Raw genomic sequence first — 144,179 nt, 5'->3', positions numbered from 1 at the left:
AGGTCCTTGCCTTTTCTGGAAGGAGCATTAGATATGGAAGCTTTAATTCTCCTAAGAGAGCAGATGTCTGGTCAAACTGATGCAATTCATAATAAATGGAGCCCAGGAGAAGGAATCGCTAATGATGACTGGGAATGAGTGAGGAGGGGAAACTCTGTCAGCTATTAGGATAGACAGTTCAGGTGGAAAAGGGTGATTAGCAATGTAAGTTTAAGTTCTGGATTTCTATGATGGCTGTATGTGGCCACGAACTGGAGATACAGATAAAGATGGAAGGCTACCTTTGTCTACCATGATTTTAATGACTGCAGGCATATAAAAATGCCGTCTTAGGTTATCCTCCTTTGTATTCTCATTCCTGAGTCTGCTTCCTCTGACACTTCTTCCAGTATTTCCACAACTCTTTGTGGAGTAGATTGGTGCTGGTGGTAAAGAACCTGCCTGCCAACTCAGGAAAGACATAAGAGATCTGAGTTCGATCACTGGATCGAACTGGAGGGGATCCAGAAAGATCCCCTGGAGAAGGAAATGGCCATGCACTCCAGTATTCTTGCCTGGAGAATCCCATGGACAGAAGAACCTGGTGGGCTACTGTCCATAGGGGTGCAAAGAGTCGGATATGACTGAAGCAACTTAGCACACAGCGCGCACAGCGTAATCTGCCCTAATTTTGCTTTTATGATTTATGTCTCTCTCTTTATAAGAGTTCCATAGGAGACCTTAGTAGGTAAAATGACTTTTTTTCATGTCTGATAAAATTAACAGAATATAAAATAAAAAAGTCACCTAATCTGAATTTGTTTTTAATTGAGAAAAAAGTCAAAACATTTTCTCTAAAATAAAAGATCTACTAATCTAACAAAGTTCTTTGATTCCTAGAGAGGGAAGAGCAACCTCTTGGTAGAGCTTTATAGTTTTTTCATTTATCTTAATATTACTCACGTGATAGAAATTGCATTTAATATTTCTATGTAAATGAGAGTATGTTGGTTAATTTTTATTCCCAGGTGTATTTGTGTGTGTGTGTCTCTGTGTGTGTGTGTGTGTGTGTGCACGTAAAGTTCAGTGTTTATCAACAGTGTGAAATACAGACTTCTTGTTAGTACAGATAACAACAGCAGAAATTGTAAAGTCGATTGCAATAAAACTGTGAGGAATGTTTCCCTGCAACAAAGCACATGGGATCTTGGTTCCTGGTGGAAAAACAACTTCATCAGAGAGTGATTCTAAGGGAGCAAAAGGCCATGAGGCAGCACTGAAGAAAGAAACAGGCAGTGACCCTGCCTGCCTGCTGATCAGATTGTACTTGTCCTTTCTAAACGAAACTCATCCTTTTAATAATTCTCTTAGATGGCACAGCTAAGCCAAGTTGGCTCTGTAGCCCACTCCCGTTTGTGAAGTGTAATTCTGTGGTAATGAGCTGGTGACAATGTGAGGAAAATAGTCTAAACATTGTGAAAAACAATTCCAAACATGTCTGAAGACAAGAAAGAAAAGATGAAAGAGCGATGGCGGCTCTGAGGGAGAAAGGAAAGAACTTTCAATGAACACTTCAGGGGAATTAAGATCATAGTGGACATAGGCAATTATCTGTCAATACATTTATCCCTTATCAATTGTGTATATGCATTCAAATGCCTCTGTATTCCCATAGAGATGTTCCATTCTATTGTAAATGAAGGAGCCTCATTCTCAGAAGGTTCCAATGTGTTTGTTTCCTTTAGCTAGCTTTTGTATCTTCTGAAAGGTGGAGAGCTCTTTCCAGCTATGGCTTCCTTGGTGGCTCAGCGGTAAATCCACTTGCAATGCAGGAGACACAGGGGTTCGATCCCTGTGTTAGGAAGATCCCCTGGAGGAGGAAATAGCAACTCACTCCTATATTCTTACTTGAGAAATCCCATGGACAGAGGAGCATGGTCCTCTGGGATCACAAGAGTGATTTTATGGGATCTTATGGGATCACAAGAGTCAGATATGACTTAGTGTCTAAATCACTGCCTTCCCAACTATTAAAAAATACCCATAAAAATGCAATATTCATTTGAAAATATATACAAAGTTCAGCAATTGTGGGAAAAAATTATGAGAAAAACATAGACCTACTACTTCACATCTCTCTTGCTCCTTTCTATTTATTAACAGAAGGGCATGACAACCCACTCTGATATTCCTGCCTGGAGAATCTGTGGACAGAAGCACCTGGTGGGCTATCGTCCACAGGGTTGCCAAGTCGGTTACAACTGAAGGGACTTAGCACACATGCAACCTTAAACTTTCCAGTTTCTAACTGCTGAGATAAGCTATAGCACAAAGTTAGTTGCTAAGTGCACTTTCCATAAAGAAAAGAAATGGATTTTCTTAGCTGTAGTAAACAGACATGGAAAGAAGTGACCAAGGGAGGATGAAGGCGAGGTATGCTTGTCAAGTAGTTCAGGGAAAAGAGATTAAGACTTTGTGTTATTGGTGATGAACTACAAGCAGGAAGGAAGTAAGAGGTTTTCACCATTTGGTTTATTTTACATTATACCTAATGATATGTACTTTTCTGGGACACTTGCATACTTCGTTCATGGAAAGTGATATGGATTCTCTTGACCCCATTGTTCCTGAGCTGAAGCAGGCAATGCAATTTCCAAACATACCAGGTTGGAAAAGAGATAAAAAGATTTCAGGACACTTGGTCTTTGTGTTAAGGACTGTTTACAGCTGCTGGCTTTACCTATCAGTTCAAATTGGAGCCCTTTAGGTTTATTAGTGGTCTTGGCCTTCCCTGGTGGCTCAGAAGGTAAAGACTCTGCCTGAAATGCGGGAAACCTGGGTTTAACCCCTGGATCAGGAAGACCCCCTGGAAAGGAAATGACAATCTATTCCAGTATTCTTGTCCATTGGAAAATCCAATGGACAGAGGAGCCTGGCGGGCTACAGTCACAATCCATGGAGTCGCAAGAGTCAGACAGGACTGAGCGGCTAACACTTTCACTTTCAGGTTTATTAGTAAACCTGTCAAAATTTAAATACAAATGCTTGTAATTCCACCACAGACCAGCTGATTAGCAGATTCAGGAAAAAGGCTTTCCTGCTTACCCTGTCACCTATCATTTCCTCAATCTCTTCTATTTGGGTGTAGTAGGTAAAAGAAGACCCAAGGTTTCTGCTTTTCGATGAAACTTATAAGATAGGAGTGCCATTTTTCTTTTGTTAGTTGGATTATAAAATTGAGATATGTGCTCATAGTAGTGAAAAATTATTTATACATGTACTTGCTTTTTAATACTTTTTATTAAACTTTTTATTTTGAATTGGAGTATAGCTGATTATCAGTGTTGTGACAGTTTCAGGTCTACAAAAGGACTCAGCCATACATATATATGTATCCATTCTCCCCCAAACTCTCCTTCCCTCCAGGCTCACATCACCTTTAGCAGCGTTCCCTGTGCTTGGTTATCCATTTTAAATATCCTGCTTCTTAGTTTATTTATTTATTTGCTACTTAAAAGCTCTAAGCTACAAGCTCTCTGATGTATATTGCTGATGATTTTTTTCTCACCAACAATCATTCATAATCAGCATTAATAAATATTCCAAGTATTCTAAGTTTCAAACCCTTCCTCTGGATTGCAGCTCTTCAACATCTGCATACAAAGCACACTACTGAGGTCACAGTCAACCACTCTCCTTCCAGAGCAATCTAAGAAAACCAGGAGCTTGACTTACAGACTGGTGGTACTAACCATTAAGTTATCTAGATCACATTCCTTGACTTTTGAAGACTTTCTTTCTCATTTCAAGGTTAAAATCATACCTGTTAGAATATTAGCTAACTTGCTTATGATCTTTTTAACTGTGTCTGTTTGTATCAACTGTGAGCAAACCATACAACTAAAACAGGACCTCAGAACTTGTCAGCAAAAATTCTCTCCACTCTTAATTTTCCCTATAGCATGGTGAGTTTAGATGTTTTAAACATAAAGCTGATTCTAGATCTCCATATACAGACTTTTAGTTTGGTCATAATAGTTGAAAATTTTATATGCATGGTGACTTTGGCATGGAAGGGGAGGCTACTTAGAAATTACAGGATAATATAATGATATATAGCAATGACTGAAACATCCTAATATTTTGAAGTATACTGCTTGGAAATTGTTTTCAAAACTGTAATTAATAATATTCTGAAAGTATAAACACTAATATATCTGTTTATGCTCTAGGGGACTTTTGGAGAATCTTAAATTACTTCACAGTTGAAACAAACAATAGAGAAGGCAATGAAGCAAATCACATGGTAAGCCTAGTACAGAAGTCTAATGAGAAGTGACTGGGCCATTTCTAGCATTTGAGTCCCCAAATTATAGACACAGGTGACTAAGGTCCAAATCTATCAGTTCCACTCATTTAAGGTCACAATGGAACAGAAGAGAAAGGCAAAGGCAGTTTATGATGTCCAAACTCTCAGTAGTTCACAGGGTGGAATTAGATACATGTTGTGCTGTGCCCAGTTATGCCTGACTCTTTGCAGCCCCATGGATTGTACATGCCAGGTTCCCCTGCCCATGGAAATTTCCAGGCAAGAATACTGGAGTGTATTGCCATTTTCTACTCCAGGGAGTCTTTCCTGACCCAGGGATCAAACCAGTGTCTCTGGCATCTCCTGCATTGGCAGGTCGATTCTCCCCTAACCTTGGGTTTTGTGCTGCACTTTGTCACTCAGTTCTGCCCAACTCTTTGTGGTCCCATGGACTGTAGCCTGCCAGGCTCCTCTGTCCATGGGGAGTCTCCAGGCAGGAATACTGCAGTGGGTTTCCATGTCCTCCTCTGGGAAATTATCCCAACCCAGGGATTGAACCCAGTTCTCCCAAATTGCAGGTGGACTCTTTACCATCTGAGCCACTAGGTGGGTTAGTAAGAGTAATTGCTAACATTTATTAAGTGTATATTCTGTATTTCTGACTGTGTGCTGAGAGCTTTATGCATAATAGAGTAATAAACTTCATAACAATGCAATTAGAGAGATTTGGTTTCTACTTCATTATACAGATGAAGAATCTTAAATATACAAAGGTAATTTATCAAAAGACTCACAACTTCAAGTGGATTTCAACCCAGGTTTTCAGAAACGAGCATAAATTCTACTCTTAGCCAATACAGTATGCCAATTTACCTCTCAAACATCCAAGGTAATGCTATGAAGTACACAGGATCAAGCCAGGATGATAGGAGTTCTATAAGGACAGGTTTTTCTCAAACTGATAAAAAAGAGATCTGATTCGTGGTTATCAGAGGAGGGGGATAGAGGGAAGATGGAATAGATGAAAGTGGCCAAAATGTACACATCTCCAGTTAGATAAGTATTAGGGATATAATATATAACATGGTGACAACAGTTATTAATAATATTGCTGTATGGTATATTTGCAAATTGTTAAGTGAGTAGCTCCTAAGAGTTCTCATTACCAAAAAAGTTTTGTTTTTAATTTTTCTATCTGTATGACATGATGGATGTTAATTAAACTTATTGTGGTCATCATCATTTAACAGCACATTTTGCTGCACACTTTACACAGTGCTAAACGTCAATCACATATCAATAAAATGGGGGAAAAAGAACAGGTTTTTGTAAAGTATCAAAGTTTTTATTTTTTTTTTAAAGAGCAATGCCTTTGATAATACCCAAAGCTTTTGCTCCTTTTATAGATAAGGGCAGTAATTTGGGCTTCCCCCTGCCTATTTGGATCACTGGTTATATAGGGACCACCCTAGGTCTGGGAAAACATACTTCCTGCTTGTACCAGGGGCAGGGTTGTCTTTGAGGAAGCTTGTATTACCTGGAACGTTAGCAGTTTTGATTGAAAGGCTTAGGCATGGAGTTAAGACACAAATCATCATTATTTCTCACTCTTGGGTTCAGATGGGCGTCTTACGAGGCAACTCCAACAATAGTACATTAATCCTCTGCTTGGTTTTACTCCATCCCAGATTCTGGAGTATACAAGTGGTCTACACACGAAAAGGCAGCCCGGCAGCCCTGTGGCAATCGGAGCCACTGACTACCCTTGCATTGTATCCTACTCAGGAGTCCAGGGATATCTTTAGTGTAACGTTACTGCAAATATCCAGGGACCAAATTTTATCTTTCTTCCCTTGTAAAATGGACCAGTGTTTACATGGAGAGAAAGTGTAATAAATTTAGCCATCAGCTATGCTTCGGGGGGAAGGAGCTACATCTGTGGGGGTCACTTGCCTATGAAGGACATTGGTTGTTGCAAACTATGGTTCCTAGTCATTAGAAATTTAATTTTCTTTTGAAGATACTTTTACACTATTTTTCTTACTTCCTCTCATTTCTGATTTCATTCCTTGGAATTGTTCCATATTTTAGCATTCCTTATTACTGCATATAGCTCACGGAATTCTTTTTTCTTCCACTCCCTTAACTACTCACATATTCTAAAGAGCTGCAGTTTCTTACAATAGCAAGTTTGATTCTATTGCATTTACAAACTGCTGTTACAGCTGGGATAAAACGCTGACCTGCTCCACTAGCTACTGCTTTGTATAGCAGTGAACACTTGGAAATTTCTACATTAGGGACATTAAATATGGGCAAATTCCTATCACAAGTTTAGAACATAAGAATGGCATAAATTCATAATAAAATTAATTCAAGAATAAGTAGAAACCCAGAATTTGAGTCTCAACATCAAACCCAAGATAGCATCATTTTCTGAGTATTTCCTTTCATAGAGAAAAAATTGTATCTCCAAGATGCTGAACATTCATAGAATTTACCAACTCTCAGATAGCTGGAAATGGCAAAATATGCCATGTAGACAACTCACCAGTAAAACTTTTTCCTACATTTTATCTGGATGTTTCGTTGTTACATAGACTAATTAACCTCAAAGTAATGATATTCTCACTTTTTCCATTTGACTATGTTTCTGGTTTCTTCCTTTGTTTTTTCATTTACACACCCTATAACTAAAAATGCTGAAAGGAAATGTCACAAAATAATTAAAATAATGTGGAGACTCATAAAAAGGAAACTTTACAGTTCTTTTCTTTTTTTAATCTAAGAGAACTCTTCCTTCATTTGCTCCTTTTCTTGGCAGGAATTATTGAAAACAGGGTGACAATCTGGTTCTCATTTTTCTTGCCTTATCACCACATAAACCTCGATTTAATACACTACATAAATAAATAAATATAAAAAAGCTCTTTCTTGAGTATGATTTCTGACACAGAAGAAGCAGAGGTATATTGGCATGGTATAGTTTGAAGGATGTCAGAGGAAAATAGCAGCTTGACGCAAGCTGTCAAATTCTGCACACACTTCATGTCTGGGTGATCTCCCAGAAAACACATAATTGAACAGGTATACCATTCCTGATCGCAGTTCTCCCTTTTTTTCTAATCCCTTCTCCAGCCTTTATTCTGTCCCTGTTGCCTTATTCTTTTCTATGCAAAGTAGACAAAGGAATCAGTTTGAAGATATAGGCATTACTTAGAAAGGTAACACATCCTGAAAATTGTTATTCATGTTTTGCTTAACTTCAAAAAACGCAGAGTTGTTTGTTCAAGAATCTAGAACTTATCTATGTGAATCAAAAGAACTTAAGACCATTTCTTACCAAATCTAGTATGTGTGTGTGTAACTCACAGTTATTTAAGAATATTTATAGAACCTTCCTTATATGTGTTCATACTTGTCTTTTCTGCCAAGTTATTGTATAAAACACTTTTTCCTGTGAAATGTTTACTTAAAATTCAGTGGTTCGACTTGATCTCTCTTTTTCAAAATGTAGTTTCAAATTCTTGATCTTCACTGATCTTCACTAGCTTAGCCCAGCTGGTGTGGCCACTGCAAGCCCTCCAATGATCAACCAAAATGCACCAAGGCACATTTCTTCTTTTTTTCCTTTTATCTAATTTTAATAGTTTTTGAAGTTTCTGAATGGTAAGACATATGTATTCTGTGGTCTGCATGCTAACCTGATGTCCCTGACTAAACACAGATTCTTGCCAGGAGAAAAGGGAAGAAACTGTGTAGAAATCTTCAGCCAAATAGAAAGAGTGATTTTCCATACTGACCACAATAACACATGGGAATTCATTCTGTTGGCTTTGGAGCCTCTGCTAAGGGTCAACTAGCTATCCTGGTTAAAGTCTCTGGCAATTTTCTTTGCAGTTAAAGTGGTTGAGATAGAACCAAATTTGGCATTAGAATTGCAGATACACATGAGAACTTGTATGTGTAGAACAAACAATTTCTTGCTGCCTATTGCTTGTGGGAAGTTTGCCAAGAAAAAACAATTTGCTTTGCTGCTAGAGCCCAGCTAGCCATTACTGGAGAATGTTTTTCCAAGATTGCTTATCAGTGATTTTAATAGGGCTCAGAGGTTTGTGTGGTTGCACAAAATGTTAGTTACTTTTTAAAAGCCCAAATTTCTCTCCTTTTTCCTCCATAAGCCTGAACTCTTCTAATTGGAAAACAATCAACAAGATTAGCACCTCCCTAAATGAGTAAATAGTAATGGATAATTAAATGCTTATGATAAAATGGAGTATGCTGCTGTTCCAAATAAAAAGCTGTTCTATTCAAAGAGACTCCTTGGTTTTACATAGTTCAAGCTGTTTAGCTACTAATTTGGTTTTGCAATTGTGTACTCTGTTCACTAGAGGATTCTATGGGGAAGATATACCTTTGATGTTTCTTCCTTGGCTGTTCATTCATTCTCATTTCTTCATCAAGCATTTATTAACAACAATAATTCACTTAACAAGCATTATTGGGTCACACCAAGGCACAGAGAGAGAAATGAGTAAGCGCTATTCTTGTCCTCAGTGAAGTCAAAGTCCAGATGTAGGTGACTGACATGCAGAGAAAGAACCATTGTTTAGGGTAATAAGTAAAATAATAGCATATACGTCAAGTTCCGTATTTCTACTTGAATTAGAAACTCATGTAAACCCACTTTTAATAGGGACCCTACATTTGCTATAATGTAAATATTTATACATTTAGAAACTGAGACAACAGAACATAGAGATCTGGACAGCTTAACTCAGTTGTTAAATCAGGATGATTTGAGGCCAAAATCATGATTTGGACTCCAAAACCAGAAAAGCTGCTTTGAATAATCAAAAAGTCTACTGGCTTTTTAAGCTAATCCTATAATGCTACTCAATGCTCAAGGATAACTTAAGTTGAAATTGTACACTTCAGGATCAATCTAATAAATTCCTTACTGTTAGAAAATGGACAGCAGTTGTTCTTCCTCATCATAAGGATGCATGGCCTATAGATTTTTGCTTGAAGGTAAATTAAAATCAATAAGTAATATGTATGGCATTAAGACATCAATTGTTTGGTATTTCTTGGCTATTCCTCCATGAATCCACTTCTGATTCAGGACTCCTTACCAACTAAACAAATTTGCAGTGATAAAATTGATGATGAAGCTGCTAGAAGATATTTCAATTTTTAGCTCTAGGAAGCCTTTGAGAGAAGGTTCGACATAAAAGCAGTTTGCCTTATAGACATCTTGGAATCCTCTCTGTTTTTTATAGCAAATTAAATTGGGAAAGTATTCCCTCTATGGGACCCCAGGCCACCCAGCTAGCTTCAGCATGACTGTAGCTGGCCTGGAGTCATAGACCTTCAATGTTGACTCTCTCCTATCTCATCTCTCAGACTATGAGCAGCAGGAAGTGTCAATCCTGGCTTTCTCATTAGTGTGCATTTCCTAAGTGAGGACCCCATAGGTTAGAGGAAAGGACTCTGCTCTTACTTTCACCTTTAGATGTAGGAAATTAGTCATTAATTAGACTAAAATGCAGACATTACTTGTAAATTCGTTTGTATTTTTTGGTCTCATTAGTGCTATTCTAGACTACATGATAATGAGCATAACATAATTAAAGAGTAAACACTAGGCAACTACAACCACAGTCAGGATTTTCAAGTATCAGATGGTAACAATCAGAGAAGAAGTAATTTGGGCTCACTGAGGGTGGTCTTTCTCCAGTTTGAACTGAACTTGTTCTCTTTTCCCCTGTGGCCAGGGCTTCTATAAAAACCTCTTATAGTTTAGAGTATATTTGAGAGACAGTGGTACTGAGGAGAGATGAAGGAAATGCTGAAGAGAAATTGTTCATCTCACAATGAGGAACCTGAAGCGCCTTGCAAATAGATATGTCATACAAAGGAAGATTTGGCAGCTGCCATTTATGGTGAAAGAAAACTGGCTTAGAAATGTAAAAGGGGATGACTCTATATTTGAAGTATCAGCTTGATCAATTAGAGACTGAAAGAATGAGGAACTGAAAATTATCCCCAGGGAAGATGTGGCAGTATGGCAAAAGCAATATTTATTTCATGGGAAACTGATGAGTGGAGATTGCATGGACATCCGTGAAAAAGGAAGATCCAAAAAAGATACCTTCATCAGCTGCCAATTTCTCCAATTCCCCAGTGAGGAGAGAGAGGAAGTGAGAATAACAAAGTTTACATAAAGTGTTTCATAATCTGTGTAAAGTAGAGTGTTGGCTGGCATTTACAGATTCAACATGCATTTCGTTTTTCACGAGCAACAAGATGTCCATGTTAGACATTGCTTGTGATGATTTGCATTTTGCTGAGGCATCAGTGGGCTCCATACAGCTTCTCTGACCAAACAGTCTTAGTTCTTACCAGGCATCCTCTTTCCCTTTTTATGGTTCAAACATTACCGTAACTGGCCTGAAATTTTAGACACTAGGGTTCTTTGTTAAGTTGACCCAGATTGGGCAAAGGAGTCAGGATAGCAAAATATTGCTACAGAAGCATTATTTATGAAAAGAGAAAGTGGGAAAAAATTCTTTGTGATAATTTTTAGTAAAGAAAAGACTATGCATTTTATTAGTTTTAAGTACTTTTACCCTAAGTTTTGAAGGGCTAGCATTAATTTTTCAGTTAAACTTGATTGCATCTTATGAGGAGATTAAGGAGAAAAGTAGTACTTATGAAAATCATGGATGTTTGAAAATGTGTTTATCAGAAATGGCAATAGTCTACCATATATCTCTTTTTTTCTCCCATAAAGTTGTGGTCCTGTTAATGGAAAGACAAACTAGCAATTTTCTCCTTATTACAGAGAGGCACTTCAGTAAGACTTACAAATAATTTGGGGATGGCATGATATTATGGCACTGTTCCATAAAAAAAACTGTTCAATGATTAAAGGATATTCCCTTTCTCCTACTGGTACCTGCATTCTGTTCCATTCACAGCTCTTTCCACCTACATTTGACAGCCTCAGTTTGTCTCTTATTCTGTTAGGCTAATTGTTGCTGTCTGTGTGGATCTTCATCACTTTTGTCTCCACTCAACATTACTTTGTAATCTTCTTTTTTAGGGTTAATATTGAGGATTCTCAGGTGGCTCAATGGAGACACAATTTCGATCCTTGCATCGGGAAGATCCCTTGGAGTAGGGAATGGCAGTCCATTCCAGTATTGTTGTCTGGGAAATCCCATGGACAGAGGAGCCTGGCAGGCTACAGTAAATGGGGTCACAAACAGTCAGACACAACTTCATCAAACGAGAGTAAAAATTAGTTAATATATCACTTTCATCTACATCTTTAAGCTAATGAAATAAATTTAGAGGAGACTTCCAAGAATTTTGTTGTCTTCCAGGTAAAAAAGAATATTTTCATAGCCTTTCAGACAATTCAGTTTGAACCAAAGTGTATTCATACCCATGACAGGTTATGTTAAGAAAGAAGGACATTCTAAAGGAGGTAGGAATTTCACATCTTTCTGTAACAGTATCATGTAAATGAATGATCACTATCATTGTTTTAATGATTCAGTCTCTTAATTATGTAGTTCAAAATTCTGTAGTGCTAGAAAGCATGGGAAGATGAGGACAATTTGCTTTCCTCAGCACCCATTGTATGGGATATTGAGAGATAATATACAACTACCAATATTTTCACTTCCGTCTTGAAGGTGACTGAGAGCTAAAGGCTGAAATCTAGAATCCATCATTTCAAATCATTCAATACCTGAGTGAATTTTCAAACCATGTTGTAAAATTATCATGGTTCACCATCACAGGAAAAAGAAAAATTTATTCTGATCTGTGAAGAGGCAGTGGATATGATATATGTTGGAATAATTTTTTAAGAGTTACTCTTTCCAGAGGAAAATTCCTTGAATCACAATCTAACCGATTTCAAAATCTTTTCCATTTATGCCCTGCTGACCATATATTGAGTTTTCATATTTCGCATTTCTGTCATTTTAACTAATAATATTTGATGGTACTCCCTGGTGTCATATTTCTACTAATTATTCTCTAGCTGTTGCCTGTATTTGCCCCCTGGCAGGCAGAGAAGCAAATGTTTGTAATTTCAAGTCTCTAGAATATTTGAATTTGATTTGAATTAGAAAAATATGTTTCTTGTTCATAAACATTATGCCTCTCAACATAATCATAGTACAGTGATATATGCAACTTTTATTGCCACCTAGCTTTCTTTAGAACTATTTGTTCTCCTGTTTTTCTTCTTCTTTAGTTATTATTTCTTTCCTTATTTTGAGACTATTTTAGAGGAGAGGGGATGAAACATGTACTTGCCAGTGATGTTTTTTTAAAAGTTACATAGCAGAACAGTGTTGATTTCATCAAAACATAAAGACTAAGCATGAAAATCTTTAAAAAAGCACCCATGTGCCCTCATTTGAAGTTGTAAAATGGCAGATGGCAATACCTCGTTGGGTTTTAACAAGACCCTGGTAGACATTAGAACTTGTCTTATTTGGCAGTTTTTTTAAGAAGAGTTAAAGCCGAAGTTTATTTTAAAAGAGAAGTCAGGCAAATGTAACCTAAATTTCCATAGGGATGAGAAAAATTAGTCCCAATTTGAAATTGTGTATGAACAGCAAGAGTTAACTTTTACTAAAACGTGAGCATTTTAAAATATTCCCTTTAAGTTTTATTTTTGCTGCTAAAGTTGGAGAAAGGGGAAATGACCTAAAGTTGTTACTGTTTCTGATAGAATTTGCCTATTGGAGAATTTCTCACACTGAACAGAATAGAATCACACAGAATTGATGATCTATGAAACAAGAAGGATCCTGTTTTTTGATGGGTAGGATGGCAATCTCCTTTTCTTTATAAAAACGAGATGTAAAGAAACCACTTGTAAAGGATTTTTTAAAAATAGAATACATATGCTTTAGTGAGAGAGATGATCTTTTTCTAAGTATGTATTTCATAACTGAGTATATAGCAGGGCTTTGTATATTTTGTTACCTCCCCTCACTGCTTTGAAGTTATTAGAGCTTCTTTGAAAAGTATAAAGAACTCACTTGGAATATACTTAAGGGTCTGCATATCTAATCTGAATATTTATGAAGGCTTTACTATAGGCAAAGATATATTAGCTTTTTCATTACTGATTTTTCTTGTACTATCTAAAAAATTTGATATGAAGTTTACAAAGCTGTTAAATGATAAAGAGACATTTGCAGAACTTATTTGTAAGGAATTACACATAAATGAGAAGTTAATCTTTTGGAAAATTTTATCAGGATTTCAAGGTCAAGAGCCAGTTTGTGAGAATAATATAACACATTTCTGTTTCAAAGTACTGTTAAATGCGTGCTCTCAATGAGTCATAACAGTTGTGTGAAGTTGCACTATCACCATTTCTCTTTAAAAAGGAGGTAACAGGGATTCAGTTCCACCCTCCCAAAGCTTCTGTTCTTGTCCACTGTATTGCATTATCCCTACACTCTATCCCACCTTTTCCCGCTCATTGCTCATTTCTGAGTCAACCATGGGTCTGTCTGTACATATTCAAGGTAGTATCAACATCTTGCTTTTGAAAAGTTTGATTTTGATTGTCATTTGCTCATTTTTATTTTTAAAAATTTAATTTACTTTTTATTGAATGATCATTTCTTTAAATTCTACGGTGGTGGTGGTTTAGTATCTAAGTCATGTCCAACTCTTGTGACCCCATGGGCTATAGCCCATCAGGTTCCACTGTCCATGGGATTTCCCAGGCAAAAACCCTGGAGTGGGTTGCCATTTGCTTTTCCAGGGGATCTTCCGGACCCAGGGATCAAACTTGCATGTCTTGAATTGCAGGCAACTTTTTAAATTCTATAGTGCCTTACAATTTTCAAAAGTTTCACGCACATAATTTCATATAATCCCATAATGACTTCTTTTTCATCCACTGTCCTACTATTGACTCTACTCCTTTTCCTCTTCCCACTGGTAACCACTAGTTTGTTCTCTATATCTATGAGCTTGCATCCTTTTAGTTTTATTAGCATGTTTTATTTTTTAGATGCCACATATAAGTGGTATCTAGAAAAGGAAATGGCAACCCACTGTAGTATTCTTGCCTGGAGAATCCCATGGACAGAGGAGTCTGGAGAGCTACAGTCCATGGGGTAGCACAGAGTCAGAAATGACTGAAGTGACTCAGCACATATGCCCACATAAGTGATATCATAGAGTATTAAGCTTTATAATATATCTGGCCTGTTTCACTTAACATGATGCCCTCCAAGTCCGTTCAGGTTGCTGCAAATGGCAAAATGTCATTCTTTTTTGTGACTGAGTAGTATTCCACTGCATGCGTGTGTATACACATATATTTTATCTGGGATGGACACTTAGGCTACTTCCATACCTTGGCAAATATAATGCCTCTATGAACATTGGGGTGTTTGTACAATTTTGGATTGGTGCTTTCGCTTTTTTTTCCAGATATATACCCAGGAATAGACTTGCTGGGTCGTATCTTAGCTCTGTTTTTAGCTTCTTGAGAAACATGTATACTATTTTTGACAATGGCTGCACCAATTTACATTCCTACAATACTGTGGGAGGGTTCCTTTTGCTCCAAATCCTTGCCAACATTTGTTATTTGTATTCTTTTTGATGACAGCCATTCTGATAAGTATGAGGTGATATTTCATTGTGGTTTTGGTTTGCATGCTTAAATTTTATTGTCATTTATTTTTAGAGAAGTTGGTTGTGACAATTTATAGTTCTTCAGAAACTAGTTATAATAACATATGTCACAGAGTAGGAGCTCAGATATTTGCTAAAAGAATGGATAAAACCTATAAGATGTAAAGGTCTTCACTGTAGATGAACTAAATATAACTGCTGAATGTGGGAACTTAGCATAGACTTTTCTTGAAACTCCACTGATGATTTTAAGGTGTTGTTGTCAGGCCTTTGATGGAAATCAGAATATCTCATCCTGTTGCAGGCAAAACACTGGATTTAGTGTAAAATCCTTGATCAGTAAGACTCAGTTATCTCATTCATAGCAGAGTAGGGGCCATTTGAAGGTCTCTAAAGCCTAGTACCTAGACAGCATATTAAAAAGCAGAGTCATTACTTTGCCAACAAAGGTCTGTTTAGTCAAAGCTATGGTTTTTCCAGTAGTCATGTATGGATGTGAGATTTGGACTATAAAGAAAGATGAGCACTGAAGAATTGATGCTTTTGAACTGTGGTGTTGGAGAAGACTCTTGAGAGTCCCTTGGACTGCAAGGAGATCCAGCCAGTCAATCCTAAAAAAAATCAGTCCTGAACATTCACTGGAAGGACTGATGCTGAAGCTGAAACTCCAATATTTGGCCACCTGATGTGAAGAACTGACTCATTTGAAAAGACCCTGATGCTGGAGAAAGATTGAAGGCAGGAGGAGAAGGGAACGACAGAGGATGAGATGGTTGGATGGCATCACCAACTCAATGGACATGAGTTTGAGTAAGCTCTGGGAGTTGGTGATGGACAGGGAAGCCTGGCGTGCTGCAGTCCATGGGGTCAAAAGAGAAAGACATGACTGAGCAACTGAACTGAACTGCACAGAAAGCCTGGTACATTCCTACCACTTAGCAATTCAAAGGAAGTGGACTCTATCTGTAGTCTAAGATTCTTCACCTGTATGGCTTTATACTAAATGATTGTTAACAATTCAAAAGCTCCTTCCAAACTGACAAGCTACCCTGCCCATGCTGCTTCAGCAAACATTCAGCCTACTTTCTTTTGCCAGTGGGTTCAAATCCAACAGTTTTTTAAAGATAATTTTTGGCCCTGGACTGAGAGAACCCTATGAAGACCTTGATAACAACACTATCTCAGTTCTTGCTCTGGAGATAGAGGGCTCACTTAGAGGTACATCTTTTGCTGTATTACTTTCTCTTCATGCTGTTCATGGGGTCCTCAAGGTAAGAATCCTGAAGTGGTTTGCCATTCCTTTCTCCAGTCAGTCCTAAAAGAAACCCAACCATGAGTTTGAGTAAGCTCCAGGAATTGGTTATGGACAGGGAGGCCTGGCATGCTGCGGTCCATGGGGTCGCAAGGAGTCAGACATGACTGAGCACCTGAACTGAACTCTATTAGTGTATTTTGTTGGATTTTTCTTTCTGATATTTTATCTAGAGTAAAGCCTTATGCAGAATAATAGCAAATGATATAAGGATGGAGACTTTGATGATACATAGGAGATTCACAAAGGGCAATGCAGAGAATTGTCCTTGTTTAGGAAGTCGTGGAGAGCTTGTGATATTTCTCCAATAAACTCATTATTTTAGACGGAATATTTGTTGAATTGATGAATGAATGCATAATAAGTAAATAAGAGAGACGCAGCTATTTTGGTTGCTTTAAGAAGGTTAAGATGACTATTATCTTGTCTATATAACCGAAATCGAAAGAGTTAGCTGTGAGAAGTGATAAAAGACATAAAAAGGAAAGAATGATAAGAGACAAGTAGACACCTAATAGAAATTTGTTTTTGTTCAATTTCTTAGTCCTGTCCAACTCTTTGTGACCCCCGTAGACTGCAGTTCACCAGGCTCCCCTGTCCTTCAGTATCTCTTGGAGTTTGCTCAAATCACGTTCCTTATGTCGGTTCTGTTATTTAACCATTTTATCCTCTGCCACCTTCTCCTTTTGCCTTCGATCTTCCCTAGCACCAGGGTTGTTTTCAATGAGTCAGCTCTTCTCATCAAGTGGCCCAAGTATTGGAGCTTCAGCTTCAGCATCAGAGCTTCCAATGAATATTTATGGTTTTTCCTTTAGGACTGGTTAGATCTATTTGCAGTCCAAGAGACTCTCTAGAGCCTTCTCCAGCACTACAATTTGAAAGCATCAGTTCTTCAGCACTCACCCTTCTTTTTGGTCCAAATCTCACATCCATACATGACTACTGGAAAAACCCGACCTTTGACTATGCAGACTTTTGTCGGCAAAGGGATGTCTCTATTTTCTAATACTCTGTCTAGGTTTGTCATAGCTTTCCTTCCAAGGAGCAAGTGTCTTTTAATTTCATGGCTGCAGTCACCATCCACAGTGATTTTGGAGCCCAAGAAAATAAAATTTGCAACTGCTTCTACTTTTTCCCCTTCTCTTTGCCATGAAGTGATGGGACCAGATGCCACAATCTTAGTTTTTTGAATGTTGTGTTTCAAGCCAGCTTTTTCACTCTCTTCTTTTACCTTCATCAAGAGGCTCTTAAGTTCCTCTTCACTTTCTGCCATTAGAGTGGTATTATGTGCATATCCAAGGTTGTTGATATTTCTCCTGGCAATCTTGATTCCAGCTTTTGATTCATCCAGGCTGGCATTTCACATGATGTACTCTGCATATAAGTGAAGTAAGCAGGATGACAATATACAACCTTGATGTACACCTTTCCCAATTTTTAACCAGTTGGTTGTTCCATGTCTGATTCTAACAGTTGCTTCTTTACCTGCAAGCAGGCTTCTCAGAAGATGGGTAAGGTGGTCTGATATTCCCATCTCTTTAAGAAATTTTCACAGTTCGCTGTGATCCACACAGTCAAATGCTTTAGTGTAGTCAATGAAGCAGAAGTAGATGTTTTTCTGGAATTTACTTGCTTTTTTCTATGATCAGCAGATGTTGGCAATTTTACCTCTGGTTCCTCTGCCTTTTCTAAACCCAGGTTGTACACCTGTAAGTTCTCGGTTCACATGCTGCTGAAACCTAACTTAAAGGATTTTGAACATAATCTTGCTAACACATGAAATGAGTGCAATTTTATGGTAGTTTGAACATTCTTTGGCATTGCCTTTCTTTGGGACTGGAATGAAAACACGTTTTCCAATCCTGTCACTGCTGAGTTTTTCAAATTTCCTGACATATTGAGTGCAGCACTTTAACAGCATCATCTTTTAGGATTTGAAATAGCTCAGTTGGAATTCCATCACCTCCAATACCTCTTCTTCATATAAATGCTTCCTAAAGGCCCACTTGACTTCACATTCCAGGATGTCTTGCTCTAGGTGAGTGGCCACACCATCGTGGTTATTTGGGTCACTAAGACTTTTTTGTATAGTTCTTCTGTGTATTCTTGCCACTGCTTTTTGATCTCTTTGCTTCTGTTATGTGCTTACCATGTCTGTCCTTCATCATGCCCATCTTTGCATGAAATGTTCCCTTGATATCTCCAATTTTCTTGAAGAAATCTCTATTATTTCCCATTCTTTTTTCCCACCTATTTCTTTACATTTTGAATAAGTTCCCACGTGATGCTGATGTGCTGGTTTGAAGATCAAATTTTCCATAGCATTGTTAAGACTTGGGACTTGGAGTTAGAATATGTTGTTCTCAATTTTGGTCTGTCACTTATTGACTGTGATAGCTCTAGTCAATCTATTATGTATCCTAGGACATAGCTAAAAATACTATAATGCAGTATATAAACTATATTTACATGGAATGTTATTAGAATGCAGTCTGATCCAGCTGATCTGGAATGGGGACTGAATTTCTGCATTTTGTTATAAGTGAGTTTCCAGTGATACCCATACAGCTGGCCCATGAACCAGACTCTGGTTAACAAGTTCCTAGGCCGGTATTTCTTCCATACCTCACATGTTTATTATTACAATAAAATAAAAGTATGTAAATCTAAAAGGACAGCAAATCATGAAGCAAAATGTAAATGTAAGAGGATGGTAATAGATTGATAGGAGAAATAAAAAAGACAACTCTGCATTTTGAGCTAACTAGGAGAACATTGGCAAATTTATAAAAATGGAGAAGTCAGGAAAGTAACTTGCTTTAAAAATGTTGATTTAGAGAGAAAGCAGCAGGCAATTGGAAACAAGATGGAAATAAGCTTGAGAAAATTTTGTCTTCACATACCAATTTAAGATTTGTATACATATGATTGAATGTTATTTTTGAATATGTGGATGTGACAGAAAGAAAAGAGATTCAGTACAGAATCTGGAAAGAGATAACATTAGGAAGAAATGAGAAGGAAGAGAGGTATCATTAAAAGAGATATCATACTTCAACACTTTGTCATAGAGACGTCATTTGTCCAACCCTGAGCTGCAGCAACAGATTTTTACATCCTCGTGATTGAGGATAACAATCGGTTGGGTTTTCTAGTCATTCCCCTACTTGGTTATTATAGAAGCATCCCATTTATGTATGGAGTTTATAAGCAGCTGTTCCATGAATGATGGGAAAATACACACCCAGGATTTACCAGCATGATGGACCAAATCACAGGCATTGAAAAAATACAGCAATTGAGGGAAATCATGAATTTTCTCAAAGATAAGAGGATGAAGATGTGAGGAATTGTGCAACTGGATATCCATTAAAAAGATGTTGATTTCTTGCCTTGTCAATAAATTCAGATATTTGAATACTCTTGAAGCTCAAGAAAAAAAATACTGTCCAGCAGTTTGTGGAGAGTGAAAGCTTTTCACAGAAATAGTTGATCTATTGACTAGAATAATGAATGGATTTGCTGACTGCTAATAATTGTGTAATTTTAAAAGAAAAGCGTGTTTGGGCTAAGACAGTAGTGTATTCGAAGAGGTCATGATTATGTTCTTGAGGAAGCTTCCAAATAATGACCTTGAATGCTGAGAAAGGTTAAAAAGAATTTTTCTTTATTTTTTTGTGTTTTCTGTAAATCATTAGCTCTTTTGCTTTTTGGGTACTTTTATTTTCCCTCTTAAGTTATTTTCCCTCTTAAGTACTCAGTGTTAAAATCTGGACATTTTGAAGTTTGATTTGCCATCATCTAAACTCCAAATCAACAAAGGTCTCTCTAACATTGATTTACTCTCAGAGGGTCATTCATAAGCATATTCACTATAGACACACTCCTCGAATATTCAATAATACAACAATCACTGAGCTGTTTATGTAAAGAGACACAATTGAAATTGAACAATATAATTCAATAAAATTGCTGGTCTTTTTATTTATTCATCTAAACCCTAGTTGCTCAGTCACTGTAAACAGATCCATTGAAAACAATTCACTTTCTGTTGTTTTGTGATTGATCTTCTCAAACACATGATTATTCTTAATTCAGACAAAATATTTCATTTCTTTAAGTACATGGAAAAGAATTAGAGCCAGCTGAATGCAATAAGGGACGAGGAAGGAAGACTCTCAATAAAAGGAAATCAAACCTGTTTACAAGTCTGGGATCTAAACACTTGTGAGGTTTGTGGTTTTGGAAACTATATTCATATGTTAGAGAAGAAAATGATGAAGGCTGGCTAAACATGGGTTTAAAATGGCCTCGGTCAAATTCTTATTTCTCCCTGCACCCTAAATATCCCTTTTAAATCAAGAGCTCCCCTTAATTTCAGAGAAATCCTATTCAGGCAAAATACACTAATGTATATTGGAGGGAAAGAGAAATTCATTTTTTCCCCATAAAGGATCAAAACATATCTACTATTCAGAAGACAGAAGTTAGGATATGGAAGTATTCATAAAAACAATTAAGATATATAGTGATCATGAGATACACCAAATTATTGTCTTATTTGAGTAGTAACTCTTGATTTCCTAAATCTGTTTTTTGTTTCCAGTTCTTCTACTTTGAATATATGATACTGAAAATATGCTAAACATGGTCCTTGGGCAAATTAGAAACAGAGATTGGTAAAACATCAGGAATTGTTTTTTTCTTATTTCAATTTCAAGTGTTGTGTTTATTTAGAAGGTAAGCAAATTTAATATAAATGCATTCTGGTATCATAAGGGTGACCATCTGCTAACTAATGACTATCCTGGAGTTTCAGTGCCCCTTAGGCGTATGTATTCATTTATTTACATTTTAAACCTGATAACTGTTTTTTTTTGTAATGAGAATAATCAGGTAGAAACTATTATTTGCTGTGTATGCAGTATATATACCTGTTGTATACTGCATACTGTCTATGCAGGCATTTTGGATCAAGTAACATCAAATGATGGGTTACCAAAAAAGATACTGACTGCAAGAGCTTTTTAATTTGTGGGCTTTGAAATTCTGATGACTGGAAGAAAAAAAAAAAGAAAGGCTGAAGGGAACTGGCATTTTAATTCCATGTGGCTGAGCTTTTTAGTTGCATTCAGACACTTCTATTTTTATTTCTTCAAGCTGGGCCCATTTCCAAGTAGGAAGCTGTGGAATTATTGCACTCAATCCCACATTTAGTGCAATCCCCTATAACACTAAGGTTAGGTCAGCCTTTTCCCTGTCCCCTGCTTTAAACCTACAAATAGATCAGATTTCATGATAAGGAACAAGCAAAAAAGGACAAAAGATTGTAAGTGAAACATTGAACCAGCTTGACTTGAATTAGAATTGAATCAACTGCATAATCTAATGTTCACAGAGTGCTTTGGCCTCAGATCCTGGTTGGTTTCACCCCATAGCATTTAAGTTATTCTTTCTTTTCTTCTTCACTTTTTTTTTCCATGGCCCTGCTGTGTGCTGATACATATAAAAGGATAGCTCTTTGTGTTTTATGCAATGGAAAAATTGCTGCTGAAGTCTTAGCCTTGAAAGGCACTGACTGTATCTAAAAACAGAAAAAAGCAATCTTTTGCCCCGCCTCCCATTGGTTGTTTGGAAACAGCTGTTGGACGCCAAGTTTGTACTTCACCCTTATCAGCCCATTTGCCGAGATCAGAATGTGCCTGAATAACTCTGAAGGTTAAAATATGTTGACTGAGTTTGAAGCTGCTACCATTCCAGAAGGCCAGCTCATACCGCCTGTCAACAGCAGCCAGACTCTGCTTTCCTCGTGATCGTGACATGTACTGGAAATATTCCTGGTTTCTATACATCTTTTGTTTTATATTGAGATACAGTGGATTAACAATGTTGTGATAGTTTCAGGTGAGCAACAAAGGGACTCAGCCATACATATACGCATCCATTCTTCCCCCAACTCCCCACCCATTGAGACTGCCACTTAACATTGAGCAGAGTTCCATGTGCCATACAGTAGGCCCTTGTTGGTTATCCATTTTAAAAATAGCAGAGTGTGCGTGTCCATCCTAACCTCCCTAACTATTCCTTCCCTCCGGCAACCAGACGTTTGTTCTCGAAGTCTGTAAAAATAAGAACTTTTAAATACTACAATACCATGTTCCAGAATCTCATGTTAATGATACTTTCTTTTTAGCTTAAAAACATGGTCTAAAAGATGCTAATTAGTAATCTTGCAGTTTGCAGTGTGCTCACATTTATCTCCAAATAATGTACTGTGTTTTGTCAGTTATTTATCTAGTTATTTATATATTTATGTGATGCCTATTTCTGGAATATTCAGGGACTTTGACAAGTGTGCTGCGTTAGCAGAAAATAATATTTGAGGAAGAAGCAGTAGTCTTTTTCACTTGATCACATCAATACAGCAACTATAGTAGTTGTTCTGTGACTTATTGAACAGCCGTTAGAAGGAAAGAGAAAGAAATAGATCAGCCAATCCCCCAAGAAACTGAGTCATAGACACTGAATATCCCCTCTGTGTGATTTCTCTCCAAGCTATCATAGGAGAACCAAAAGAAGTAGAACTGTTATACAAAAGGTAAAACTTGGAATTTAGGAGAAACATACATTTGAAAAGGCTTATTTTTATCTTTCTTTGCTCATATAGCTCCTGCTCTAAACTCGGAGCTTCCCTGTGCCTCAAAAGAGTATCATTTGGGCAAAAAACCAGTGAACTATGTGGAGATCATTATTGAACAAAATATTTATCATCAGATTTCAATTATCCTGAAAACCAATTAAATATTACACCTAGTGGTCATAAAACAGACCAAATTATATTCTTATATTGAGAAATTCATCTTCATTTTCCATATCTGCTTTCTTTTTCTAGCTTATTTTCTTGGTATCAATGATATTAAAAATGTGCTAAGTTAGTGAACTAAGATCAGGATATCCATATAACTGTATTTCAACCAAAGATACCTCAATAAGGCATAATTAGAACATTTATTAATTATCAAGCTCTATAATATTTTGATGTAAGGAATGTTTCATGAATATTTTGTTCCTTGGGAAATACTGCCAATAGTTCTTTTTCACCATATATAGTTATTTGAGGAGGTGGTAATAATCAATGAACTCTGCACAAAGAGCATCAGGAAATGGCTGCCAAGAATTGTCAAGTGGTATTCTTGATCCCTTGGGAAAGAGCAGGTCTCCTTTTGCAGAAACTGACAGAGATTTATATAGGAAGAAGGATTGAGACTTGTCCTTCCTTCTCAGCTTCCACCTGAAGTCTGCTTACTCATTATAGATGCTGTTTTTATCTTCTTCAATTTGATCCCATTTTCATAAAAGATTTGATGTAACTCTGAGGGATTTCCCTATCCATAATGCTTGCTTTCATTCAAGTTTCCTTAAGATATTTTGTGTTCTGATAGCTCTTTCTCCAATACTATCAGAATGAGTTCTCTCTAGTTTTGTACATTCAGATGTATCCAGTTAAATATTAAATGTTTTAGGATCTTCACCATATAGTTCCAACATTGATATATAACCATATTTTTATTAAATCAATATTTTTATTAAACTTTGACTTTTTATTAAAACTTTTCTTACCCAGAATTAAAATAAAGTATAATAGATAAGATCATACACTGTTTATTGCATGTATATATATGTGTGCCTATTTTAGGAGAAAGGTATATTGAGAAGAACAACCTAAAAGTACCTGATGTTTAGGACTGTGGTAAAGGAAAAACCATGCCTTCACGTACAAAAATCCTACAACTATAAAAATAATAATCTTTGACTATGTGAATTATGACTAAAAATAGATTGCTTATATTGTTTTTTTTTTTCTGAACACAATATGAAAAAGAAAGTTTAAAAATATAATTGGTTGAGACTGGCAGTGTGTACTTTATACTCAAAGAAATTTTGCAACTCTGTGCTCTTAAGTAGGTCAATTAACTTCTCTAATTGCAGTTTTCTCTTCTGTAAAGCCAGGGGATGGGATTATGTAGCTCTCAGATTTCTCCAGGTTTTAGTATTGAATGGAATCCTTTTATGAAACTTCACACATCTTAGAATTTATCAACTTAAAGTTACATATTTGTGTATGGGTTACTTCTACAATGATTTCACATCATTGGTTTTGCTATGCTTACTTAGCATTCAGAGAGGAATAGAAGACAGAGGAGACAATAGGCTGGAATCAGTTATAATTCCTGAAGCTCAAAGAGCTAAAGCATATTTACAGTTACAGGCAATACACTTTTTTGAGGAAGATTTGAGAAAAAGGAAAGTTCACTGTAAATTTTAGTGCCTATTTGTGTTGAGAATATTTTGAATGATAGTTATTCACTTCTCACAACAACTCTGAAGTAGGTATTGATATCCAATTTATACTGTTTGTAAACTGTGGCTCAGTGGAGCTCAAGAGCCACAGTTAGGAAGTAGCACAGCTGGAGTACTTATGTTCGAGTGACTCCAAAGCCCTTACGTGCTCTTACCAGATCACAATGTGACTTTTGTTCATGAGGGTGGAGGAGCAACAGAGAAGTGTGTATGGGAGAAATGAGTAGCAGTAGAATAAAGAGCTTTATATCAGGGCTCCCATATAGGTCCAAGATCAATACATTTTATTAACCTTTGAATTTTTATTAAAACAATTCTTACCCAGAAAAAATTAAAATAAAGTAGTTAAGACCATATGTGGTGCTAAGGAAGACTTATGTCTGTTGATTCTGCACTATTAAATGATACTATAATGTTAATCATAATATTAAAATATTGAATAAATAAATAAGGATCCAAGCCTTGAGCTAAAGCCATCATCATCTTTTTTTTCTTTTTAACACAGACATGCTTTCATAAAAATGATAGGCACATAAAATTTATCCTCTATGAGAGATTACCTAAGCAATGATTGCTATTTTGTAGGTTTGTACCTTGCTTCAAATCCATGAATGAATATTGAGGGCTTTATGTTCAGACCTTTGAAATGAAGGGGAGTGTATGCTTATTCTTTTAATAACTAAGAAGGTATCAAATATGTATTAATGGACTGAGGCAATGGAAAGGGTGAAAAGAAAGAGTATATTTTTAAAAGAAGAAAAATGCAATTAAGTTTTTTGGGGGCATAAGAATTTTCAGAATTATTATAAATAGAAGGGCCTATCTCAGCTTGATTACTTCAAAACAGTTTCCTGCAACCTCCCACCAAGTAGATGAGCAATTAGTATAATCACAGCAATAAGTCAAAGACACTTGCTGTTCAAACTTGTGTTGCGATTCTTCCTTTTGGCATGGCTCCTGGGCTATTCCAATTGCATACCCATAGACATGCATGCACATATTTAATAACACTTAATTTGGTAAAAAGCAAAATGCCTAGGAATGACTTTTTGTATCAAGGTTAAATAAAGGGCACCGAACAAGTAAAGCTGTGCTGAAAAGAACAGTGGCCAAAGCAGGGATATTCTTATATTCCAAACAGTTGTGCAGATGGAAGTCTGGCCAACAAAACCATAAAGCATCAAGTCTGACTGTGAGTCAATCTGTCGGTGTAAGTACAAGGTGACTCAGGAAAAGATGCATTTTGTTTTTCTGACAAATATTCAGAGGCTCTAGAACATTTGTGTGTGTTGGATATTGATGGCAAGAAAGGATTAGAAGTTATTTTACAAATGGGAGAGTAAACTTTAATCAGTTGATTATCTGATTAAAAAAATAAAGAATAAGAGTAACCAATTAAATTGAATTTTTAAAGAAATTTTCATAAGCAGATATTAAAACTACTCCATATCTACTTGTCCATTTGAGAGACTGCTATAATATTTATATATCTTCTGCTACTAAGTTGATTTGGGACAAAAGGAATTGTTTCTGAAAAAAAGTAGTGGAATAAAATAAATAATATTCTGCAATACTAACCATGCTCTTTTTGTTGTTATTAGAATATCTAATTTTTAAAAGACTTTAAGTCTCATCTAAGATTCAGTTAATTGTTAATTTATGTTCCCAGGTTATTGGTTTGTCTAGATAACTGATACTTTAGTCATGATAGCCTTGATGTTTCACTAGTTTGGAAGTTCTTATATGTGTGTGTGAGTCGCGCTCACTCATGTCCAACTCTTTGTGACCCCATGGACTGTAGCCCACTAGGCCCCTCTGTCCATGGAACTCTCAAGCCAAGAATACTGGCCTGGGTTGCCATTTCCTTCTCCAGAGGCTCTTCATTCCCAATCCAGGGATCAAACCTGGATCTCCCATGTTTCAGGCAGATTCTTTCCAGATGCTTCCCTTTTATCTCTAACTAAAGAAATTCACAAACTTATGGGAAAATGTCAGCATTAACTTTTCATGAAATTCTGCTGAGAGGTTAAATAATGGATAGAGCTAAGGCGTTGAATAAATTCCATCTATTAAAAGGCATATATTAAACTCCTTTTGTTATTACTTTTCATTGTGAATATGCATTCTTTTATGGTCTAAAGGAATGTGACTTTTCTGGTTAAATGATATTTTGGAAAATGTGGAAACACCTCAATCCTTAGCTTGTGTTCTTAGGAAATAGATTTTTATATCCCTAAAAGATTTTGCTTACTGAATACAGGATTTTAAGAAGAGAGATTAATAGTAAAACCAATAAATATCAAGGCATAAAATCAAAATGGAAAAAAGAGAGGACAGAAGAAGATTGGTTTGTAGTAGTATAAATTATCCTGAAACTAGATACATGGAAAGATGAGAACAGCAGGAAGAGAGAAGAAACTTTAGAAGCAGAAACTGCAGGTCAAAGGCCGATACCATATGGGAATCTGAATCAGCTTGCCAAGATAATTGCAAACCTTAACATCATCTTGAAAGTCACAAAAATAAATGAATAATACAAATATCTAAATACATAGGGTATCATAGTGTCACACCATGATGATGCAGCTAGCTGAAAGAATGCTGTTGTATCAATGAGAATGCATAATCATTTGAAATATAAAAATCCTTGATAAAATTATGAAATTTGGCTTACATTTTAAGAATACCTCAGTTTCATGTAATGTGGGCTGAGATATGTTTCCCAAATTTTATATAAAGTTCTAACCTCTAAGAACACTAGACTGTAACTATACTTGGAGACAGGGTCTTTAAAGAGGTAATTAAGTTATAATGAGGTCATTAGAGTGAACTCTAATCCAATATGACTGATGTCCTTATAAGGAGAGGATATTTGGACACTGACATACACAGAAGGATGACCACATGAAGACAGAGGGAAGAGGTGGCCAAGAGGAGAAGCCGCAGAAGAAACGAACCCCCCTCAACATCTTGATCTTGGTCTTCTAATCTCCAGAACAGTGAGACAATCCATTTCTGTTTGTGGTATAGTCTTATGATAACCCTAGATAACCAATACACCAGGCCAGTATTTTATTCAAAGGACATTAGAAGAAAGAAATCTCTAGAACATGAAAAACTGATGATGCTTTTGAAGGACAGAAAGAATCTTCTAGATTTCACCTAGACCAAGTGCTGTGATGGTCATGAAGTTCATGAGATCCACATTGGTTTTCCCTTACAAACCACCATGGAGAGGGCAAGTGTGTTTGGTGGGGCGGGGGTGGGGAAGGCTTTGCAGTGAGGCATGTTTTGTAATTGATCAGTGATGTCAACCCTAGAAGAGGGTAGTGAGTGGCCACGTATAAGTATACGGTGCCCTGGAAGTAAGTTGTAAAGTGTTTTTTATTTGAAATGTTTTTCAGGTATGAAACTGATTTCTCATGAGTCATTATTGTGATCACCTTGGACTTAGAGTTATTGAAGTGTTGAATAGTATTTACATTTGGGGGCTTGAGGCATTGTAGGGGAGACATCCTATAGTTATTACTTCTAGGTAAGGTTACTACCTAGATAGCATTTCTATTTAAAATAGCACGTCTACTTTAAAGTCACTGTCCATATTTTACAGAATTTAGACCTTATAAAATCAGTTTATATTTAAAGAACAGCAAAATATGATGGGTATGTGGCTCAGACAGTAAAGAATTTGCCTGCAATATAGGAGACCTGGGTTCAATCCCTGGGTTGGGAAGATCCCTTGGAGGAGGGCATGGCAACCCACTCCAGCATTCTTGCTGGAGAAGGCCCTGAGCAGAGGAGTCTGGCAGACTACAGTCCATGGGGGTTGCAAAGAGTTGGACATGGCTAAGTGACCAAGCACAGTGTTCAGTAATCACCTTCTCCGGAGCCTTAGGAAGGGAGAATAGTAAATTTCCCCTTGTGGCTCAGGCAATAAAGATCCTGCCTGTAATGTGGGAGACACTGGTTCAATCCCTGGGTTGGGAAGATCTCCTGGAGAAGGGAATGTTTACCCACTCCAGTATTCTTATCTGGAGAATTCCATGGACAGAGGAGACTGGTGGGTTACAGTCCATGGGCTTGCCAAAGTCTGACAGGACTGAGCAACTAACACTTTCGCTTCCATAGTAATCATCTTATTTGGAGCCTGAGGAAGGGAGAATACTAATATACTTACTTGTCTATTCTCTCATGTTACCTGTATTCACAGAGGCTATAGAATTCTTCCCCCTTGGCTTTTGGAAATATGATACAAAAATGTAGCATTCTTTTCTTTCTTTCTTTTTTTTTTTTTCATTTTGATGCACTTGAGTGGCTGAAGTTAATGCTGCTAAAATCAAGCCTTACGAGGCTTCAGCTCTTTCACTGAGGAAAAGATCTGAATCTGAAAAGATGTTTCCCATTCAGGTCTGCAAAGAGCTGTGCCCTCTCTCTTTCCGCAGGGAACTCAAGGGATGGGAAGCAGTTCTTTTTGCTCTGGGCTCATGGCGACAGCTTTGATGCTGACCAGCAAGGGAAGCTCAGCTATCTATTAGGGCAAACTTTTCAGAAGAAGAAGGAAGCTGCATAAATGGGTTAAGTACAGAGACATCATTTTTAAAGGGATGCTTTTTCCAATTAATAATCATGTTCCTCTCTAAGAAGAAACCTTCTTTGTCAATTATTGGCTGATCAATATTCTCAGTATCACCATTCAAATCTCCACAATATACAGTGTTATTTTTAACACTGGATTTACAACAGGGGACCTATTATTTTTTTGAATATTCTGAAATTAGAAACAGAGATGACAGAAAAACTATTCAGAGATGGATCAACAAATATACCAAGGACAATGTCTCCATATATTCTCTTCTGCATATTGTTTTTATATTTTTCTCAATTTAATTTTCTTTTTTTTCTGAATACTGAACTAAGTATGCTTCTTGTTTTTAAGTATGAAATTTCCTCTTCTAAGATTATCAGTCTCAAATGAATCTCTTGCAATAATTTATCAACATGCCCTTTCTTTTGTGAATCTTGGAGCATTTTGCAGTGGCCCTTTGAGATAGTTTTTCTTTTCCTCATTTTACAGATGTGACACTAAGGCAGAAAATGGTAAGGTAATTTACTCACAGTTTCCCAGAAATCTATACTATGTCAACTTCAAATTACAAATCATAATGCATGCTGGGACATATGTTGGATTTCCCTTTGATTAATAGGGCACAATCTGGGCTTGATGACCTCTTGAGGAGGCTTTCAGGTCTGTAATACTAGGATCTTAATTCTGATGAATGATTCTGATGGTAGAAAATCAGTCTATTTCCTTGAAAACGAAAGTGTTAGTCGCTCAGTCATGTCCTACTCTTTGCAAACCCTGGACTATAACTCACCAGGCTCCTCTGTCCATGGGATTTCCCAGGCAAGAATACTGGAGTGAGTTGCTATTTCTTTCTCCAGGAGATATTCCTGACCCAGGGATGGAACCCTCATCTCCCATGTTGCAGGCTCCACATCTGAGTCACCAGGGAAGCCCCTCTATTTCTTTATCTTGGTTCAAAATTTAAGACAGGGCACATGCTCATACAAACTGAAAATTCTTTTCCTCCCTACTAATTTGGAGGGAGAAATATCAACAAACTCAGATATAGATGGAACCACTTTAAGAGCAGAAAGTGAAGAGGAACAAAAGAGCCTCTTGATGAAGGTGAAAGGAGGGTGAAAAAGCTGGCTTAAAACTCAACATTCAAAACACAAAGATCATGGCATCTGGCCCTATCACTTCATGGGAAATAAGTGGGGAAAAAGTGGAAATGGTGGCAGATTTCATTTTCTTGAGCTCCAAAATGAATGCAGATGGTGACTGCAGCCACAAAATTAAAAGAAGCTTGCTCCTAGGAAGAATTTCTATGACAACCATAGACAGTGTATTAAAAAGCAGAGACATCACTTTGCCAACAAAAGTCTGTATAGTCAAAACTATGGTTTTTCCAGTAGTCCTGTATGGATGTGAGAGTTGGACAATAAAGAAGGCTGAGTGCCAAAGAACTGATGTTTTTGAACTGTAGTGCTGGAGAAGACTCTTGAGAGTCCCTTGGAGATCAAGGAGATCAAACCAGTTAATCCCTAAAGGAAATCAGTCCTAAATATTCATTGGAAGGACCGATGCTGAAGCTGAAGCTCTAATACTTTGGCCACCTTGATGCGAGGAGGCAACTCAATAAAAAGACGTGATGCTGGGAAAGATCGAGGGCAAGAGGAGAAGGGGCCTAGGATGAGATGGTTGGATGACATCACTGACTCAATGGACATAATTTGAGTAAACTCAGGGAGATAATGAAGGACAGGGAAGCCTGGCATTCTGTAGCAGTTCATGGGGTCACAAAGAATTGGTCACGACTTGGTGACTAAACAACAGTAACAACAATTTGGAGGGAAAGAAACCCATTCCTGCCAAGCATTAGTATATTCTGATTTATTTGTGGTTTGGGTTGATGGAAGGACCTATCTTATTCACATGGTTGTTTGAAAACTCTACAGAGATTTTGAGCTAGGGAGAGGACATGGTGGGACGTTTTGTTCCTGCTAAGTGAATGACGTTCATACTGGACGGTGCGGCTTAGATTCTCCTAAACTTCTGGTCTGGGCACGAACCGGCTGCACTCACAGAATAAGCTGATGATACTCAAGATTTACCAAGACTAATTAAGCAAGATGCAAATTTCCCAGTAGGTCTATGTGACTAAGGCATGAATTTAAAAATTTCTTCATTATCAAATCAATTTTCATTGTCTACTTTGTTGTAGTAATTTTTATTTTAGTTCCAGTACCTTCATTCTTATTTCTTAGAAAGAACAGTAATCTCTGATTGTGACCAGTAAAAGGGAACACGTACTTTATTTTTTCTTCATCACTGCATTTGAACTCTAAAATGGCAGATTTAAAATAAAGCCAGAAACTTCCCTGAGTAGAAATATAACAGTTATTGTATGTCAACTTCTAAGCACCAAGGTTGTCTCTTTTATGGCAAATGTATTTATGGCTCTGGAAAACGTGCTGAGGATTTAATATGAATGTGGAAACCTGGCTGAGGTGTTGGGAATATAGGAAGAGGTCCATTTTTTTCTTTCCTTTTGCCTTAGTTACCTTTGTTCATCTGACCAAAGTTTGGAGTCTAATAGCTTCATCTCCAATTTCTGAGATTCTAAAGGATCTAGAAGTTAATGTGAATTTATATATGTTCAAGGAATTTGAAATTTGGTCAAGAACCTGAAAGATATGATCGCTAACAATGATAAAACAAAAAATAAGAACACTTTTAATATTGTTTAAAGAACTCAAGATACAAAGTTAGTCTATTATTCAATGGAGGCTTTGCAAATCTGTATAAACTGATGTGTCCCTGGAGAAGGAGATGCCCATCAAACAAGTCAAGAGGCTGGCACCCCAGAAGCAGACAACCACTGCCAAGAAAAAAAAGATGGAAAAAGAAGAGGAGGCAGTGAGACACCATATTAAAGGGAGCCCTGCCAGAAAGTCCAAATCCACACCCAAATCCACACCCAGACCTAAAAAACTGGGACATAAGAGATGAGGAGTCAGGAGCACCTGGCCTCAGTGACCGAAGGAGGACCTGTGAGACCACTGTGCTGAGTCTGAATATGATGGACATGTTGGGAGGCAACACATGAGCCTCTCATCCCAACTCTCAGTTGCTGCAGGACCTGGAGGGAAGTGCCCTGACTCAGGGCCACAATAAAGTTTGCTTTGCTAAGAAAAAAAAAAAAAATTCCATCTGAGGACTAGGTCTGAATCACTGATGGACAATGTACAGGCTCTATCACATGTTCTCCCCCTAGATACCCTGACTGTAGGCACAGAAGTACGTACTATGTTGGTTTGAGCTGATGTAAGGCATACTTTTCTTTAAAAAATTTTTTTTTCACTTTTATTTATTTATTTGGCTGTGCCACCCAGCTTGTAGGATCTTAGTTCCCCAACCAGGGATTGAACCTGCACCCTTGGCAGGGAAAGCACAGAGTCCTAACTACTGGACCACCAGGAAATTCCCAGGCATACTTCTCCTAATGTGAGCTGACACAGAGATAAACTGCAAGGAGATGCTGATGAACTTTTCATCACAGTGAGTTACTTAAAAATACACTGTGAAGCTATGGAATTCAACCAAAGTTACAATTTCCTAAGTCTGAACAGAAAAACACCTAATGGAAAAGTAAACCTCTCAATAAAGTCTGGAACCTCCAGAAAATTTTGTATTTTCTCATTCTCAAGAAATATTCTCATAAATATCTACAAAATGTATGTCCTGTTGCTTCCTGTGTTTGGCCACCCTTGGAGACATATGGTACATTGACTTGGTAGCAGAGGTACTCTGACCTTCATATTACAATAAGGAAATCCATATTATAACTGTTTCTTAGCCACAGAAACAAATTAGTTGATAAGACTTAAACAAAAGTTTAGAACAATAAAACTGACTGAAAATCCAATACATAATATTTTGATGTTTTCAGAAATTTGAAATATATTTGAGAGATTCTGGGAATTTGTAGTAAAATATGACTAAAATAGACAAAAAAAAATTAAGTGACAATTTCCCTAATCATAGCTCATGCTCCACAATCCTATAATGAAGAATGAAGACAAGATGTTAGATGTCTTGGACCACCTTCTTATTTGATATTCGCTGGAAAAGGGGGTGTTGGTCTCTCTCTTAAATCATCCCTAGATTTAATAATTTCATGTTGTCTGTCATGTAGATTTCAATATATACAAATCTTTGTTTTAAAGTTAAAAGCCTAAGTCCATTATAAATAATATAAATGTTTGCCAAAATATATTGTCTTGTATTTAAAAGACATGGCTAATTTAGACAAATGCATATGTTTGGATATTTTAAAGTGATTTTGTAGAAATATAAACTTTGCACCTATGGATGGTTTATATCAATAGTTCTAGTCTGCTTCTTATTCCTGGGCATAAATCTGGTTCCCCATATGCATTTTAATGGAATCTGAGACTTCTTTTTCACAATAACTGGGAAGATTTTCCCCAGCTGAATCTAGATTCTTGGTCACTTCTATGAAACATTTACTTATTTGCTGAAGACAGTTTGAAAATGCAGCCTTCTTTGGAATATTTTAAACTAAGTCGACAAAACTCTATGACCCGAAGAACACATTAGATACTAGTTACTATATTCAAGTAAAATATTGAATGCCATACGAAACTTTAAGTTCTATATGTCCTACGTGTAATCCATTCTGTATGATATAACAAATTCTTCTTGCATTCCTACATTTGTATGCCAATAAAAGAGTTATTCATTTATTAAAAATAAATACAATGAATGTTATATAGGTGGAAGCTTAATATTCTTATAAGACAGATCTTTAAAGGAACCTACTTATGAGGACACCTTGTTCAACAGTATTTTATGTTGACACTGACTCCTCTCGGAGCTTGGAGGAGTTGGCAATAAAACCACTTGGACCGCTGCTTGTGGGCCATCTGGTGAGACTGATGAATGCCTATGCCCCAAGATTCTGTCAGTCCTGTTTGTACTTTCCCCTGTCTGTGCTTCACATTAGGCTGTCGTGTAGCCTAATACACTTATGAAGTCCCCAGGCACCGAAGTGGAGCCTTTGGCAGCCAAAGTGAGCACTTGTCCTTTAAGAGCTGGGAAAGTTGTGACCCTTCAGGCACTATACACAATTATACATCGGGGATACATTCAGTGCCTTTTGGAAAGGCAATATAAAAATGGCAAGACTTTACAATTCTCAAAGCCCTTTAATATCCTCTTTAGTGTTCCAATTCTGGTAAATGGTCCTACCAAGGTTACAGCCTGACTTTTTGGAGAACATTCTTTAAGAAAATTAATAAAAGTTATAATTTCAAAATAGGTAACAGAGCTTCTTTCAGAGTTATAGCAAATTACAAAAATTTAAAGGCTGAAATGTACTACAAAACTATAAAATCTATAGAGAAAATAGTGTTTTTAAGAATCACCTACTCAACACATTTTACTTTTCTAATATTTTTAGTTGCATATTTATTGTTGCATGTGACTGTAGTTTATAATATTTTAAATAGAGACAATAGAAGGAATTATTCTTTCCTTTAACATAGTTAATATTTTCTTTAAAAATTAGTCATTAAAAATTTAACTAAAAAGTAAATTAAACTCAACAGAAGACAACGAATAACCTGATTTAAGAAGACAGACATCTTAAAAGATACCTCATCAAGGAAAGTATAAAGATGTTCCATATCATATGTCATTAGAGAAATATAAATAGCAATGAGATTCCATTACATACCTAATAAAATGGCCAAAATCCAAATCACTGAAAACACCATGTACTAGCCAGGATGTGAAACTACAAGAAATCCAATTCATTGTTGGTAGAAATGCAAAATGGTACAGTCACATTGGAAAGTAATTTGGTGGATTCTTATAATACCAAACACTCTTACCGTATACTTGAGCAATTTTACCCAAAGGAGTTGATAATGTATGTCTGCACAAAACCTGCACATGAATATGTAAAGTAGTTTTATTCATAATTGCCAAAACTTGGAAGCAACCAATATTTCCTTTAGTAGATGAATGGATAAACAAACATCTAGACCATGGAATCTTAGTCAGTGATAAAAAGATATGGCTCTCAAACCAGTGAAAGACATGGAAGAAACCTAAATGCATATTATTAAGTGAAAGGGTCCAATCAGACTTATAATGTATGAGTCCACCTTTATGATGCTCTGAAAAAAGTGAAACTCTGGAGAGCCTTAAAGGTCCGTGGTTGCCAGGGGTTGATTGAGGAGTGAGGAACAGGTAGAGCGCTGAAGACTTTTAAGGCAATGAAAGTACTCTATATAGTACTATCGATATGAAGGTGGATGATGTCATTATACATCTGGCCATATCCTTAGAATGTAGAGGGCTTCCTTGTGGCTTAGATGGTAAAAAATCTGCCTGCAATTCAGGAGACCGGGGTTCAATCCCCGGGTCAGGAAGATCCCCTGAAGAAGGAAATGGCAACCCACTCCAGTATTCTTGCCTGGAGAATTTCATGGACAGAAGAGCCTGGAAGGTTACAGTCGAAGGAGTTGCAAGCAATCAGACATGACTGAGCCTGGAGAATCCCAGAGACAGAGGCGCCTGGTGGGCAGCCCTCTATGGGGTCACACAGGGTCAGACACGACTGCAGCGACTAAGCATGCGTGCGTGCGTGAGCCCCTAACACATTCACTCATAGCACACAGCGAACACCGAGGGAAACTGTAAACTACAGGCATCAGGTGATAATGATGTGTCAGTGTCGGTTGTGAGTGAGTATGTGACCAGGGATTGAACCTGGTTCCTGCGTTGCAGGCAGTTTCCTTACCATCTGAGCACTAGGGAAGCCCGTGAGTGTAAGTTAATCAATTGTAAAAAATATGCCACTCTGAAGAGTCACACTGATAATGTGGAGGCTATGCATGTGTTTGGCAGGAGGTATACAGGAAATCACTGTACCTTCTCAATTTTGCTGTGAATTTAAAACATGCTCTAAAAAAATTAAAATCTTAAAATAGTAGTTCTAAAATTTTAAAAGTACCTTAAAATAAATTTGAGTTCTTGATAACAGAAAAGCTTATTTCAGCTTCTAAGAGTCATTAATAATGTCATAAAGTTTTAAAAAATTATCATATTCTTTATGTGATTACACAAATATACTTGTTTTCATATTTTTAACACAAATTTGTGTCCTGTAAGTGCACTATTTCTGATAAATTGCATTGTGTGTAATTCTCATCATAAAGAAAAAGATGTAGTAAATTTAAAATTTATATGCTATATTTCCAAGAATTTCCATTTTGATCTGACATTAATACGAAACTAATACTCAGAATTTTATACAACTAATTCTTGGATGAATTTTCCCCACAGTTCTTCTGGCTCTGAAGGTCTTAGCACTGTTTTTCTTCCAAAGCTTTGCGCAGTTCGGGTGCCAGTCACTCTAGGGCACTTTCACTGTGCAGTAGCATCTCTGGCCCTGCATAGTGGAGTCACCATGCCAAGACAGTCAGCACAACGGGTATCAGAACTATTCCTGAAGCCCAGCACAACACATGGAGAGAAAGCAATAACCTAATGATATATTGAAGTGATTACAAACTGTGTAAATATATTCTACTGAAAACCAAAGTAAATTATCCATATGTCAGTTATCAGCTACTGTGTCAACCTCCTCCCCCCTCAAAAAAAATAATATAGTAGCTTAAAACAAGAACCTTCTTATTGCTTACAATTCTGTGGGTAGGATATTTGGTGTATAGTGGGGATGGCTTATTTCTCTTCCAGTTGGTGTCTATCTGGGATGGTTTGACTGGGGATGGAAGACCAAAGTGGCTTCACTTGGTGTCAGGGGGTTTGTTGCTGCTGTCAAACAGGGATGCCTTGGTTCAGCCTGATTCTCCTCCATCTGGTTTCTCTCTCTCATATGACGTCTCATTGACTATAGTCTGTCTCTCCAAGTAGCCCCAATTTCTGTTCCAAGTTTGAAAGTATAAGCTGCAAACCTCAAAGTAGGACTTAAGAGCACTCTATTGGTGAGGATTCCATTTCATGGTGGGAAGTAGAGTCATACTGTAAAGGAGTCTGGACAAAGGGAAGAGTGATTTATTGGGTACCATGGGGGCTTCCCTGGTGACTCAGATGGTAAAGAATCTGGTTTCAATGCGGGAGACCTGAGTTTGATCCCTGGGTTGGGAAGATCCCCTGGAGAAGGGAATGGCTACCCACTCCCGTATTCTGGCGTCGCGAATTCTGTGGACTGTACAGTCCATGGAGTTGCAAAGTCAGTCAGGGCTGAGTGATTTTCACACATGGGCTTCCCAGGTGGCACTAGTGGTAAAGAACCTGCTAATGCAGGAGACTTAAAGAGATGTGGATTCGATCCCTGGGTCTTGAAGATCCCCTGAAAGAGGGCAAGGGCAGCCCACTCCAGTATTCTTCCCTGGAGAATCCAATGGACAGAGAAGCCTGGCAGGCTACAGTCTATAAGGTCACAAAAAGTCAAATATGACTGAAATGACTTAACACTCAGTGTTTAAGAATTTACCACAGTCTGTTACTCAACTTTCTTTTAGCTGGATTCCAGATGGTAGTACTCCTTGAACCAAGAAGCAATGTGATCCGGGGTAAGGAGGCAGTGGCTTGAACCTATCACAGCTACTATATCTTAGTTTTGGAAAGTGTATATATATGTATTTGGCCATATGAATACACCTTTAGTGCCCAGATCAGAACTTTAGAGCCTTGGGAATGTCTTGTGTAAGTGAGGAGCCCTGAGGCTTCAGACAGTTCAGTCACTCAGTAGTGTCCAACTCTTTGTGACCCCATGGACAGCAGCATGCCAGGCTTCCCTGTCCATCACCAAATCCCAGAACTTATTCAAATTCATGTCCTTCAAGTTGGTGATGCCATCCAACCATCTTACCCTCTGTTGGCCCCTTCTCCTCCTTCCTTCAATCTTTTCCAGCATCAGGGTCTTTTCAAATGAGTCACTTCTTTTCATCAGGTGTCCAAAGTACTGATGCTGAGTTTCAGCTTCAGCATCAGTCCTTTCAATGAATATTCAGGACTGATTTCCTTAAGGATTGACTGGTTGAATCTCCTTGCAGTCCAAGGGACTGTCAAGAGTCTTCTCCAACACCACAGTTCAAAAGCATCTATTCTTTGGCACTCAACTTTCTTTATAGTTCAACTCTCACCAGAGTTTACCATGAATACCAGAGTTTATCTGTATCTAGGCACTAACAGCCATTCTCTTAATCAGGCTAAGACTGATAGGTTATCTTTCTCTCCTACCTCCTATCTAATTAATCTTCAAACACCATTGATTCAGTCTTTTAAAAGATAGCCTCTAAAGAATTTTAGCACTAATGCATTACTCCAAGATACCAGTGTGTTTTGCTAGGACTCTTACAATGGATTCCTATATTATCCCCTAATCTTATCCTTGCTTCTCTGATATTTTGCACAGTAGTCAGAGTGAATTTTTTCAAAAGCAAATTGAATCATATGACTTGTCTGCTTTCATTAACTTCAACTAACTCCCAACACATAGAAATGTATTTCAAAACTACTGTACACTGGTCTGTCACTGACTACCTCTGTGATGTGATTTTTTACCAGTTTCTCTAATTCCTCTCTCTCTCTCATACTCTGCTTCACCTTTATTTCCTTAATCACCAGTAGAGCATAAAATCCTTAAGAATAGAGATTTTGTTCATCACTTTATCCCTTGGGCCTTGCCTGTCACAAGTTAGTGATACAATAAACATTTGTTAAATAATTGGATATAATATGATTGAATTTTAGCAGCAAATTATATAATACCTGGGCTTCTCTGGTGGCTCAAACGGTAAAAAAATCTGCCTGCAAGGGAGGAGACCCAGGTTCAATCCCCGGGTTGGGAAGATCCCCTGCAAAAGAGAATGGGAACTCACTGCAGTATTCTTGCCTGGAGAATCCCATGGTCAGAGGAGAGCCTGGCAGGCTCCATGGGGTCACTGTGAGTAGGACACAACTGAGCGACTAACACTTTTACTTTTAAATGAGATATAAATTATCATTATGGAATTTGAGAAAACATTTCTAAGAAATGAACAAAATCCCCTTAAGCATATGGCAGAGCTTCACGCAGATGTTGATCTAGTGCTCTTTCAGCTAAACAACTAACACAACTAACAACTGCTAACACAATCTTCAGGCTATTTCAATGAGAGAAACATAACCCATTCTCTTACTGTTATACAGAAGCCCCATGAACACTTGAAAGTTGGCCTTATGTCTGAATTTTTTTTTTTATTTAAAATTTTTGACATTTAATATCAAAATATTTACAAAGAAACACTTATTAGCCCTTGCCTTTGGCATAAGATGTTGTGCTCCTCACTGGTAGAGAACATTTAGGCATGGATTCTATTCCTAATACATTGTCATCATTTCAGAGCAGAAACTAATGAGACAATTCAACAATGACATGGTAGTGAATTTTGTTTTCTCAGATAATTCTCTCTCAGAAATTGGTAATAAGTGACTATTGCTTCAGTTCCAAAAAAGAAGTTACAGACTATCTCTTAGAAAGTCAAGATCTTTCTTATTTGATGTATGAGGCACAGGACTTGGAAATTCATACTCAGCATACAATAACAATACCAACAGAACTTCCTGATCTCCCTATTGTGTTGGGTACTGCATGGGTTTCTTTTAATCTGGTTTTGCAGAAGCCATGTAGAAATAGAGTCAGTGGAATAAAGGAGAGGAAGGTGGAAGCAAAGGAGAAAGCCTAAAGACAGCCATGTCTTAGGAATCCTGGTGGTAGACAGTGCTGATTAGACTCAATGTCAGTTTTCTCTCTGTAGGAAATGAATGGTGAAGCTTCTTGGTTATCCAAGGGAGTCAGGGCATAGATTAAAGCAAGCTGCCTCAGGCTCCAGGCAGGGGGAAACAAAACAAGAACTAATTCCTTTGCCTTGAAAAAGATACAATAAGCAAGTAAGCAGTAGGTTTAATAAAGACTGGTAAAAGCTTTAAACTATCTTCATGAAGATTTCTAACCATACATCAATTCTATCCTCAAGATACACTTATATCATGAGTCAAATTCTCTCTAGAGATCTATTAGGTATGCTGACTAATTCCATAATAAGCTTCGGAAATTAGCTTATTCCTTAATAAGTCTTTAAAAAATGAGCAGCCAACATATTTATGAGGTAAACAAGGCATACGGGATAAAACACTATATGTATATTAACCACTTAAATATGCTCTGATCTTTTATGAATATTGTCTGATGACTGGGGGAGAAAAACAAATTTCTCCCCTTTTTTATATTTCTTAAGCCAAAGGCAGGATTTCTACTTCTATTAAAGATTGAATAAATTCAAAAATAACGAAATTGTGTGCAAAAAAACCACCAGATTTCTCTTTAGGCCTTCCACATTAAAATAACATTAAAAAGGATGAAAACAAAGAAAATTTAATTTGTCTCCCTGATTTCTCACTTTATTCATACTCTTCTGTCTTCTATTAATTTTCACCAGAGCCAGATCGTGTTTTCTCTTAACTCTCAAATTCCCTCACTTTTGTTGGTTTAAGCGATGCCCACAGGGGACATTTTTCAAAGTGGTATGCTAGGATTTAGCTGTGGGAGGCCCATTAATACACCACACAGAATTTTACTCCCCGTAATGACATTTAAAGAGAGCTATTTGTTTTGACTGTGTTCTTTGTCAGGCCTGAAGGTTACCATAGTAAAACCCCTTTGGCAAATGTGCAGTCAAAAATTTCTGGGTTAAAGTAGTAGGGGGTAAGGAAGAGGACAATTCCAAAATATTTCATGAGCAAAACCTTGATAAAAGGGAGAGTCTCTGGGGCCCGGTTTGTTCCCATTTCCTTCTCTGAGAAACTAGAACAAATGACTCTCAGTCCTTCCCTCTGCCTTCAAAACCCTAACCTTCAAAAGGCTCCAAATTCTGATCTTTCAGATTCTTCCTACACATTAGATTTTTATGATATTATCAGGTCAAGTTTTATTTATGAATATTCAGTTTATTGGCTATTGTTACAAGCAATCATGAGGCTGAAATCTTCAGAGGCATTGAACAAGGGTTTTGACATCTATTAGGTTTTCATTCAAATCCTTTATTTGCTATTACTGATCACCTGTGTAAAGTTGGGTCTGTCACTTACCTTCTCTGTTCTTCATTTTCCCTCATCTATAAAAATGAAATGATGGTGCCTATTTTAGCAGAGTTGTCCCAAAAACTGCTTAAGATGTAGAGAAATTATGCAGCCCAGTTCTTGGTAAGCACAGGTAAATGTTAGCTTCCCATCTCTTTTTAAAATTTGTTACCGTTTTGGATGAAATAAGCAGAGAGAGATGTGTATTCTCTTTTCGTTATAACAAATCTTTTGTAAAGTCCTATGATGACAGGAAAACAATAACCACGTGAGTGCTGAAGATATGCAGCTGAGCGGGTTTCATTTGACCCTGTTCAATCTGTTCTGTCTGATTTCTATCAGGTACACCCAAATAATGTAACAGCCTCTTCCATTGTGGCTGAATGTTCACATTATGTCTTGATGATTCATGCCTTTGAAGGGAAATTGAATTAACCAAGGAGGGAAATAAAAAATTTAAGAATAAGTTTAACAAGATCAATTCTTTTATAATTGGACCGCTTGCTCTCAGCCTTGAAGAATAGCATTTAAAAAGGTGTTCATGGTCTGTGACTATCATTTGTAAAGCAAAAACTAAGTTTCTTGCCCAAAGGCTCAGTTGGAAATGGTATCTTTGAAGAAAAATTTTCATTTTAAAGTTTCCTACCACATCTTTATAGCATGCTTTCCCCCAGATTATTATTCTTGCCACTACTCTGCTTTAAGAATATGTGAAACTATCATGCATTCAATTCCTGGCCCTTAACCTTGTCTTTATCAAAATGGCATTACTTTTATTACTACAAATTAGCACTGTGTGCTATAGCTTTTTGGAGTTTGAAAAACCCAATACTAATACTTGTTAACTGTGGGACTTTAATCAAATCACTTAACTTCTCTCAGCCTTAGTTTCATTTGTCAGATGGAGAATATAATTTGTCTCCTGTATGTTTTTGTGAAGCTAAGTTACTGGATTAAATATTTATTGAAAAGTTCCTATGTACTGGTGGCAAGAGCTAGTCTCCAAATACAGCCACCAATGAACAATGTCTTCTGAAATTGTAGTTCCCTCACATATTGAAGATGGACTGCACCTGTGATGTGTTTTGACACAATTAATATTTTAAAGAGAGGTTGGGAGTTAAGAGAATATTTTAAGAAAGATAAAGAGTATCAGTAAAAGCCAGAAAGGTAATTTAGAACATGCTTATGGGATAATAAGCAGATGGACAGATTAAGGGAAAGTATGCTAGAAAATGAAATAAATAAGATTTAATAGGCAAATAAAGCAGAAGTGACACTCTGCCAGGTTTGGTCCTAAAACTTAAGAAGGGCTGGAAGCACCAGTTTATGTGAGTCCTGGGGAGTCCTCAGGGCTCCTAAAAGTCCTGAGGTGCCATGTAAGAAGTCTGGCTACCCTGCTGGAGAGATCACATGTAGACATGACAGGAAAAGGTCACAGGGAAAAGGAGAGAGAGAGAGAGAGAGAGAGAGAGAGAGAGAGAGAGACCAAGCCATTCCAATAGCTGTCCCAGGGGTCCAGTAGATAATAGACATCCAGCCATTTCCACCAAGGCCTCAATATACTTCTGCTTTATTGACTATGCCAAAGCCTTTGACTTTGTGGCTCACAATAAATGGTGGAAAATTCTTAAAGAGATGGGATTACCAGACTACCTGACCTGCCTCTTGAGAAATCTGTATGCAGGTCAAGAAGCAACAGTTAGAACTGGGCATGGAACAACAGACTGGTTCCAAATCGGGAAAGAAGTATGTCAAGGCTGTATATTGTCACCTTGCTTATTTAACTTATGTGCAGAGTACATCATGAGAAATACTGGGCTGGATGAAACACAAGCTGGAATCAAGATTGCCAGAAGAAATATCAATAACCTCAGATATGCAGATGACACAACCCTTAAGGCAGAAAGCAAAGAAGAACTAAAGAGCCTCTTGATGAAAGTGAAAAAGGAGAATGAAAAAGTTGGCTTAAAACTCAACATTCAGAAAACTAATATCATGGCATCTGGCCCCATCACTTCATGGCAAATAGATGGGGAAACAGTGGAAACTGTGAGAGACTTTATTTTTCTGGGCTCCAGAATCACTGCAGATGGTGACTGTAGCCATGAAATTAAAAGATACTTGCTCCTTGGAAGGAAAGTTATTACCAATCTAGACAGCGTATTAAAAAGCAGAGACATTACTTCGCCAACAAAGGTCCATCTAGTCAAGGCTATGGTTTTTCCAGTAGTCATGTATGGATGTGAGTTGGACTATAAAGAAAGCTGAGTGCTGAAGAATTGATGCTTTTGAACTGTGGTGTTGGAGAAGACTCTTGAGAGTCCCTTGGACTGCAAAGAGATCCAACCAGTCCATCCTAAAGATCATTCCTGGGTGTTCATTGGAAGGACTGATGCTGAAGCTGAAACTCCAACACTTTGACCACCTGATGTGAAGAACTGACTCATTGGAGAAGACCCTGATGCTGGGAGAGATTGAAGGCAGGAGAAGAAGGGGACGACAGAGGATGAGATGATTGGATGGCATCACTGATTCAATGGACATGAGTTTGAGTAAACTCTGGGAGCTGGTGCTGGACAGGGAGGCCTGGCGTGCTGTAAAGAGTCGGACAGAACTGTGCGCCTGAACTGAACTCAGATATATGGGCACCACTTGCCACCTGACTGCAGTTTCATTATATGCAACAAGTAAAAGCAGCAGAAAAACAATAGAGCTGGATCCCAAGCCCACAAAACTGAGAGAAATAATAACATGGCTGTTTAAGTGCCTAAGCTGTGTGAGAGTTTGTTATGTACCTACTGATAACCGAAAGAACAGGGTAGTCTGCATGTGTGTGCTCCTTCCTTTTCACTACTTTCACCCCCATTCTTGCTGTTCCCCACAGTTCAGTCCTTGGTCCTCTTCTTTGTCCCTTTCAGTATTGGAGAGAGAGCTTCATTTCACAGATTCAAAAACTCTTTGCTCATGACTCCACAATCTATTTTTACCTATTGTTCATAATACTACATCTTTTAAAATGTCCTTTCAACTTCCTTTTACTTTTAAAAATATTTACCATTATTCCAGTTTGAATCCTATATCTTCCATGATTTTTCCTAATTTATCTTTCATTTCTTTTCTTCGTCTCTGTGTTTGTCCAGATTAATCACATAATTTCTATCCCTTCACATACTATTTTATATATTAGATAATGAACATATGTTATTGGTCGCTAATCATTACAGATACAAGTTGATCTAATATTGAAGTTACTCTTTCTTGACATCTTACCTTAGGGTTTAAATCATGGATAGAATATCAAAGATTAGGAGGAGAGTAAAAGCCACTGAATTTTTTTTTTCCCCCAAAATGAAATTACTGCTCTCAAGAACATACATTGAAATGTTGTGTTTTGGTGGTAGTGAGTGTGGAGTCAATGAGATGAGTTAGGATGATAGAGCAATCTTTGAGTCAGGTGAGAGATGATAAAAATCTGAATAAGAGCAGTGGAAGTTTAGAAAGGAGACAGAAGACAGTTATTCTTTCAAAGCAGCTATTCACAAATACTGGTGCCTCACGGGCCACCATGAGGGCAAGTGGAGACTGATGGCCAAAGAGGGCTGGGATAATGTGGATCCTTTTATATTAATACTCTGTTTTGCTATTCTGGTGTTATTAAGGTGTCATTTTAAGAGATAGTCCCTCTAATAAATACATTTAGATATAGTTTATTCTAAAACATTATTTAAAAAAATTTTGTGATATTCAATTTTTTAAATATCCCATCCCATATTTAACCAACCTATGTTTAAACAGGATTAAAATTTTTATTTTTTCTTTTTGATGTTATAAATAACAATATAATAAATATGCAACCCCTGGTTCAGAAATATCCGCTAGAAAAGGAAATGGCAACTTACTCCAATATTCTTGCCTGGGAAATTCCATGGACAGAGGAGCCTGGTGGGCTACAGTCCATGGGGTTACAGAAGAGTCAGACATGACTTAGTGACTAAACAACGACAAAAAATATTAGTTCATAAATCTTTCATGTATTTGACATGGTTTTTATAGAATATATTTCTAGAAGCATAATCGTTCAGCTAAATAGCACTACTTTTTATTACTTGTCAAATGTCTTTACTAATTTTTGTATCAGTGCATGATACCAGCAGTGTATGTATTTTCATTTCACTGAAACATTTCTTACTGTGCTTATTACAATTTCAAAGTGAATTCTATAGGATGCAATGCTCTTTCACTTGCTAAATTTGTATTGTGTTTTTTTGCTTTGGTTTGTTTTTTAGTATTGAAATTTTACACACTTTCATGCTTCATTTTGTTTGGTTTGTTTTTCTCATGTGTAATTTCTAACGTTGTAGTTTTAATTTTCTTTGTTTTACTTTCATGAGAACTTCTAGAGAACTACCAAATATTTAGTCCTTATGACTTTTGTCTCTATTTCTAACTTTAGTGGAGAAGTGTTTTCCATTTCTAAAATGGCAAAAGATTTGAGATAAACTTTCTTTATGTTTTGTAACTATGTTCTTTGTTTTAAAAGTTTTCCTGTCAGGGAAATGTTAAGATATTTATTGGATGACTGAATGTCCAACTTCTATTAAGACGATCTCGTGATTTTATTTTCCTTTGACTATAAAGAGCAGACAGACTGAAACTACAATCACAGAAAACTAGCCAATCTGATCATATGGACCACAGCCTTGTCTAACTCAGTGAAACTAAGCCATGCCGTGTGGGGCCATCCCAGATGGTCCAGTCATGGTAGAGAGGTCTGAAAGATTGTGGTCCACTGGAGAAGGGAATGGCAAACCAGTTCAGTATTCTTGCCTTGAGAACCCCATGAACAGCATGAAAAGGCAAAAAGATAGGACATTGAAAGATGAACTCCTCAGGTTGGTAGGTGCCCAATATGCTACTGGAGATCAGTGAAGAAATAACTCCAGAAAGAATGAAGGGATGGAGCCAAAGCAAAAACAATACCCAGTTGTGGATGTGACCGGTGATAGAAGCAAGGTCCAATGCTGTAAAGAGCAATATTGCATAGGAACCTGGAATGTTGTGTCCATGAATCAAGGCAAATTGGAAGTGGTCAAACAGGAGATGGCAAGAGTGAACATCAACATTGTAGGAATCAGCAAACTAAAATGGACTGAAATGGGTGAATTTAACTCAGATGACCATTATATCTACTACTGTGGGCAGGAATCCCTTCCAAGAAAAGGAGTAGCCATCATGGTCAACAAAAGAGTCCAAAATGCAGTACTTGGATGCAATCTCAAAAACAACAGAATGATTTCTGTTCATTTCCAAGGCAAACCATTCATTAACATGGTAACCAAGTCTATGCCCCAACAGCAACAGTGAAGAAGCTGAAGTTGAATGGTTCTATGAGGACCTACAAGACCTTTTAGAACTAATACCCCCAAAAGATGTCCTTTTCATTATAGAGGACTGGAATGCAGAAGTAGGAAGTCAAGAAACGCCTGGAGTAACAGGCACATTTGGCCTTGGAGTATGGAATGAAACAGAGCAAAGGCTAATAGGGTTTTGCCAAGAGAACCCACTGGTCATAGCAAACATCCTCTTCCAACAACATAAGAGAAGACTTTACACATGGACATCACTGGATGGCCAATACCAAAATCAGATTGATTATATTCTTTGCAGTCAAAGATGGAGAAGCTCTACACAGTCAGCAAAAACAAGACCAGGAGCTGACTGTGGCTCAGATCATGAACTCCTTATTGCCAAATTCAGACTTAAAGTGAAGAAAGTAGGGAAAACCACTACACCATTCAGGTATGACCTAAATCAAATCCCTTATGATTATATAGTGGAAGTGAGAAATAGATTTAAGGGACTAGGTCTGATAGACAGAGTGCCTGATGAACTATGGACAGAGGTTCATGACATTGTAGAGGAGACAGGGATCAAGACAATCCCCAAGAAAAAGAAATGCAAAAAAGCAAAATGGCTATCTGAGGAGGCCTTACACGCTAGTGAAGTAATGCTCAAAATTCTCCAAGCCAGGCTTCAGCAGTATGTGAACCATGAACTTACAGATATTCAAGCTGGTTTTAGAAAAGACAGAGGAACCAGAGATCAAATTGCCAGCATCTGCTGGATCATCGAAAAAGCAAGAGAGTTCCAGAAAAACATCTATTTCTGCTTTATTGACTATGCCAAACCCTTTGACTGTGTGACTCACAATAAATTGTGGAAAATTCTGAAAGAGATGGGAATACCAGACCACCTGATTTGCCTCTTGAGAAACTTGTATGCAGGTCAGGAAGCAACAGTTAGAACTGGACATGGAACAACAGACTGGTTCCAAATAGGAAAAGGAGTACATCAAGGCTGTATATTGTCACCCTGCTTATTTAACTTATATGCAGAGTACATCATGAGAAACTCTGGGCTGCAGGAAACACAAGCTGGAATCAAGATTGCCAGGAGAAACATTAATAACCTCAGATATGCAGATGACACCACCCTTATGGCAGAAAGTGAAGAAGAACTAAGGAACCTCTTGATGAAAGTGAAAGAGGAGAGTGAAAAAGTTGGCTTAAAGCTCAACATTCAGAAAACTAATATAATGACATCCAGTTCCATCACTTCATGGGAAATAGATGGGGAAATAGTGGAAACAGTGGCTGACTTTATTTTCTTGGGCTCCAAAATCACTGCAGATGGTGATTGCAGCCATGAAATTAAAAGATGCTTACTCCTTGGAAAGAAAGTTATGACCAACCTAGACAGCATATTAAAAAGCAGAGACATTACTTTGTCAACAAAGTTCCATCTAGTTAAGGCTATGGTTTTTCCAGTGGTCATGTATGGATATGAGAGTTGGACTATAAAGACTGCTGAGCACTGAAGAATGGATGCTTTTGAACGTGATGTTGGAGAAGACTCTTGAGAGTCCCTTGGACTGCAAGGAGATTCAACCAGTCCATCCTAAACGAGATCAGTCTTAGGTGTTCATTGGTAGGACTGAGGCTGAGGCTCCAAGACTTTGGCCACCTGATGTGAAGGGCTGACTCATTTGAAAAGACCCTGATGCTGGGAAAGATTGAGGGCAGGAGGAGAAGGGGACGGCAGAGGATGAGATGGTTGGATGGCATCACTGTCTCAATGGACATGAGTTTGAGTAAACTCCAGGAATTGGTGATGGACAAGGAGGCCTCCTGAGCTGCTCTTCATCTGGTCATCAAGAGATGGACATGACCAACGACTGAACTGAACTGAATTAAATTAATAGAATCTTTAATATTAAATCCAACACATTTCCTATTCAAACTTCTAGATGATGAAATATTCTCTTAATAGATTACTGGATTCACTTTACTAATACATTGTTTAGGGATTTTATTATTATATCTACTTTATTATTATTTTTTTTTTCTTGGTGGTGCTACATGATAGGTGGGATCTTATGTTTCTCTCTGTGTACTGAACCTATGCCCTTTGTATTGGAAACTCAGAATCTTGATCACTGGACCACCAGGGAATTCCCTATCCCTCTTTATAACTAAGATTGTTTTGTAGTCTTTTAAAAGTGGGTTTATTTGGTTTTCTTTACCTGTCTTTGCTATGGTTGTACTCTGGATAATGTCATAAAATTAAGTATTCAAGAATGTTTTGTTTGCTATGTTCAGGAATGAATAAGGACCCTATGAAAAAACAACCCTACTCAATTTTTTCTTGTTTTTTCTTTCTATAATTCAGCCACCGTTCTCCTTAATTTACCATAATGTTATGTGAAAAATGCTCAAATCATTTGCATTCTTCTATACGGCCTGGCATGCTGCAATTCATGGGGTCAAAAAGAGTTGGACACGACTGAGCGACTGAACTAAACTGAACTGATAATATGAATGTAGACTCTTTCTTACCTCTAATGGTGTGTATGCAGGTTTTTCTCTGTTTGTTTTCTCTCACTAAATTCAACCTTCTAAGTTGGTCAATTTTCATGCTTTTTCAAAAATATTTGGTCCTAGCCTTATTTATTATTTAAAATAGAATTTATCACATATAATTAATTTCTTATTCCTAAATTTCTTGTTTATATTGTCGTTTTCAAATTTATTCAACTGAATTTGATTTTACATAATGACATCATTTTATATGTTTTTGTTATTTAATAATGAGTATTTTTGAATTATGAAAAATAAGGTATAGAAAATTCTTTGTAATCACAAATACTTAGCTAGCTGTGATTTTTCCCTTTGACCATAGAGATTTATGTAAACATTTAAAAAAATAAAAATCTGCTATGTTGGTTTATTTGTTTTGTTCTTGTTATTAATTTATCTTATTGCATTTTGAAGAAAGATTCTTGTCAGTATTATAACTGCTTGCTGCATATTTACTTGTTTTGTAGGATTTTTTTGTATTTTATTACAAGATTAAATTTTATAAATATTCTAAGTGCTGCTTTAGGAGAAGTGATCCTTTAGAATGTAAGGTTTAATAAAACAGAATCAATTGAATCAAACATTAATTATTCAAATAATGTTATGTTTGTTTTCCTTTTTAACCTTATTATATCTATTCCCCTTATGAATTTCTACCTCTCATACTGCATCTCAATCCATATCTTATAATTTCATCATTCATATCTTACTTCATGGGGTTTATATTTTATTGCATTTTATCAGGCTAAAATTAATTTATCTCATAGAAAGTTATTTGGCACATTATACCCTACCTCTGCCTGTTAAGCACTATGTCTTCTTTTCTGGCTAACATAGGTATTTTTCTCTCTTCTCAAATTTGAATATTAATACTTCCTCTCTGTTTCTGAAGTTGTCCTACAGTGCGTTGTTCAGATTTTCCTTGAATTCCCACACTGTTCACCAGGCTTTTGTTGAATCACTTTGTTAGTTTCCATGTCAGATGGTGGATTTGTAAGACCAATTCAAAATTCCATAACCTGAAAGACATAATGAGTTAGGGTAATGGGCATATCTGGCAGGTCAATCTTTGCTGCGTGTTATCTTTTTTAGTTATAGAATTATTTCCATTTTACTACAGAGATTTGCTAGCCTAGTTTATATTGGTACCTGAGGCTAGAAATATGTAGCTTTCAGTATAATTTCACACTGAAATTAACAGTAAATACTTCCTTTCGGGAATATCCCATCTTGCACCATCCTTTTCTTAGGATGACATGGCTTGAGGGTACCACTAATGTGACTTTGTCAGACTCTGCAAATCTACCACAGATGTTTACATATATTTGAACTTTAGTATTGGGCAGTGTTTTAATTTATCCCGTGCGGAAACTGTCTCTTTAGAAATGATCTGTTGAGAATATTTACAAATATTCTGCAATAGTTAATAGACTAGGATCCCATTCAGGTGACTTCAGTGATGAGTCTATTGATATTCAACCCATATTGGGTGATGAAATCTTTTCCTAGAATTCTTGGATTTCAGAATCCAAGAGGGATTCTGAGGGAATCCCTCAGAGGATTTTCTGTGAGGGAAAATTCTCGGATCCCAATTGGTGCGCATGTGGAGTAAGTTCTCTGCAGTATGATTGCAAGTGGGCACTGAGGGCTCACTGCTCTAACACTCACTCATTCTGCCCTGCATGTGTGCACTTCAACCGCATGACTTCTCTGATTACCAGGAGCCAGTTGGATATTTTCTCCATAAATACATCAATATTTTTGCATATGTAATTATTGAACTTAATGGAATATTATGCAAGATATAGAAATGAATTAGTCACAAAGTCATATAAGAGAATATACTTAGTAACTGGTATTTTTGTGTTATTAATAATCCTTCCTAGTTATCCAAATTTAGCCACATTTGAAGCTGTACTCTGCTTTGCTGGACTGGAGTTATCTTAGCCTCTCTTGCATTATGCTATTTGGCAAACTCCAGCTTTATCCTTTGGGGCCTTTGTTTCGATAACATTTAAGTTCGTTTGAGTTAGGTTTCTGTAACATGAATATAGAAATACATAATGAATACACATGGTTAAGTAACTGCATGACACTAAGAGGGTGATATTATGAGTGAACATTAATATGCAGTTACATCATCCTCAATATAAAACAGTCAAAACTAAATGCTTATTTTTCTTCAAAGGAAACCCATAACTGACTTGCATTTAATAGACTTTCTGATTAATCTGGGATCTCTATTCTCTCTGTAACAAAAGCAGCTGACGTTTGCCTGTTGTATTCTGGGTGCTCAAGGCTAGTAAGCTTATCTCTAAACTCTCCATGTGTATACATCTATTCATCTATTAAGTAGATTTTTATTTCTGTGATTGTTAAAAATCTGTCTTTGTTGTTTCTCACAAAATGCCGATATTCTTACATTGCTATTTATGAAATGTAAAGGACTATTGCATAAATTATAAAAGATCAATATAAATGTGAAAATTGTTGCTTTGATGAAGATAAAATTAATTACTTTGTAAGGGTTTGGTAGAAGAAAGTTGAATTCAGTGGGACTGAAACCAGTGTATGATGAAAAAGTCTTTGCTAAATTTTGGAAAATTTTGCATTCACATAAAACTGGGCTGTTTCGTGAAATTCCACTAGACTTTAGATCTTAACTAGATGAAAAGACAATTAAAACTTTAATCAATTGATCCATATTCATAAAGAAAAGAATTTGCTCTACTGTAAAAATATTGGTGGAAGAATATAGATGATAAATTTTAAGGTATGTATCACTATTTTTTAATAATTGTCAATTCTAACTTTTAAGATTAATTGAATAATCCTTATCCTGAGTTTTGCTATGTTTTCTTAGGAGAGCTCCACTCAGTTTCTTAGTTTTCTTTCTCACCACATATCTCTGTACATTTTATTTTCTGTAGGACCTCTCTTAACCTTTTAATTTTCTGATTCAGAAATGGACAAATTATTCCAGTGGATAAACATTCCTAAGATGTGTCCTTATGCTTCTATTTCTTCTTAAGTTAATATGATTAAATAGAAAGACTCATACTCCATATGAGGCAGCGAAGAATAGCCTTTTTAGGACAGTCAAGGCAGAGTGGATCAGAGAATGTGCTGGGAATCAGGACATCTGGATTCCATCCCTGACTCTGACATTTCCTTAATTGAGTGACTTTGGTCCATTCACTGTGGTTCTCTGTGCCTCAGTTCTCCTTTGGGTAAAAAGAAGGAAGCTGTGTTACCTACTTCCTAAGGCTGTTTTCAATATTAAATGACTTAATACAGGTCCAGCCTTTTATAGTACAGCCTCATTATCACTTAGTCAATAGCAAACCCACAAATGTCCCAGGACACTTCTTGAGTTCTCAGATTTCAAGAACTAAATCTAAAACTTAATAAACAAATAGTTTTTTTAATGCATATAATTATGATATTATTTTGGTAATAATTTCTTTGAAGGTCACAATCACGCATGTGTTTGTGTTTTACAGGAGCGAATTAATTAGAAATAAGCCCTTTTACATGAGGAAAGCAGGTAGGCTGAAACAACATCTTCAGGGGGCAAAAATAAGCTCCAGGGCTGGATTATCAAATGTAGCAGCTCAGTGGTTCAATTCATACCTGACAGGCTTCAGAGACACTATGCAAATTGATCTCCCAGCTGCAAGGGTAATTAACATGGGTTTGTTGCAAGGATCTGTTCTTCTATCCATTCTTCTTCATGATTATTTTAGTGGCTTAACTATTGTCTGTAACTACTTAATCCACTTTAGAGCAGATATAAAATTACCTTACTCTTGCGTGTAAAATAAGACTTCTACCCTCTTCAAAATGCATGCTGTCTACTTGATATGCTAAGGTTGGCACGCCAGGTGGAGACGCAGGAAAACTGGATGCAGACAGTGCAGTCCTTTTACGTTCAGATTCTGATTTGAATTGATCTTTTTGCTCTTCTTGGTGTTGCATACTTATTAGTGGATTTGCTATTTATATCTCTTCTTGATTCGTTAGCAATGGAGTATGCGTGTGTGTGTGTGTGTGTATGTGTGAGTATTCGTATGTTGCAGGGCAGTTAGTGACAAGAGCATTTGGGCCATCATCAAAGCTGTCAAGCATAACTGGACTTCTCTCTAGCCAGAGAAAGTCACACAAGCTCTTAGAAATGTTGCATGTGATTGGATCACTCAGAATTATGCTCAGTGTTTCTCAAAGACTCCTCAAAGTTCCTTATGAGGTTGCAGGATTTGATTCAAAGGGCAAGTTCACACAGTGTTACCCATTCAGCACTTGAATAGGGCCATCTCTGTGAAAAGGATTTGCAGAAACTCAGTACTTCAATGACAACAAGAATAGTTGTGCAGATTATGTTTTACAGACAATATAGTCAGTTGTCTATGTTAGATTTTGTTAATTAAAATCTAATAAAGTAAAAAATCAGTTTTACAGAGTTGATCTCAATCTTGCATCTATTTAGAAATGCTACAATGTAAAAATCAGCTGCTTACTGCAACAATCCTCTGTCTATCCTCATGCATCACTGATATAGAGGATTCTACTGCACTAATCTCTCATGGGTTTTTCCTTTTTTACCTCCTGGAGATTTAAATTATTTTCATTACTTTTCCTTATTTCAAATAATGTTTTTATGTCTCCTTGTGCATAAATATGAGATTTTTTTTCTAGGCACTGCTACATTGATGGATATGTGGTTTCAAATTTGCCAGAGTGTCAATTACTCCCCAAATGGTTACACAGATGTACCTTATACCACCACCAACTGTGTGAATTCTTTTTGTTCCACTACTCACCATCTCTTGATATTGTCTGATGTTTAAAATGTAGCCAGTAGGATTGCATAGTGAAACAATATCATTTTTTTTTAATTTTTATTTTTTGATTACTGAAGCCATTGAGCATTTGTTCAACATTTATTGGTTTTCTAGGTTTCCTCTTCTGTAAATCGTTTTGTATGTCATTTGCCTATTTTGAATGAATTGCTTTCATTTTTGTATTGATTTCCATGTTGAAACAATCCATTTTGGTCTGTAGCTTATAATTTCATATTTCAGTGTCTTTTGATGTGTAGCAATTTTCATTTTTTGTTGACAAATTTGTCCATCTTTGTTTTTATGAATTTTGTTTTGGGGAAGTTGATTAAAAATGCCTTCTGAATCACAATGTCACAAATATAATTTCTTTATTATCTTCTGAAAGTTTAAGGTTTAACTTTATAAAATCTACTTTGCTTAGAATTGATTTTTGTACATGATATGAGGTAAGAATAGAGTATTATTTTCCCCACTATAAAACCATTTGTCCCAATGCCATTTATTTAATAATTCATCTGCAATACCATCCCTGTTATAGATCAACTTTTCTTTTACATGTGATTAAGTATGCTCTATTTTGTAATATAGGTCTCTTTGTTACCCAAATTCATAGTCTTAACTACTAAAACTTAAAATAAGTCCTGAAGTTGACTCAGTGATATAAAAGCTAAAATTGTTCTTTACCCTTTTTCACATACATTTTGAAACTGGTTTGTCAAACTCTAGTCAAAATCTTATTTGAGGTTAGAATGGGATTGCATTAAATATATATTAATTTGAGGTAAAACTGACATTTTTAATTGGGTCTTCTTATCTAAGAATGTAGTTTACTTTCCTACTTATAAACTTTTATGTCTTTTAATAAAGTTGTATACTTTTCTATTTCAACTAGAATTATTCAATATGCTCTATATCTTCAGGTTCAGTTCAGTCACTCAGTCATGTCTGACTGCGACCCCGTGAACCGCAGCACACCAGTACTCCCTGTCCATCACCAACTCCCAGAGTCCACCCAAACCCATGTCCATCGAGTCGGTGATGCCATCCAACCACCTCATCCTCTGTCATCGCCTTCTCCTCCGACCCTCAATCCTTCCCAGCATCAAGGTATTTTCAAATGAGTCAGTTCTTCTCATGGGGTGGCCAAAGTATTGGAGTTTCAGCTTCAACACCAGTCCTTCCAATGAACACCCAGGACTGATCTCCTTTAGGATGGACTGGTTGGATCGCCTGCAGTCCAAGGGACTCTCAAGAGTCTTCTCCAACACCACAGTTCAAAAGCATCAATTCTTCGGCACTCAGCTTTCTTTATAGTCCAACCTTCACATCCATACATGACTATTAGAAAAACCATAGTCTTGACTAGACAGACCTTTGTTGGCAAAGTAATGTCTCTGCTTTTTAATATGCTGTCTAGCTTGGTCATAACTTTCCTTCCAAGGAGTAAGTGTCTTTTAATTTCATGGCTGCAGTCATCATCTGCAGTGATTTTGGAGCCCAAGAAAGTAAAGTCAGCCAGTGTTTCCACTGTCTCCCCATCTATTTCCCATGAAGTGATAGGACTGGATGCCATGATGTTAGTTTTCTGAATGTCGAGCTTTAAGCCAACTTTTTCACTCTCCCTTTTCACTTTCATCAAGAGGCTCCTTAGTTCATCTTCACTTTCTGCCATAAGGGTGGTGTCATCTGCATATCTGAGGTTATTGGTATTTCTTCTGGCAATCTTGATTCCAGCTTGTGCTTCCTCCAGCCCAGCATTTCTCATGATGTACTCTGCATATAAGTTAAATAAGCAGGGTGACAATATACAGCCTTGACGTACTCCTTTTCCTATTTGGAACCAGTCTGTTGTTCCATGTCCAGTTCTAACTGTTGCTTCCTGACCTGTATACAGATTTCTCAAGAGGCAGGTCAGGTGATCTCATATTCCCATCTCTTTCAGAATTTTCCATATTTTATTGTGAGTCACACAGTCAAAGGCTTTGGCATAGTCAATAAAGCAGAAATAGATGTTTTTATGGAACTCTCTTGCTTTTTTGATGATCCAGAGGATGTTGGCAATTTGACCTCTGGTTTCTCTGCCTTTTCTAAAACCAGCTTGAACATCTGGAAGGTCACAGTTTACATATTGCTGAAGCCTGGTTTGGAGAATTTTGAGAATTACTTTACTAGTGTGTGAGATAAGTGAAATTGTGTGGTAGTTTGAGCATTCTTTGGCATTGCCTTTCTTTGGGATTGGAATGAAAACTGGCCTTTTATTTTCCTGTGGCCACTGCTGAGTTTTCCAAATTTGCTGACATATTGAGTGCAGCACTTGTACATCATTATCTTACAGGATTTGAAATAGCTCAACTGGAATTCCATCACCTCCACTAGCTTGTTTGTAGTGATGCCTCCTAAGGCCCACTTGACTTCACATTCCAGGATGTCTGGCTCTAGGTGAGTGATCACACCATTGTGATTATCTGGGTCATGAAGATCTTTTTTGTACAGTTCTTTTGTGTATTCTTGTGACCTCTTCTTATTATTTTCTGCTTCTGTCTATGCTATTGTAAATTTGATCTTTTTAAATATTACATGTTCTATGATATATTGCTTTGCCATAGAAATGATAAACATCTCTTCACCAATGTTCATGTTATTAATTTTTGTTATTTTTAATGTAGTTCAAATATTTTTAATGTAGCTCAAATAATGGTGATTTTAATATTTATTTTCTAATTTCTATTTATCCATTTGTTACTTTATTTAATATGACTACATCAGTAAAATTCTCATAGAAAATTCTGAATAATAGTGATTATGTCTATTCTGATCCTTATTTTGAAAACAGTATTTCTGTGAGCTCTCCTTTATGTATATTTTTAGCAATTGAGTTTTAATACATAGCCTTACTACATTCAGTTTTGTTTCTATTCATAGTTTCCTAAGATGCTTAATCATGAATAAGTGCTGAGCTCTTAAACAAATAATTTTAATATATCTGATGAGATAATAATTTTTCTCCTCTTTTCTGCTAGTATGGTAGATTGTGTTAGCATTCATATATATATATGAATCATCTTATAGTCATTGGATAAACATATCTTAGTCTTTATTTGTTTAAAAAATAAAATATATTTTTTGCTAAGATTGGTTTAAAATATTTTGATTTTGTGTTCATGAGTAAGGGAGTGAAGTACAATTTTCTGCCATATTACTCATCATGATTTTTATAGCATGATAATTGTAGCTCTATAAATTGATCTGGGAAATCTCTTTCTATTTTTCTTCTTACTGAAAGAATTTTTGTAAGGATAGAATTACATGTTCCTTGAAATTTTAGTGGACTATCTACAGTATATCCCCCTTCTCTAGAACTCCTAACCCTATTGTTTAACTCTTGCTACTAACTGAACTAGGATAGGTAATGTGGTTCTGGAAATTAGTTACATTTCCCTGAAAGGAAATTCTCATTGTTTCATTAATTCTTATTTCCTTCTATTACATAAATATTACTACACAAATCATCACTCTAATACTCCATTGTTATCTCTTTTTCATCTTATTCTGTCTTCAGATCTCAAAGGTTTGTTTGCTTGTTTATGGACACATGGGCATTAAAGACATGCATCTCAAGTATTTCCTATCCATCAAATTTGTCCTCATTAGATTGCTAGAATGGCTTTAGGATTTGGGAATGAGCCCACGAGGTAACTGATTGGATACATTTAGTTTGAGATTAATAGGATATACTTTTGAGGTTTATAGTCAGTTTCATCTCTATTCTATTGGTGCTAGTCAGCCTGATGTAAAAGTAGCTTCCAGGTATATTGCTATTGTGTCAATGTAGGTAACATGATCCAAAGTTACAGGTTCACAGCTTATACCATAATATAAATATGTCCTTTAGCAATTGGCCCTGGAGCCATGTAGGCAGTGAGAGAGAAGCGATACTTATAATCACAGACCAAGAAGCTGGTCTGTTGGGAGTGCTATCCAGCATTAGATGGGTAAAATTAGCATAAAAAATAAAGAACTGTTCTATCAGAAGTATAGGTGGCTCGGACGGTAAAGAATCCACCGTCAGTGCAGAAGACTCGGGTTTGATCCCTGGATCAGAAAGACTCCCTGGAGGAGGAAATGACAACCCACTCCAGTATCCTTGTCTGGTGAATTCCATGGACAGAGGAGTCTGGAGGGCTACAGTCCATGTAATCTCAGAGAGTCAGAGATAACTGAACAACTTACACGTGACATGTACTACTAACATTCCATAGAAGGTGATCATACTTGACAAAGCAATAATAAACACACCATATATTTTTCTGTTGTGAATCTCAAAAAAAATAGAATTTATTAATTTATGTGGTTTAGTGCCTAAAATTTTAATGAGAGTATAAAGGGTAGTGTCTTTGTGTGAGAAGATGCATGTTTAATGTAGCCCAGTGTAGTGGATATATATTTCAGCATATATGACCTTGAAGTATGGGGTATCTGGATAAATTGAAGTAAAAGATTGCCACCAACACAGTCAACTGGCCTGAAGATGAGCTATTCCATTGACTCATCTGTTAATGAGTCAATGTACTGAAATCAGAGTAACTTGATCATATAAAATATTTCTGTAAATTAGGATAGGATGATAAAGCTTAAAATGTTGAGTATGTCTTAAGTTCAGATTAAACTTGTATGTATATATATATTCTAAATTATTGATCATAAAAAATTCAAATATAACAGAAATCCAAAAATTCACCCTCCAAAATAAAATTGTTGTAAACTTAGAAGAATCCACCAGCAATGCAGGACACCTTAGTTCGATTTCTGGGCTGGGAAGATCTCCTGGAGAAGAGAATGGTTAACTACTCCAGTATTCTGGGCTGGAGAATTCCATGGACTACAATCCATGGAGTCATAAAGAGTTGGACATGACTGAGCAACTCTCACTAGAATGTAAAAAGTATACCTTTTTTGACAATGGGTGATAATTATCTATAAGAAGTTTCAAAATTTTTCTCCACTGCTGATTATTTTTAAAAAAATCATCAGCATTATTAGAAAAAAGACTAATTTATCTGTGTATTCTCTCTATAGAAAATTATATCAAAAAATTGTAAGATGAGGAGGTAGTTAAAGAATAAGAAGCTTAAACATATAGGGAAAAAGTAGTACAGAGATGTGCTAGAGAATTAATTGTGAAACTACTATGGTATACAACAGTAAAATATTATAAAATTATTATAATATAATATAACTAATAAATATATGATTTATGTATTAAATAATTATAACATAGTGTTATATAATATGTTCATATCTTTGATTATCTTCACATTCTAAATATTTTACTTTTTTCCCTAATGATACTGTATAACTACAATGTCTATGTTCAGACCACACTTCCACCTTACAATCAAATTCTTATCCTCAAAACACCAGTTTGTTTCTTTTGTGGAGTTCATAAAGTAGGTGGATTCATATTTCTAAAGTTAGTTGAAACATTTGGATAAGTGAACATGAACTTATGTGATCCCCTAGAGAAGGAAACGGGAACCCACTCCAATTTTCTTGCTTGGAGAGTTCCATGGACAGAGGAGCCTGTCTGGCTACAGTCCATGGGATCTCAAAGAGTCAGACACAACTAAGCAACAAACACACATACACTATCCTGCGTTAATCAAATAGCTAAGATGAAGCACTTTGAAAATTATTCCAAAAAATTGGGAAAAAATATAGATATATAGTCCAATTGGATCTGGCTTCGTTTTTCTGGATATATAATTATTCAGTATCCAACAAATACTTTTAATATCTATCACCTGATGAACATCAGGGCTAAACATCAGGGCTACATCATGGGCTAAAGATCACAGAAAATCAAAGTTCAATTGTCAAAGAGTCACTGTCCCAGTGGAAGACACAGGTCAAAATTTCCATTTCATAATATGGTAGAAGAAGTCTAAATATTGTGTATGTGTGGTGTCCTATGAGAACAGCTAAAATCATCTGGCAGGCTGTGTGTGTGCTCAGCCTTGTCTGACTCTTTGCAATCCCACAGACTGCAGCCAGCCGGGTTCCTCTGTCCATAGAATTTTCCAGCAAGAATACTGGAGTGGGTTGCCATTTCCTACTCCAGGGGATCTTCCCAGCCCAAGGATCAAATTCACATCTTTTGCATCTCCTGCATGGGCAGATGGATTCTTTACCACTGAGCCTCCTGGGCTGGCATCAAAGTAAATGAGGTTAGTTTTGCAAAAGAGATCATTTTAAAATAAATAAGTTGTATTAATCTGAAACTGTATAATTATAAAGTACTTTGGAATCTAGTTGCTAATAAAGAAAAATGAGAGTATTCCCTTTGATAGTTCAGTTGGTAGAGTGGAGGTCTGTAGTTCTTGCCAGTATAGTCATCATCACATCGCTGGTTCAATTCCAGCAGAGTTGATGTTTTACTAACATGACACTATAAATCAACTATAATAAAAATTAAAAAAAAAAAAAACACTTTCCATATGGAAAAAAAGAAGTAGTACTTCAAGCATCTGTGACTTTAGCATTTCACACTGAAATTTCTATATGAGGATCTTAATTTGTAAGTATATAATATAAGCAACAAGGTGTGAAGTATCTACATAGACTCTGTTGTATGTTTTTTCTTTTATTTATCTAAATAAAATTATCAAACAGTAGATCAATACAGAAATTATCTTTAAGCAATTAAATTTTTTAAAAAATTCTTTAGAGAATTATTAAAATGATGAACATCAAAGGCCAAAAGTTTTGACTTCCAACATATGACTAGTGTAAGACACCATCTGTTTTCAGTTTTGGAAAAATTCCCATATCTATACACTAAAACACTAGTTTTTAATTACTTAAAAATTTTTTTCTTTTGAAAAATATCTCAAACATGTAAAAAGTTGCAAATAGAGGATAAAGAACTTATTTTTTTGAGTCACTTGAGTTGCTAACATTATGCTATATTATTCTCAAATAATTTAATGTATATTTGTTACATAAATAGATATTCTCCTATATAGTCACAATACAAATGCAAGAACTTAACATCAATGCATTGTGACCACTGAATCTTCAAACCTCAGTTAATATTTCCTATCATACTAATAGTGACATTTATAGCAAAGTATCTAGTTCAGGGTCACATTTTTTAAAGTTTGTCATGTTTCCAGGAGACCTGGGTTTGATCCCTGGGCTGGATATTTAAGTTTAATTGCATAAGCATGAGTGCTTAATTCATGCAACTGTTAAGAATAGAAGTATAATAAAAAAGGCTGAAAGTGGTAAATTTATAGATGAATTCATGGAGAATAAAAATGGAAAGAAAATGAGAAAGAATAGGATTTGTTTCTTTCTGATTAGCAAGAGGGTCATCTGTGGCCCATGGCTGTGGAGAAAGAGGTAAAGGAAAGTAAGATGTTAATTTTTGGGGGTAGAGGTTGATCAGTTACAGAATAAGAAAAAAGAATCTTTAATCCTAATTGTTTTAGCTTTTTTTTTTTTGCTTCTTTTCTGCTGAGGGGGCCTTTGCTATTTTATTTTCTTCAATGGTTTAATGAGATTTACAGAAAGATGTGTAGTAGTCAGTTGGGAAAGAATATTTACTTTATTATGAAATTATTTTCAATTTATACACTAAAAAGGAAATACTGGATTTATCTGATCCAATAATCTGTTCTTGGTTTCGTATACCTAATTATTTTACAAGAGGCAAATGGCAACACACAAATAGTAGGCTATTCAAGCAGAAAGGCCCTGCAAAGGTGGAAGATGAAAGGCAATTGATCATTCAGTAACATCCCGTTGTGGGCTACAGTTAACCACAGAAATTAATTATGATATGCTATTGTTTCAAAATTAGTATAGTAGTTAAGAGGCATTATTAGGATTATAATACACATTTATTCAAGGAACATTTATGAAAATTTGTTTTATTCTGAGTATTGTTCTAGAACCTGGAGATACGTAAGGAGATATGATACAGCCTGCACATGCAAAGAGTTCTAATCCACCTGGGAAATCAGTCTATATATGAATAATTACTGTGCAGTACAATAAATGTTTGTAGAAGATACTGAAGAAATTTAGGACTCATTTAGCCTGTTAGCATAATATTGAGGTTATTTAGCTTAAAGGAAAGATATGCAGGTTGCCGGTGGCTTTCACTTGTCATCACTGCTAGTGAGTAACAAGAAAATTTCTTCTGTGGAATGACCAGCAGTTTGTCTATTGTTTGTGTATGTATATTTGACTGTACTGGAGGGTGACATTCAGGAATGTGGTTAAAAATTTTGGCCAATATATGATGGTAATGAGACAGACAAGAAGAGAAAAAAACAAAAATTATAGCAAGCTTGGAAAATTCTGCAATCACAAAGTGCATTCACCAAGCAAAACTCAGAGCGGCATTTTTCTACCCACACACCTGTAACAAACCTACTTCCATCACAGTATTTCTAATGCAAATGCTATATGCGGACATAAGTCAGTGAAGTGAACTCCCTCAGTCGTGTTCGACTCTTTGCGACCCCATGGACTATAGCTTACCAGGTTCCACCATCCATGGGATTTTCCAGGCAAGAATACTGGAGTGGGTTGCCATTTCCTTCTCCAGGAGATCTTCCCGACCCAGGGATTGAACCCGGGTCTCCCGCATTGTAGGCACTGTAGGCAGATGCTTTACCGTCTGAGCCACCAGAGAAGTCTATGCTGACATAGTTATTGTGTAGTTATTGTTTATTCAGGATATTGTATTTCATTTTATTTATTTAAAGATATTTAAATAATCGCTTCCTTACTTTCCTGTGATTCTTAGTGATAAAACATATTCTGGATATAAATTATTTCTAAATTTGGCTCCCCTGGGTGGGAATAGCAAAAGGAAATAGCCAGTGTTTTGCACAGCAATTTTTCAAATGATAGTATCTTTTGATCATATCAGTTTGTAGAATCACTTCAGTGAAAGAAAAAGTCTATGCCAAATATTTTTCAGCAATCTGGACCAAGTGTCTAAGATGAATTGGCAAAAGAAAGGGTGGGATAGCAAATTCTTGACTGCATTTGTGCATGCTTGTCTTTTAGACCATGTAACATGTAGAGAAAAATACAAATACCCACTTCTCTGATGTTAATTTTAACTCCAAAGTAACAATATATTTGGAATCTGGTATTCAGAGTTACTAAGATTTTAAAAATTTATTTTTATTCACTCATTCATTTATCATTCAACAGTGTTGAATTATACAATTCTTACCGTACTTAGAATGCTTCCCTGGTAGTGCAGACAATAAAGAATCTGCCTGCAAAGCAGGAGACCTGGGTTTGATCCCTGGGTCAAAAAAATCCTTTGGAGAAGTGAATGACTACCCACTCCAGTATTATTGCCTGGAGAATTCCTTGAACAGAGGAACATGGCAGGCTACAGTCCATGGGATCAAAGGATCGGACATGACTGAGCAACACATTCACATTATTTACAACCAGAAATAAAGAACTGGGTAGACATGGTTATCTGACCACGGAGTTTAATGTCTAGCAGGTAAGGCAAACAAAAATAGAATTAAAATAAGTGTAACAAATGTCTTGATAAAGGAGGACTAGTTTCCATGGGAGTACATAGTATCATGCCTGGTTTGTGTGTGTGTGTGAATCTGTGTGTGTCTTTGTGTGTGCATACATGTTTGTAGTGTGTTTGTCTATGAGTCTGTGTGCAGATGCAGGCCAAGACTTTCCCCGGGAGGAATAATGTTCATGTGATATATTAAAAATGAATAAGGAATAGAAAAAGATAGAATATAAGCTTAATCACCCATGGTACACAGGGGACATGGGGCATAAAAAAGAGCAGTGGCATTGAAAGTGATCATTGCTTGTGTGTCCTCAGGTAAGTAATTAAACATTTGGATTATGCATAATTTAAGTATGTTTTAGCTTGGAATTCAGTGGTTTTATTGAATTAATCCTGAGTAGTTAAATTTTCTTTTCTGCTTTGCAAATTTTATGGCTCCAGATAGACTAGACACTTCACAGTTACAACTTATCCATTTTAATTCTGAAGGCTGTCCAATATTAAGGAAAAATTTCTATCTGGGGGCAAGTTGAGGATTCTCATTGACCATAAAGCTAGAAATTCAATAAAAGGAGAGTGTTGACTTCCAAAAGATATGTGGGCTGGAAAAAAGTCTACCTCTGCAGTTTAGATTTCTTTGGTACTGTAGAATAAATAGAGTTCTAGAATGGGGATGAAATGCAGTTTCTTTCAAGGTCTGAGATGGAGAAGAGTTCAGTGGGAGAGTAAGTGATGGTGACATTGTCATGAATTCTGATCAATTAAATAAACCAAGCAGCAGGGGATTTATTTCTGTCATGCTATGAGAAGCCTATCTAGGGAGAGAAGAGGAAAATATTAGAACCTACTCAGTATTTGTTCCACAAATATTTACTGAGTATTTTCTGTTTGATAGGTACCATACTAGGTACTTAAGGAGTTCAGAGTCCAGTGTGGGGTTTGAAAAAACTGATTTTTTGTCAATAATTATAATAATACCTAATATTAAGTGACTGCTTGCTGGTTTTTAGTCCTAAGTGCTTGCTTGTCTTAGTCCTTCATGTGGCTTCTCTGATTCAGTCCTCAGTAAAAGTATCAGAGATGAGTGCTATTATTAACCTAATTTTACAGAAAAGTCAACTGTGCCATATTTCTGTGGCACATTTACTAAGTTAAGAAATACACATTCAGTTCAGTTCAGTAACTCAGTCGTGTCCAACTCTTTTAGACCCTTGGACTGTAGCATGCCAGGTCTCCCTGTTCATCACCAACTCCCAGAGCTTACTCAAACTCATGTGCATTGAGTCGGTGATGCGATCCAACCGTCTCATCCTCTGTCGTCCCCATCTCCTCCTGCCTTCAATCTTTCCCAGCATCAGGGTCTTTTCAAATGAGTCAGTTCTTCCCATCAGGTGGCCAAAGGATTGTAGTTTCAGCTTCAGCATCAGTCCTTCCAAAGAATATTCAGGACTGATTTCCTTTAGGATGTACTGGTTGGATCTCCTTGCAGTCCAAGGGACTCTCAAGAGTCTTCTCCAACACCACAGTTCAAAAGCATCAATTCTTCGGTGTTCAACTTTTTTATAGTCCAACTCTCACATCCATACATGTCTACTGGAAAAACCAAAGCTTTGACTAGATGAACCTTTGTTGGCAAAGTAATGTCTGCTTTTTAAAATACTGTCTAGGTACATTGCTATTAACTGAACTGTGTTTTTTTTAAACATTTTGATATTACCAGTGTTCTCCTTTTTTCCATTTTAGGGTCCAGTCCAGGAGCTCATGTTACTTCAGGCTATGTTTCAAGAGTGAAGGTAGAACACAGACTCACTAAGCCTGGGAGTGGCAAGAAGGATGATGTGGGGACGAGACAGAGAAAGACTTCCAAAAAAAAGATGATGCTTGAGCTTGATCTTGAAAGTTCAGGAAGAAATTATTCAAGCCAAAAGTTATGGGATGAGCATTAAAAACAAAAAGAAAAACCTCTAAAAATATCTTATAATAGGGTGGGTTGTGCATCGTTCAAATGATGGAAAGAAGTCATGTATTTAGAAAAAACAGGAAAGTGAGAGAGGGAGTTAGGCTAGGGTATAAAGTTAAAGACTTTAATTAGGTTCAATAGTTTGCATTTTGTGCTACAAGTTTTCAAAGTCATTGACAGATTAAAGCAGGGGACTAGCAATCAGGTTATGTTTTGTAGTTATGCTCTGTTTTGTAGTGGTTGTATTGTTGTTTAGTAGTTAAGATGTGTCTGACTCTTTTGTGACTCCATGGACTGTAGCCCACCAGTTTCCTCTGTCCATGGGTTTTTCCAGGCAAAAATACTGGAGTGGGTTGCTACTGCCTTCTCCGGGGGAATCTTCCCTGTGTCTTCTGCATTGGTAGGTGGATTTTTTACCACCTAGCCACCAGGGAACCTCTGTAGTATCATAGGAGTCATAAATATTGGATTGACCCCAATGAAATGTTATTTAGGATTTATTGCCATAGTCTGGGTGAGAGATAATGAAAATGGTGAAAAATTGAATGAAGTTTAAGCCAGTAGATATGGAGAAGAGGATTTATAATTAAAAGATGGGAATAAATTTGTTGACATCACTTGAGAAAGATTAAGGGTTCAGGTTTACTCATTTGATTGTTTGATGAGAAGTTATGCTATCCATCAAGATGGAAATGAAGAAGGCAAATAGAAATGGGGATAAGATTATGAGTTCAGTTTTTGACATCTTTTTGTTGAAGGTTATATGGTCCTTCCATTGTGTGTGTGCTCTGTAGTGTCTGACTCTTTGCAACTCCATGGACTGTAGCCTCCTTTGTCCATAGAATTTTCCAGGCAGGAATACTGAAGTGGGTTGCCATTTCCTTCTCTAAGGGATGGATCTTCCTGACCCAGGTACCAAAACCAAGTTTCCTGCATCTCTTACATTAGCAGATGGGCTCTTTACCACTAGCTCCACCTGGGGAGCCCTGGTACTTCCATTAAAATAAGTCAAATTGACCATTGAAAATAAGATGGAAAATCATATCTGGGATGTTGATACAGATTGGGAATTCTGCATCATATTCATGGTGCTAAAGCCAAGCTCAGTGATAATGTATAGGGTGGCAGTAACTGAAAATCTAGGATTAGAGGAAAGAGTAATTAATAATGAGCCAGTGGAGAAGGAAGAGGAAAAGTAGTGAATGTTGACAAAGACAGGAGAGAAGATAATTTTAAAAGGGAAATATAGTCAATTTTGCCATTAGCTTCACTTTTGTTGAATAAAATAATGAATGAAAGACACTTCTGGCTTCAGCTCCATTATGTAAAGATCTTGGTAGCCATCACCCCTGCCCTTACAATAAGAAAAAGGGTGAGCAAACAAAATTAATGATTTTTCCTGGGCCTATTAGAGAACTGAGGTTATAGGGCAGATTTCGACACTCAAATCTGGAGAGTTAGGTGAATACAAGAAGTGAATGCTGACATCTGTTACCTGGAACAAGGTCCACTAGAGCCATTAACTGGTAGGAAGATAAATAGAAAGTTTGACAAATTGTGGAGGCTGACTGTGAACTAGTCTGAGAGAAGAAATGTCTTGGACCCACACTCTCCTAAGTATAACCTGCAGGACCATCACCAAGTTCTCAAGGTAAAGAGCCAAGAAAGATCCCTTCACGGCTCTGGCAAGGGGAGGGGAAAAGTAATCATTGTGAAATTGTGAAATAACCATTCTTCATAACAAAGACCTACTCCACTTTGAAAGCAAATACTTTACCAGTGCCTTAACCCACCCAAGTGTGGGTCATTTCCTGGATTCCAGCCTTCTCTAGCCTTTTTTTTTTTGGGTGGGGGGGGGTTCTCACATAGGGAGAAAAATGGTAGGAAACATGTGTTAAGGTAACTGTAAAGGGACATAGAGCTACTAAAGGAATGATAGTAGTGTAGAAAGTTTCCCTCCCCACAACAGGCTCCAATAAATAACAGTGGATTCTGGCAGAAGGAGCTGCAAGAAGTAGACTTTGTCTGAAGACCAGTACAAAAAGAAGCTCCAATATAAAGGAGAGACAAAATTAGATAGTAGAGAACTTTGACACCTCTGACCCGTACAGATGTAGCAAATATTACATATAATACTCCAGCCACATCAACATAAAACCTTATACTAGTGACCTATTTTCTTGAGTTTCTGTTATTTAATATAGCAGGCACACTTCCAGATTTCAACAGAGATCACAAGGTGACCTAAAGGGGCAGTAAACAAAAACAAAAACAAATGAAGAAATACCCAAACTCACAGTATGAAAAGACAAAGCAAACATCAGCACCAGATTAAGACACAGATTTTAGAATGAACAGACCTGGAATTAAAGTAATATGAATACTATGTTAAGGATTCTAATAGAAAAAGAAGACAACATGTAAGAATAGATGAGTAATATAAGCAAAGAAGTGGAAACTTTAAGAAGGAGTCAAAAAAAGAAGTGTTAAAAATCTTAGCAATTTGTGCTATTTTGACATGAGATACATAAGAAATACTGAAATAAAAATACATATGAAAGTAAACATTCTAATTGTATGTCCACTCTGTTTTTGTGTGAATGTCTTGGTGAGACACTTGAACACATCCTCAGGTCTTTTCAAAGCTGGAACAACTGACTGATTTAGTGAGATCACTCCCAGTAAAACAGAAAATGAAGCCCTGGAGTGAAAACAATTACGCCATTGACTGCCTTCTCTTTGTTTTGTTTAATGCTGACACTATGCATTTTGTTTATAAAAATATCTTTTGTTTCTCACTTTCCCAGTTTCCAGCTCCTCCCTAAGTAGCTCATCCAGTTTAGGGTCTTCCCCAATATGTTGGCGCTTGTCCTCATCATTCCCAACCCCACGGAAGCTGGAGTTGAGGTGGTGGCTTTCTCAAAAACTCATGTCTCACTGTGGAATGCGGCACTTGGCTTGCTGGCTCTGAGGCTGCTTTCTATCCTGACAACAAAACCTACATTCAGACACCCATCCCAAGAGTGGCCTTTATATCTTCACACACTGCAGCACTCACTCCAGGACACTTAGCCGTTCTGTTATCCATTGATGTGAAGTGACCTGAAGTACCTCCGGGAACTGGAAGGGCAAGGTCAGATCACAACCGGCATGACCAGCGCGGGGCTTCCTTGAGAACGTGACTCTCTCTCATATTGTCTCTTCCTTATTCACTTCAGTGATCATCAACAGGCACTCTAATTCCTACTCCGAAGAGAATTGCTGTATCTCTGTTCTTAATAAAAGTTTAATAGCAGATAGAGCACTTTGGTGAGAGCTCATGTAAGTGAGATTTTTATTTCACCCAACATACAGGCATGGTATGCACTTAAGTCATCGATGGGCTGTTGTAAGTAAAGCAAACAGCATATATTTACAGAACTGAGCATTTTATGATGCTATCCTTGAAACATTCACACTCTGATCAGTAATAGCTCTCCCTCTCATTAGTGAGCATCAGTGAGACACTCTTCTAATTAGCTATAAACTTACTGTTGAATAGCAGTCATTTCAAGTACTGTTTGTTATTAAAACAAATACCTGGAAATTACACTATCAGTACAAAAATCAATCCAGTTCTAAGCCTAACACTGAAAGCAAACTTAAAATTCTCACTCCCACATGCAACTTGCTATCAGCAGATTTTCTTTGTGGTATTTGAAGACTCCTAACGAGCCAGGGGACATGACTGAGCGACTTCACTTTCCCTTTTCACTTTCATGCATTGGCGAAGGAAATGGCAACCCACTCCAGTGTTCTTGCCTGGAGAATCCCAGGGACGGGGGAGCCTGGTGGGCTGCCGTCTATGGGGTCGCACAGAGTCGGACACGACTGAAGCGACTTAGCAGCAGCAGCAGCAGCAGCTACAAGCCAGGATCCACCAACAACATACGTGGAGGCAAGCAGCGGATAAAGGCATCTGCCCAAATTTTATAATTACTTTGGAAGAGAGGCATATTGACAACAATTTGGGAGAAGGTGGAAATGCCTAATCTCAGTACCCCTGCTTGGAATATCTGGGGACACATGTTCCCATCATTAAAGCCATAGTGATGATGAAAATATTTTCTTGACTTTCAAAAAATATACTATATCACAGCAAGTGGGTTGAGGAAAGAGGCAGATGTGTGTGTGTGTGTGTGTGTGTGTGTGTGTGTGTGTACGTGTGTGTATAAGTATAGCATCGTGGTGGGGGCAACAAAGTAGGTATCCACAGAACCCTGAAAGCATTGATGGATCTTATTTAAGAGGAAAGGCTTGAGAAGATTTCTAGATTTATTTGGATTTGGAGTAAGTAATAGCATATATGGCATTTTAAAGGTGGCATAGGCTAATTTAAAGACCATCAGGGGAAATCCTCTGCTTGAATCTCATCTCAACCATTTGTTGACTACAAAGCCATTCTTGCCATTTAAAAGCTGGGTGACTAAGTGTCTCAGCTTGATTTTAAATGTGGAGATGAGTACTGAAACGATGTAGGTAAAACATGTAGCACAGTACCTGGCAAGAATAAGCTCTCACTGACTTCTGCGCCCTCCCTTTCCCCTTACTCCCTTGCGTTTCCACCCCTTTCCTCTTCATGACAAATATCTTGATCTAGAGTTCCAAGTCTTTTCACTGCCTTCACTGACCTCCGGTCTTGCCTCTCAGTGTCCATCTTCCAAGTTCAAGTCATTTCTTCTTTCAGGAAGCCCTCCCTTTCCCTTGCTTGACATGCCAAAATTTATTCTTACATTAAGTACTCCTTCCTCATCCAGGCCTATCCTGACTTTGTCTGCTGGACTTTTCTTTCTCCTGAATTCCCATTGTATTTTGCATATCTTCTTGGTTCTTATTCTCATCATATTTTATGTTGTCGTTACTTTTGTGCATGCTTGATTATTAGGCACCTTAAGGGTGGGATCAAATTGTCTGATCAACTTGCAAATCTGGTGCTTAGCACATTATCAAAGCTATATCACAATTATTTCTAAACTAGTCTCCATTCTTTCATTAGTTAAATAAAACTTGAAGTGTCTTTGGATTTGAAACATTTCAATATGAAATGTGTCTAATTGGATAATGCCAAAAATTAGAAAATTAAAGCACTAAGTGTATATTGAATCACTGCAGGTCCAGTTCCTTGACTCCATATGCTCTTTACTAAATAAAATGATAAAAAGGGCTTTGTTCAGAATCATTTTCTTACTAGACAAAGAGCTCATTATACCAGAGAACTTAAAGTTTGACATGGGCTCAGGAGAGTTATCCTAAATTGAAAAAAGAAGAAAAAAATGAGAAACTTACTGTGCAATTGGACACTACATGGCCATTCAAAACCACTTTTTTAAAGACTATTTCATGACATGAGCGAATGCCTCATAAAAATATTGAATAAGTACATAGAATTATAGGATGCCAAATGACATAATTAAATTTAAATTTAATAACAGACAAAAATAAAATATGCCGAAATACAAATGTTTTAAGTGATGATGTCAGAGTGAAATAAAATGCTGATGTTTTTCACATTAGTTTTCTGTACTTCAACCAATGTTTGTCAATAAATTTTGCATTGCTTTTATAATCAGGGTAATCATTACAATGTGTTTTTAATAGAGTGGTGGTTTTCATTTAGAGGTGATTCTGTTCTTGCAGGGGCATTTGGCAATATTTGGAGGTATTTTGGTCACCCCTGGGGGGAGGGGATGTGCTATTGACACTGAGTGGGTAGAGGCCAGCAATGCTGCTGGACCTCCTACAATACACAACACATTCCACCACAAGGAAGGATTAGCTAGCGCAAAATGTCAATAGCACTGAAGTTGAGAAGCACCGAAGTAGAAGGAAAGCAACTAAAATATTCTCAAAGAGGAACAGACTCACCAAACCCTGGTAGATCAATCAACATAATAGACTATTGTGCAGGTCTTAAAACTTGTCCTGCCAAAATATTTATTGAGGTGGCAGTCTCATTAATGCTTTCTCACCCCGTGCAACCTACATGTCCTCATCAAAAGCTCATTGGTATGTTTTTAAATTGTGTTATCTTCGGTTACTAACATGTCTTCTTACGTTCCTAACAAGAAAAGTATTACTTAGGAGAAAGTGCAATAATTATTTTACCACTTGTATCAACATGACTTCCATGGTGCTAGTACAAGGAAATGTTACGTCTGTAGTTCTAACAGCTAATCACTTGTATCCCCTGAATTTATTCTTTCACTTGCATATAACTGAATTCCAACTCAAATATTCCACAATGTTATAGAAAATTAGCATAAGTGCTATATGTAGGTATATATGTTTGTACCTCTCTGAACATAATTATAATAGCTGCTTAGAAGCTTTATCTGCTAAGTATAATGCCTCAAAGTCAGTTTGTATGGGTCACCCTTTTCTGGTTCTTCACATGTCTTATAACTATTTGCTGAAAGCGATATTTTAGACAATATCTTGTAGCAACTCCGGATATTGGTCCCCCCCCACCCCCACCCCGCCCCCCACTGGCCCAGGGCATTTTCATTTTCATTGTTCTTGTTTGTGTGTTTGTTTAGTAACTTGGTTGTACTTCTTTAGTGAAGTCTTTTTCCTGCACAGTCTGCTGTCTCTAACATCTCTTAAATATCCTGGTTTTGGGCACACAGACAATCGACCTGACTACTAGGGATGATTGTCCTTTTGGTCAGGCTCTTTGTCTGACTTTTATTAATCTGCTAAGTTTCTGAGTGGTCTACTTCTATTGGTATCATGTCAGGTGTTAATCTCTACCAATTGCTAGTTGGTTGTTCTATTGTTTTAGATAATACCCTGGGATATAAACTGTTCACATTCTGCTTGTATTGAAGTAATTTCCCTAGCAAGGGTAGAATGTTGTAAGTGTTTGAAGCTGCTTTGATCTTCTCTTAGGCTGAGCCTCTGGGCTATGGAGCCAAAGACTGTGCCTGGTGAGAAATGGGAAACTTGCTTTTTACTGACGGCCCCTCCCAGACCCTCCCGCAGGGGCTGGGTGCTGGAGGCCTTTGGGAACTGGTGCTGCTATTCAGATGCTGCCACCCCTTAATATGGATATTCCTCAGCTCAGGCTGGGAGAATGGAACCTGCTGATTCCACTGACTGCTGAATCTAGTCTTTTCACTGGAGGAGACTGTTAAAGATGGTCACTCAGCTGTTGAGACCACTGGAGCAGGTCTTATGAAGCATTGTATCAATGGGCAAGTATAGGCTTCAACAGCTTCCTGCTGAGGATCCTTCTTATGTTGTGAGAGATGAGATAGAATCAGGAGTGATACTGCCACAAAGCAGGACTATGGGAGGGGGTAGGCACAGTTTCTAGCTCAAGAGCTATGGTCTCTCATTGTTATGGACAAATTTCCATTTGAATAAATGCTTGTCAAAGTTGTAAGTCATTTAATCAGTCTTTAAAGTTTTCAAATATCATCTTTGCTAATTTTGACCAGTTTAATAGACATCTCTCCAGAGGAGAGGTTTTCCTATTGAGACAGGAGGGAAGAGAGGCAAAGCACAATCTTTAAACGAATGACAGAGCCATTAAGGATACAATAAAATCTAATTAGAAGTGATCGGGCCCAAGGTGGCAGAAAATTCAACTTCCAGTAGACCTTGAGCTTCATTATACACTCATTGTAATACGTTAGCATATGCTAAGTGACATGCCCACAGGTGCCATGACAGTTCCAAAGCTGACCATGAAAAAGCTAAAAATGAGCAGTGGCTCAATTCCTGGAAATCCCAACCCTTTTCCCAAAATAGTTGGAATAATCCTCCTACTGATTCAGTTCAGTTCAGTTCAGTCATTCAGTCGTGTCCAACTCTTTGTGATCCCATGGATTGCAGCACACCAGACCTCCCTGTCCATCACCAACTCCTGGAGTTTACGCAAATTCATGTCCATTGAGTCAGTGATGCCATCCAACCATCTCATCCTCTGTCATCCCCTTCTCCTCCCGCCTTCAATCTTTCCCAGCATAAGGGTTCAATCTTTCCCAGCATAAGGGTCTTTTCAAATGAGTCAGCTCTTCATATCAAGTGGCCAAAGTATTGGAGTTTCAACTTCAACATCAGTCCTTCCAGTGAATATTCAGGACTGATTTCCTTTAGGATGGATTGGTTGGATCTCCTTGCAGTCCAAGGGATTAGCCTTGGATTCCTACTGATTAGCCTATAAAATTACCCAACCCATAAAAACTAACAAACCCATTTTTCAGGCTACTCTTGCCTTTTGAGACAGACTATATTCTGCCTGTGGGATATATAAGGTTGGTGCAAAAGCAATTGCAGCTTTGCAATGTTGAGCTTTGCTGTTTGATATTGGAATACATTCTTAAATAAATGGTTATGTTTTACATCATTTTAATGCATATTTCTTGTGTTTTTATTTTGCTAATGATGTTACTTGCTGTTTGTCTTATATTCATTTTAGATTATAGATGTGATGTTAGACAAAAAGCAAGTTCAAACACTTTTTTAATTCAAGTTCAAAATGAGTCTTAAAGCAGTGGAGACAACTTGCAACATCAACAACTAATTGGCCCCAGGAACTGCTAACAAACATACAGTGGTGGTTCAAGAAGTTTTGCAAAGGAGATGATAGCCTTAAAGATGAGGATTGTAGTGGCTAGCCATCAGAAGTTGTCAATAACAAGCTGAGAGCATCATCATGATTCTCTTACAACTAAGAGAAGTTGCTGAAGAAATCAATGTTGACCATTCAATGGTTGTTCAACCTTTGAAAAGCAAATTGGAAAGGTGAAAAAGCTCCATAAGTGGGTGCCTTGTGAGGTGACCTAAAATACAAAAAGACATCATTTTGAAGTATTGTCTTCTCTTATTCTACACAGTAACAATGAAACATCTCTTGGTCGAATTGTGATATGCAACAAAAGGTGGATTTTATATGACAGCTGGTGATGACCAGCTCAGTGGCTGGACCGAGTAGAAGCTCCAAAGCACTTCCCAAAACCCAATAACACCAAAAATATATCATGGTCACTGTTTGGTGGTCTGTTGCTTGTCTGATCCACTACAGCTTTCTGAATTCCATTACATCTGAGAAGAATGCTCAGCAAATTGATGCAATGCACTGAAAGCTGCGGTGCCTGCAGCTGGTATTGGTCAACAGAATGGGCCCACTTCTGCAAGACTGCATGTTGCACAACCAATGCTTCAAAAGTAGAATGAATTGGGCTACGAAGTTTTGCCTCACCCACCATTTTCACCTGACCTCTCGCCAACTGGCTACCATTTCTTCAAGCATCTCGATAACTTTTTGCAGAGAAAATGTTTCCAAAACCAGTAGGAGGTAGAAAATGTTTTCTAAGAGTTCATCAAATCCTGAAGCATGGATTTTTCGCTACAGGAGTGAGTAAATTTGTTCCTCCTTGGCAAAAATATGTTGATTGTAATGGTTCCGATGTGTTTGAGCTGAGTTATAATGATTTAAAATTCATGGTCTGAAACAATTGCTTTTGTACCAGCCTAATATATCTTCCAGAGCTACTCACATTTTGAGATGGCCCACACTCTGTAGGGTGTATTTCTTCCGAGGCTACTCTCACCTTTTGAAATGGATCATGTTCTGCCTATGGAAGGTATCTCTCTGCTTTTATTTTACTATAACTTGGTCTTGAGTTCTTTCCTGCATGAAGCCAAGGACCCTCAGGTTGGTGGCTTGTCCAATAAACTCACCTGAGACCTGGGATGTGACTATCCTCTCATGCCCCCATATTCCTGCAACACCTTTACAAAGGAAAGGAAGAAAGTAGTCTTCTCTCTCTTCCAATTTTCCATTGATTATACAAATGTAGACCATTTATTTCCCACATGGCACAGAGGTAAAGAATATGCTAGAGATGCAGAAGATAGTGGTTAGATCCCTGGGTTGGGAAGACTCTCTGGAGAAGGAAATGGCAACCCACTCCAGTATTCTTGCTTGGAAAATTCCATGGACAGAGGAGCCTGGCAGGCTGCAGTCCATGGGTCTCAGAGAGTTGGACATGACTGAATGACTGAGCATGCATGCATGCCGCTTATTTCTAGAGCTTGAGCCCTTTTCACTGCTTGCTTGTATTCTTCACAAGCATCTATATTAATAAATTTACTACTTGCCTATCACTTTGCCTCTCACTGAATTCCTTCTGTGTCGAGACATAAAGAACTTGAACTCCATTGAGTCCTGAGATGAGTTTTGGTGTATTGGTTGGAAGATTGTAGGTTTGAGTCCCAACTAGGTGTACCTGAGTTTGAGTCCCATGTGAGGTGTGCCATTTTACAATGAGCTATTCATCCCACCTTTCTGGGATTCCTCCTCCTCTCCACAATTCGTAATATGTTAAATGAACCATTCTCTTCTGCTATCTTGTTTGTAGCACACTGTTCATGTCAGGCATATCTGTAATGATTTCTACCTGCTTGATCTACCAACTGCTGAAAGAGGGGCATTGAATTTTCCAACTTAATAGTGCATTTGTCTATTTCTTTTTGCAATTCTATTAGTTTTCATGTCACTTATTTTGATGATTTTTTTAGGTAACATGTATGTTAAGGATTATTACATCTCCCTCAAGAATTCACCACTTTATCATTATGTAATATCCTTCTTTATCCCTGATCATTTCCATTGTTCTGAAGTCTGCTTTGTTGGAAATTAATAATGTTACACAAGTTTTCATTTGATTATAATGAGCATGGTATACTTTTCTCCATTCATTTAACCGAGTTGTGTCTTTACATTTAAAATAGCTTTCTTAAAATGAGTAGGTAACACATATTTAGATTAAAAAAATTTTTTTATCCACTCTTATGATTCTGTATTTTTAAATTGATGTGTTTAGACTATTCCATTTAAAGTTATTACTGATCCAGTTGAGATAGTGTCTAATATGTTTGTAATGATTTTTCTATTTGTTGTAGTTATTCTCTGATATTATTCTTCTAGATATTTTATATTATTTCATTTTCTCTCTGCTCTTAGAATATCAATTGTACTCCTTTTTAAAACTTTTAACTTTTTTCTCTAGAATTTGAAATACACATTAACAAGTAATCTAAGTCTACTTTTAAATAACACTATGCAGTGTCAGGTGTAGTGTCCATACTTAATGAGAAAGTGTGAAAGTGTTAGTCATTCAGTCATGCCTGATTTTTTGTGACCCCATAGGCTGTAGCCTGTCAGGCTCCTCTGTTCATGGAGTTTTCCAGGCAATAATACTGGAGTGGATAGTCATTCCCTTCTCCAGGGGATCTTTCAGACCCAGGGATTGAACCCAGTCTCTTGTGTTACAGACAGACTTTTTGCTGTCTTCACTCAGTCATGTCTGACTCTCTGTGACTCCATGGACTATACAGTCCATAGAATTCTCCAGGCCAGAATACTGGAGTGGGTAGCCAATACTTTCTCCAGGGGATCTTCGCAACCCAGGGATCAAACCCTGGTCTCCTGCATTGCAGGCGTATTGTTTACCAAATGAGCAACCAAGGAAGCCCAAAGTAGTTCCAGTTCCTACCTCTTCCTAATGCATGCTACATAGAATACTCTGGGTCTTTTCAAAATGGATGCTTTCCTCTCTTTGGCAGAAAAACAAGGAAACTTTTTTTTTCTTTCTTCTTCTTCATTAGTACTTGTTGGGGTCCTTTAAATTTAAAACTATGGAAATGTTGGTGTCCACTTAAATCCACATCCCTGAGGAATTTCGTCTCATTATCATACTAGTTCACAAGCACACTCCAGTGATGCTGTCATAATTACCATTCAGACTTCTTACCAGTTTATGGTTCCCTTCCCTTTTATTCCAGGTAAGTTGGTCTCTGTATGATTCTATTCCTTGACTATCCAGATTTTAGGGTGTCAGTGTGACCTGCCACCTCACTTTTTCTGATGACTTTGAGTGTTCAGTTTCTCTTTGTTCAGCTTGATTCTTCTAACAGCGGTAACATCTTCCAAACTCAATATCTGTCAGAATTGAAAGCATAAGTCCTACATAATCTTTAAAGACATTTTAGGATTCATTTTAAAATTCACTGGGACATATATCAGATGTTGTACCCCTGGTAATAATTCTTATTCTATCCTCAAAAATCCTTAAACATTCAGGAAAATGTTACTTAATAAAAATGTTTATTCCCCTGCATGTAGTCTCCAGAGAGCTATCAAACTCTTTCTGTGAATATTGTACCCATGGTAACTCTTACTGTGTTCTCCAAAATCTTTAAACACTCAAGAAAATGTTACTTAATAGTAACTTTTATTCCCCAATATACAGTCTCTAGGGAGCTATCAGCCTCTTTTTTGAATAACATTTTGATCACTGTTTATAAGCAGGCAAAAAATTAACAAACAAAAATCCTCTCATTAGTTGAGACTTTGAGATTTGAATCTTTCCATAGCTGAAAATGATTCCAAATAATAAAGCTTCCTAAAATAATTTGTTGCAGCCCTAACCAGAGCAACTGTTTTCTACTTTCTTTATTTTGTAAGTTATTTTTATATTACTATTTTTACTACTATTGCAGTTTTTCTTTTTTTAAAAAGTTACCATTTAAGCAAGTCAAATATAACTAAAACAAAAAAGAGGTATAAATTAAAAATATTTTTTAAGAGAATTTATTGAGATTTGTCATTAAGAGATTTTTGCCATTTTACCTGCCAGCATCATAGTATTACTTGTATTTTTCAAAAATAAACCCAAACATACAATATTATTATTTAAAATTTGTATGCTATAAGAATTTTTGTCAATAGACTTGGGTTAATTTTATTTTGCAGTACATAATGCAATGCATGTTTTCTCTAGAATTAATATACTGAAAATAATCATACAAGACTACTGTATAATTGCAGTTCTGTTTATATCCTCAAAATAATGCTTGATAGAAATACAGTTGTTATTATTTATGGTATTTGTGGTAGAAGATCATTCTAATGACAGCATTTTTCTGTCATTTTAATTTTTAAGCAAATATTAACAAATTGAAACTAACTGAATTAACTGTTAATCATTTCTTTAGACTATATTATTTAATCTAATTAATCCCATCAAAGCTAATTTTTCCTCTGAACAGCAATGTTGTGAACTATATATAAAATAAAATAATTTACAAAAATCTCTCTGTGCATTCTTTATCTGACTTCCTATTTTCTATTTAGCATATTTTGCATATATTAATTCTATGCCGATACATCTATCAGTTTTGGTTTGAGAGCTTGAGAGTTAAGAGTTCTATATTATTATTTTTTTCTATGTGGTTTTATCTATGGAAAATTATACATTCTATTCAAACAAATATAGAATACTTATTAAGGTAGATATATTCTGGGCCAAAAATGAGTGTCAATAAGTTTAAAAGGATTGCAATTATATAAAGTATGTTCCTTGACTATAAGAGCATTAAATTATAAATCAATTAAAGAAAAACAGGCGGGAAGTCCAGAAATGATAACTTGAACTAACTGGTAGTTCAAAGAAGAAAAGTAAAGTATTTTTAACAGGAAAGTGCAAACAGACACACCAAAATTTGTAAGATGCTGTTAACATAGTAATGAGGGGAAAAATTATAAGTCCTAAAGTCCAATACGAGAAATGAGAAAAAGTCTCAAATCATTATCCATATTTTCTCTAAGAAACTTGAAGAGTAAATTGAACTCAAATAATCACAGATAGAAAATAATGACAGAAATCAATGAAACAGAAAATGGTGAAACCAACAGAGAAAAATCAATAAAGTCAAAAGTAGTTTTATGAAACAATAAAACTGATGAAATTTCTAGCCTGGCAAAATAGGGGGATGGGGAGGACATAAATTGCCAATATCAGGAATGAGAGAGGTGCCATCAATACAAATTCTATGAGATATTAAATGGCTAGTAAAGAAATAGTCTGAACTGCTGAACTACTTTAAGGCAATAAATTTAACAATTTGTATGTTAGTCGCTCAGTTGTGTCCAACCCTGGACTGTAGCCCACCAGGCTCCTCTGTCCATGGGATCCTCTGGGCAAGAATACTGGAGTGCCACTTCCTTCTCTAGGGAATCTTCACATTCCAGGGATCGAATCTATGTTTCCTTCATTGTATGCAGATTCTTTTCTGTCTGAGCCACCAGGAATGAAGCAAACAAACTCTTGAAAGGCACAAGTTCCCAAAGCTCACTGAATAGATGAAACCTTTATGTTAACAGACATTCTGAACGGCACTGTTCTATTAAATTTAATTTGTAGTTACAAATTTTCCTGTAAGGGAAACTCCAGGCCCATATCACTTGGCAGATTCTTCTAAACATTTAAGAAAGAAATAATAGCAATCCTAAATCTAGAAGATTGAAGGCAAGTGAATGCTTAACAACACATTCTATGAATCAAGTACTATCTTAATTCCAAAACTGGAGAAAAAGATATCACAAGGAAAGGAAACTACAGATTAATATCTTTGACAAACATAGATGCAACAATTCTTAATAAAAAATTTACTAATTAAGTCCAGTAGAATGTCAAAATATAAGACAAGATAAAAGCAGAAGGTTTGTCTTTGGAATTCAGTGTTAGTGAGTTTTACATTTAAAAATTATTCAGTGAAATTAACCTACCCAGTACCACATAGTAAAATTAGCTCAATGGACCATAGAAGTAAATATAAAAACTAAGCTTGATTTCACTATCTTTATTCAGAAATTACAAATGTATTCCAGAGTTAATTATCTTTGAATTATTTAATTCTCTAAGGGAATCTACAAATACATCAATTACTTTTAAAATGTGGTTACAAAGTGGTTTGAAACAAAAAGTATTATCTTTGTCCCAGTGCTAAGTAGATAGATTTATTAAATTAAATTTGAATGAGAATTTCTAAAAATGTATCTAAGGAAGAACTATAAATGCTGGAGAATTTACAGAAAACTAAGTTTTTAAAAAGTCTTCTCTGAGATTTCTTCAAATTTTTAATTTTTAGGTGGTGGTCCTAATTAGATAAGATGTGCACTTTGTTCCTACTGGGACTCATGTTCTTATTAGAAAGTCATGGTCAGAATGACAAGTAAATAAATAGTGAAGGTGGCAAGAAGAGGCAGTGTTCAAAGATCAAGAAACTCTAAAGAAGGTAACTGAAGATACTTTCTTCACATGATAAACCCAGCCTAAAATCTCATTGCGTGTACCGAAATTACAATGTGTTTACCTGTTATGTTCTTGAGGACAGTAAAAGGCGGAAAAATAGATTCTGATCTTACTTATTGTAAGGTCTCAATTTGAAGTGAGAAATTGACAGAGTTCAGACAGGCATCTTTTCTAAACTTAATATTTTGTTGTTTAGTCACTAAGTCATGTCTGACTCTTTTTGAGACTCCACTGACTGTAGCCCACCAGGCAACCCTGTCCATGGGATTTGCCAGGCAAGAATCCTGGAGTGGGTTGCCATTTCCTTCTCCAGGGGATCTTAATGACCAAAGAATCAAACCTTAAATCACCTGGGAGGTCCATCTAAAATTATAAAAGGTTTTAAATAAATATTTTTACTTTGGCTTTTATAACTATAATAATTAGTATGCTTTTGCAAAGATCAGTCCTGGTGAGTATAAATAATTACTAGAGAGATTTAACCTATAAAGACTTAAAAAGTTTTTGCTGTTTTTGACAGCTATACTTAACTACCATTGTATCATTCATAGAATAATAGACAACTATTTTTTAAAAAACGTATTTTATAAGTGAGGATCCTTCTTAATTCAGCACTGAAAATTTCATCCCTCTGTTTGCTTTGGGTAATTTGAGTGTTGGAATCTCTTGATTCTTTGAGAATCCCTTTAGTGCAGCATAATCCTAAGTCAGAATTTAGGGCAACATCAAGTGTTCTAATTTTGAAATTATGCTCTGAAGATCCTTTGACAATTTCTTATCATCATCTTAACAGTCAAAAGTGTTGAGCTGCCAGGACAGTCTGTTAAACAGAACAGTTATTCTTTGTTTCATGCTTTATATATTTGACATGTAGGTTAAATGAATAGCATTAAGAATTCTTCAGCTAAAAATTTAAATGTAAACTCATTGACTACACTATGTCGGTAATAAGTATATTCATTAGATTGGATGATTGCATTTAGAATGAAACATTTATCTGGTTTCTATTCTGGAACTAATAGATTTCAGATTAACAACCTATCTGAAAATAATTAATATACTCTTAAACAAAAACTCTTAATATCCCTCTTAAGCAGAAGGGATGATGGTCACTGTGAGAAAATCAGTCTGACACTATAAAGCTGAAAATATTCTAAAAATAACAAAAAGAATAAGCCTACATATACAAACTTATGTGGTAACATGACCTAGGGAGGAAGGAGATTCCCTCACATTAATGATAATGAATGATGAGATATTGCCACATGTTATCTCAACCTAAGCATCACAAAGCATGTTCTGTAAAGGTTTTTAAATTTATGATATTATGTAATCAACATATAAAAATTAAGAATGTACTAAAATTTGTTAGGTGTGTATTATAGATTATGTTAATCATAAATAACTTGGTGGTTTTTTGCATTTTATTTATTATTTTTAGAGTCTTTATTAAATTTGTTACAGTGTTGCTTCTTCTTTTTACGTGTGGTTTTTTTGGCCTTGAGGCACGTGCGGTCTTAGCTCCCTGACCAAGGATCAGACCCACACCTCCTGAATTGGAAGGAGAAGTCTTAAACATTAGACCACCAGGGAAGTTCCGATAACTTGGTACTTTAATTTTAGAAATTGAATATAGGAATTGAGAGGTAATTAATTACCTTGTTGGTCTCTGCAGGGGATTGAGACATTGTGTTCAATTTTGGGACCTTGCAACTAATGAGGAGCCTATACTTAGATACTTATTAAATACTCACAGAGGTGACAGATAAAAAAAGTATGAGAGAAATCATGAAGTCAGGAGAGTGATGCAAAAGTTAACTTTAGCATACAGTGACCTAGAGTAGCAAGTAGATGTAACATTTTCTTTTTCTAAAGTTCAATGAAATTGCAATAAGTTATTTTCTATGCTCAATGGAGATAGAAATGCATAATATTTCTTTAAATATTAATATTTTACAGTTATTTCTCATAATAACATTTTGGGAAGAAAACTAGAAGAGGAGAAAACAAGAAAGACAGTGATACGGGAGTAAATGAATGGAATTCTGAGTTTAAAAATGAGATCGGATTTCTAATCAGAGATTATTTTGAGCATTGTTTTTTGCGTCTTTGGGCTCAGAGCTCTGCATCAAGGCTAGCTTTTCAATTTAACACTTTTATGGTTTACTTATGATTTAGAGTCCTTCCCAGAGGAACAAGAAGGCATTTCCTCTATAAGGTACAAGTCTTACCATTTCTTTCTTTTCATTGAGATTATCCTCTCAATTTGGCTTTTATTAATCAGCTCCTTGGTATTAGACACTATGCTGGATACTTTGTCCATGTTTTACCATAAAATATTTACAACTGCCATCTGAAGCTCATCTACTTATTATGACACTTAGAGGTGAAATTTCAGATGAATTTTTTTCATATCATAATGCAGACACCCCTGAAAAGAAGTTTGTTTATATTATTCACTGCTTTATTGTCCACATTTGGAGCAAAGCCTGGCCCTTAGTAGAGATTTAAAAGATACTAAAATTGCTGAGTAAACTAAGGCTAATAAAAGTTTAAAAATTTATCCAAAATCATTTGGTTAATAAGTAATAGAACTGGAATTTTATTAGGGCAACCATTTTGACCCTTATTCTGGGATTAGGTATTAACTTTAATTTAATAATATACAATTAAAATAATGTTTTATAGATGACACATTGAAATGAGAAATAAATTATGTGAAAGACCTATTATAAAGATAGAAACTGCTATTTGATATTATTTATGGCAGTCCACATAAATGGAATGTCAAGTCTAGTGGGCCTTAGAAAGCATCACTATGAACAAAGCTTGTGGAGGTGATAGGATTCCAGTTTAGTTATTTCAAATCCTAAAAGATGATGCTGTGAAAGTGCTGAATTCAATATGACAGCAAGTCTGGAAAACTCAGCAGTGGCCACAGGGCTGGAAAAGGTCAGTTTTTATTCCAATCCCAAAGAAAGGCAATGTCAAAGAATCTTCAAACTACTGTACAATTGCACTCATGTCACATGATAGCAAAGTAATGCTCAAAATTCTCCAAGCCAGGCTTCAACAGTATGTGAACTATGAACTTCCAAATGTTCAAGCTGGATTTTAAAAAGGCAGAACCAGAGAAAAAATTGCCAACATCCGTTGGATCATCAAAAAATAAGAGAATTCCAGAAAAACACCTACTTCTGCTTTACTGAATGTGCCAAAGTCTTTGTGTGGATCACAACAAACTGTGGAAAATTGTTTAAGAGATGGGAATACAAAACCACCTTACCTGCCTCCTGAGAAATCTGTATGCAAGTCAAGAAGCAGCAGTTAGAACTGAACATGGAACAACAGACTGGTTCCAAATCGGGAAAGGAGTATGTCAAGGGTGTATATTGTTACCTGGCTTATTTAACTTATATGCAGAGTACATCATGGGAAATGCTGGGCTGGATGACTCACAAGCTGGAATCAAGATTGCCAGGGGAAATATCAATAACCTCAGATACACAGATGACATCACCCTTATGGCAGACAGTGAAGAAGAACTAAAAGAGCATCTTGATGACAGTAAAAGAGAAAAGTAAAAAAGTTGGCTTAGAATTCAACATTCAGAAAACTAAATCATGGCATCCAGTCCAATCACTTCATGGCAAATAGATGGGGAAACAATGGAAACAGTGACACTCTTTAATTACCTGGGCTCCAAAATCAGTGCAGATGGTGATTGCAGTCATGAAATTAAAAGACGCCTGCTCCTTGGAAGAAACGCTATGACCAACCTAGACAGCATATTTTAAAGCAGAGACATTACTTTGCCAACAAAGTCTGTCTAGTGACAGCTATGGTTTTTCCAGTAGTCATGTATGGATGTGAAAGTTGGACTATAAAGAAAGCTGAGCACCTAAGAATTGATGCTTTTGAACTGTGGTGTTGAAAATTCTTGAGAGTCCTTTGGACTGCAAGGAGATCATACCAGTCAATCCTAAAGGAAATCAGTGCTAAATATTCATTGGAAGGACTGATGCTGAAGCTGGAACTCCAATACTTTGGCCACCTGATATGAAGAACTGACTTCTTGGAAAAGACCCTGATGCTGGGAAAGATTGAGGGCCGGAGGAGAAGGGGACGACAGAGGATGAGATGGTTGGATAGCATCACTGACTCAAGGGACATGAGTTTCAGCAAGCTCTGGGAGTTGGTGATGGACAGGGAAGCCTGGCGTGCTGCCGTCCATGGGGTCACAAAGAGTCGGACATGACTGAGTGACTGAACTGAACTGATGGTAGTCCCCCTAGTTGATACGGTTTGGATTCTGTTATTCTATAGGAGTATAAAAGAAGAAACAGATTTGAAACTGTGAAATAAGAATTAGAAAGTTGATTCTTACGTGTATGGGTATGTGCATACATACAGTGAGAGGAAAGAGTTATGAAGAAAAACATTTGACAAATAATTCTATGATTTTGAGTTTGAGTAACTAGGATGTGGTCACTAACCAATGTAATTAGAGCCGAGAAGGATGGGATTCAAATAAGGTCCTTTCTTTTATGTTGTTGGTTATTTCCTTAAGAATCTATAAATCCTAGTTACAAGAAATCAGTTGTCTTTTATTCATTGACCTTTCTCTCCCTGTTGTAAATTATACAAGAACTATGGCATTTATTTAATCCCAGAAGGATAGGATAGTCTTGCTTCCAAGAGAATTTGGGGTTGTTTTATTCCATTCCCATTGCTTGCTGTTGCCATATGTTCCTGTTGAGGAATTGTTCTCCCAGTTTCATGGAGATTTGGCTCCTCTGAAGCTATGCCCATGTATTTGTAGCCATGGTGTCCTATCCTTAAGTTCCAAGGTTAGAACTCTCTGAGTTTAAGGATATTGAGCTATCATCAATGTATTAAGTATCTGGGGATGAGAATTAGGATTTTGATCTTTTCTTACTCAGAAGATCTAGACACCTATTCACCTCATTAGTGATTAACAATACATACTAAGGAGAAAAGTATCTATTGCTATAGTGCTAAAAATGTAGTGTTTTTCACTAGATTAATGGATTTTTCCTTGCAGAAGCATCTTCCTCAGGTAGCCTGTTCAAAGGTGGCCCATGTCCTTTAATTGTAGATATTACATGATATAATTTCTAAGGGCTCCTTTGAAAGAAAATGCTTAATACAACTGATTCTGTTTTAACAGACATCTTACACGAATTTGGGGGAGATGATACAATTCAACCCATAAAACAGATAAGAGAAACTATGACATGAAACAGAGAAACTGACGTGTGTCCTTAGATCCAGTGTCACAGTGAGAGTTCTCAGAGGTGACAAGTGGAAAGTCATTTCACGAGTCAAGATAGTGAAACAGTGAATATACTTCCTGCCATATTTCATTACTGTATATTAACTCTTGAAACTGTCTTGATTATATTATCTTATTGTGGCTTTGATGAGATGATTTTTTGAGGGCTCTTCTTAATCCATGAATATGAATTAAAAGGAAAAAAGGGAGGATAAAAAAGGAAGACCTGAGTGACTTAAATTTATACTCAGCTTGATACACTTGCTGAACTGATTATTGTTTTCTCTCACTACTAAGTTATTTGCCCTTCCTCATTTCCTCTTAACAGTTTATTCACATGTACACATCCAAGGGTGCATAAAATACTCAGGAGTCTCCAGCAGCAAAATCAATTCAGTTTTTATTTCCTGTTAGTAATAGATATTTGTGAATGTGGGTTATAGTAGACCACTATGTTAGTTATTTTATAATGTGTTATATGCCTCGAAGTTTTTAAGGCTAATTCTGTATATGTGCTTCTGCAGGGTTTTTAATGACTTGCAGTGTTAATTATCTTTCATTGTGATAAACCAATAAAAAGGGAAAGAAGGCAAAAAACAAGGTCTTTTACTTCAAAAATATAAAAGCTTCAAAGCCTTCGCTGTTGCAACTACTTAAGATTAATCTTCGGGGTGAGCTGTTATAAGGTGTCTGGTATAGAGGAGGGCTTTATGGACAACGCGTTCCAAAGTCTGAAAGTAGCCACTTTCCTCTGCACCCAGGTTATTTTTTTGGATAAATTAGGCTTTAAGGCTTTTGTTTATTTTTTCTATGGCAAACACTATCTTTCACTTCCAGTCATTTAAAATCAGAATGCATTAAGTCATATCCTGTGCAATTTCATGTAGGAAGTGAAAATGAAAAAAAATTATTTTGAGGAGTGTTTATTGACAAAGTCACTTCATTTAGAATATGCCTTCATTTATTTTGGGAGACTTTTTCTTTCTTTCTCCTTTTCTTTCTTCTTTTCTCCCTCCCTCCTTCCTTCTTCCCTCATCCTTTTTTCTTTCTTCCTTCTTTCCTTTCTTTCTTTTGAAGGGAGGAACATGGAATAGGATTTATAAGATATTTCCAAGCATGAAAAAAGGCAATTTTTCCTCTTCAGTAATTCATTGGAACTCAAAAAATGTACAAATTACAGAAAAAAATGAAGTGCTCTGTGGGTGGATAGTTTAACAAACAAATCAAATATTAGCATGGATAAGATTTTTCCAAATGGCAATCTCTTGAATAAATCCTTCATCGAGGAAAGTGTCAACAAGATAATCACAGAATTTATAGCAACAACAATAAAAACATGTGTTTGTTTTTGCCTTTCATTTGCTTCCAAAAAATAACCCAATATACTCTACACATCAGTGTTCTAAATCTACATAATCAATGGGATGAATCTACAGCAGGCATTAGTCTTCATTTTATAAGCTGCAAAGACTCATGTGCTGAGAGAAAGCTTACCTGAGATCACGTAGAAATTCCATAAAACGAAAAGGATTTACTTACGATTTGGGGTACCCAAGCCAGTGTGTGATATTTAGAGAATACTGTTTCCCAGGGCATGTAACTTGTGCCTTAACTAGAATTTTGCCTGGTTTTGGTCTTTTATTCACTGAAATAGCAAAATGGAAAATGCATAATGGCTCATTTACAGAACATTGTATATCTTGTAATTAAAACTCTTTGAATCAAATTACATAGTGTCAGCTCTATTTCTTTCAACAGATATCACTGGAAATCAGGCTCCTTGCATCTGCCACTGACTGTCACTGGGGGCACTTAGATTCACCTTTTGCTTTTACAATCATCTTGTTGGCTAAAAAAATCATTGATGCTTTCACATACTTGAGTGAGTATAGATATTTGGCAAGAACAACACACAATCATGTTATTTTCTCGTGCACAGGTTCTTTCAGATTCAGTAATTGGTGAAGATAATTGTCACCTACTTAACGGATGTGCTTGAAAATATATAGTTTCAAATCACTCACGTCATTTTAGCAGCATGCCTAATTTCCTACTTTATTAAGTTTCTCACTTTGGCAGTTGTGTTAAATCATAAGCAAATTCTAATATGTGCAAGAGTCAGGCCAGTAAATAAACGTACGAATTAGATTTGAGACAAGGACATAGGCAAGAATGGGGTCTGGGCTGAGCTCAAGAGATCATGCTTCTGATATCCAATTCAATATTTAGTCAAAAATTTGTCAACCTAACCAAGCTCATGTCTATGTGGGTTGGCCCTTGTCTTTGGATTGTCATCAGGCATCTCCCACAGTGAGCACTTTGTATGCTGCAGCAGCAATTCCAGGACATCTCTATTCTGGTAAGCTGAGGAATTTAAACCGTGTTTACAGGTTCTTAACTTTAAACTTAAATTGTAAAAGACTGTGTCTTTAATATAGAATAGTCATTAATGCAAAAAAAAAAAATCCAAATCAATTGTAGAATAATTGCTTTAGATAAAAATCCCATGTCATTTGTATAATCCATTTAAATTGGATATGATATCAGAAAGTTGGTTTAAGAAAAACAGTTCAGAAAAAAAAAGTGTAAATGATAATTTCTCATTATTTCTAGTGTTTTTTTCTTTTGCTTATTCTACAAAGTTATGAAAGCTATGTATGTGTGACTGTGATACTGAGAATTGGCTGGTTTCTGGATTTTAGTCTAAATGGCTCATCAATTCAGAATCAATAATGGTACTAATCTCCACAACAGCTAAAATGCTTCCCAAGATTGTGTATTATTGTGTAGTATATATTGAGTGCCAAGATCTCTCCAAGAAAATATTGACTCTTCAGCATTTCCACAGATTAGGAAAGAAAAAATGTACCATTCAATTGTACAAATGAGAAAATATAAACTAAGGGAGACTAAGGCAGTTCCTCAGAATCACACAGTGAAACAAATTGAAAGGGCAGACTTACTATGGTTCCTTGTTGAATCACTTACTCATCCCTTAATGGATCTTTTCTAAGTAAATCTCTGTGAAAGTTTGTAGCATGAATGAGAAACAAAAGAGAGACACATTTTAAAAAAGGATAGAGCTGATGTTTTATTCTTCTTTCACTATTTAATTCCATTAAGACCTCAGATAAGGCCACCAAAGCCTGGGGAAAAAATCCTAAATGGATATTCTTCAAATCATAAAAAGAGAATGTAAACTTGACCCCTCAAAAAATATCTTATAAGGAAGAAAAACTGCAATGGTAAGTATAATAATCCTCAGGATAAATCAATAATGATTGACTTAATTAAGCACAAATACAGTCTGGATATTTAAAACATAAAAGTATTAGAGAATAACAGACATCTCCAAATCTGACTCTTCTAAAGCCTTTAGGTGAAAGTGAGCACCTATCAGCACCCCAAAGCCTCATTACATATTGTAGGAACAGTCTAACAATGGGAGTGCTGAGACATGTTTGTCCCTGATCTAAGAGAGAGCAAAGCTGAGTGCATATTGGATCTATTCCTTTAGCTCTATCCCTTGAGCTCTGCTGCCTGTGCTCAGGCACCCTGGCTCTGTACATTTTGTATTCATAAAAGAATGTTGCATATAGCCTGAAATATATATGAGAGCCATTCCCAAGGCTCTGACTTTTAAAGGTATCCCACTTCTCCATTCATGTAGAGATAAAAAGTTGCAGAACAGAAATATAACAATTATCTCGTTGGAGATTAATAGGACCATTATGACCAGAACTATGTGGACAGCTACAGGAACAAGTGACTGCTGCACTGAGAAGTTCACAGCAATTAGTCATTTCCCCTCCTCTTTTAGGGTTCATATAAAGGAAGCCTGAATTCTAACTCAGGTAAGATGGTTCTTTGGGACACTATCTTCCATCATCTTCTTGGTTCATTGGCTTTCCAAATAAAGTCACTGTTCCTTGCCCCAACACTTGACTCTTGATTTATTAGCCTGTTGTGTGGAGAGCAGTGTAAGCTTGCTTGGTACCAGAACTATCACATTCAAAATTAATTTTTGTTTACAAATTGTATTTTAAATACAAGTTTAGATCTATTCAAAATTCATTCTGTAATGGTGATTTTTGTCTTAACTCTTCATTTGGCTGTTTGATATTTAAGTAAAATATGTATTAGTCAGAGCACCTCTAAGCCATATCTTTAATTGAAATCTCTTTCAAAATGCAACCGAATGCCTATACTTTCCTCTTATTACAGATTCGCCCTAACCCAATGTGTATTTATCAAAACAGCAAAAATTACATTGGATCAGTTTGGCTAAAACTCATTAGAGAATCTATTTGTTTACACACTGTGTAAACCCAGGTCCTCTGAGTATTGATGCTACTTCCTTATTCTAGTCCCCTTTCAGACCATGTGTAATTTCCTTAGAGTGTTGCTTTATGTTTTCACTGAAGCTTCATCATAATAATAGGGCACAGTCAGGGTGATGCTGATTCAATAACCTCACTTTCCTTAGTATGTTAAGAATCACTTTCTTTTACTGTATTTGGCTTCTCTGAACTTTCACCAATTTCTTTTGGGCTTTGTAGAATATATTAAGAAGCATAAAATACTAAACTATGATGTCTGGAACCTAACAAATGAGAAAGGCCCAGTAGTTTCTAAAATAAATGTATTCTAGATAAGTATGAGAGTTTAGGTTGAATAACGTAAAAGAAATTTAAACAGTAAATCACCTTAATGTGAATTATTTTCTGAAATCTTCATCATCATGTATTTTTTCAAATTACTCAGCAATTTATTCCTGAAACATTAATTTGTTAAAGTGTTGAATACTTAATGAGTTACATAAAATTTATTGAGCATCTTTCTACAGATTATAAAATTTACTCATCACATGAGAGTATGTGAGTGATAAGATGATTAGATGGCATTACTGACTCAACAGATAAGAGTCTGAGCAAGCTCTGAGAGATGGCAATGGACAGGAAGGCCTGGCATGCTGCAGTCCATGGGGTCATAAAAGTCGCCACGACTGAGCAACTGAACTGAACTGACTTACTCAACACAACCCCATGGAGTCAGTACTATTAATATCAGAATTCTGCAAAAGGGAAAATTGATGCTTAAAGAGGCTGTTATATCCCCAAATAGGCAAGAACATGAAGAGCTGAGTTTGTATTTACAGTCTTATTCCAAGGCTCAGGGCTTTTATTCATATATTACTCAAAAGTTAGAAGAATATATTATGGTTTACAAAATGATGCCTCTTAAATCCTAACACATATTTTGAATACAAAGAGGTCCGCAGTAAAGACAGGTATTATGTGCTTGAGTTCAGTTCAGTCGCTCAGTAGTGTCCAACTCTGTGACCCCATGGACCAGAACATGCCAGACCTTCCTGTCCATCACCAACTCCCGGAGTTTACCCAAACTCATGTGCATTGAGTCAGTGATGCCATCCAACCATCTCATCCTCTGTCATCCCCTTCTCCTCCTGCCTTCAATCTTTCCAGCATTGGGATCTTTTCAAATGAGTCAGCTCTTCGATCAGGTGGCCAAAGTATTGAGGTTTCAGCTTCAACATCAGTCCTTCCAATGAACACCCAGGACTGATCTCCTTTAGGATGGACTGGTTGGGTCTCCTTGCTGTCCAAGGCACTCTCACGAATCTTCTCCAACATCACAGTTCAAAAGCATCAATTCTTTGGTGCTCAGCTTTCTTTATAGTCCAACTTTCACATCCATATATGACTTCTGGAAAAACCATAGCCTTGACCAGACAGATCTTTGTTGGCAAAGTAATGTCTCTGCTTTTTAATATGCTGTCTAGGTTGGTCATAACTTTCCTTTCAAGGAGTAAGTGTCTTTAATTTCATGGCTGCAGTCACCATCTGCAGTGATTTTGGAGCCCCCAAAAAATAGTCTCTCACAGTTTCCATTGTTTTCCCATCTATTTGCCATGAAGTGGTGGGACTGGATGCCATGATCTTAGTCTTTTCTGAATGTTGAGCTTTAAGCCAATTTTTTCACTCTCCTCTTTTACTTTCATCAAGAGGCTCTTTTGTTCTTCTATCTGCCATAAGGGTGGTGTCATCTGCATATCTGAGGATATTGATATTTCTCCCAGCAAACTTGATTCCAGCTTGTGCTTCATCCAGTCCAACATTTCTCATGATATATTATGCATGTAAGTTAAATAAGCAGGGTTTCAATATACAGCCTTAACGACTCCTTTTCCTATTTGGAACCAGTCTCCTGTTCCATGTCCAGTTCTAACTGTTGCTTCCTGACCTGCATACAGGTTTCTCAAGAGGCAGCTCAGCTGGTTTGGTATTCCCAACTCTTTATGAATTATTCACAGTTTATGGTGATCCACACAATCAAAGGCTTTGGCAAAGTCAATAAAGCAAAAATATATATTATTCTGGATCTCTCTTGCTTTTTCAATGATTCAGTGGATGTTGGCAATTTGATATCTGGTTCCTCTGCCTTTTCTAAAACCAACTTGAACATCTGGAAGTTCAGCTGACGTATTGCTGAAGCATGTCTTGGAGAATTTTGAGCATTACTTTACTAGCGTGTGAGATGAGTGCAATTGTGCGGTAGTTTGAACATTCTTTGGCATTGTCTTTTTTGGGATTGGTATGGAAATTGACCTCTTCCAGTCCTGTGACCATGCTGTTTTCCAAATTTGTTGGCATATTGAGTGAAGCACTTTCACAGCATCATCTTTTAGGATTCGAAACAGCTCAACTGGAATTCTAAAACCTCCACTAGCTTTGTTTGTATTGATGCTTCCTAAGGCCCACTTGACTTTGCATTCCAGGATGTCTGGCTCTAGGTGAGTGATCACACCATTGTGATTATTTGGTTCATGAAGATCTTTTTTGTACAGTTCTTCGGTGTATTCTTGCCACCTTTTCTTAACATCTTCTGCTTCTGTTAGGTCCATACCTTTTTGGTCCTTTATTGAGCCCATCTTTGCATGAAATGTTCTCTTGGTATCTCTAATTTTCTTGAAGAGACCTCTAGTCTTTCCCATTCTATTGTTTTCCTCTATTTCTTTGCACTGATCATTGAGGAAGGCTTTCTTATCTCTCCTTGCTATTCTTTGGAACTCTGCATTCAAATGGGTATATCTTTCCTTTTCTCATTCGCTTTTTGCTTCTCTTCTTGTCACAGCTATTTGTAAGACCTCCTCAGACAGCCATTTTGTTTTTTTGCATTTCTTTTTCTTAGGGATGGTCTTGATCCCTGTCTCCTGTACAATGTCATGAACCACCGTCAATAGTTCATCAGGCACTCTGTCTATCAGAGCTGGTCCCTTAAATCTATTTTTCACTTTCACTGTATAATCAGAAGGGATTTGATTTAGGTCACACCTGAATGGTCTAGTGGTTTTCCCTACTGTCTTCTATTTAAGTCTGAATTTGGCTATAAGGGAGTTCATGATCTGAGTCACAGTCAGCTCCCAGTCTTGTTTTTGCTGACTGTATAGCACTTCTCCATTTTGCCTGCAAAGAATATAATCAATCTGATTTTGTTGTTGGCTATCTGATGATGTCCATGCATAGCATCTTCTCTTGTGTTGTTGAAGGAGGGTATTTGCTATGACCAGTGCATTCTCTTATCAAAACTCTAAGCTTTTGCCCTGCTTCATTGTGTACTCCAAGACCAAATTTGCCTGTTACTCCAGGTATCTCTTGACTTCCTACTTTTGCATTCCAGGCCCCTATAATGAAAAGGACATCTTTTTTGGGTGTTAGTTCTAAAAGGTCTTGTAGGTCTTCATAGAACCGTTCAGTTTCAGCTTCAACTTCTTCAGTGTTACTGGTTGGGGCATAGACTTGGATTACCATTATATTGAATCGTTTGCCTTGAAAACAAACAGAGATTATTCTGTCATTGTTGAAATTGTGTCCAAATACTGCATTTCGGGCTCTTTGGTTGACTATGATGGCTACTCCATTTCTTGGAAGGGATTCCTGCCCACAGTAGTAGATATAATGGTCATCAGAGTTAAGTTCACCCATTCCAGTCTATTTTAGTTCACTGATTCCTAAAATATGGACGTTCACTCTTGCCATCTCCTGTTTGACCACTTCCAATTTGCCTTGATTCATGGACCTAACTTTCCAGGTTCCTATGCAATATTGCTCTTTACAGCATCGGACCTGGCTTCTATCACCGGTCACATCCACAACTGGGTGTTGTTTTGGATTTGGCCTCATCCCTTCATTCTTTCTGGAGTTATTTCTCCATAGATCTCCAGTAGCATATTGGGCACTTACCGACCTGCGGAATTCATCTTTCAGTGTCCTATCTTTTTGCGTTTTCATGCTGTTCATGGGGTTCTCAAGGCAAGAATACCGAAGTGGTTTGCCATTCCCTTCTTCAGTGGACCACATTATGTCAGAACTCTCCACTATGACCTGTCCATCTTGGGTGGCCCTACATGACATGGCTTAGTTTCATTGAGTTAGACAAGGCTGGGTCCATGTGATTAGATTTGTTAGTTTTCTGTGATTGTTGTTTCAGTCTGTCTGTCCTCTGATGCCCTCTCTCAGTGCCTATTGTCTTACTTGGGTTTCTCTTATCTTGGACGTGGGGAATCTCTTCATGGCTGCAAATTTCAGGTGCAAGTACAAATTTCAGCAAAGTACAGCCACTGCTCCTTACCTTGGTTGTGGGATATCTCCTCATGGCCAACATTACTGACCTTGGACGTAGGGTATCTCCTCTTGGCTGCTCACAGCTCCAGCACTGCACAATATGTACTTAGGATGAAAATCTAATAACAGAAGAGGTAGTTGGCAAGATGGACAATAATAATATTGAATGCAATCAGACACCTTTGCATATCTTAGATAGCACATCGATGTCTACAATTTATTATTGACTGTTGGGTATCTCACAGAAACTCAAAATCGAGGTAGAAGTAATAAGGTTCAAAACATGGGCTCTAAGCCCAGCTTGTTGTTGTTCAGTTGCCAAGTCATGTTCTACTCTTTGTGACCCCATGGACTGAAGCCCACCAGGCCTCCTTGTTCCCCACCATCTCGTGGACTTTTCCCAAGTTAATGTCCATTGCATCCGTGATACTGTCCAATCATCTCTTCTGTTGCCTTCTTCTCCTTTTGCCTTCAAACTGTCGCAGCTATCTGGATTCAAATCTTAACACTTTCATTTTCCTCTTAGCTTTGTCAAATTACTTAACCATTCTGTGCCTCGCTTTTCTCACCTGTAAAATGAGGAAAAATAACCTAATCCATAGAATTGCTTTGAGAAGTATATAAAATTAATCTACACAGGATACTGAGGGGTGCTGCCTGATTCTGAACTGGTCTATACCTGTAAACCACTATTAAATCTAGAAGATACATATTTTTTGAATTGGTAGAATGAGACTTTTCTATTATTCACCTCTAATGTATTCTCTCAAGGGAACACGCCTGCACAACAGGCATGTTAATATACATGCCAGCCCAACACAACAAATTGTCTTACCATAAGTTTATCTAGATTTTTCTGTGTGAAAGACTGTAGCATTTAACTTGAGCCAGACATGATGATTCTATTTACTGAGACAAACTCATTTCAGAGAGGGTTGCTTAGAGTTTCCAGGAACTGCTTACTGTATCAGTTTTATTCCAGTTCAGTTAAAGAAAGCAGGATGAGTTCTCATATTAAAAGACCAAATGGAGTGTCTACTGAAGCTTTTGTACTGACTGATTGATATCTTTATTTCCTCTGGGGATTTTCTTTAAAGAAGGAAAAAGAAATCTCATCATCTTATCCTCCACCCACGCCGCACAGTGAAAGTGTTTGCGCACGTCTAGCACAAAGATGACGTGGTTGATGAGAATGTAAGGAGGTTACCCTTCCAGTACTGAATTTAGTCTAAGGTATATGTACAAGGATTTCCTCAAGCAGTGCCTTCTAATTTTTCTTAAAGACTAAGAAACATGCTCTTTTTCATCACCACAGAGAAAATGTCTGAACGGAAAGCCTCAGGACTCCGTTCCTTTCAGACAAGTGAACACATATAAATTCAGGTATGCATTTCTTCAACTCTTCACCGTCCCCAAAAGTGGTTTTTTTTGTTTTATGATTTTTTTTTTTTTTACAGTGCTATCAGGGGTGTTACCAGATTATTAAGACCTAAAATAGATTGGGACAGGTGCAAATTTCTTAGAAGGGAAGGATAGATGGATTGAACATATGGTTAATGTATTTGATTTTATGAAGGCTAAGATTGTACAACTGGGTGAAGATAGGGCTGCAAAGTCCAGTGAAGGGGTGTGACCAAGTCCATTAATGACCACCTCAAATTGCAGGAAATAGTTTGGGTATAAGCTAAATTTAAGGAGAATGAGATGTTTGGGATCACAAATGGAAATTGATATTTATACACGAGGATGAACTTGGGGTGCCACTTAAGACACTCAAGACAGATATTTAATTAATTTTTTTTGGTCTTTCCTCTTTATAAAGAGAAGCTTTAAAATTTGTGTTTATTTTTAAAAACTACTTTAGGCCTGCCCCACAAATTTCCATTTATAATATTTCCATTTATGTTGATGTCTTCATGATGTTTTCATTATGATTAATTTGTTGAGTGTCACTACTTGGAAAAATCCTAAAATATTAAAAAATATACTTCTCTCTAGGGCTTGTTGTTATTTTTGTTTCTATTTACTATGTCAGTGGTGATGATTTTCCCTTCACTTCTTTTCTTGTCAGAGATCATGGTCTGCATGATACGAATCCAATTCCATCAGAGTGAAGGTATGCCCACATCATACATTTTTAAAGGAGACTATTTTATTTCATTTTTCCCACCAGAGTCCTGTCTAAGTCAGAAAAGCTTCTTATCATATTTCCTTTCCGGATGGTGAACTTTCCCTGGTGCATCTCTGCATTGAAGTTGAAACCCTTTGAATGTCCCAACTGTCTTCAGGTGATTAGTTTCAACTCTCCATGTGTGGATCCTGAAGTCTTGTCTTTATTTTCTGGCTTTGCTTTTAGCAATCAAGATCCTAGGTGATTTGGAACAATAAATAACCTAGCACTATGGCAGCTTTAATGCAACTTCCCAACTTGGAATTCTAAGACCTTTTCATTTTCCAACAAAAATTTTGGGGCTATTTACTCTCTTCTATTTATTTGTAAAGCTTGTTTATTTTTATTTTAATAAGTATTTTTATTTTAATAAGTATTTCCAGATATTTTGTAGCAACAAATATTTTAATATCTTCTCTGAAATAAAATAATAGAATAAAAGATGATATTAAAGAATTTCTGTTTAACTTTGCCCATTGAAAGCCAAGTCACGTGTTAGTACAAGAGTGCAAGACGGTCACAGGATATACTCTGAAGTCTGAATATAGGTTAAAGCTATGGCAAAAACTAGTTCTAAAGTTAGTGGAGTCTAGATAGATTTTAAAGAGTCACCACCCATCAGACTATATTGCTGAACAGAGCTTTCTACTTAATCTTACCATAAGATTCATTTCTTAGGTATGATAATAATTCTGTCATTATCTACAAGAAACTAAAATTTTTATAGATTACATTTTGGGGGTTCAATTTTGCTTTCCAGGGAAAATATATTGCATAGGCGCATTGTCTTCAAGTCAACTCTGTAGCATGTTATGTATCATTTATGCTGCTGCTGCTGCTGCTAAGTCACTTCAGTCGTGTCCGACTCTGTGCAACCCCATAGGCGGCAGCCCACCAGGCTCCCCCGTCCCTGGGATTCTCCAGGCAAGAACACTGGAGTGGGGTGCCATTGCCTCCTCCGATGTATCATTTATATGACATACATTTTTGCATATATTTGTTTATGATGATTTGAGTCAGTAAGTTTTGGTGAAAAATTAAATTAATTCAAATTCAGAAATGTTTGCTTTAACTGTTATGAATATTAATGCAAATGACCTACTACTTCCAAAGCAGCAGTGTATATGCCCCTCTTTGGTTGAAGATGCTGAATTGTCTGGAGAAGATGGGGTCTTTTTGTGAGAGAGCTGAAGAAGTATGTACCTCTTGTACTTTAATGAGCTTTTGTTAGCTTGGCCACAGAGAGGGGTTGCTGAGGGGTAAGAGATAAATGGATGATTTTTATTGGGCCAAGGATAGAAAGGAACAGAGAACACACAATAAAGTTGCTCATGGGAGGCATGGGTGGCTCATGGGTTGTTGTTGCTCATCTGCAAGTCATAGCAGCACTTGTGTCTTCAGTGCCTGGCTATGCATCTGATCCGCCCAGCAGACTTCTTCAGTACCCAGACTCTGCCTCGGGATGGTAGTGCAGCTCTTGGACAAGGCAGAAGGATCTGTTTCTTTATTAACTCTTGTGATGATTTGGATATTCAAAGTAGCAGGAAATCACTTCTGTCCTTGTGGGGCCTTGCAGGTACCAAAGGTCCCAGCCTTGCTTCTCCCCATGATTCCAACACAGGAGGTTCACAGCACTGTGTTTTGGAACACTTAAAGAGACTGACAGGACCTGGAACCATGACTTCATCACTCGTCAAGAGCCCAGGAAGCTGCAATTAACTCCTTCTACTCGGGTCTGCCATAGTTTCCTGGTTATGCTTCTGTGACATCATGTATTACAGTTGGTCTTATTTACAGTCACTGTGTACCTCTTGTTTTCCCTCTGCCTTGGGTGACTTATAGACAGTGGGATCCAAGTCTTGTTAAAAAATTCATCCCCCGCAAGAGCTCAAAAACTACTTTGTGACCTGAATTGAATTTTAATTAATTGTTGCCATTTTTCCAGTTATCCTCACCCCATATCCTGATTGAGAATGTATCTTATCAAGTGCGAAATAATATAGTTGCAGGCTCTTTTTTGGAAATTACATTACTCACTACTTTCTGCTGCTTCTGCAAGCTTTGTGGAGTGGCACTGTATTTTCTTAGTCTATGTTGACAGCGTACAATATAATGGTTCATTTAGGATGGGTTTTTATGGGGCCTGTCAAGTTTTTGCTGTGTTTTGCATAGTAAACCTAATATGAAATGACAAAAGGCATCATAGAAGATACTTCACAACCATTAAGGTAGAAGCAGTGAATGTGTAGATTACTATGCATTGCAAATAGTGGAGTAACTAAGGCAATAAATAAAGTATAATTGAAATCCAGGGGACTTTGAATATTAGTGATGTAACAACTCTTTGGTCTACAGTGTGTGTTGTACTATGTGAATATAACGTTTACTGTAGGAAGATTGGTTGCAACTCCAGTGCATTGGTCTCTTTCACAGCAGGTGATGTACTGAACTTAATAACCTGCTGTTCAATTTGTTATTTAAAAAGTAAGATGGGAACTAAGTTACAATTGCTTTGGGCAAATGTCTTATAAAGCTGTTTGTGTTTAGAAGTGAGCTAATTTGATTAGAGAACCATGAAATCTGCTCAACAGTGTAATAGAACATCAGCTAAATCTAAACTGGCAAAAACCCAGGACTTTCAAAATTAATGACTATTCAATATTGACATGCTCTGAAAATACATGTCAAATATAAGGAAGAGATGAAGACAGGACTGAAGCAGAGATTCTGTAGCACTTAAGAAATTTGTATTTTTGTCAAATGATATTGTGACATTAGAATCACATAAGTAAGTCACCATAAAAATGTAAAACATTATAAGGTCAGAGACAACGTTTTATTAATTTATTTTTGTGTTTCCTGACCCTAAAAATCCATATCTCATGCTTTTCACCTAACACTGTTTCACACACTTGTTAAATTTTTGCCAATTGATGAGTGAAAGCCTCTATCAACATGGACTATATAATTATCCAATGCAAAGCATAGAAGTTGAATTTATGACAAATAAAGAAATAGCAGCCTTAAAACCAATTGCTAAAAACATAAGAATAAGTAGACAGCTAGAGTATGCTTTCCTTGCTAGAAATAAAATATTGATCTGGGACATCAAAATGCCATAAGCACATAGGAAATTTTTTCTATTAATATTATTAAAAGGAAAAAAAATAACATCTCCCAATTCCTCACAAATATCTCCTCAAAAATAAAGAGGGGAGTAAGAAAAAAGATATCCTTTAAGCATATAATACTTTTTAGTCAGCACCACCATGAAACTAGTAACATTTGTCCCATCAATTGTCCAGACAAGATATAAGACTTTTACATACAATGTGGTTAATTTATGTTCCCATTTACTTTGCCAGAGGAATCTTGCCAGAGCTCTGTCCTTGGTTAGACCCTGATTCTTAGATTTGTCTCACTCCTAAATTGCAAACCAGATTGAACAGCAGCAGGATGTGTTTAGGTAAAGAATGAGGAACAGTATAGTGGCATAAGTGACATGGTAATAGATATTCTGTTAAACTGGCCTCAGTAAAAGAAGCCTATAACTCAACAAATGTTTATTAGTACCTTTAGATATATAACACTATGCTAAGCCTGGTGATTTACAAACATGAATCAAGATCTGGCCCTGCCTGTAAGGATCATAGACTGTAGTGCAGGAAACAGTTTACAGACATAAATAATTAAGAGAGAAGGGATTTCTGTCAGGGGAATTATCTCTTTGGTAGAACAGATTCATTCTTCATGTTGACAAGATTCAAATCTATTTCTGACCATGAGTTTGATCTTGTAGGTTATCTGGCCATTTCCAACTTCTGTCCAAAAATGACTTTATCTGTCTTCCTCAATTTCACATAATTGGTTTTATTGCTCAATTTCCTTATCCCCACCAAAAACAGTCAATTCCTAAAGAATGCATGGCTGTTATCTTGAGGGTTTTTTTTTTTTTTTTTTTTCATTGCTAAGGTAACTATATATACTTGCTTGATGTGAATAGTCAGAATACATCTACTGTCTTGTCTGAAGTATCAATGGAACATCTAAAAGTTTCTTGCTTCAGATGATAAATTATAAGATTATCCTCTATACCCCTCATTCCTTTTCCTTATTCATTTTTTCATAATTGAAAGATACCATATATCCATTCTTCTTCATGTTTCTTCTTTATCAACATGTAACTCTGGCTCATATCAGTTTTTGTAGTCTTTGCCTATATATGATTTTAAGAGCCTTTAAATTCCCTTTGCTTTTCTGAAGTCTATTTTCCATTACCAGGTCGCTGTGAACAACAAAAGAAATATCATTAATGCTGTTTTCAGCATGCCCTCATCATCCTCAAAAAAAAAAAAAAAAAAAAGCTAGTTTTAAAATTCTTCTAGTTTTTAAATGCTGGGAAAGATTGAAGGCAGGAGGAGAAAAGGATGACAGAGGATGAGATTGCTAGATGGCATCATTGACTCAGTGGACATAAGTTTGAGTAAACTCCAGGAGTTGGTGATGGACAGGGAGGCCTGGTGTGCTGCAGTCCATGAGGTTGCAAAGAGTTGGATGCAACTTGGCAAGTGAACTGAACTGAACTGAAATTCTTCTCAAGCAAACTCTTAAATCTTTTGGATGTAGGGGCTCTGTCATCTGGCCTTCTCCTGGCAATTTAACTTCATCTCACTTTCTTGAATGTTTCTCTTCAGTCAGGCCATTCCTACATTTTTCTGAGCACAACTTGTTTTTTCCTTTATTATTCCTATAACCCAACTGACCCTGGTATCAGTCATAATCCTGGCAGGAAATGGATGGCAGTCTAAGAAGTAGAGTGGAGTGAGCTTAGTTAGTAGGCTATGGACAAACATGTGTGCATAACCTAAGGAATCCAATGATCAACCCTGGGGCTAGTTTTAGTGGAGAGCTCTCAACATTCCTAGGTCCTAAGTGTAGACAGAAAGAACAGTTATGTTAGTTTCTACGGTACAGCATAATCATGGTGCATTAAGTAGTCTCTGTGCTCTACAATAGGTTCTCACTAATTATCTATTTTATACATATCAGTAGTTTATATTTGTCAGTCCCAATCTCCCATTTCATCCCATCTCCCCTATCCTCCTTGGTATCCATACATTTGTTCTCTATGTCTAGGTCACTATTTCCATTTTGCAAACAAGATCATGTATACCATTGTTTTCAGATTCTACCTTTCTGCATTAATATATGATATTTGTTTATCCCTTTCTGACTTATTTCACTCTGTATGACAGTCATTAGGTCTATCCGCAAAAGAACAAGCCTAATCAGAAATCAGGGGTAGTCCCTACAGGTCAGCTATCAGAACACAGGCCAGGGTGAAGAAAGGCAGAGCATGGATTTGAAAGAACAAATAGAAAATAAATAGCACAGTTACAGCTTGTGCAATGGCCTCTCTTCTAGTTAGTTGAGCCCTATCACATAGGATTTGGCACGGAAAACCTGAATTCACAAACATCCTGAAGCTAGGTTAATAACCTGTATCTGTCATCTAGTCATATATTTTATTTGCCCACTGATGCATATTTGGATTCATGCTAATTGGCTCAGAGGCCCTGTTTAAAAACCAAAGAACCTACAACTAAGAACAGAGACCTGTAGTTTTCTTTGGAAAGGTCAGGGAATTGTGAAATAGGATTTATTTAGCAGAGAGGCTCTATGAAGCTTTACCCTGTTCTATATTTGAAGAGAAGATCACTTACATTCATGATTATTATTTAACAATTAGGAGAGGATATTATCCAAGGGATTGTGATTTAGCAACTTCTTTGATCATTTTCCATGGACATTGGAACACTCAGTGGGTGGGAGGAAGCTTCTTGCAACACACACACATTTGGTCATGGGGCTCTAGATGGGAGGAATGAGAATAGCTCATGAGATTTGTGATCTCTGATCTTTACAAAAATGCTTTTTCTATTAATTCCTTAAAGGTGAGGAGATGATTAGTGGAAAATTCAAGATATGCAACACAAGTTTGCATCATGTTCTGTTAGCCAATAGTCATTCTCTTTTTCTTTTGCTAAAAGTACGTCCTGATTTTGGTTGTGGTTTTATTCTTCCTCATGCAGCCTATTTATTTCAGAGAAAGTGGAAGACATCCTCAGTTCTAGAAATAAACCCTCATTGGTTAATTCCCCTGCCCAAAGTGATTGATGAAGGAACTTAGGTTCCAGATGTGTCCCTGGAATGGAGGGGTGACCTTTCCTAAGACTTTTGGAAGAGATGCTGTCTTAGTCTTCTCTATGTAAAACGAATGAGTAAGAGAGGCCTGGGGCTGGGGAGGTACTATGAGACCTCCCCAGGCCACCAGGACAAAAAGTGGCTAAGCATGAAGCTAACGCCAAGGAGGCAGAACTGAGAACCAGAGAAAGCAAAGGATTTTGGTCCCAACATTGGAACTGTCAAAGCAAGCATTTTCTCAAAGTAGAAAAGGAAGTTCAGAACATTTTGGTCACTTGAGGCAATGCATTTCCTTTCTAGTTTGAACTATTTTGATTTGAGTTTTCTTTTAGAGCTACCAAAAGATTATATGCTGGTAGAAAAAAGTAGAATCAAAATCACAGCTTTAGTCTCTTCTTTCCCCTTAGTCTACTGTTCATTAAATAGGACTTTTGAAAAATGCCTGTGATTCAGTTAATCATACTTTGCCTTTTAAAATTGTAATATGTATCAGTTTATAAATATAAGAATCATTTCAAACTTTGCACAAATCATATATTAGTCTTTCATGTATCTACAGACATTTATACATACCAATTATTGCTATTACACAATATCTAGGACAGACTGTGCCTGAACAGATTATATTAAGTTATCACCAGTTTTGCTAGGATATTTATGGCAACAGTACAAGACAGAGGATGTGTGCTAAGAAAATTAGCTGGAGTCAATACAAATTGTGTTGGCTAAATAGAAATTTTACAGGCCTGCTTTTCTGAACAAACATTTGGTAATGTTATCACTGTTACTAATACTTTAAAATTTTAAGAGCCATTTTGGTATTTAGCTAAAGGATGGTGCACTCTTTGAAGAGAAAGAAATACATGGTAAGGAGTCTTTATTAATGTTGATTTTGTGGAATCCATCAGTCCTTGCTGGGTCCTCTAGTTCTTTGAAAGCTGGACAAGTTGAAACCTTTCAATGGAAACAAAACCTATAGGATTTATTGAGGAAAAAAGCCCAACTCACTTGTAAATATTAATTAAACTTTATATATATTACTATAAACCACTATCAAGATGTATTCAGTTCATAATTTGAGGAGTGAATATCATCAGGATTAATAATAATCAGTAATTCTCCTTTGCTAACATAAAACATTAAAAAATATATTTATTTCCTCCAAATGGCTGAAGAGTTTTATATCAACTATGACAAATTTAATCACAAGACTCTTTTAGCAAATTTATATAAGTTTATTAACTTAAAACCATATAATAAAAATCTTAGTTCTTGGCAAAGATCACCTTAATTTATTAAACTTAATTAGGATTGCTAAATATAATAACATATACTGCCCCAACAACCAACAATTAGGGAAAACTATTTCTGAATGTTTGGTCAATTACTTGCTAATCTACAAAGTTCAGTAATATGGCCTTCTGCCACAGTAAATTGAGGTTTCAATGTAAAATAGATGATGCATTCTTTTGGAAATTCCTTTTACAACACAATTAACCTCTTCACCTTTTAGAAAACACATTGTGAGCATATTGGGATGCTATTTAATTTGACAAGCTTTATATGGTACTGATCAGTGCCAAATAACATTTTACATTTTCCTAAAATTTATTTTACTTTTGTTAGTTAGGCTTTAGGCCACTAATTGCACCATATTTCAGTTTTTATACAATCCTTTGATCCAGTATATAATAATAATGTGATAGCATTAACTTCAGGGTGTTCTGGTAGTGGAACAGCATTATCAAATGTTAGAAGGCTGTTTAAAGAAAAACCAAAGACAGTTGCTAGGGATAACTATAGGACTTGTTGTGGGACTATTTCAAAAGACCTATCAAGCTATTTCTCTTGTAGAAAATGTTTCATTCAAGAAGTAATAAAAATGTTTCACAATATAAATAATGGATCAAGAAAATAATCAGCAGGGAAAAGCATTAATATAGCAGCAAGTAAATGCTTTGAGATGGGGTTTATTTTACACCTTTAACTTTAAAGTATATTATTTTCAGCTTGTATGAAAATTGGAAGTGCCTTTAGAAGTGATTCACTGCCACCTCTAACCAAGCAAAGGCCCGTGTTATAAAAAAGCTGTTGAGTGGAATGCCAGCTAGTGCTTGAACACCTCTAGGGAAAGGAAATTCATTTCCTCATGGTGGCTCATTACCTTGACCATGGTATATTAATTTATAATCTAGTTAGCTGCCTACATGTACGTCACCTTTCTTTGACTATAAAGTAAAGATAAACTCTAAGTCTTATTCATATTGTTATCCTATTATAATATCTAGCACAGGGCTATCCATATGAAAGGTATTTTAATATATATTGTTTGATGATGAGTAAGGATGGATATCTATACCATGAAGCTCTAGACTAAGTACTAATTGTGATCTCTTTTAAAGAATATCAAATACTATTGTTTACTATCATTAAGCACACATATGACTTAAAACATTAGATAACCAATGTGTCTTTTCATTTTACTCTACCACCAGTATGATACTTTCACTGATGCTTTTGTCAAATGCATCTGAAATAGATGAATTGTAGCACAAAAGCTTTATTTTATCATGTTTAGGAGGAAAATACCAACTGAGATGCTGGGCATAAAAATTTACTGTTTCAGCAGCTGTGTGGTTATAAAATTATTGTACTAAAAGCTCATAAATATGTACTACACATTCATTTAGAGGGAAAATAGCACTATATGGCTTCTTCTCAATTTTTAAACATGATTTTCAGTAATGAGTTAAAATAATTCTTAAAAAAAAACCCTCTTATGAATTTGCTCCAGAATCACATTGTCTCATCATAATGGTGATAAAGGGTGTTGGCTCAGAGTCGTAGGAGTCCCTGGGTTTTGAGTACTAAGATGCTACTTTTTGTCATGTGCCCTTGAAAGATCATTTAGCTTTACAAAGATTCAGCTTTCTTATATGTAAATTGATGAAAAAATATATATCCTGCTTACCTCAAAACATAGTAGTAGAGTCAAATAAAATGATGTGATAAAAAGTGCTTTGTAGAATGAAAAACCTTATTAAATATGAGGGGTTGTGATCACAGAGGAGCTTTAGAACCTCTTCTCTCTTACCTTTAGATTTAAGGACTAAAGGAAGACCAACAGATATATCTGAGCTATTATACAGCCTTAGGTACTGCCCAGTCACTGCCAGACTTGGTGGATTAGTGTTAAAGTGGTTGACAGAAATAAATAAAGAAGGCATAGTAGCACCAATGACTCTACCAAATAAAATATGGTTTATTTCCAGATGTTGTTATTTTGTTAAGTCGCTAAGTCATGTCCTACACTTTTGTGACCCCATGGACTGTAGCCCATTAGGCTCCTCCATCCATGGGATTCTCCAGGCATACTGAAGTGGGTTGCCATTTCCTTCTCCACGGGAGCTTTCCAACCCAGGGATCCAACCCACATCTCCTGCATTAGCAGGCAGATCTTTTACCACTGAGCCACCAGGGAAGCCCATACTTCCAGATTAGTCCAACTAATTCTCAAGTTTTATAAGAGCTTTACATGCATTAAAATTTTCATTGTTATTATTTTTTAATTTAATGGCTATAAATCTCAGTGAAATATTTCCTCTATTTTGTCATAGTTATTTTTCTACTGGCTCAAATATTCAGGAGGTGAACCTTAAAAGGCTACAGAGTTCACACTGTATACAAAAATAAAATCCAAATGATCAAAGAACTATAACTATAAAACTTGTGATAGAAGATATAGGGGTAAATTTACATGACCTTGGATTTGGCAGTGTATACTTAGATATGACAGCAAAAGCATAAGCTGCAAAAGAAAAAACAGGGAAGTTGAATTCATCAAAATTAAAATATTTGGGGCATCAAAGAGTCCATAAGAGTGGGAAAAAGTATGAAGAAAATGGGGAAAAACCTCCAAAAACATGAAAAAATATTTAAAATCATATATTTGATAAGAGTCTAGCATCCAGAATATGTAGGGAACTCTATAACAGAAAGGTAAACAATTCAATTAAAAAAAGACATGCAAAGAACTTGAACATATTTTTGTCAAAGCTACACAAATGGACCACAAGCACATGAAAAAGTGTTCAATATCATACATAGGTCATCAAGGAGATGCCAATCCAAAAACAATGATAATGCTTTACACCCAGTAAGGTGGCAATCATCATCACCATCTACAAAGAGCAAATGTTGGCAAGGGTGTGGGGAAATTGAAACTCTCATACATTGATAGTAAAGATGTATAATTGTGTAACCATTGTTGAACAGAGTTGTTTGGCAGTTCTTGAAAAGCAGAAGATCTAATTACTATATGAACCAGCAATTGCACTCATAGGAATAGACCCCAAAGAATTAAAAACCAGTGTTCAAACAACATCTTGTACATGAATGTTCACAGTAGCACTATCAAAATAGGTAGCAACAACCCAAGAGTCTGTCAACAGATAAATGGATACACAAAATATGTTACGTATTAATAATTATGATAGAATATTATTCAGCCATAAAAAAGAGTGAAGTATTGATACATGGTACAACATGGGTGAACATTAAAACATGCTAAGAGAAAGAAGCCAGACAGCAGATGTCACATAGTGTATGATTCTATTTATGTGAGATGTCAAAAATAGTTAAATCCATAAGACAGCAGATTGATGTTTGCAAGCGACTAGGGTAGCAGAGGGGGCTTCCCTGGTGGCCCAGCAGGTAAAGAATCCACCTGCAATGCAGGAGACACAGGAGACCTGGGTTCGATCCCTGGGTTGGGGAGATTGCCTGGAGGAAGACATGGCAATCCACTCCAGTATTCTTGTCTGGAGAATCCTGTGGACACAGAAGCCTGGTGGGCTATTGCCCATAGGTCACAAAGAGCTGAACAAGACTGCGGTGGCTAAGCATGCACACAGAGGTAAAGGAGAAGGGGAGAAAATTGCTTGATGGGTAAGAGGTTTCACTGGGGGTAATGGATATGGCTTGGAACTCAACAGAGCAGTTGAACACTATGACCATACTAAATGCTGCTCAACTGTAACCTTTTAAATGGTTAATTTTATGTTAGGTGGATTTCACTTCTGTAAAATAGAAAATCATTCTACTTATGATTTCCTTTTTACTCTGGTAAAATGAAAAGAATAAAATGCATCATTTCCTAGGCAATTTCCTTTCTGTGTATACTAATTCTAGTTTTTGGTTTCAGTTTGGATAATAAATTGTGTTAAACCCATACACGTACAAACTTTGATAAAAATTAAAAGACCCTTTTATACATGTTATGATATTGTGATAAAAGTTCTTACTGTGTTTCTGGGGATATAGCTCTCAACTATGGAGATCATCTGCTCCTCAGAGCACACTTGCCTTTTTCTTTGAATTCTTTCTTCCTGTTTTGCCCAGAGGAAGGTGGTGTTCAAAAAATTTGAGGCAGTTGTGAAAATGCAACTTGATCATGAGATGCTTTATATTCAGCAATAGAATGGAACAGGGGGCTAGAATACTGAAGGAAAGAGGAGAGTTATTTTTTAAAAGGTAGGTTGAAGTTCCAATTTGGAAGGAAATTGTTACATTTGGGGTTATTTTGTCATTATAAATTTTTAAAAATCCAGTGAATATACTACAAATATTTTATCATTTATCTTCATTTGAAGCTAACATTTCATGTGCAGAATACAGAAGATTTTCTTAAATTATAATATATTTAGGTTCTTCATAGTGTTGACAGATGTTAAAAATATTCTTAAATTGAAATACTTTATTATTGGAGTGGGAGTAAATGAAGTCAAAACATGCCCATATAATAGAGGATTTAAGGATTTGCTTTTGAAATTCTTTTGAAGAGGTAACTCTTATCACGGTGATATTATGTGGCAAATGATACTCTAAATCAAGTTCTCAATTTTATTTATCCTTCCATTTATGTAGGAAGTATAGCAAGATTTTTGAAATATACTCTGTTTAAAACCAGGTAACCAACAAAAAGTGAAAGAAAAGAGTGAAAAAGTTGGCTTAAAACTCAACATTCAAAAGATGAATATCTAGATATCCCATGCCATGACCTCATGGCAAATAGATGGGGAAACAATGAAGACAGTGATAGACTTTATTTTCTTAAGCTCCAGAATCACTGCAGATGGTAACTGCAGCCATGAAATTAAAAGACGCTTATTCCTTGGAAGAAAAGCTATGAGCAAATTAGACAGCATATTAAAAAGCAGAGACATTACTTTGCCAAAAAAGGTCCATCTATTCAAAGCTATGGTTTTTCCAGTAGTCATGTATGGATATGAGAGTTGGACTATAAAGAAAGCTGAGTGCCAAAGAATTGATGCTTTTGAGCTGTGGTGTTGGAGAAGACTCTTGAGAGTGCCTTGGACAGCAAGGAGATCCAACCAGTCCATCTTAAAGGAAATCAGTTCCTGAATATTCATTGGAAGGACTGATGCTGAAGCTGGAACTCCAATGCTTTGGCCACCTGATGTGAAGAACTGACTCCTTGGAAAAGACCCTGATGCTAGGAAAGATTGAAGGCAGGAGGAGAAGGGGATGACAGAGGATGAGATGGTTGGATGGCATCACTGACTTGAGGGACTTGAGTTTGAACAAGCTCCAGGAGTTAGTGATGGACAGGGAAGCCTGACATGCAGCAATTCATGGGATTGCAAACAGTCAGACACGACTGAGTGACTGAACTGAACCAGCAGAAGGAATTTCAGAAACTTTACTGGAGAAATATACTATCATTAGAATATTTAAGAAAATGGTGATCTTGAATTTTTCTTAAAAGAGCAAGTATAAATAAATCTAAAAGTTATCGAACAACTAATTAGTTACCAATACATGATTGAACCATAAAATATTGCAATTTTATGTCAAAGATCAATAATTTCATATGTATAATTTAATATCATCTAGTTTCTCAATTCACCTGTAAATAATAGCATATGTGTTTTCTGTGTACAGACGTGTGTGCGCTGTCATTTCTGACTGTTTGCAACCCCATGGACTGCCAGGCCTCTCTGTCTATTGGATTTTCCAGACAAGAATACCGGAGTGGGTTACCATTTCCTCCTCCAGGTAATCTTCCCCACCCAGGGATCAAACCCAGGTGTCTTGAATCTCCTGCAGGAGTAGGTGGATTCTTTATCACTGTGCCACCTGGGAAGCCCATCTTTTCTTTGTAATTTCTTCAAATAAAAAATATTATAGTAACTGTGAAACTATAATATTTTCAATATGTATATTTATGCTTTTTTATATTTATCAGGACCCTAGAATATGGGTGACAGAGACCTCACCCAGATTAATTTAAGCAAAACAAAAACAAAGGAATTCTTTGACTCCAGGGTGATGCTAACCTGTTGATGTCATTCACAGGGCAACCTTCTCCATGTGATCAGAAGATAAAAAATATATAAACCTATGGTCAATGATTATAAACATAAAAAAATTCAAAGTGTTCAATTTGCATTGTCCATGAGTTACTATCAGAATAACTTAGATTGACTTATATGTGTCACATTTCTCATGCCTAAGACAATCACTCTTATCAAGAAGGTGAAGTTTGTTTGTAATTGGTCAGCTTAGGTCTGGTGATGGGGATCAAGGCCCTATCTGAACAATGTTACATGGGGGAGCGCACAGAATGTAACTTCCTTTCTCCAGTATAGCTTGCTATTGTTAAAAGAAATGGAGATGAATGCAGGCAGGTGTAAAATAGGTCCAACGTTTTAGTTTTATACTTAGTTTTAAATAATACTTTGGAAAGATTTCACCTCTAGGATAAAGTGTGCCAAGTGAAGCATTAAGTCTATGTAATAACTTTGATGGAATTACTTTCAATCTTAAAAGAGAAATTAGTATACTCAATAACCTGTGCAAAAGGTGATCTTCTAATGAGCTTTTTATACAATTGTTTATTTTGGAATAACTATATTGGATTGAACTGAACAATACTTTGGCCACCTGATGCGAAGAATTGGCTCATTTGAAAAGACCCTGATGCTGGGAAAGATTGAAGGCAGGAGGAGAAGGGGATGGCAGAGGATGAGATGGTTGGATGGCATCATCGACTCAATGGACATGAGTTTTGGCAAACTCCGGGAGTTGGTGATGGAAAGGGAGACTAGGCATGCTGCATGCAGTCCATGAGGTCGCAAAGAGTCAGACCCGACTGAATGACTGAACTGAACTGATATTGGATTGGCCAAAAAGTTTGTTTGTGTTTTTCCATAGTATCCAATATAATGTATTGATGTTGTTGTTCAGTCACAAAGTTGTGTCCGACTCTGCAATCTCAAGGACTGCAGCATACCAGGCTTCCCTGTCCTTCACTATTTCTGGGAGTTTGCTCAAATTCACATCCATTGAGTAGTGAATCTATTTATAGGAAATTGTAAAGATAATACAGAGAAACCCCATGAACCCAATTTTCCCCAATGGTCACATTTACGTGTGTATAATACACTATGAAATTTAGGAATTTGGCATGGGTACAGTTTGTATGGGCTTCTCAAGTGGTGCTAGCAGTAAAGAACCCATCTGCCAATACCAGAGACATAAGAGATGCAGGTTCAGTTTCTGAGTTGGGAAGATCCCCTGGGGGAGGGCATGGCAATCCACTGCAGTATTCTTCCCTGGAGAATCGAATAGACAGAGGAGCCTGGCATGCTCCAGTGCATGGAGTTGTAAAGAGTTGGACATGACTTACCATGCGTGCACACACACACACACACAGTTTTGTATAGTTCTGGGTCATTTTAGCACATGAATTGTCTTGTGTAACTACTACTTCAATTCAGAGATGTAATTTTATCTTTACCAGAGTTATCTTTCATGCTGTTCCTTCATAGTCAGGCCCATACTCCCAGACACTAATCTGTGTTCCATGTTCAAGATTCTGTCATAGCAAGGAAGGTATAGAGATGGAAACACAAAGTATGTGACCTTTCTTGATTGAATTTTTTCGTGTAGCATAATGCCCTGAGAGCAATGCAAACTGTTACATGTATCAATTGTTCCATCTTTTTCATTGCTGAGTAGTATTCCATGAATGAATGCATCCTTGTCTGCTTACTCATTCCTTTATTGAAGGATACTTTTGTAGTTTCCAGTTTTAGGCTACAAACCTGTATCAACAACCATATTCAGGTTTGTCTGTGCTCAAACCTTCAGTTGTAGCTGACTCTTTGTGACCCCATGGATATAGTCTACCAGGCTTCTCTGTCCATGAAATTTTCAGGCAAGAATACTAGAGTAGGTTGCCATTTCCTTCTCCACAGTTTTGTTTGGGGAGGACACAAATTTCTTATTGTTCCGGGATAATTGCACAGGAATGCCACTGCTAGATTCTATGGCATCTGTTTTCTTTTGTAAGAAACTACCAAATTACTTTACAAACTGGCTCTATTATTTTGCATCCCCATAACCAATGAATGAAAGATAGTTTCTCTACATACTAGGCAACATTTTGTGTTGTAACTTTTAAAATTTTAGCCATTCTGATAAGTGTGATGTGACATCTCATTGTGGTTTTAATGTGCATATTCTTCAGCTGGTGATATTGAATATTTTGTATGTGTTTGCTATCCCTATATCCTTTGTGGTAAAATTTTTGTATGTACATTCTTTTTGATAAACTACCTTTCCTTGTCTTTTGGCCATTTTCTAACTCGATTATTATTTTAATATTGAATTTTGAGAGTTCTTTTTATATTCTAGATACAAGCCATTTGTCAGATATGTGGTCTTGCAAATATTTTCTCTCAGTCTATAGCTTGCCTTTAATTTTCCTAATAGGGTTTTTGGAGGGCAAATGTTTTTAATTTTAATGAAGTCCAGTTTATCCATTTTTTCCTTTTATAGATAATGCTTTTGGTGTCATGTCATAGATGTGTTTCACCAGGCTATAAACTTTAACCCAAAGCTTTCACAAAAATCAACTCAAAATGGATCATAGATTTCAATGTAAAAGGTAAAATTAGAAACATTTAAAATATTATTTAGACTATTTATATTTTAATGTAAAATTGGTTCATTTTCTCTTTAATTGAGAGTTGATTTAGAATGTAGGTATGGAAGGAAATATTTCTAATTGCTCTATGTAGATTAAAAGAGCAAAATTATTAATTGTGAAATATTTTAGATTCTATCAAAGAAATGCATAACCTTTATTTAGCCTGTTCCCTTCCTGACATGCAAGGAAATTTTAGCAATAATTGATGAGTTATTCTCTGATGCAAAAAGGCATTAAATCAGATACAAAACTGGCCACAGGCATTTCCATTATAATGGTATAAAATTGTTATCACAGAGGCTTCCCTGATAGCTCAATTGGTAAAGAATCTGCCTGCAATGCAGGAGACCCCAGTTCGATTCCTGGGTCAGGAAGATTCCCTGGAGAAGGGATAGGAAACCCACTCCAGTATTCTTGGGCTTCCCTTGTGGCTCAGCTGGTAAAGAATCCAGCTTTATAATGGCATAAAAATTGTTAATCAAAATATTTATGCTATAACAGTAATTTCAGCCTTTGAGCTAAAGATTTTGAGTGAGATTGAAAGTTACTGAGATGGCTAACCATTTTGGGGATTCAGGCCATTACCAGAATTATTGACGGCAGCACTGGGTGTTATGCAAATTTAGTGCTATCCATAGATAAAGGCAGCACAATATTTGTTATAACTGAGGCACTACTATCCATAGATTGAGGCAGCCAAGTTGAGAGTGGCTGAAAGGAAATGGTCTTTCCGTCCTCCTCAAGGAGTATTTATAATTTCCTACTTCTTTTTCATTTCACTATACTGGTATGGAAATTTCCTTCTGATTGAGAATTAAAACAAGCATAATGTACTCCTAACAAGCTGGTAGATAAAGTTGAGACCACTGGTTAGAATTCAGGAGAAAACTGGGATTCGAATAAGTCAACTTCCTTGCAAGTACACTAAATGAAGGTGTTGGATGAATATTGATCTGGAAATGAATTTCTACATTTCCTTTTAACAGAGTATGTTTAATTAAAAAGAGCTATAACTTATTATACATAAAATATTTCCTTACTTTTTGGTAGTTTTTGAAAAAAAATAGTATATATTTATAGTGCTCTAAAATTTAGTTTTAAATAATATCAAGTGATTTAACATAAAAGAACTCAGTACCTGACAGGAAACCAGAGTTAATTGTACTCACTGGGGACCAGAGTTGACTTCTCTGGGCTACAGTATTGACAGAAGTTCTCAATGAATCATTCAGAAAACTCAAGAGGGACTGTAGTATGTTCGAGTTGTTGCTAAGCTAAACTTGGAGGTCATTTATATTTTTAAAATGAACAATAAATGGTAGCATTATATAGAGGTGAAAGAGAGGAAGTACCGTTTATTACGCTACCAGCCTCCTAGAGACAATTGGGAGATGTGTTTTTGGTTACTGTGAGTTTTTTCTGGGACAATAGTGGTAAATATCATTAACCAGTTTATTAAATCCCAATAGGAATGTTTCCGTTATTTTTTTGCTAAGAATTTGCTAGATGTAACATTTTCCAGAAGTACTGGAAAATTTACTTATGTGCCAAAAATAAGAGTGAAATTGACTAGAAGCAGAAAGTCCCTGTCCAAGTTGAGGAAATGCAAAAAGTAAACAAATGGTATAAATAGCAAAAGAATCTAAGTCTGTGGTTTGCAGTGACGTCTGGATGTCCAGTTCAAAGTTTTGTGCTTTATTCCCAAACCTAGTTACAAAATGAATGAAATTTCAATGATATAAATATCCAAATAGTCTTTAGTTAAATGAGCTTTCCATAAATAAGTCATTCTGAAATGTTTTGAGATTTGAATTTCAAAATGATTATCTCTGTCATAAGCAACTAATTTTATTTGTTCCTTTTAGATTCATGTTCTGGATAAGATCTCTTAACCTAAACATACCTTTAACTCTCTCTCATGGATTCTCCAACTCCTGAATTATGTTGGTGATGTTAATTACAATTTAAACATCTTGTTGGGAATGCTTATGGATTTTAGTGATTGTTGTTTAATTTAGTTTTATTTTTGGTCTTAAAATTTCAAGATGCTTATTTTTAAATACAAATGTGCAAAACCCAACAAACGTGAAATATGTGTCATGCTCCCCCTTGCAAGCTGTTTGGGTTGATATCATCCTAAGTGGTGGTTATCTTGATTATCCTGACTGTTTCTGTATTTTTAAAGATTAAAAAAATAGGAATCACTGTCAATATCATATAATTTATACATGAATTATGCAATATTTTGGAAGTGCAAAAATTCACTGTTGCAATACACTAAGATATTGGCTTTTTCTTTCTAATACTTTTGTTCTATTGAGGATATTGATTCATGTCATCATAATAAAACATCACTTGAAATATAGAACAGTTCATTTCCTTTACTTTCTGTATTGAAATTCAATATTGACTTCAATTTCAAAATTTAACTCACAAAAGTTTGTAGTATTTATGTCTAATTGTAGGCTCATTATTTTACAATATTTAATGCAATTATTAGACGGTATACAAGGTGATATGAGACATGAGTGAGGCAAGTGTTAAACCTGTCTTCCTGATATTGAAAATATCATCTTCTGTTTTGAGAAATGCTTACTACTAAGAAAAATCTCCTTAAGAGAGTCATGGTTATGCCAAAATGTGATCTTTCTTGCCCTGCTTTATTTACACTAGCTTTTTTCTCCCTTCCTTTTCTCACTTCTATTAGAGCTATTTTGCCACTAATTAGTTTACTAATGTGTCTTATCAGAAAGGATCTTGGATAATATTTCGGCCAATCTCTATGTTTTATACACGAAGAAACAAAAGTCCTGTGGTATCATATTGTATTGGAGGAAAATAACTTTTTCCTTCTACTCTTTTGGTTCTCAACCGGGTCACTGATTTTTTAAAAAAGAGGCAGAGATGAATAAGTAAGAAGGTAAACATCACTATAGCTGTTGTGTATGATAGTTCTTCCCTTGAGTAATGGGAAGCCACAAAAGGATTTTAAGCAAAGAAGAAATAGAATCTGAGTCGAGCTTTAAAATGTTCTTTGTGTAAGACTGAGTGGGAAAGGGCTATTCTGGAAACAGAACATTTAGGGAACATAACAATGCCCTCAGGAAAGTATAATTGAGCCTAAACCAAGGAAATGTTTTGATAAAGAAGAAGGTATGGTTTGGGGAGATATTTAAGAGCATAAAACATATAGTACTTATATAAAGTAATTGGATTTTGTTTTGAGTGATGCACAATGGTTTCATTTATTGATTTTATATATATTTTTATTATATTTATACTAGCTCCAAGAGTAGTGGTGAGTACTGAAGATACTTAGATGAAAAGACATATGATCTGTCTTTGAGATTTGACATTAGTAAAAGAGGCCGACACCACAACTGACAGGTGAAATAGGGCACTCTCATGGTGGAGTTGTGACTGTTACCTCCAATAAGGACTTCAGCAAGATCTATAGATGATGTCTTCTCCAGTGGACATGCTGAGCTTAAGGAACCTGCAAGTATCCAGGAGAGTTGCAATAACACTTACATGGGGCCAAGACTCAGAAGACACATACTTAGGAGTAATCAGGATTGAGGTCACAGCTAAGATAGTGTAAATGATGTGATCATGAGGGAGCTTATGTAGTGTCCTAAGAGAATATGGACAAGCAGAAAGGTAAAATTTAAGGGGCATCAAGGAAAAGACAGCTGCAAATGGAACTAAGAAATTCACAGAGCTAAAAGGAGAACAATTGCATCTTATCTCCTATTGCTCTTAAAAGTCCTGTTTTAGTGGTACATAAGGGAGAAGCACATCTATTATTTCTAATGTCTATTTTGAAGCACACGTGACAAATTTGAGAAATTTCCATGACACAAAAAACTGACAATGGCATTTATGGTACTTTTCTTAATTATATCAAACTAAATATGATGCATTGAGTTTCTAAAGATGGGTGCTTGTAATTAAACTGAGCATTTTCACCTTTCAGGGCTTTTTGCTTGTTTTTAAGTATATTTTAGCAAACTAGTGACTTTATTTGTGCTTCTCAATATATTAGTATGTGCATGCTCTGAATAAATGAACAAAATCTTCATTTGAGAATTTTCATGAAATTTATCATTGACTATGATCACGTGGACCACAGCCTTGTCTAACGCAATGAAACTATGAGCCATGCTGTGTAGGGCTACCAAAGAAGGATGAGGCATGGTGGAGAGTTCTGAAAAAACATGGTCCACTGGAGAAGGGAATGGCAAACCACTTCAGTATCCTTGCTTGAGAAACCCTGTTCAGTATGAAAAGGTAAAAAGATAGGACACTGAAAGATGACTCCCCAGGTCAGTAGGTGCCCAACATGCTACTGGAGAAGAGTGGAGAAATAATTCCAGAAAGAACGAAGAGGCAGAGCCAAAGCAAAAAAAACCACCCAGTTGTGGATGTGACTAGTGATGGAAGTAACATCTGAATCTGTAAAGAGCAATATTGCTTAGGAACCTCGAATGTTAGATCCATGAATCAAGGCAAATTGGAAGTGGTCAAACAGGAGATGGCAAGAATGAATGTCCACATTTTAGGAATCAGTGAACTAAAATAGACTGAAATGAGTGAATTTAACTCAGATGACCATTATATCTACTACTGTGGGCAGGAATCCCTTCTGAGAAATGGAGTAGCCATCATGGTCAACAAAAGAGTCCAAAATGCAGTACTTGGATGCAATCTCAAAAACGGCAGAATGATTTCTGTTCGTTTCCAAGGCAAACCATTCATTATCACGGTAACCAAGTCTATGCCCTGACCAGCAACGCTGAAGTTGAAGTTGAATGGTTCTATGAGGACCTACAAGACCTTTTAGAACTAACACCCCCAAAAGATGTCCTTTTCATTATAGAGGACTGGAATGCAAAAGTAGGAAGTCAAGAAATGCCTGGAGTAACAGGCATGTTTGGCCTTGGAGTACGGAATGAAGCAGGGCAAAGGCTAACAGAGTTTTGCCAAGAGAACGCACTGGTCATAGCAAACACCCTCCTCCAACAACACAAGAGAAGACTTTATACATGGACATCACCAGATGGCCAATACCAAAATCAGATTGATTATATTCTTTGCAGTCAAAGATGGAGAAGCTCTACACAGTCAGCAAGGATAAGACCGGGAGCTGACTGTGGCTCAGATCATGAACTCCTTATTGCCAAATTCAGACTTAAACTGAAGAAAGTAGGGGAAACCACTAGACCATTCAGGTATGACCTAAATCAAATCCCTTATTATTATACAGTGGAAGTGAGAAATAGATTTAAGGGACTAGATTTGATAGAGTGTCTGATGAACTATGGATGGAGGTTCAGAACACTGTACAGGAGAGAGGGATCAAGACCATCCCCAAGAAAAATAAATGCAAAAAAGCAAAATGGCTGTCTGAGGAGGCTTTACAAACAGCTGTGAAAAGAAGAGAGGTGAAAAGCAAAGGAGAAAGGGAAAGATATACCAATCTGAATGCAGAGTTCCAAAGAATAGCCAGGAGAGATAAGAAAGCCTTCCTCAGCGATCAATGCAAAGAAACAGAGGACAGAAATAGATTGGGAAAGTCTAGAGATCTCTTCAGGAAAATTAGAGATACCAAGAGAATATTTAATGCAAAGATGGGCTCAATAAAGGACAGAAATGGTATAGACCTAATAGAAGCAGAAGCTATTAAGAAGAGGTGGTAAGAATACACAGAAGAACTGTACAAAAAAGATCTTCAAGACCCAGATAATCACGATGGTGTGATCATTCACCTAAAATCAGACATCCTGGGATGCGAAGTTACATAGACCTTAGGAAGCATCACTATAAACAAAGTTAGTGGAGGTGATGGAATTCCAGTTGTGCTATTTCAAATCTTAAAAGATAATGCAGTGAAAGTGTTGCATTCAATATGTCAGCAAAGTTGGAAAACTCAGCAGTGACCACAGGACTAGAAAAGTTCAGTTTTCATTCCAATCCCAAAGAAAGGCAATGCCAAAGAATGCTCAAACTACCACACAATTGCACTCATCTCACACTAGTGAAGTAATGCTCAAAATTCTCCAAATCAGGCTTCAGCAATACGTGAACAGTGAAATTCCAGATGTTGAAGCTGGATTTAGAAAAGGCAGAGGAAACAGAGATCAAATTGCCAATATCTGCTGGATCATTGAAAAAGCAAGAGTTCCAGAAAAACATCTATTTCTGCTTTATTGACTATGCCAAACCCTTTGACTGTGTGGATCACAGTAAACTGTGGAAAATTCTGAAAGAGATGGGGATATGAGATCACCTGACCTGCCTCCTGAGAAATCTGTATGCAGGTCAGGAAGCAACAGTTATAACTGGACATGGAACAAGAGACTGCATCCAAATATGGAAAGGAGTACGTCAAAACTGTGTACTGTCACCCTACTTATTCAACTTATATGCAGAGTATCACGAGAAATGCTGGGCTGGATGAAGCATAAGCTGGAATCAAGATTTCTGGGAAAAATATCAATAGTTTCAGATATGCAGATGATACCAAATTTATGGTAGAAAGTGAAGAACTAAAGAGACTCTTGATGAAAGTGAAAGAGGAGAGTGAAAAGTTGGCTTGAAACTCAACATTCAGAAAACTAAGATCATGGCATCTGGTCCCATGACATCATGGCAAATAGATGAGGAAACAGTGGAAATAGTGACAGACTTTATTTTCTTGGGCTCCAAAATCACTGCAGCCTTGAATTTAAAAGAAACTTGCTCCTTGGAAAAAAAGTTATGACCAACCTAGACAGCATATTAAAAAGCAGAGATATTACTTTACCAACAAAGATCCTTCTTAGTCAAAGCTATGGTTTTCCCAGTAGTCATGTATGGATGTGAGAGTTGGACTATAAAGGAATTTGAGTGCTGAAGAATTGATGCTTTTGAACTGTGGTGTTGGAGAAGACTCTTGAGAGTCCCTTGGACTGCAAGGAGATCCAACCATTCCATACTAAAGGAGATCAGTCCTGGGTGTTCATTGGAAGGACTGATGCTGAAGCTGAAACTCCAATACTTTGGCCACCTGATGTGAAGAACTGCCTCATTTGAAAGGACCTTGTTGCTGGGAAAGATTGAAGGCAGGAGGAGAAAGGAATAACAGAGGATGAGATGGTTGGTTGGAATCCCCACCTCAATGGACATGAGTTTGAGTAAGCTCTGGGAGTTGGTGATGGACAGGGAGGCGTGCCATGCTGCATGGGCTTAGAAAGAGTTGGACACACCTGAGCGACTGAACTAAATAGCTGAATAAGTCATTGAATATTATTGATTTGCTCTTCAGAATGTCGTTTAGATTTTCCATCATCTACCTATTTTTATATATCTATCTATTTATCTTCTATCATCTCTATATCTTCCATAACTCTAATTTCTTTCCATGTCATCAATACATTTGTTTTGTTGGAAAAGAAATCTCAATTGTTGTAATCCCCAAATCAAAACTCCCACTCTATCTTGCTAGATATATCTCCTTTGAGATTTATTTAAATCTTCTTGTCATTAATTTTTATCTTTCCAAAATGAGGATTATAGTGTATGTCTTAGGTTATGCAAGTGATTTTTATTTTTCAACTTGCTTTTTAATGGGCTTCCCTTGTGGCTCAGCTGGTAAAGAATCCTTCTCCAATGTGGGAGACCTGGGTTCAATCCTTGGGTTGGGAAGATCCCCTGGATAAGGGAAAGGCTATCCATTCCAGTATTCTGCCTTAAGAATTCTGTAGACTTATAGTCCATGGGGTTGCAAAGAATTGGACGGGACTGAGTGACTTTCACTTTCACTTGTTAATATAACCTTTGGATGCTTGTTAGGTATCATTTAATGATTTGTTGATTGAGTCATTATTTCTTTCCTGTTTGAAGTGATAATTGCCATCTGTATTCAGTGAAAACTTTAAAAGTGTCTGTTTCTGGCTATTTTAGCAATTCAATAAAATTTTGAGAAGCATGAAATGCAGCTACTTAAATGTTAAAGTGAGTGAAAACTCATCAGAATTTGTAGGTGGAATAAGGCATTGAATTAACCTCTTACCAATCTCTCATTTACCAAAGGGAAAACTTAGCCTAAGATGATGGTAGTTACACAGTTAATGTCAGTTCTGGAAATAGAAGACAGATCTTTAGTTTCAGTCACCCAACTTTTCATAATATTGTGCCACTTTCTTAATAAAAGTGTGATAATGTTGAATCTATGAATACCCAGCATATTTAAACAGATATGGCAAGACCACGAAAACTGTCACATGCATTTTGCAAAGGTTTTACTAAATAGTTATACACACATTAGGGTGCCTTATTTCTTTAGATAAATAATTATTGAAGTGATATACATTAGAATCAATTATTAAATATATGCTTTCCTTTATAACAAAAATAATATTAGATTGCTAAAAAACGTCACAAGCCATTTTTTTTCTGTGTGTCAAAGCAAAGTTGGATTTTTTTGCTTGTTTGTTTGTGAGGAAAACAACCACTCTGACAAAGTGTGTCTTTTTTTGTCTATCAGTTCAGTTCAGTTCAGTTCAGTCGCTCAGCTGAGTCTGACTCTTTGCAACCCCATGGACTGCAGCACGCCAGGCTTCCCTGTCCATCACCAACTGCTAGACTCCACCCAAACCCATGTCCATTGAGTCGATGATGCCATCCAACCATCTCATCTTCTGTTGTCCCCTTTTCCGCCTGCCCTCAATCCTTCCCAGCATCAGGGTCTTTTCAATTGAGTCAGCTCTTCGAATCAGGTGGCCAAAGTATTGGAGTTTCAGCTTCAACATCAGTCTTTCCAATGAACACCCAGAACTGATCTTTAGGATGGACTGGTTGAATCTCCTTGCAGTCCAAGGGACTCTCAAGAGTCTTCTCCAACACCACAGCTCAAAAGCATCAATTCTTTGGCACTCAGCTTTCTTTATAGCCCAACTCTCCATCTGCAATTTACCTGTGTAGAAATGGAATGAGTTTTCTAATTCAAGAGATGTTCCAGTTATTTCCTAACTTTTCACATTGAAATGTCAGTTCTATGACTGCCATATGAATTTGCATTAAATTGACAATATATTATCTCTGTTATCTAACCATTAATCAGAACATAACTCTAAACTATTACCCCATAACTCTTATCTGGGTCTGTAGAATTCATTGAAGGTGGAAAAAAAAAATGCCATAAAGCCATCTCTTTAAGATAGTCTAAAACTTTTTCTTATATCAAATCATATCATCATAGAGGCCCACAGTGGGACCACATTTCTTTGATCAGTCATAGAATGGCTTTTGTTGATCCTTAATTTGGCCTATGCCAATGCCAAAGTTCAAATTACTTTAGAGTCAGAGGTTTTTGGAACTTATTCATTTATTGGAAGAATGCCAAGGCAGTTGCCCTTCCTATTAATCAGTTCTCACCTCATGGGGACTGGAGGACTCTGTCCTGACCACCAAGAGTTTTCTCCACTACTATTCTTGTTTATGTGATACAATCTTGTCAATTAAGTAAATTATAAAGCAATTTTTAAATTCTCTTTTTGATATTATTATAATGGTAATATTGTTAATATTTTTTACTTACTACTCTTTTTACTATATGCATTAACTTCTAGGAAAAGGACAGCCATTTTGCAGTCTAAATTCTTGTGTATCATGTTGTGGCATGGTGTAGTAACTTGTAACTGACTTCATCTCATTCTTTGTCTTCTTATTTTCATCAATTTAATTTTTAGCTTGTCAGAATGCATGCAATTTTATTAAGATCTTCTAATCATTTTCAAAATGGATGTTTGAATAAGTAGTGTTTGATATTCAAAATGTATTTCCTTGGGAAAGTGAATATATGATTTTTTGACTACATGGAACTACTTTAGTAGCTAAAAGGCAATCTTTTAAAAGACTCAAGTAATTGGAATATGTCAGGCTTTGTGTAATAAATGATGATGATACTAATAATTATAGACTAAGACAAGAAGGTGAGGAAAAAATGAAGAAAAGGGTAAAAAAATAAAGAAAAAGAAAGCCTTAGATGGTAAGCAAAATAAATGAACCAAAAACAAGTAAGCTCCATCTATTCAAATTTTATTCAGGAAGAAACTGAATCTTAGAGAACTCAAGTAACTTGCCTCATATAAAAACATGGTAAGTTAAAAAAAAATTAAACCCTTCATCTTTGCTAAATGATCTTCATCTCAGCTTTTCTAAATTCAGAAACAACTTGAATTAAAGTTTATTTTATGCTTTCCTTTGGTCTAATGCATTAATCTCACAAGAAACTTTGGATTCAACTGAGATTTCTCACATAATCCTTGCTACTACTTCCTGAGAGAATTTAACTCTGTCCTAAAATGACATCTGAAGCCAATATTTATAACCCAGTTCTATGTCCTTGCCAAGTTTCCTGTGCTAATGATCTTAAGCTCCAATAACAGTTGTCACGTAGATGAATTGCAAGGTACTCTGGGAGCTATATGAATGTATCACACAGCTTATATCACAGATATATTTTCTCCATCACCTCTGGATTAAAATGTCACCTATTTTAGGAATTCCTAGCAAAGCATAAAGAGAAATGCGGATACATATACCATAGCCAACTGAAAATGCAGGGTAAAAATTAAGGTTGACAGAATGTCATTATCACACAAATTAGAGTGGACATGAAAATTAATCTTTGGGATTTATAAAATGATAAGATTATCATTTCTTTGTATTTTAAGACTTTTCCTTTTAAAAAGAAAATATAGGATGAAACTAGTTAATCAGTGTTTTGTGGTTAATTAATTCTGGGGTTATTCAATGCCATAAAGTGGTTTGATATCATTCTGAACTAGCTAATTTAAATCTTGCCTTGACTATGGCATACTAAAGAAATTACATTTATTAGAATACTGATTTCTCTGCAATGTATTTGAATCTGTTACTTAAAACAATTATAAAAACACATACAATTTTGACATGTTCTGTTTCTAAAGAAATTTCTACTAAGGTAAGTATTTTCCAAACAAATCTGATCATAAGAGTCTTGTTAACAATCCAGATACATGTGTCCTCCCAGAAAATATTGTATCAGGCTTTCAAACAGAGGAGTCTCATAACATGGACCTTTTCTACAACCTCAGCTGATTCTTTTCATCAAGGAAATATGGGAAATAATACTTAAGATAATGTTCACAGTATGAAAGAAAACCAATACATCTATGTGATGTGAAGAAGCTACCCCAGGGCCAGCTTGGGATTGCAGCTATCAGCCTGCAGATATCAGATTTGAACTCTTCATACCTACCATCCTCTTTTCTCATGATTTCTGGCTCATGCTTTTAAACTGAGCACCATGTGGAAGGCTATGGTTTTCTGTACACTCTACGTTGCTTCTCATCCTTGTGTCTTTATCTAGCTACTTCCTTGATGATAATACTTTTGTTCTTTACCTCTTTTCAACCTTTATCTTCACCATCTCTATTCCCTGGTTAATCCTGTTGATTAAGGCTTATTTTATGCATATCCTTGTTTGTGAAGTCCTCCTTCACCTCTCCCCCATAAGCCGCTTTTCAACATCTAAATCTTTATAAAATTCTGGGCATCATTTAACTATTGTATTTACCTCACTGAATATGATTGTGTTTTTAATGTTTTCTTTTCCCTCACTTTTTGTAAATCCTCAGCAGGCACTTACCAGGACTTTATTTAATAGCTTCACTTGCTCAACAACTTAGTCCAGCACACAGTAGATGCTTAGAACATGACAACTGATGGATGAATGGGTGAATAGATAAATGGGTAGATGAATGAAAGGAAAAATCTTGTTCCATAAGATGTAAAATCAGGGTAAATACATTGAGTGGAGTTTAGCCTTGAGTGAATTATAGGACAATGCGCACACAGCTTTTTTAGTAAGTTAGGCAGGGCAATAATCAGGGAAGCACCAGAACACTCATTTTAAGAGCAAGAAAGCAAATGCTCCACAGGAACATGGTTTTTTAATCTCAAAATATCCACCAAAAGCTGTAGGCAGGACCTCTTGATTCTGAGACTACCTTTCTTCACACAGGTGTGTGTGTGTTATAATCTCTGCTAGTGATGAACTGAACTTGAACAAGATCAGTCTTCTTTGTAGTCACTGATCACACCAGAAGAGATCCTGCAAAAGTCCACACTGCTTCATTTTAGGGCAATTGAGTCTTGCTCTTTCTTTTATATACAAGACAGGCATCTTGGAGGGTACAGTATAATTTGCTTCACATTCAAGAATGTTGGATAAAATCTAGACTTACAATCTTAAAACAAATGAAGGTATAAATTTATCAGGCACAGGCTTGGTTCAGGGTTCTGAAGGATGGAGGAGAGCTAGGTGGGTCGGAGGGTTAAGTTCTTCTCACATAGGCTGTGTGTGATCTCACAGCTTGTGTCCTCTTGATTTGCAATGGAAATTAGACACAGTGAGGGGCATCTTACCTTTTAAGCCATGACATTTTTAAAATTATACATTCTAAGCAGACTGGATGATATTTTAAACAAAACACCATTGAAAATCCAGTTCATCAGAGTCAGTGCACACACTCAATTGCTGATTTTTATATTGCAGTATTTTTGGCTCTAAAATCATGATGAAACAACACCAAAAGCAAATGGGCCATATTATGCACAAATTGTTTGTTAAATCTAAATTGCTAAATTGAAGCTTTTTCCAGCTGTGTCAGAACAAAAATATATCCAGCTACAAATATATAGAACTGGGATATTTTGAAGGTGGAAAAATATGCTGGGGTTCTATTATAAAACTGATTGAAAAAGATATCTTTCCTTTAAATTCTGTTTTTTAAACAGAGGAAATTCATATTTCTGAATAAATCCTTTCCACATTAACATTTCCTAGGACATGGATCCCATTTGGTCTATAAAGTCCTAAAATGAGATTATGAGAGAATAAATCTGCTTATCTCATAAGGAGAGTTAGATGGCTTGACTGTAAAATTAAAACTGGATATCTACAACACACAGTAGCTTGGGTTCTATGGGATACACAGTAATTCAAAATTTTGAAGTGATTATCTAAGATCCTTAAGGTTCATGGAAAGGTCATTCTTAGCGAATTTATTTTAAAATTATGATTCCATAAAAGCCAAGAGAAATGAAAAATTTTTAATCTTGTGTTTTAAATTTAAATGCCTAGAAAGTAAGTGATGTAGCTGAGTGTTTTCAGGCTTTTTCTATAATCAATTTGTAGTGGGTAAAAATAGAGAGTCCATTGTTTTTTTTATTTTTATTTTTTATTTTTAAGAGAAGTTCGAAATCCAGATTTTAAGATTTTCCCCATTTTTAGATAACTGTGTTCACCAAACAGCTTTATTCCTAAGGCTACATTTGACTTTTAAGTTACCTTTTTGCCACTTATGTTTCAGAAATTGATTCTCCTTTCAGGTCCTAGCCTAGCTAAACCACCTATGTAGGGGAATATCCCCCTTCCTGGAGGCCCACTCAAACTTCACTTAGCTACACCCCCCATCAAGCTTTTTCAAAGTCTAGAGGAAGATTTGATTCTTCTAATAACCTTATCCCTTTCTAAAGTTTATGGAACTCTCTCTCATGCATTTTTAAAGATGGTTTCATGCCTAGCTTCTTTGGTAGGAATTATATACCACTGTAGGACATCTATTATAGAATCAGTTTGTGCTGCCATTAATTTATACTTTTTCAGCTTGAAATAAAATTCACTAAGATAAAATTCACTAGGACTCCTTTGGAGGTCCAGAGGTTAAGACTTGGTCTTTTGATGTAGGGGGTGTGGGTTTGATCCCTGGTGGGGGAGCTAAGATCCCACATGATTCATAGCCAAAAAACTGAAACATAAAACAGAGAAGCAAGATTGTAAAAAATTCAATAAAGACTTTAAAAATGGTCCACATTAAAAAAAACTTTAAAAAAGTCACGATTTCAAAGTACATGATTCAGTGGCTTTTAGTGCATTTACAATGTTGTACCACTTTTCCACTATCTAGTTTCGGAATAGTTTCATCACTCTGAAGGAAACTCCTTACCCATTAAGTAGTGACTCTCTGTTTCTCCCCACCTTCAGAACTCAGCAGCTATTAAATGGTCACTCCTCGTTTCCCACTAACTCAGCCTCCGGCAACCACTAGTCTGCCTTCTGTCTCTATGAATCTGTCTTTCCTAGATATACCATATATATGGAATCTCATAACGTTTGGCCTTTTGTGTCTGCCTTTTTTCAGTTAGCATGCTTCTGAGGTCCATTCATGTGGTAGCATATATAATTGTTTCATTCCTCTGTATGGTTGAGTAATGTTCTATCATATGAATATGCTATATTTTGTTTATCCATTCATCAGCTGATGGACATTTGAGTTGTTTTCATCTTTTAGACTCTTGAATAGGGCTGTTATGAACATTTGTTTAAAAGTTTTTGTTTGAATGTCTGCCTTAAATTCTTTTGAATATTCTACGAGGAAGAGAATTGCAGGTTTTACTGCAATAATATGTTTAACTTCTGAAGAATCTCCAGTTCTTCTCCATAGTGGCCATGACATTTTAAATTCCTACCAGCAGTGGGTGAGAATTTCAATTTCTCCACATTAGCCAATACTTGTTATCTTATATATATATATATATATTTTGTTATCTTATATTTTTATTTCTGTATTTTTATTATCACCATCTTAGTATGAATGAAGTGATATCTCATGGTTTTAATTTACATTTCTCTAATGGCTGATGATATTAAACACTATTTCAAGTGCCTACTGGACATTTCACATATTTTTTTTTTTAGAGCAATGTCTATTCACAACATTTTTTCACTTTTTAAAACTGAATTGTTTGCCTTTTTGTTGTTGAGTTTAAGTGTGCCTTACATATTATGATAGATCCTTTTGGGTGCTGGATTATTTTCAGTTGCTTTGCTGCATCAATTGATATAATCAAGTGGTTTTGGTCCTTCATTCTATTAATGTGATATATTCAATTGATTGATTTTCATGTTGAATAAACTTTGCAATCTTGGGATAAATCCCAACTGGTCATGGTGTATAAATCTTTTAATATGCTGCTTGGTTCATTTTCATAGTATTTTGTTGAGTATTTTGCATCTGTATTCATTAGAAGTATTGTTCTGTGGTTTTTGTTTCTTGTGATACCTTTGTCTACCTTCTGTATGAGTGCAATACTGACCTCACAGAACAAGTTAGGAAAAGTCCCTTATTCTCCCAAATCTGTGTCAACTTTTCTTTATTTGGTGGAACTAACCAGTGATTCCCTCTTGTCCTAGACTTTTTTTTTTTTGTGAAGAGTTTTTGATTATTGATACAATCTCTTTGCTTGTTTTTCATCTACTCAGATTTTCTATTTGTTCTTGAGTCAGTTTTGGTAGTTTTGCTTTTCTAGAAATATGCTCATTTCATCTAGATTATCGAATTTGTTGATATACATTGTTCACAGTGTTCTCTTATAACCAAAGTTTTTGTGTGAGGCCAATAATAATATCCCTACTTTTATTTCTAATATCTATTATTATCACCATCTTAGTATGAATTAAGTGGTATCTCATGGTTTCAATTTACATTTCTTTAATGGCTAATGAACTATTAAGTACCATTTCAAGTGCCTACTGGACATGTTACATATTTTCTTTTAGAGAAATGTATTCATAGGATTTTTTCACTTTTTAAAGTGAAAGTTATTTTCTTAGTGGTTACTCTGAGGACTACAATTAATATCTTGATTTAGTTTAGTTCTACTTAATACCAACATAATTTCAATAATACACAAATTTGCTTCTATGTAACTCCATCTTACCACACTGTTATTGTCAGAAATTATAGTTTTATACACTGTGTGCTCATCAAATAGATTTAAATTATTTTTTAATGCATTTGCCTTTTAAATCATATAGAATAAAATGAAGATTTACAAACCAAAAATACAATGATGTTGGCTTATATTTTATCTATGTAGTTATTTTTACAAGTGTGCTTACTTCTTTAAATAACTTTGAATTACTTTCTAGTCTCCCTTACTATCCTGAGGACTCCCTTTAGCATTTCCTAGAGGACTTCAGCAGTGGCCACAGGACTGGAAAAGGTCAGTTTTCATTCCAATCCCTAAGAAAGGTAATGCCAAAGAATGCTCAAACTACTGCACAATTGCACTCATCTCACACGCTAGTAAAGTAATGCTCAAAATTCTCCAAGCCAGGCTTCAGCAATACGTAAACTGTGAACTTCCAGATGTTCCAGCTGGATTTAGAAAAGGCAGAGGACCCATAGATCAAATTGCCAACATCTGTTCGATCATCAAAAATGCAAGAGAGTTCCAGAAAAACATCTATTTCTGCTTTATTGACTACATCAAAGCCTACTGTGTGGATTACAATAAACTGTGGAAAATTCTGAAAGAGATGGGAATACCAGACCACCTGACCTGCCTCTTGAGAAACCTGTATGCAGGTCAGGAAGCAACAGTTAGAACTGGACATGGAACAACAAACTGGTTCCAAATAGGAAAAGGAGTACGTCAAGGCTGTATGTTGCCACCTTGCTTATTTAACTTACATGCAGAGTATGTCATGAGAAACGCTGGGCTGGAAGAAGCACAAGCTGGAATCAAGATTGCCGGAAGAAATATCAATAACCTCAGGTATGCAGATGACACCACCCTTATGGCAGAAAGTGAAGGGGAACTAAAGAGCCTCTTGATGAAAGTGAAAGAGGAGAGTGAAAAAGTTGGCTTAAAGCTTAACGTTCAGAAAACTAAGGTCATAGCATCTGGTCCCATCACCTCATGGGAAATATATGGGGAGACAGTGGAAACAGTGTCAGACTTTATTTTCTTGGGCTTCAAAATCACTGCAGATGATGACTGCAGCCATGAAATTAAAAGACACTTACTCCTTGGAAGGAAAGTTATGACTAACCTAGATCGCATATTAAAAAGCAGAGACATTACCTTGCCAACAAAGGTCCATCTAGTCAAGGCTATGGTTTTTCGAGTAGTCATGTATGGATGTGAGATTTGGACTGTGAAGAAAGCTGAGCACCGAAGAATTGATGCTTTTGAACTGTGGTGCTGGAGAAGACTCTTGAGAGTCCCTTGGACTGCAAGGAGATCCAACCAGTCCACCCTAAAGGAGATTAATTGGAAGGACTGATGCTGAAGCTGAAACTCCAGTACTTTACCCACCTCATGCGAAGAGTTGACTCATTGGAAAAGACCCTGAATGCTGGGAAAGATTGGGGGCAGGAGGAGAAGGGGACAACAGATGATGAGATGGCTGGATTGAATCACCGACTTGATGGGCATGAGTTTGAATAAACTCTGGGAGTTGGTGATGGACAGAGAGGCCTGGCGTGCTGTGGTTCATGGGGTCGCAAAGAGTCGGACACGACTGAGCGACTGAACTGAACTGAACTGAACTGAGCTGGGAGGACAGCTTTATTAGCGCTGAGCTCCCTCTGTTTTTATTTATATGGGAATGTCTTAATTTCTTCTTCATTTTTGAAGGATTGTTTTGTCAGATATTGAATTTTTGGCTAGAAGATTTTTTTTCTTTCAGTACCCTAAATATATCATTCTATTTCCCTCTGTCCTGTATGGTTTCTGATGAGAATCAGTTTTTAGTATTATTGAGGATCGGTATTAGGAGACAGTTTACTTCTGTGAATTCAATTCCCAGTTTTATATTTCTTTCTTTGTCTTTCAACAATTTGCAATGTATCTTACCATTGGTCTCTTTGAATTTATCCTACTTGAAATTTGTTGAGATTCTTCGACATGTAGATTTATCTTTGATCAAATTTGAAAAGTTTTAGCTATGGTTTCTTCAAGTATTCCTTTGACCATTTTTCTTTTCTCACCTTCTGGTACTCCATTTTACGTATGTTGGTATGCTTGATGGTGTCCCCAAGATCCTTTAAGTCTTGTTCAATGTTCTTCATTTTTTTCTTTTCTGTTCCTCCCAGAGGATGAACTTAAATGATCTACTTTCATATTTACAGATTCTTTCTTCTGTCTGTTCAAAATTGCTCTTCTACTTCTTTAGTGACATTTTTCTTTCAATTATTGTACCTTTAACCTTCAGAATTTTGATTTGGCTTTAAGGAAAACATTTTCTATCTCTTAGTTGATGTTATCCATTTAGAAAGGCATCCTTTTTCTGGTTTAATTTAGTTGTTTTTGTGGTGTCCTCTAGCTCTTTTAGCATATTTAAGACAATTATTTAATGTTATTTGTCAGGTAAATCAAATTTTAGGGCTTCCTTAATAATGGTCACTTTTATTTTTCTTTTGAGTGGACAGAAGCTTTGGTTTTAATGTATGCCTCATAGTTTTTGTTGAAAGGCAGATATTTTGAATGCTATAATTTGGTAACTCTCTTCTCAGATTCTTCCTCTCCCTCATAGTTTGTTGTTGCAACTTGTTGTGGTAGTTTTCTTTGCTTTTCTGAACTAACTTTAATATATCTAGATGAAGCATGATATATATGAATTCTTTATTTTGTTGGTCTCTGATATCTTTATTCCTTTTGATTAGTAGTCAGAGATTAGACACGGGTTTTCTTAGCCACTTACAGCTAAAGTTTGAAAAAAATAGGAGGAGGGAAAGAAAAAGAAAAAAAAAAAGACTTTATTTATGCAGATTGGCTCTGTGTTAGAGCACTCTTTCAGTGCTAGCCAGGAAATTAATAACTTTATTTTAGCCTTCGCTTCCTGCTCTCACACAGCCTGAAGTTCAGCCAGAGGTAAAATCTTAGGTTCTTTTCAGGTGTTTTCTGAGCGTGCATCCAGACTTGGGCATTTGCTTTGGGTCTTCTATGATCCCCAGAATATTTGGGGGCTTCAAAGGCCTTCCTCTCCATGTTTCTTCTTCCTGGCCTCTTCATTCCTAAGCTTGTTGTTTGTCCTAACTACTATACTTTGGTCCAAGTGGCCATGGTTAATACATCTGCCTTTAAATGCTTTTAAGGAACACCACGAAGGAAACTGCCTCCATTCTGTGGAAACTTTGTGGCTAATAAAACACATCAAGCCCTTGAGATGATACTTTAGAGACCCAGACAAAAGGTTAAAACAATCGGTTCTGTATTGCTCCCTCTGGTTACCAGTAACCTGCACCAGTAAAGCAGGTTGACATCTCAAGTCTGCTGCTAACTGGGGGTGGCAATCAGGTAAATTTAATGCTCTAGAGCTCTCTTACTAAAATTCAGTCATTTTTCTCTTTATGAAACATTCCCCTGACTGTTTTAAATTTTTCCTTTGGTTCCAAATTTCCAAAAAAGTTAATTCTGAGAATTTTTGCCAGCTTATTTGTTGCTTTTGCAATGTGACGAAGTTTTGAAATTCCTACTCAGCTTTTTTTCTGTATGTCATTCTAAGTTGCTTTCCAATGCTGGTTTTAAGTTGTAGAGAGAATGGACACTATTTGTCATTTAGACTTTTATTATTTACTATCTATTTTCACTATAAATCCTAGAATAATATTAAATAATATATACAATAAATATTAAATAATAATTTTGTATAAATATGTGAATAAATTAACATATTCATCAGAATCCATATAAAGAGACTTTTATTACCTACCTAAGTGATTTGTTGTGCAGTGTAAAAATTCTGACCTTAGGATAAGTTTCCTTACAATCTAAAAAAATCCTCATGGAAGCATTAATTTTTCTTTGCTCAATTATTAGTGAAGATAGAGAAACTATGGCTGTTATGTTTTTCATAATAATTTTCTTTGTATACACAGAATAGTTTTAAAATTTAATCATCCCCTGATCTCCTCAGCTGTAAAATAAACGATCTTTCAGTGTTTCCTCATTGGCTTTATTTTCTGCCTGAATTATCCAGATAAGGATTGGAAAATAAAGATCTGTCTCATTTGGCAAAGTTAGCAGGCTTCAATTCACTTGGGAGTTGAGCAATCCTATTGCAATGAACTTTAGTTTAGAATTTTTAAATTAAGTGTGGTAATGTAAAATAGTAATATTACCCTTGAGAATGATATTTGTTCCATGGTACTAGTGATGGCCATAGATGCTTATTTGTTGATGCATCTGGGTTAAGGTTATCCCTATCCTGAGTGAATTCAGGCAGATCCAATTACAAACTTAGAATAATACATTCTGAAAGAACATGCCCATTTATTTGTATCCAAAATCTAGCATACACCTGTAGAAAGAGTATTTAAAGTACTGAGAGTGGTATTGTTTAATGTCCCATATTTATTTCTATAGAAATAATATCTCTAGGATGTTTTTATATACCAGGCAAATTATTAGATGCTTTATAATAAAGAGTTGACTCGTTGGAAAAGACCCTGATGCTGGGAGGGATTGGGGGCAGGAGGAGAAGGGGATGACAGAGGATGAGATGGCTGGATGGCATCACCGACCTGATGGGCATGAGTTTGAGTAAACTCCGGGAGTTGGTGATGGACAGGGAGGCCTGGCGTGCTGCGATTCATGGGGTCGCAAAGAGTCAGACACGACTGAGTGACTGAACTGAACTGAACTGACTGAACTTATTTACTATCAAACAACTGCTAATATCTTGAATTAATTATAATATTATTGTCTTAGTCAAGGAAACTAAGGATCTGAACTGCCAAGAAACTTGTAGAGTACGCTGGCTGTGGGGGTGTACCTCGGTAATCACCCTTTAAGAGCGGTCCTGCCTGAACTGACGTCTGGTTGGAGGGCCTTAGCAACTCTTGCAGTAGTGTCACTGAAGACGCGCTGTCCTCAGGCATCTTCAGCCATTATTCAAGCACAGTAGAGAGTACTCATTGCTTCTCCAGGTAAGGTGCTTCCAGGGACAATCTTTGCTTTAGAGGTCCCTTTGGGCTTCCGACACTCTCACACCTATCCCACCATCTCGAGCTCTTCCTTCCAAGTTGTCTTCCCTTTCTCCACAGGTGTCACACCTGCACTGCAGTCTGAGGGCTTCTCCTAGCCACTCCTCCTCCCTCCTCTGTTATTTTTCATCAGTTCAGTCGCTCAGGCGTGAGTCGTGTCCTACTCTTACCCCATGGAATGTACCATGCCAAGCTTCCCTGTCCACCACCAACTCCCAGAGTTTACTCAAACTCGTGTCCATAGAGACTGTGATGCCATCCAACCATCTCATCCTCTGTCGTCCCCTTCTCCTCCTGTCTTCAATCTTTCCCAGCATCAGGGTCTTTCCCAATGAGTCAGTTCTTTGCATCAGTTGGCCTAAGTATTGGAGCTTCAGCTCAGCATCAGTCCTCCCAATGACTATCAGGACTGATCTCCTTTAGGATAGACTGGATAGATATCCTTGCTGTCCAAGGGGCTTGCAAGAGTCTTATCCAACACCACAGTTCAAAAACATCAAGTCTTTGGTGCTCAACTTTCTTCATAGTAAACTCTCACATCCATACATGACTACTGGAAAAACCAAAGCTTTGACTAGACGGACCTTTGTTGGCAAACTAATGTCTCTGCTTTTTAATATGCTGTCTAGGTTGGTCATAGCTTTTCTTCCAAGGAGCAAGTATTTTTTAATTATATGGCTGGAGTCACCATCTGCAGTGATTTGGGAGCCCCCACATATAAAGTCTGTCACTGTTCCCATTGTTTTCCCATCTATTTGCCATGAAAGTGATGGGACTGGATGCCATGATCTTAGTTTTCTGAATGTTGAGTTTCAGGCCAATTTTTTCACTCTCCTCTTTTACTTTCATCAAGAGGCTCTTTAGTTCTTCTTCACCTTCTGCCATAAGGGTGGTGTCATCTGCATATCTGAGGTTATTGATATTTCTCTTGGAAATCTTAATTCCAGCTTGTGCTTCATCCAGTCCAGCATTTCTCATGATGTACTCTGCATATAAGTTAAATAAGCAGGGTGACAATGTACAACATTGACATAATTCTTTCCTGATTTGGAACCAGTCTGTTGTTCCATATCCTAAGTTCTTTGCTTCGTGACCTGTATACAGATTTCTCAGGAGGCAGGTCAGGTGGTCTGGTATTCCCAACTTTTGAAGAATTTTCCACAGTTTGTTGTGATCCACATAGTCAAAGGCTTTGGAATAGTAAATAAAGCAGAAGCAGATATTTTTCTGGAATGCTCTAGCTTTTTCAATAATCCGATGGATATTGGCAATTGGATTTCTGGTTGCTCTGTCTTTTCTTAATCCAGCTTGAACATCTGGAAGTTCACGGTACATGCAGCTGTTGAAGCCTGGCTTGGAGAATTTTGAGCATCACTTTGCTAGTGTGTGAAGATGAGTGCAATTGTGCAGTAGTTGAACATTCTTTGGCATTGCCTTTCTTTGGGATTGGAATGAAAACTGGCATTTTCCAGCCCTATGGCCACTGCTGAGTTTTCCAAATTTGTTGGCATATTGAGTGAAGCACTTTCACTGCATCATCGTTTATGATTTGAAATAGTTCAACTAGAATTCCATCACCTCCACTAGCTTTGTTCATAGTGATACTTCCTAAGGCCCACTTGACTTCTCATTCCAGGATGTTGGTTCTAGGTGAGTGATCACACCGTCTTGATTATCTGGGTCATGAGAATCTTTCTGTATATTTCTTCTGTTTTTTCTTGCCACCTCTTCTTAATATCTTCTGCTTCTGTTAGGTCCATACCATTTCTGTCCTTTACTGAGCCCATCTTCACATAAAATGTTCCCTTGGTATCTCTAATTTTCTTGAAGTGATCTCTAGTCTTTCCCATTCTATAATTTTCCTCTATTTCTTTTCACTGATCACTGAGGAAGGATTTCTTATCTCTCCTTCCTAATCTTTGGAACTCTGCATTCAAACATGTATATCATTCCTTTTCTCCTTTGCCTTTTGCTTCTCTTCTTTTCACAGCTATTTGTAAGGCCTCCTCAGACAGCCATTTTGCCTTTTTGCATTTCTTTTTCCTTAGGTGGTCTTGATCACTCCTCCTGTACAATGCCATGAACTTCTGTCCATAATTCTTCAGGCATACTCTCTATCAGACCTAATTCCTTGAATCTATTTGTCACTCCCACTGTATAATCATAAGGGATTTGATTTAGGTCATACCTGAATGGTCTAGTGGTTTTCCCTACTGTCTTCAGTTTAAGTCTGAATTTGGCAATAAAGGAGTTCATGATCTGAGCCACAGTCAGCTCCCGGTCTTGCTTTTGCTGATTGTATAGAGCTTCTCCATCCTTGGCTGCAAATAATAGAATCAATCTGATTTCAGTATTGACCATCTGGTGATGTCCATGTGTAGAGTCTTCTCTTGTGTTGTTGGAAGAGGGTGTTTGCTGTGACCAGCGCGTTCTCTTGGCAAAACTCTAGTAATCTTTGCCCTACTTCACTCTGTACTCCAAGGCCAAATTTGCCTGTTACTCCAGTTATTTCTTGACTTCCTACTTTTGCATTCCAGTCCCCTATAACGAAAAGGACATCTTTTTGGGGTGTTAGTTCTAGAAGATCTTGTAGGTCTTCATAGAACAGTTCAAAGTCAACTTTATCAGTATTACTGGTCAGGGCATGGACTTGGATTACTGTGACATCGAATGGTTTGCCTTGGAAATGAACTGAGTTCATTCTGTCATTTTTGAGGTTACATCCAAGTACTGAATTTCAGACTCTTTTGTTGGCTATGATGGCTACTCCATTTCTTCTAATGGATTCTTACCCACAGTAGTAGATATAATGGTTATCTGAGTTAAATTCACTCAATCTCGTCTATTTTAGTTCACTGATTCCTAAAAATTTTGATATTCACTCTTGCATTCTCCTCTTTGACCACTTCTATTTTACCTTGATTCGTGGACCTAACATTCCAGGCACCTATGCAATGTTGCTCTTTACAGCTTCGGACTTTGCCTCTATCACCAGTCACATCCACAACTGGGTGTTGTTTTTGCTTTCGCTCTGTCTCTTCATTCTTTCTGGAGTTATTTCTCCACTGATCTTCAGCAGCATATTGGGCACCTACTGACCTGGGGAGTTCATCTTTCAGTGTCCTATCTTTTTGCCTTTTCATACTGTTCATGGGGTTCTCAAGGCAAGAATACTGAAGTGGTTTGCCATTCCCTGCTCCGGTGATTATCTTTCATACACATTATGTAAAATAAATCTTTTGTACTGCAAATTCCGCTCTTGCATTTTCTTTCCAAAGATCTAAACTGACCAAGGAGGAAGAAAGACAAATATATTTATTTAGGGTAGTTGCATTCATAAAACTTGTTACATATACCTAGGTTTTGATTCTATTTCTCCCACATCAAAATTCAGTCATTTGCACAAAAATATTGTTTTGCAGGGTTGTTATAAATCTCTTAAATAATGTAGTAATCATTGGCTATTAGTAGGGTCTCAAAAATGATAGCTATTTTAGTCTTAATGTTTCTAGAAAGCAACATTAATATTAAGAAATTACACATATTATGAAGTAAGATTACTAAGTATAATAATAATATAATACATATTAAGTATTGGTTCTGATATTAAAAATCAAACATGTCACCCCAAAATAGTTTCCTTTCCATGGCTCTTTTCTAGCATCATTCTGATTGACAATAGAGGCTTTTTATTTCTTAACTTTCAGCTTTTTTGAAAATAGTACATTGTATTTATATTGTCACTAAATGTTTGGATTGATGTTATGCATATAATTATATGGCTTACATTCACAGTAATTGATTGTACCTGCCAACAGTCAGTAATGTAGTTCTAAATATTTGTAAATGGCACCCATACTCATATTCTACTCAATTATTTCCCAAAAAGATTTGTCAAAGAGGCCACATGATTTAAGATTGAAATACCCAAACTGAAGTAAGAAAGTCTGTTTTTGAGTTTGAGTCATCTTATCAACTAACTTTTATTTGGAGCAATTGTTTATTCATACATAACTTTATTTCTTTATTAATAAAATGAAAGTATTAGGGCAATTTATTTCTAAAGTCCCATTAGGTTATATAATCTAAAAACTGATAATGATCAGCTCCTTAGAATTTGCACTTTAAGTCTATAAGCAACACCATAATAATCCTAGATTTCCATTATTATATCACTGGTTTTATGAAATGTAGTAAAGATAATAAAAAAAACAGTCAAATTAATGGTAATTTGTTAATGGTTAATAAATGAACTGTGATAATTCATAATCAGATTTTTACTTCTGATCTCATATATTCATAAAAGATTACTACAACAGCGATTAAATATTAGAATTAATGGAAGTTTTATATATTTCACCAAAAATATTGCTGTTTTAAAGAATACAAATAAAACTTTCCCACATCCTCTTTCCTAAAAGAAAAAATAATAATTAGGGAAAACATGCATAAATTTACCCTGCTAAAAATGTTGGAATGATTAGAGATATAATACTCAGGATGATGTTTCCTATCTTGTCCCTCAGACAGAAGCTATGCTAGAATTTCCAGATTATGAAGTCACATCACTCTAAATATGTGTTTGTGTTTCATGACAATGTCATCTGAAGCTATATAGGTTCAAGCTCTTATCCAAACAGAAGAGATCACATATGACTTCTGGATCAATGTCATGCTTGATATTAAAAGCCCAGAGTTACCATGAATAGATAAGAGTAGGTCATTGGTAACTAAGGCTGGAAATATCACCAATCTACAATTGAATCTTCACTTCAAATGATCTGAATTCAATTAAAAAAGCCAGAGGGGGACATATAAAAACAGTCCACTGTACAGCACCACTGGTTCATGGTAGACACTAAATGACTAACCATTGTATTGAAGTGAATTGAATCACACAATTTAAAATCATCTTTAGGAAACTGTTTTTATATGTACCCCCTTGGTTTTTCTAAAGCATGACATTGATCCAGAAGTCATGTGAGGTAGAGGTCCAAAGATGAATAAGACATGGCCCTCTCATCAAAGTAGAGTGATTTACTAGAGGATATGAGGTTTAGTACAGGAATACTAGATGGTGATTAATATAAGTAGCTATTTCTTACTGCTGAAGAAGGAAATGGCAACCCACTCCAGAATTCTTGCCTTGGAAATCCCATGGAATGAGGAGCCTGTTGCACTACAGTCCATGGGGTTGCAAGAGTTGGACATGACTTATCAACTAAACCACCACCACCTTTTCTTACTGCACAAATGGGAAAAATAAAGGTGTTCTATTTGAGCAAAAATGCCAAATGCCACAAGAGAAAGCTAGGAAGCAGTTGTTGTTTAGTCACTACATCATATCCAAGGCTTTGCAACCTATGGACAGGGGTGTCCATGGAATTTTCTAGGCAAGAATACTGGAGTGGGTTGCCATTTTCTTCTCCAATGGAACTACCTGACCCAAGGATTGAACCTGCACTGGCAAGCAGATTCTTTACCATTGTGTCACCTGGGAAATGGTAGGAAGACAGACATAAAAATGTATCAATAATAACATGTCAAACAAAAGCAACTATACCTACTCATCTAAGGGTTTGTTCTGTGTGGCAATGATGGTTTTGCATCTTGGTTGGTTTGTAAATATTTCACAACACTAAAAGCTGAGCTATTTTAGGAAAAAAGGAGCAATAATATAAAACATGATATCTCCAAAACATCATGTTTGGTGATTGCAGCCATGAAATTAAAAGACACTTACTCCTTGGAAGGAAAGTTATGACCAAACTAGAGCATATTAAAAAGCAGAGACATTACTTTACCAGCAAAGGTCTGTCTAGTCAAGGCTATGGTTTTTCCAGTGGTCATGTATGGATGTGAGAGTTGGACTGTGAAGAAAGCTGAGCGCTGAAAAATTGATGCTTTTGAAGTGTGGTGTTGGAGAAGACTCTTGAGAGTCCCTTGGACTGCAAGGAGATCCAACCAGTCCATCCTGAAGGAGATCAGTACTAGGTGTTCATTGGAAGGACTGATGCTGAAGTTGAAACTCCAATACTTTGGCCACTTCATGCAAAGAGTTGACTCATTGGAAAAGACCCTGATGCTGGGAAAGATTGAGGGCAGGAGGAGAAAGGGATGACAAAGGATGAGATTGCTGGATGGTATCACCAACTCGATGGACATGAGTTTGAGTAAGCTCTGGGAGTTGGTGATGGACAGGGAAGTCTGGGGTGGTGCAGTCAGCCCATGCGGTCACAAAGAGTTGAACATGACTGAGTGACTGAACTGAACTGAACTGAACTAAACAGGGTAACAGGCAAAACTCTGCTCTCACATAAAATGAGAGTAGAGAATAGCCAGCAATATTTGATGTTCAAATTGTAAATCTGATTTACATATCATGGGATATTTTGAATAATAAGGTAATAAACCTCTCCATCATCCTTCATAAATCTTATGGTTTTAAAGGCTATTAATAGAATGACAGAAATATGATTCTGTTAAATGCCATTTAAATATAACTCTCCTTAACCATGCTTTAGAAACAAGGAAGTATTGTTCACGTGTAAAAAGTCTTCATGTATGCTAACGGTGCCAAGATTCAAAGCACCATGTTCTCATACCTGTGAGTTAAAGCCCCTGACCCTTCCAAGGTCTGCTTTTGATTATTGGGAATGGGACAATGTGACTTCGTAGTATTAGGAGTCACAAAGAGTCATGGAATGCTTTCAATATGCCAAGCTCTGGCTTACATACTTTACCTTGCTTTACCTCATTTAATTCTTACAGTAACACAATGAAGTCGGTACTGTTGTTATTACCATTGTATTAATACTGTCAAACCATTCTTAGGTCTTTCTAATTTTGTAGCATGTATCTCTGGTTTTATAATTCTCTCTCTCTCTCTTTTAAAATTTTCTTGGCCCTGCTGCATGGCATGTGGGCTCTGCACAGCCTACGGGGTCTTAGTTCCCTGACCAGGGATCAAACCTGCACCCCTAGCGCTGGAAGCACAGTCTTAACCACTGGACTGCTAGTGAAGTCCCTTCTCTAGTTTATAATTTTCAGTTGTAATAAAGTTAGGGTGATAAAGTCATGTATAAAATAAATTTCCACAAAATTGCTTTACCTATTTGAAAATACTACTTATTACTCTAAGGTTCACACATATATCTGTATTATTGCTTTATTCTGGAACTATGTTATGGAGTGGATGTGTTTTCCAAGCAGAACTGACCTCTGTTCTACACCAATCATCCCCTGAAACCTAAGGCAGTTTGCTGCCAGTAAGTCTATGTGCTTTCACATTTCTTAATGTCTATTTTAAAATATCATCTGTTGATATTACTCTAAATACTCCCTGCTTTAGATGTAGCACAATTACCCGTAGGTTCTTAGACAAAAACACCATTTAAATATAGTTCCTTTTTTCTCTAGTCCTTTGTAGACAGCCTTTCCAAAGGTAAAGTTTATAAGGACAGATCAACCCCAAATAAAGTTATTTGAAAGGCAAATGATAATGATGCTGTTAAATGCTGCTGCTGCTGCTAAGTCGCTTCAGTCATGTCCCACTCTGTGTGACCCTATAGACGGCAGCCCACCAGACTCCTCTGTCCACAGGATTCCCCAGGCAAGAATACTGGAGTGGGTTGCCATTTCCTTCTCCATGTTAAATGCTAAATGTCTCCAAAATACTTTGTGTTTCAGTACTTAATTCCACATGTGAAGACTGGGAATCAATTATTCAATGCAGAACATCTCAGTCTAGTTTTAGACTATGGATGAAAATAAAAAGAAATTCTGAATATGTTTTCCACATAGATCTTAGTACCATTACAATAGGCTGGATGCTTTCCAATCTGGCCATTAGACTCTGAATCTTTATGTGTCTATGTGTAGATCTCTATGGGTACCTAAAAACTATGTTCTTGCTAGAAATCCTTGCCTGCTGTTTTCCTACAACTTTGTAGCATACATGATCTTGAACAAATCAGTTAAGATGTCTGTATCCCTGTTTCTTTAAGTAAGAGGCTGGGTCAGATGACCCATCAGATCCATGCCAGAAATAAAGCATATTGATTCTGTACCCAAGAATGATGGTTTACTGGAACTACTGTGCAGTGTAAACCAACTGCTATTAAACAGAAAATACTCATTTATTCTTTCTGTTTTCTATAAAAATGCTTTCATGGATACCAGAAAAATTATTGCAACCACTACTGATAAGAAATACTAAAATCATGCTTGCCCTGGAATTCTTATATACTTTCTCTATCTTTGTAATTTTTAGCAAAATTTTTAGTGAGAGAACAGATTTGTGGTTGACTGCTTGGGTTCGTGAGATATGACTCATGAGAATGAGAAGCCAATATATTGAAAATGCAGAAAAGAGAAGTAGAAAGAGTTTTGGATGGTAATGGTAAACAAGACAAGCAACTGGACATTCTGCTATATCAGGAAAATATATCTCTATGTGTGTACTCACAGTTTCTTACATTTTCCATCACTTGAAACTGAATCCAGTTCTAACTAATCAAAGTTTAGAATTAGCTCCACTTTAGGATCAGATGTGGAGAAGGAAATGGCAACCCACTCCACTGTCCTTGCCTGGAGAATCCCAGGGACAGGAAGCCTGGTGGGCTGCTGTCTGTGGGGTCGCACAGAACAGACACAACTGATGTGACTTAGCAGCAGCAGCAGGATCAGATGATGTTCAGAGCTATGCAATCTAATTGCTAATCAACACCGAGCTTTCATGTTATTTTGACTTTTTAATATTTTCTTGTGATCAGTGAGATGTTTGTACTATGTGCTTGAGTTTCAGTGCTTGTTTTTATTATTTTTCTTTTTCACTTCCTGCTAGTAACTATAATGGATAAAATTCTGCATTTAGAATTTAATGGTTTGCTGTTGTTCAGTTGCTCAGTTGTGTCCGACTCTGTGTGATCCCGTGGACTGTGACATGCCAGGCTTCCCTGTCCTTTACCATCTCCCGGAGCTTGCTCAAACTACATCTATTGAGTCAGTGATGCCATCCAACCAGCTTGTCCTCTGACATCCCCTTCTCCTTCTGCCTTTAACCTTTCCCAGCGTCAGGGTGTTTTCCAATGAGTCGGCTCTTTGTATCACCTTTCCTGAGTGGTAGGGGTGTCAATCCATTATTTTTTGTTGGGAGGCCTTCCTTGATGCCATTTGGTATTTTTTAATTATTATTAAACTTTTTGTTTTGTGTTGGAGTATAGCCTATTGACAATGTTGTGATAGTTTCAGGTGGACAGCGAATGGACCCAGCCATACACACACAGGTATCCACTCTCCCCCCCACTCTCCTCCCATCCAGGCTGCTCATTAACAGTGAGCACCGTTCCCGGTGCCCTACAGGAGGCTATCCATTTTAAACATAGCAGCACTTGTCATGTTTATTTCCAATTCCCGCTGGGTCTTTCTTTCACTGTGCTCTAAATAAGACAAGTGGTCAGTAATTTCAAGTTAGTATTTGATGTGAGTATTTCCAAGAGTGAAACATTTCAAGAATACCATGCTCCTGGATTATCAAATCAAAAGTGTGAAAAGTACTTCAAACAAAACACAAGCATCATTTACTGACAACTTCCAAGTCCCTTGTTGAGTCCTAGAGGATAACAATGGGTCTATTTTTATATCAGGATAATAATATTTGATCTGATTCCCATCTAGTCTTTTGAGAATACTATATTAGTCATCCGGGATATTTTTGAGAAGCCAGGTGCATTGCTTGGCATAAATACAAAACAAAACTAATGACTAAGTAACTTTGTCAAAATGTTAGAAAGGCTTACACACACTTCAGTTATCATGTTTTCACAGGTAGATTTATGATACCTTTAGAAGTGAATATCTTAAAGTTTACACAGACTTTTAAAACCAACTCAAGACTATAAGAGGCCCTTGGAGACAGTGTCTAGTCTAACCTTCTCCAATCTTCTGAACGTTTCTATTACAAAATTCTGCCCAACATATACCATCAGCTAGTTGACTATAGATCTGGTGTTAGGCAACTCCCTATTCATCAGGTCAGTTCATTTTGTTTTCTAGCATGAGTTGAACAGGTGGAAAGCTCTCACAGTTGAGCTGATATCTGTCTCGTGTAATTATACCTGTTGGTACTGCCTCTCAGTACAAACCATGTTTCAATA

This window comes from Odocoileus virginianus, chromosome 34 (genome assembly GCF_023699985.2).
Source record: "Odocoileus virginianus isolate 20LAN1187 ecotype Illinois chromosome 34, Ovbor_1.2, whole genome shotgun sequence".
NCBI lineage: Eukaryota > Metazoa > Chordata > Mammalia > Artiodactyla > Cervidae > Odocoileus > Odocoileus virginianus.
This window is presented reverse-complemented; position numbering follows the sequence as displayed.